General features: G+C 45.5%; 1 protein-coding gene across 3 annotated transcripts; it reads right to left on the bottom strand.

Moving 5' to 3' along the window:
• Positions 1-31,779: 31,779 nt before the first annotated feature.
• Positions 31,780-80,547, bottom strand: PPP1R14A (protein phosphatase 1 regulatory inhibitor subunit 14A). 3 transcript variants are annotated; one of them, XM_088458103.1, is made up of 5 exons: positions 80,477-80,547; positions 79,202-79,459; positions 70,909-70,989; positions 58,248-58,280; positions 31,780-33,922 (listed from the first exon to the last, which is right to left on the bottom strand). In XM_088458103.1, exons 2-5 carry the CDS (start codon positions 79,391-79,393, stop codon positions 33,812-33,814), a joined length of 417 nt encoding a protein of 138 aa, XP_088314229.1. In that variant the 5' UTR covers positions 79,394-79,459; positions 80,477-80,547; the 3' UTR covers positions 31,780-33,811. The 3 variants fall into 3 exon arrangements, with proteins under 3 accessions (XP_088314229.1, XP_088314228.1, XP_088314227.1); XM_088458102.1 differs by lacking the exon at positions 80,477-80,547 and adding an exon at positions 79,794-80,097; XM_088458101.1 differs by lacking the exon at positions 80,477-80,547 and having other exon boundaries at positions 79,202-80,096.
• Positions 80,548-120,505: the final 39,958 nt, after the last annotated feature.

The raw sequence follows: 120,505 nt of genomic DNA, 5'->3' as shown, positions 1-120,505 counted from the left end.
GACTCCTTGGGCAGTAGCCCTCTGTGTGTATAAGCACCGTGACTCCTTGGGCAGTAGCCCTCTGTGTGTATAAGCACCGTGACTCCTTGGGCAGTAGCCCTCTGTGTGTATAAGCACCGTAACTCCTTGGGCAATAGCCCTCTCTGTGTATAAGCACTGTGACTCCTTGGACAAAAGCCCTCTCTGTGTATAAGCACCGTGACTCCTTGGGCAGTAGCCATCTCTGTGTATAAGCACAGTGACTCCTTGGGCAGTAGCCCTCTCTGTGTATAAGCACCGTGACTCCTTGGGCAGTAGCCCATTTATAAGCACCGTGACTCCTTGGGCAAAAGCCCTCTCTGGGTATAAGCTCCGTGACTCCTTGGGCAGTAGCCCTCTCTGTGTATAAGCACCGTGACTCCTTGGGCAGTAGCCCTCTGTGTGTATAAGCACCGTGACTCCTTGGGCAGTAGCCCTCTGTGTGTATAAGCACCGTAACTCCTTGGGCAATAGCCCTCTCTGTGTATAAGCACTGTGACTCCTTGGGCAGTAGCCCTCTGTGTGTATAAGCACCGTGACTCCTTGGGCAGTAGCCCTCTGTGTGTATAAGCACCGTGACTCCTTGGGCAGTAGCCTTCTGTGTGTATAAGCACCGTGACTCCTTGGGCAGTAGCCCTCTCTGTGTATAAGCACCGTGACTCCTTGGGCAGTAGCCCTCTCTGTGTATAAGCACCGTGACTCCTTGGGAAATAGCCCTCTGTGTGTATAAGCACCGTGACTCCTTGGGCAGTAGCCTTCTGTGTGTATAAGCACCGTGACTCCTTGGGCAGTAGCCCTCTCTGTGTATAAGCACCGTGACTCCTTGAGCAGTAGCCCTCTCTGTGTATAAGCACCGTGACTCCTTGAGCAGTAGCCCTCTGTGTGTTTAAGCACCGTGACTCCTTGGGCAAAAGCCCTCTCTGGGTATAAGCTCCGTGACTCCTTGGGCAGTAGCCCTCTCTGTGTATAAGCACCGTAACTCCTTGGGCAGTAGCCCTCTGTGTGTATAAGCACCGTGACTCCTTGGGCAGTAGCCTTCTGTGTGTATAAGCACCGTGACTCCTTGGGCAGTAGCCCTCTCTGTGTATAAGCACCGTGACTCCTTGGGCAGTAGCCCTCTCTGTGTATAAGCACCGTGACTCCTTGGGAAATAGCCCTCTGTGTGTATAAGCACCGTGACTCCTTGGGCAGTAGCCCTCTCTGTGTATAAGCACCGTGACTCCTTGGGCAGTAGCCCTCTCTGTGTATAAGCACCGTGACTCCTTGAGCAGTAGCCCTCTCTGTGTATAAGCACCGTGACTCCTTGAGCAGTAGCCCTCTGTGTGTTTAAGCACCGTGACTCCTTGGGCAAAAGCCCTCTCTGGGTATAAGCTCCGTGACTCCTTGGGCAGTAGCCCTCTCTGTGTATAAGCACCGTGACTCCTTGGGCAGTAGCCCTCTGTGTGTATAAGCACCGTGACTCCTTGGGCAATAGCTCTCTGGGTATAAGCTCTGTGACTCCTTGGGCAGTAGCCCTCTCTGTGTATAAGCACCGTGACTCCTTGGGCAGTAGCCCTCTGTGTGTATAAGCACCGTGACTCATTGGGCAGTAGCCCTCTCTGTGTATAAGCACCGTGACTCCTTGGGCAGTAGCCTTCTGTGTGTATAAGCACCGTGACTCCTTGGGCAGTAGCCCTCTCTGTGTATAAGCACCGTGACTCCTTGGGCAGTAGCCCTCTCTGTGTGTAAGCACCGTGACTCCTTGAGCAGTAGCCCTCTCTGTGTATAAGCACCGTGACTCCTTGAGCAGTAGCCCTCTGTGTGTTTAAGCACCGTGACTCCTTGGGCAAAAGCCCTCTCTGGGTATAAGCTCCGTGACTCCTTGGGCAGTAGCCCTCTCTGTGTATAAGCACCGTGACTCCTTGAGCAGTAGCCCTCTGTGTGGATAAGCACCGTGACTCCTTGGGCAGTAGCCCATTTATAAGCACCGTGACTCCTTGGGCAAAAGCCCTCTCTGGGTATAAGCTCCGTGACTCCTTGGGCAGTAGCCCTCTCTGTGTATAAGCACCGTGACTCCTTGGGCAGTAGCCCTCTGTGTGTATAAGCACCGTAACTCCTTGGGCAATAGCCCTCTCTGTGTATAAGCACTGTGACTCCTTGGGCAGTAGCCCTCTGTGTGTTTAAGCACCGTGACTCCTTGGGCAGTAGCCTTCTGTGTGTATAAGCACCGTGACTCCTTGGGCAGTAGCCCTCTCTGTGTATAAGCACCGTGACTCCTTGGGCAGTAGCCCTCTCTGTGTATAAGCACCGTGACTCCTTGGGAAATAGCCCTCTCTGTGTATAAGCACCGTGACTCCTTGAGCAGTAGCCCTCTGTGTGTTTAAGCACCGTGACTCCTTGGGCAAAAGCCCTCTCTGGGTATAAGCTCCGTGACTCCTTGGGCAGTAGCCCTCTCTGTGTATAAGCACCGTGACTCCTTGGGAAATAGCCCTCTGTGTGTATAAGCACCGTGACTCCTTGGGCAGTAGCCTTCTGTGTGTATAAGCACCGTGACTCCTTGGGCAGTAGCCCTCTCTGTGTATAAGCACCGTGACTCCTTGGGCAGTAGCCCTCTCTGTGTATAAGCACCGTGACTCCTTGAGCAGTAGCCCTCTCTGTGTATAAGCACCGTGACTCCTTGAGCAGTAGCCCTCTGTGTGTTTAAGCACCGTGACTCCTTGGGCAAAAGCCCTCTCTGGGTATAAGCTCCGTGACTCCTTGGGCAGTAGCCCTCTCTGTGTATAAGCACCGTAACTCCTTGGGCAGTAGCCCTCTGTGTGTATAAGCACCGTGACTCCTTGGGCAGTAGCCTTCTGTGTGTATAAGCACCGTGACTCCTTGGGCAGTAGCCCTCTCTGTGTATAAGCACCGTGACTCCTTGGGCAGTAGCCCTCTCTGTGTATAAGCACCGTGACTCCTTGGGAAATAGCCCTCTGTGTGTATAAGCACCGTGACTCCTTGGGCAGTAGCCTTCTGTGTGTATAAGCACCGTGACTCCTTGGGCAGTAGCCCTCTCTGTGTATAAGCACCGTGACTCCTTGGGCAGTAGCCCTCTCTGTGTATAAGCACCGTGACTCCTTGAGCAGTAGCCCTCTCTGTGTATAAGCACCGTGACTCCTTGAGCAGTAGCCCTCTGTGTGTTTAAGCACCGTGACTCCTTGGGCAAAAGCCCTCTCTGGGTATAAGCTCCGTGACTCCTTGGGCAGTAGCCCTCTCTGTGTTTAAGCACCGTGACTCCTTGGGCAGTAGCCCTCTGTGTGTATAAGCACCGTGACTCCTTGGGCAGTAGCCCTCTGTGTGTATAAGCACCGTGACTCCTTGGGCAGTAGCCTTCTGTGTGTATAAGCACCGTGACTCCTTGGGCAGTAGCCTTCTCTGTGTATAAGCACCGTGACTCCTTGGGCAGTAGCCCTCTCTGTGTATAAGCACCGTGACTCCTTGGGAAATAGCCCTCTGTGTGTATAAGCACCGTGACTCCTTGGGCAGTAGCGTTCTGTGTGTATAAGCACCGTGACTCCTTGGGCAGTAGCCCTCTCTGTGTATAAGCACCGTGACTCCTTGAGCAGTAGCCCTCTCTGTGTATAAGCACCGTGACTCCTTGAGCAGTAGCCCTCTGTGTGTTTAAGCACCGTGACTCCTTGGGCAAAAGCCCTCTCTGGGTATAAGCTCCGTGACTCCTTGGGCAGTAGCCCTCTCTGTGTATAAGCACCGTGACTCCTTGGGCAGTAGCCCTCTGTGTGTATAAGCACCGTGACTCCTTGGGCAATAGCTCTCTGGGTATAAGCTCCGTGACTCCTTGGGCAGTAGCCCTCTCTGTGTATAAGCACCGTGACTCCTTGGGCAGTAGCCCTCTGTGTGTATAAGCACCGTGACTCCTTGGGCAGTAGCCCTCTGTGTGTATAAGCACCGTGACTCCTTGGGCAGTAGCCTTCTGTGTGTATAAGCACCGTGACTCCTTGGGCAGTAGCCCTCTCTGTGTATAAGCACCGTGACTCCTTGGGCAGTAGCCCTCTCTGTGTATAAGCGCCGTGACTCCTTGAGCAGTAGCCCTCTCTGTGTATAAGCACCGTGACTCCTTGAGCAGTAGCCCTCTGTGTGTTTAAGCACCGTGACTCCTTGAGCAGTAGCTCTCTGGGTATAAGCTCCGTGACTCCTTGGGCAGTAGCCCTCTCTGTGTATAAGCACCGTGACTCCTTGGGCAGTAGCCCTCTGTGTGTATAAGCACCGTGACTCCTTGGGCAGTAGCCCTCTCTGTGTATAAGCACCGTGACTCCTTGGGCAGTAGCCCTCTCTGTGTATAAGCACCGTGACTCCTTGAGCAGTAGCCCTCTCTGTGTATAAGCACCGTGACTCCTTGAGCAGTAGCCCTCTGTGTGTATAAGCACCGTGACTCCTTGAGCAGTAGCCCTCTGTGTGTATAAGCACCGTGACTCCTTGGGCAGTAGCCCTCTCTGTGTATAAGCACCGTGACTCCTTGAGCAGTAGCCCTCTCTGTGTATAAGCACCGTGACTCTTGAGCAGTAGCCCTCTGTGTGTTTAAGCACCGTGACTCCTTGGGTAAAAGCCCTCTCTGGGTATAAGCTCCGTGACTCCTTGGGCAGTAGCCCTCTCTGTGTATAAGCACCGTGACTCCTTGAGCAGTAGCCCTCTGTGTGTATAAGCACCGTGACTCCTTGGGCAGTAGCCCTCTCTGTGTATAAGCACCGTGACTCCTTGGGCAGTAGCCCTCTCTGTGTATAAGCACTGTGACTCCTTGGGCAGTAGCCCTCTGTGTGTATAAGCTCCGTGACTCCTTGGGCAATAGCCCTCTGTGTGTATAAGCACCGTGACTCCTTGGGCAGTAGCCCTCTGTGTGTATAAGCACCGTGACTCCTTGGGCAATAGCCCTCTGTGTGTATAAGCACCGTGACTCCATAAAACACAAGTACTGTGACTCACAGTGAGTGTTGATTAGTAATTAAATACATAAACTTAGTAGTTTTGTACAACTTGAGTGTTTTCATCAATATGGATCACGACAACCAACCGAGTGTAAAGCAGAAGCAGCAAGAAAATGCTAGCAGTGCAGCTGCTGGAACCAGCCATGATGACGATAATAGTTATTCACTATCATCTAAAGCTGATGCTCAAGGGTGTAAAAGCTTTAAAAAATTAGGGTATTTGAAATTTAAAAAAAAATGGAGATTTCACAGGGGTAAAGACAAAAAAACCTCTAAAGGTTAGTGCAGAAAAACAGAAAATTGGCAACATACCATTCACCACACGCAGTGGAAAGGAAATGGTCAGGCCTTGGCCTTTATTTGTAAGTGGTGGTTCTGCGACTGTCAGTGAGGTATCTTCTGCCTCTCATGACAGTGAAAGACCTTTTTACTCTGACTATAGAAGACGTGTAAAAAAACTGAAAACCGCTAAGGGGCATATTCAATTGTGTGTGAGTATAGCAAAAAACCCGCACCTGCAAGGTTTTTTTCCTGCAGGTGTTGGTTTTTGCTATTCTATTAGGTGCGTGGTTTTTTAAAAAACACACACCGGGAGGTTTTTTGTCACGCACCTCCTGAGCAAGCGTGATTTTTCCTAAAATCAATGATTTAAGGAAAAATCACCGGGACTTGCTCTGACACCCTCGCGGAACCCCCCCTGAGGACTAATTAAGCAATTGGACGTATCCAATTAGCTTAATTAGTCCTTAATTACTCACCTTCCGAAGCGGTGTCTTCTACATCTTCTTCTGCATCCAGCATCTGGAAACGGCACTTCTGCAGCAGGGTGAGTATGTCAGTGTGTGTGCTGTATGTAAGTGTGTTTGTGTGTGTGTGTGCATGAGTGTGTGTGTGACCCCCGCTGCGGTGTGTGTGGCCCCCCTCGGAATGGGCGCTGGGAGAACTACATCTCCCAGCAGCCCTTGCTCCTACCATCAGCCCCCGGGACTCCCAGCAGCCCCCTCTCCAGTAAGAGAGAGGGGAAGCCACAGGGAGCCGCGGAGACCCCCTGCCAGATTGGTGTATTTTTTTTTTATTTCATTTTACACAGCACAGGGTTTTCAGAGCGCATACCCACAATATTCCAGAATTGGGCGCGAGGTGCGCAAGGTTTTTAACTCGCTAAACCTCGCGCCCAATTGTATATGCCCCTAAGGCAGTAGATGAAACTGTGCGTTCAGAAACACAAATGTCAGAAATCCCTGAGGAGAGTCTAAGTGTGTCCACGAGTGCTATGTGTGAGTCTGACCTTTCAGAGAAGCCGCCTTCCACAGTTTCTGCTCCCTCTGTATTTGTGGGGATGAGCAGCATAAGTATTGCTGATGACATAGAAATTGAGGATGCCAATGTGGAATTGCAAGAGGATGAGGGGGATATTTCTGTAGCTGGCACTAATGAGGATATTGAGGATGAGGATGTTGTTTGTGTAAGTTAGGCACCAGTGGAAGCAGCTATTGGCCATGATAAGAAGAAGGCCATTGTCATGCCTGAGCATAGGACCAACAAATCCACCTCTTATGTCTAGAATTATTTTTACCCAAATCCTGACAATTGTCAAGCCATTTGTAGCCGTTGTGGAACCACAGTAAGTAGAGGTAGAGACGTTAAACATTTAGGAACCTCCAGGCTATTACGTCATCTGCAGCGAGCTCATGACAAGTATTTTATAACATCAGAAACTGGTGCTAAAAAAAATAACAAGCAGTCCAGCATCAGCTAGCTCCCTTCTTTCTACTAGATCCCAGCACCTGAAATCTCCACCGCCAACACCTTCATCCTCCATATCCTCAGTAATGATCAGAGGTAGTCCGGTATCCAATTTGCTAGGTGACTCATCCCCTTTCCCAGACTCCTCAGAAGAATCCTTGAGTTCTAGGTCTGCTGCTGCTGCTGGATCTTCATCCCAGAATTGGACCAAGAAGACTACTAGTAGAAGTTTAACAAAACAATTGACTGTTAAAGAATCTCTTACAAGGGGAAGCAAGTATGACAGCTCTCACCCAGACGCACAGTGGATCACGGATGCCATGACAGCTATGCTAGTATTAGATCTGTGTCCAATATCCGCAATTAATGCAGTGGGTTTTACAATGTACCAAATTCCACCTCGGTTTCATTTTACCCAAAAAGCCATTCCTCGGCTGTACCAGGACGTTAAAAAGAACCTAATTATTGCCCTATAAATTGCCATTGTAACAACTGTCCACTTAACCACAGATATGTGGACAAGCAGTAGTGGGCAAACTAAAGATTACATGACTGACACCCCACTGCGTGGGTGAATCGCATTCAGCAGCAGCAGAAGCAGTATCTAACAACGCCAGCTCATTCAGAGGCAGGCTACTTTGTGCATCACCGGATTCAATAAGAGGCATACCGCTGACAACCTCTTAGAAAAAATAAGAGATGTCATAGAAACATGGCTTACCCCACTTGGACTCTCCTCAGGATTTGGGATTTTTGATAACGCCACAAATATTGTTCAAGCATTACAACTGGGTGAATTTCAACACATCCCCTGTTTTGCTCACACGATCAACTTAGTGGGAAGGTTTTTTAAAAATTGATAGGGGCGTGCATGAGATGCTGTCTGTGGCCCGAAAAATTTCAGGACATTTTCGAAATTCAGCAACAGTATGCAGGAGATTGCAGCACCTGCAAGAGCAGTTTAATTTGCCCTGCCATCAACTGAAGTAAGAGGTGGTAACAAGGTGGAACTCCACCCTTTATATGCTTCAGCGGATGGAGAAACAGCAAAAAGCTATCCATAGTTATACAACAAGCCATGACATTGGGAGAGGAGGGGTAATGTACCTTAGCCCAACACAGTGGAGAGTACTTTCTGTCTTGTGCAAGGTGCCCAAACCATTTGAAGTAGCCACATGTGAAGTGAGTGCTGACACTGCTAGCTTGAATCAGGTGATTTCCCTAATTAGGCTTTTGGAAAATCAGGTGGAGAAATTGAAGGAGGAGATTAAACAAAGCGAATCCACAACGTATGCCGAACTTGTAGATCAAGTCCTTTATTCGCTTCGCCAGGTGGCCATGATCTTGAAATCTGATCACTACATTTTAGCAACCATGCTTGATCCCAGGTTTAAGACGTATGTTGTGTCTTTCTTTCCAACTGAAACAGATCTTAAAAGATGTAAGAGCTACTGGTGAGCAAGTTGGCAAGTATCACAAGCACTACGACGTCTCCTCCTTCAATTTCTTCAGAAGCAGCCAGAAAAAACCCCAGCTTTCCTAAAAGACCCAGTGGGGTTGCAGATAAGTCAACCCAACATTTTGACATCTGGTGGGGTCTAAAAGAATTGCCCAACATTAGTGACACCTCTACCGTAACTCCATCTGATACGATCACCATCCAAAGAATGGTGGAGGATTATTTTAATGACACCATACAAATAGACATGTCACAGAGTTCCTTAGAGTACTGGAAGGAAAAAAAAGGCAATTTGGAGGCCCTTCTATGAACTAGCTTTGCATTACTTAAGCTGCCCACCCTCCAGTGTGTACTCGGAGAGAGTTTTCAGCACAGTCGGGAACCTTGTGAGCGAATGGCGTAAGAGGCTACTTCCTCATAATGTGGAAATATTATGTTCATCAAAATGAACTGGAAATTCCATGAGGAAGACCTTTCCTGGCAACTTCATCACAGTACAGAGTCTTCTGTCAAGGTGGATTCCAGCGGGGATGAATTCATGTTGTATGAGGATGATGTGCACACTGATGAGGGTGAAGATGGCAATGATGGTGACACCTTGTCACTGTAGAGCTGTTGCCTTAAGCCAATTGGTAGCTTGTTTTGTGGGGGCCCAAACAAACCAAGCACTTCAGCCACAGCAGTCCCTGTCGCTGAAATGCTTGGTTTGTTAAAGTGTGCATGTCCTTTTAAATGTCATAAGGGTGGGTGGGAGGATAAATATCATATTTCCCAAGAACATTCCATCTTGCACTACCTTTAATTTCTGCCACTGCTGTGTGGCAATGTTTCATAACTGTGGTGTCTGTGCTGCTGCTCTGTCGCTTAGTAACCAGTCAGCTCACTGCAGCCTTTGGCCAATAATGGTGAAAACAATATTGTAAGCTTTAAGGTGGTCTAAACTGACTGTAAATGATTGGAAATTAATGTTACTGAGGTTAATAATACTCTAGGAACAAAAAAAAACCCAAATTATGTGATTTTAGCTTTTTTTGGAAATTTGTGTAAAAAAAAACAAATCCAGTAACGGCAGGTTTGCCAAATCCAAACCTGGACGACAAATCAGATCCAAATCCAACAAAAATGGTCCCACGTACATCCCTAGTCTAAACTGCTATATAAAACCTAGGCTATATAAAAACTCACATCAGTTTGTTATTGTAATCTGTAAAGCTGTCTCACCTGCCATAACTTGGATGTGAGTATAACTATAAACACGTACAGTATATTGTGTACAAACACTGTACGTTCTTCACATTGCAGATATATTTCCTTGTTCCCACTTGACACAAGAAGGCACCCCGGGGGAAGGTTAGGGTTAGGCATCACCGGGTGGAGGTTATGGACCACTAAGGGAGGGTTTTGGGGGGGGAAGACAAGGGGGGGGGGGCATGCACTACTGGCGCACTCCTGCTTTATTTTAGAAATAGATGGATAAAAGATATATATTATATCTATATCTCTCATATATATATATATTTTAATAATCTCCGCAAAATGGAAGTGAGGGCTGTATCACATAGCTCTTGAGAGATGAAGCCAGCTGGGAATAAGTTAACAGGTCACCAGATCTTATACCAAATTTTAGTGGTCAAATTCCAGTAAGACCAGTGTAACCAGTAAAAATTCCTTGCATACCAGTGTCTGAAAGTTGTTAGATTCCTGGAAATAGACAATGGCACAAAGGGTGCAGGGCAGGGGCTGAGACAAACACTGGGTTTAAATGTAGATAACTTAAAGCTTCAATGATCAGGTCTTTGGGGAAATAAACACAAATGTGAGTTTGAACTGACCACCAATTGTCACGATTCCTTACACCAGTGACACAGGGATATTTCCTAAGAATCTGTTTTTCAAAACTGCCAATTCCCAGTAGTTTTGCAGATGGGATTTAGAATGGCAATAATATTGAATGCAAAAGCAGACATTTTAAATCCTGGGAGCAAAAAACACTGAAAAGCAATGTTTTTTTTTTTAATACCTGATGCTTATTAAATATACACCCACAGACAATAAGGCGTTGAGCCCATTAGCTGCGATGATCTCGCCGATGCGAGTCATCACGGCAATGGCCACACTTGACGGCAGCTTGAATTTGCAGAATTTTATTCGCAGCTCCGTAGGGCTCAGAGCGGACCACGAAGGGTGCGAGGTGCCAGTCCGTTTTTTTTTGCAACGGCATCTCGCACCCTTCGCGCCTAATTGGATTGACCCCTAAAGGTAGGAAAGTTAGAACATACTGCAGCAAATCATAAATAGAATGTTTTAAGCAGAACAAAGTATTTCAGCATATCTGTAGGTAGGCAAGTTTTAAGTGTGGAGCTATGACAACATGTAGTCAATCTAAGCGTCTAAAGCCGGGTACACACTGAACGATATATATCGAACACATCGTATAGTTTACAACTGATCCGTAGTGCACCGCATCGACCCATCTGCTGTTCTGTATGTCAGATGGGACGATGCAATGAATAACGAGGTGCTGTTACATACAGCATTTAACGAAACATCGCAACGTCGTACACTGGATCGTGCAGTGTGTTTACAGCGCACGTGTTGTATCGTTACATCACTAGCCCCATCGCCGGGTCGCAAAATCAGATGGTGTGTACCCAGCTTAAGGTGCAACTTGCCCTGTGAAACTATTATAGTATAAATGGATCTTCAGTTGGAAACTTTCCCTAATTTAAAGGGACAATCCAAGATTTTCAGGGTTTGACTCAGGAATTCAGGGTTGTAACTAGGGGTCCAAGTGCCACTGTCATAAAAAGAGACTGGCAAACTTCAAGCTCCCACTGTATCACTTTAGTCCCACCCTGTGTCACTCCAGACACATCCTGTGTCACCCTAGGCCCACCATGTGTCACTCCTGGCCCAACCTGCATCACTCTAAGCTCCCCCTGTGTCACTCTAGCCCCCCGTGTCTCTCTTCAGGCCCACCCTTTGTTACTCTAAGCCGCCCTGTGTCTCTCTGGGTCTCCTATGTGTCTCCGCAGACCCCTGTGTTACCCCATGTCTTCCTCTGGCTGCTGCTCCTCTGTTTCTCAGCGGTGCATCGCAACGTCATGATATCACATGTGCTACACCACAATAACATTAAAAAAAACCCTCTAATGTACCAGCTGCCTGTGCCAGATGGGGCCCTGTAACTCAGCCCTGTGGGAAGGGATGACTCCCCTGGCAACGGGTGGCAACGCACCGGCCTGGCCAAGGGACAGACACACCCCTGCTGGAATTGTCCCTAGTTTTCAATGTTGACCAATTGCACAGTACAATTCATCTTGTTCTGTATACTGGATGCTGTCTCTTGTTATTCTCTGGTCTTTATAAATTAATAATTAGTGAAGGTGATCATTTAAAATATGAAAACATTAGTCAGCACTAGAACACCATGCTGCTTCAGTCTGGGTCCGACTTGGTACAAACTGTGCACTGATTACACATACTGTTGTATGTTATGCTGGGCCATTGGCACTAGAACACCATGCGGCTTCAGTCTGGGTCCGACTTGGTACAAACTGTGCACTGATTACACATACTGTTGTATGTTATGCTGGGCCATTATATCCTGTTTTATAATAGTATATATTGTTGTATGTTGGCTGACTTTATAGTGGTGGGGTTCATAGTGATTACAGTCTGCCAAGATTGAACTGTAATTTTCCTCATTAACTATTATTATTACCATTTATATACTAGCATACTCTACGGCACTTTGCAACTGAGAACAAACACAGCAGTAACAGATAGACAGTAAGAAAGCCCTGTCACAATTACAATCTATAGGAGTTGGGGCAAGGGTTAATGGGGCAAATGCCCTTATGAGCTATGGAAAATGTTTTGAGTATTATACCCCTTTTACACCAGAGCTAAAACCCGGGTTATTGCAGGGTTAACCCGGGCAGCTCCCTGGTGTAAAAGGGGAGAGGGTTGGATCAATCCAACCCAGGTAACTAGCAGGGTTTAACATGGGCGTAGCCCGTGAAACCCTGCTGTGAGAACAGTGCACTCCGGGTCACGATGACCTGGAGTGCGCTGCTAACCGGCCGATTGGTCCGGCTTCAGTGGCGCTTGGAGATGACGTCATCTCCAAGCGTCCACTTTCACGCCGGGAAAGCCGGGTCTACAGACATATCTGTCCATCGGCTGTGCAGCACAGCCAATGCGATATGTCGGTGACGTTCACCGAAATATCGCGGGTACACACTTCTCGACGGGCAGCAGATACATTGGCCGATCAATTGAGCGGCCAATGTATCTGCCAGTGTGTACCCAGCTTCAGTTCTCATGAGCAGAACCCGCTTTCCTCATGTGCAAGTTATTTGTTAGAACTATTTCTGCTGATGTACATTGTAAGGCTCTGCGGACCCCTTGTGGCACCATATAAATCAAGGATATTAGTAATAATAATAATAATAATATAATAAAAAGGTGAATAAATAGGCATGTTTGTGCAAAATGAAATGTGCCAAGTGGTATATTGTTCTCCAGTTCGTAAATTATCTACACTGCGCTGCTGTCTGAGCTTAATGTTCCTAAATCAGGCATCAGAGCAGACCCAGGGCCAACAACTACTGTATCTGGATTACAAAGAGGCCTTACTTTAAAGAAAAGAAAAAAAGTTGGAGTGATAAAACAATATATTTATGTAAAGTTACAGTACGTTATGTACAAGACAAATGAAAGAATATTAAAACCCCATTGAGCCATCATTATACAGTATGAACTTAACTGGACTCTAAACAGTTTATGTTGTGCTGCATTGTAAGCCATAAACCACAGTTCATTAGAAATATTGATTAGATTGTTGTAAAATAAAAAACATTGCCTTGTTTTGTGTAGACAAAAGCAAAACATTTCCCTTTTATGGGAATAACTATATGAAATGTTTAAAGTCCAATGCGTGTATCAGGATAATTATATACAGATGTCTAAATAAAAGCAAAAACATCCAGACAAATAAATAAATACAGGAAGTGTGAACATATATGAGATGAGCAACCCAGGCTTAACTTGTCGGGACACAAGAGCTCTCTTCCATTTGTCTAGTAAACACAGGAAAGTGCAATTATGCAGATGTGTTGACAAGTAGGGATTGTCCTTGGCGATCGATCCGGACAGTCCACACTCAGCTGGAGTAATAGAACAAGCACCAAATTATCAAAACAAAACCACTGCCTGGGTTGTATAGTACAATAAAAACTTATCTATAGTCAATTATTATTTTTTATCCTATAACGGTTTCTCAAGGTGACTAATATTGATACAATGGAGGATATTTAGGACATATTTTCCCATGTACATCAATACATACAGTATTTGCTTTTATTGTGTAAACTCTACTATAGAAATGACAGCTGGAACCTTAATCCTCGATATTAATATAATTTGTATTCATATAGAGACAATATATTTCCACGGGTTAGGTAAGGGATCTCGACAGTCAGGAAGCTGACAGAATACAGACAGCGGCATCCCAACAGTCAGAATCCCAACAGATTTTTGTAAGTATTATAACCCAAACCCTAGAGGGGGGCATCCACTACACGATTTTAGCAGGCGATTGAACGATAACGACATCGTTATCGTTCAATCGTTTAAAAATCGTTTATAAATCATGCAGTGTTTGGTCGTTAACGATCAACGATGCACGATCCCGCTGGTCGTTTGATTGTCTCGTCAGTCGACTGACTGAACATGCATGTCAATTTCACTTGATCTATTAAAGATAGTTTGCAAATCGTTTGCAAATCGTTCAGACTGAAAGATAAAATTTCAAGGGAAAAAATCAAGGGAAAATCGTTTAGAAATTGGACAGGGAGTAGATCGTCTAGTGGATGTGCCCCTTAACCCTCACCCACCCCTCTTGCAGGCTAACCCTAACCCCCCCCCCTCTAGTGTTTAGCCCTGACCCTAAAGCTGGCCATGCACCAGACCAACTTTCCTCCAACCATCCAACTAGTTGGTTGGTTGGAATGAAAATCTGGTAATGCCTGGGAGCAAATGACAATCAGCAATTTGCTCCCAAACACCGGAAAACGGATGAAAGCTATTGTTCAGTCACATTGTTTAAATCAAAATGATTTATCCAACCTGCCTAAAGGACGTTTTTCGTGTTTTCTGGTGTTAGGGAGCAAATTACTGATTGTCATTTGCTCCCATGCATTACCAGATTTTCATTTCAACCAACTAGTTGGATGGTTGGAGGAAAGTTGGCCTGGTGTATGGCCAGCTTATGTCTCCACCTGACCCTAATACATACCTCCGCAATCTGTCTGGATTCTGACAATCTGGATTGTGATGGTTGGTATCCTGACTGTTGGAATGCCAACTACATCCCATTTCCACCACTAGTCCATAAATAAGAAATAAATATTGCAGGTGCAAATAGTGAGACAAGAAGTGTGCTAATCCTGGATAATCAACAATTATTGGTGTTCATTGGCAATTTTAAAGATAGCTGAAGGCTGCATAAGCCTAAAGCTACTTAAGTGTACAGGTTTGGAGCCGATAGTAGTTAAAGGCAGGTTTTTTTGCATAGCTGTTGATTGACAGGTCAGTAGGGCCCGGGTTAGCCAATCAGAGCGTAGGTAGGGTGGGTCTTTAGAAGTTATGTAGGGTCAGGTCAAATCCAAGGACTTCCTCTTTGCTTCAGGATTCCGGAAGGCTAAGTACTGAGGCTGGAACGTCCAAGTCAATGGCGGCTTCCAATTTAGGCATAGAGAAACCTCCGGAGAGGACTACCTCAGAAGCGGTGGAGCAGGTGGCTAGTCCGTCAAGGGAATCGGTATGATATGCCGGCGGCTGAAATCCCAACAGTGGAAGCCCGCATGGTACAGAATCCTGACAGCGGTAGGTAAGCACCCTAACCTCCCTCTTCCCCCCCTCTAACCCTATCTTGGTGGTGCCCAACCCTAACCTCCCTAGGGGATGCCTAACCCTAACCTCCCCCCGGTGGGGCCTAACCCTATCCCCCCTTTCCCGCAACCCTAAACCGAATGGGGGGTGCCTAACCCTAACTCCCCCTTCCCCTAGCCTATCCCCAACCATAGAGAGGCAGTTACTTACCCATCCGGATGATTGGGATTCTAGCAGTTCGGGCTGCCGACGTCAGTATCCTGTACACCTTCGGGATATCGGCATCGGCATATTGCGGCATATACCGACGCCCGGCTTCACATCTGCCGGCAATATGACTGCATACCGGTGATTATGACGCTATTGCACATGAGTCAGATCACACTAGTTCATATACTAGCAACAGCAGCTCCTCGTCAGACTCACCTAAGAGGCCACGGAAAATTATGAGAATTTTGGAGAAGCATTTTAAGTGCCCGCCTAAGTTCGCTTCCAGCAAGCGTATTTCGCAGACAGATAATCGCAGCTGCTACTGGGTTGACTAAGTCCATTAGGCAAATACTGCAATAATGAGGGGTTTGCGTAGGAGCGTAAAGGATAGGATAGCGAAGAGTCGTTTTGTAGATATGTTTAAAATTACGGAAGAGGGAAGGAAAGGTTTGGTAGCATCCAAAGCATCGGGTGGTATAGGGGAAGAAGCATATAAATGCTACAATAATTGGTTAAATGGCATGCTGGTTTTTGAGGCATGTTACTTGGAATCTAGGCCTTCAGAGTATTTAAACATTCTAACGTACATACATTTGATACACCGTATGTACGTAAAATCAAAAGGCACTATGTGGTGTTCTTACGATAAAGAATTTCATAAGAAGCAGGATGTTCATACCATTATGTCATTGGAATTTAAGGACGTAGAGATATGGTTGAAAGAAAAGTGGGGACGGAAGTAGCTTTCAGTAGAGAACAGGTTGGGGCAGTTAGATCTAAGCAGAACACAATTCAAAAAGGAAAGTATTTGCATTTAATGGGGGCAAAATGTGATCGGGGAGCGAGCTGCCGTTTTCGCCACCTCTGTGCCATTTGCGGTGGAGGAGATTCCGCCAAAAGAATCCTGGAAGGGGGCAGCACCAGCGGCCGCATCTGCTTCAGAGCAGCGAAAATGATTTAGGTAAAGCTCCTTCCCCGGTGTTTTTCGTATTTGGCTAAATGGTTGTAATGATACCCTAGTAAGCTCGATGCGGAATTCATTATGGAGGGCATTGCAGTGGGTTTTAGAATTCCTGTTTTCAGGCCGATGGTTGCCGTGGCGTCGCACAACCTTCTAGTACTTAAGTGTTTGGATGCAAATGTCTTTTTTTTGGCAAAGCACGTTCCCGGAGTAGATAATTGCATCGCTGATGCGCTTTAACGTTTTCAGTGGTTGAAATTCAGAGCGCTTGTACTGAGGGCAAATCTCCAAGGCTTAAAATGTCCCACCTCTGTCTGGCAGATCATCAAGCCGGTTTAGAAGGATTAGCTGCCATGGCGTTGGCATCGTCCACGAGAGGGGCCTATTCCGCAGCTCGGAAAGATTGGGAACAATGCCGGGCTTCTAGCTTATGTGAAGGTAAGACTTGCGAGCAGAGCTTAAGCACTTTTGTTTGGGAGGTGTTACAAACAGGGTCAATCTAGAGCGTCAACTGCTACGGCTTTGGCGGGGATTTCCTATTTTTCAAAGATGTATGGGAGAAGTGATCCCACTACAGGGGCAAATGCAGGTTTTTTTAGGGGGGGATTTCTAGTATACTGTATATATATATATATATATATATATATATATATACACACATCGACATATATACTGTATAATATATATATATATATATATATATATATATAAATTTACATACACACACACACATATTTGTCACATATACATTACACACACACACACTTACCATGCTGCAGGTTGTAGATGGAGATGGGGACTAGCACCATGTCAATATGTCAAATAATGCAATTCTAATTCTATTGCATCATATTGGCTCCGCCTCCTCCCCATTGATCCGCAAATTGCGCCATTTTGATGCGAGGGGGCGTGGCTTAATAAAATGGTGGCGCTTGCTCTCCCCTCTGTTAGGGGGGTGTTCTGGGTACTCAGAACCCCCCTGCATGCCCTACTGCACTAAATAATTTTCTATTTCCAAGGCCATGAGGGGTTGGGCTAAATCAGACGGGGTGAAAGAGGATAAGAGGCACCCCATTGACCTGGACCTTCTTGGGGATTTAATCAGCTGCTTACCCAATATGGCTTCCAGCGAGTTTGAAGTAATGTTGTTTCAAACTGCATTCTCGATGGCCTTCTTTGGGGCATTTTGGGTTTGTGAACTGGTAGCCCACCTCCAAGCAATCGGCACAATCTGGTCTACTCTCCAAGAATGTGTTGCCAAAACCTAAGGCACTTCTTTGTAAAATTCACAGGTCAAAAACAGACCAGTTAGGAAATGGGAAATGGGCAACGGTCCCAGCTCAAGTTTTAGCAGATGTGTGCCTGGTAGCTCTAGCAAAAAATCCATCCCACAGATAGCAAACATTGGCTGGCGCATGCAGATGGCTCGCTTTCAGAGAAATTTCAGTTCTCTGCAGTGTTTAAGTGATGCTTAATAATTCTTAGGGTTGGATGTGGCAGCCTATGGCACGCATTCATTCCGTATAGGGGCAGCCAATTGTGCAGCAAAAGCAGGTTTCTCAGAACCAGCCATCAAGGAGCTTGGTTGGTGGAAATCAGCAGCATACAAGAAATACATACGCAGTAATGCGTAGCTTTAAGGCATTAACACGCTCCTTATGGGGTGAACCCAGGCTTAGTTAATTAACTCGCCACTATTCTGGGGGTACGAACGGATTTGTCCTAACATTTTTTCTCTTTAACTAAGGTTTTATTTTACCTACGTCTGGGTTGCCCATCCTATTGCACTCCCCCATCCCAACCTTTAATGTTTCATGTTGTTTGTGTGAGCATGGAGATTATATGGTTGGATTAGTTAATAATCATATGTCGGATTATATCTGTTACAGATGTTCTCCGGACCTCTTCAGAAATTTGGTTTGTGCGTCACTCATTCATTTATTGGGCGGCCCACTTGCCATCGGCCATGGAGGCTACTACGTCACTCAGTGATCGGCGGGTTAGGTGGGTAGGAGTCAGAGTCTGAAATGGAAGGGTATGGGTCGTCTAGTCGAGGAATCCATTGGAAAGTGGGGACCCCCAGGGTGCCTAGTGATTCATGTCGGGGGCAATGATTTAGGTAATTGGACAGGTATAAAACTGATCATTAGTATCAGGGCGGGTGTGGATAGATGGCATTCACTTTACGGTTCAATGCAGATTGTTTGGTTAGATATCATCCAGCGTCAGGTCTGGAGATGCCCTCACAAGGGGCCAGTAGTTTACCGTATCAGACGGAAAGTTAATGCTTCTGTCGTAAAATACATGATTAGTTTAGGGGGTCATGTGGCAAGGCATCCAGGTATCCATTATGAGGACTCATTAGCCTTTCCGTAAAGATGGGATTCATCTTAGTGAAGTGGGGATGAGAGTGTTCCTTAAAGAGATTTTTTCGGTTTTGCAGGTGGAATTGTAGGGTCACTTGGTGGCGGGCTGCGCTCTTTGACTGCTGCTTTGGCGGGAAAGTATTGCTTCTCAGCGGCCAATAGTGGACGCAAGTGGTAGCTGTGGGGGCACCTTTCCTTTCGCAGGGCGAGCTGTCTCTGCCCAAAAGGGGGACCTGGGCTTCTCCATTATGGTTGGCTCCCAGTAGTGCTAAGCTAATAGAGGGGGTAGTTTAGGCCTCCGCAGCTCAGTTTGCGTTAGGGGGCGTACAGCCGCTCCCCATTTGATAGTGAGAAATGTTTGGGCTAGAGCGTAGATTAGCAATGCTTTCTTTAGCCACCTTCCTTTTCCTGATTAAAATTAATTAAATAAAAGTTGTGACCTTATTTAAATTCCAACCTTCTGTGTCTGGTCTTGTTATTTCTTTTTTTTTTTTTTTTTTTTTTTAAATCTTTTTATTGAACAGCAATAGAACAATTATACATAATCCAAGACTTAAATAAAATGAAATTATCTGATAAACAACTAGTCTGTTTCTTGGAACAAACAATATACAACATTACTGTTAATCTTTCAAACTTTTAGAAAGTAGAACAAATATAAATTGAAGTTATTTCGGAATACAAAGAAACAAAGTACCTGAATATAGTTTACTATATAAAATTACAAATACTGTAGAAAGAATCGATATAATACACCGTATAGAAGTCCAGTATAATATACAATCAATGTCATTCAAACTGCACAACCTATACAACCAGTATAAACGGCGATTAATATTTGAATTAACATTTTATCACATCAACATCGATATATCAGCCCACCATTATATCAATATAATCTGTGCCAACGTAGGAGTACATTGGGAGAAAGGAGGGCGAGAATAAAGGAGCATGAGAAACAAAAGAAGGAAAGGCGAAAGGGAGGGGAAATCAATGACAAAAGGTGAGAGGTACATTGTCCGGGGGAGTTTCACAAAGAGAGACACATATATAGTAGGGATGTGCAGGCTTGGATAGGTTCGAGTTTGCACGTTGAGTTCGGATTTTTCCCTCCAAAAAAACGGAACTCAGAAAGAGGCAAAACGTCATCTTACATGGACGAACATCATCATTCCTGGACTTTTGTCCAGGAATGATGATGTTCGTCCATGTAAGATGACGTTTTGCCTCTTTCTGAGTTCCGTTTTTTTGGAGGGAAAAATGCGAACTCAACGTGCAAACTCGAACCTATCCAAGCCTGCACATCCCTACTATATAGTAATAACAGCAGTTATATTAAGTGATACTTCTTAGCATAAACCATTCCGTGTGATCAAAAACCTTCCATATGTTATTTTGAATCTGGGTTGGCATACATTGTATATATGGTTCCCACTATTTGGAGAAAACCTGCACTCCTTTTTCGATGCTAAAGATAGCCATACGTCTCTCCGCATAAATAACTTCCAGCAGCGCAGTTTTCCATTCCGTTAGTGTAGGTGCTGATTTCAAGATCCAGTACTTAAGAATAAGTTGTTTAGCTACTGTAACCATGACTCTCAAAGCGGGTTTCCATGGATCTAAGGAGGACTCAGTCTCCCATACTGAAAATTCCGAGAAAATAAGAGCTGCCGCATTTTTGGATAGTTTAAGGTGTAGCGTGGTGTTTAGATAGTATAGAATTTTATTCCAAAATCTATGGATCTTTCTGCAGTACCAGAGGCTATGTGAGAGAGAGGCATTAGAGCAGTTACATTTTACACAGTTTCCCTCCTCCAGTGGCACAAAATGTTTCCTTTGGGTAGGAGACATATATGTACGATTTAAAATTCTGAGGTGAATTTCTTGAAGTCTTGCCGACTTAAGGCAGGGTAAAACACAATCTAAATTCATAATAAGTGGCTCCAAATCGCACAATTCGGGTATTTCTGTATGCCAAGCTTCTGCAGCTGCTGACCAAGCATGTATAGGAATTTCTATCAGATATTTAATAGAGATGAGCTATTCTAAATTTGGTTGAATGACATAGGAGTAAAATTCGACCCATTGTGTCTGTGTTAACTGAGATCCTTAAAGGGTTATCTAAGGATTGAATAAAATGGCGTACTTGTAGAAACATAAAAAATTGTGAACGAGGGATATCAAATTATCTTGTAATTGTATGAAGGAGAGCAGATTGCCACCTGGATCGAATACATCTTTGATGGACATGATACCCTTTTGATTCCACATTTTAAAGAGAGGAATGTCAAGTGAAGGGAGAAAACATGGGTTACCCCATAAGGGGATGTACGGAGATGAAAAAGGATTCTTCCCTAATGTGTGTTAACCTTCAGCCAAGTAGTGTAAGTGTCCCAGAATAAAATATTAGAGCGAAACATCATAAGAATGTGTATTTTGGGGGAATGTAGCAAAGCTGCTGGGGCATATGGGTGGAATAACGCTTCCTCCAAGGCAGGGTTAGTATAGTGGTTGGTATGTAATAGCCAGTCTGTTATGTATCGGAATAGAGCAGCCTTTGCAAAGGCAGAAATGTTTGGGGCGCTCAGCCCTCCAATTTTTTTCGGTAAATAAGCTCGGGAACGTGGCATTCTAGGCTTCTTATACTGCCAAATAAATTTAAAGAAGATCTGCGTAAACTTTAGTACATCTGGTCTTGTTATTTCTAGTTATTTATAAAGGTGCATACAAACACAACGATGTTAGTAACCAACGATTTTAGTGAACGATTTTCGTTCAGATTTTCCCTTGAAAAAGTGAACGAAAATCGTTCAGTAATTTAGTAGCCAACGATTTTTAGTGAACGATTTTCATGAACAATGAACGATTTTTTAATCATGCATACAGTGAATGGAAATCTTTCATCGTTTATCGTTCATCCTGTACAACATGAACGATTTTCTAAACGAAAATCATTTGTTGGACAGTCAGAATGGACGATGAATTACAAAAGTGAACGCGCATGAACGATTATCGTTCACCTTAAAAAGATGAACGATTTTACAAACGATTTAACGATAACGACATCGTTACAGTTAAATCGTTCAAAAAATCGTGTGTATGCACCTTAAGTATTACTTAATTAGTTTAACGTTTGTGGAGGTTATCAGGCTATAGACAACTAAAAAAAAGTTAATTGACAGCTGACCATCAGCAGTTTTACTTAGAGATGGACATCGAAAGCATGCCGAGCTGCCAACATCAAAGCCAGCGATGCGATGGCGACTAGCCACTGCATCACAACCATTCGATGGTATAACCATCCAGGCCCATAAAGAGTGACCATGGGCCCCAGTATTAAGAGGGGGCATGTCCAATCTGGGGAGGTGGGGCTATGGCCCCTCTTAAAGATGGAAAAAAATATTGTGTGGCACCAAAGCTGTACATGAGGGCGCCAGCAGCCGCACAGTTTGTCCCCCTCCGTAGCTGCTGCACTCCTAGGATGGCGGGGAGGAGAGGACATGAGGGCGGGGAGGAGAGGACATGAGGGCGGGGAGGAGAGGACATGAGGGCGGGGAGGAGAGGACATGAGGGCGGGGAGGAGAGGACATGAGGGCGGGGAGGAGAGGACATGAGGGCGGGGAGGAGAGGACATGAGGGCAGGGGGCATGTGCACTCAGGAAGAAATCTCTCCCCATAGGTAACACAAACAAAATTAATCTGGCGCCTATCCTCCCAAGTGAAGGATACTATCAATTATATGATGACTGCAGCCTTAAATACCAGTGTGGGAAATTATACCATACCCACAAAACAACAACAATACAGAGAATAAGTAATTCAGGGTGCTGTCATACTTATACATTTTATTATATACAACATATACAATAAAATATGAAATACATATAAAAAGCCCCAATAGTAGTTGAGCAAATGGTGCTTGCAATAGCCTCCCACTATATAGACTAGTGTAAGCACCATTTGCTCATCTACTATTGGGACTTTGTATATGTATTTCTACAGTTGTACATATACCTTTTTAGACCATAGGACTCTGATGAGTCACTGATTGCACTTTCTGTAAAGAATAAATAATGATTTATTAGTCTTATATCCAGAGGGTCTAATTCACTATACAAGTACATATATTTTAACCCTCACTAACACCTCTGCAAGCACCGGGACCAGGAGAACCAGCAGGAAGCTACAAAAGCACAACGTTTGGTAAGTACGCGCCGTTACTTACCTATCCTGCATAATTGTGTTTGCCTGGTTCCTGATACTGCGCTATTTCTATATTATATATATTTGAGGTGGAGTGGAGAGCAGAGATTGCCATGGCACCATCAGCTTAAATGATTAAAGAACACCCATCCTACAGACACGACAGGATTAATCTCCAGAGACTATTCACATACCTCATCTACCTATGAGATTTCTTTTGGGTTATTATTTAAGGACATTCTTAACACGCATCAGGATCACGTATAAACTATATTGGATTTTATTATAAGAACACCCTACCTACAGATTAAAAGTTGGGACTATTTCTATATAACAAGAACCTACATTAGGACACAATTTCACATAATAACATAAGGGACACATTAATATAATTATTAAAATAAATGCCCCAGAGCATCCCATAACAATAATAATTGTATACAGTTTTGATGTAAGAGGAAGGGATACCTCAATGTGTGGAGCAGCTAGGGACAGAGGACCTCATTCAGAGGCAGTCGTTCGGGAGCGATCGGTAGCACCCAAAGTGATCGAGAATATGCAAAACGAGCGCTCAGTCGCAACGCACATTGTAAGCGCGGAAACACCCACAACAATGAAAGCACATCTCCTATCTCTACGGCCTAATTCAGAGTTGGTCGCAGGCGGCAACCTACGTCAGCACGATTAACACCTGTTACAGTGTTAATTGCCTACAAACATCGGTTGAGGTAGAAACCATCACCTGCACTCGCAATGCTAAAGGTAGACCCTGGGCTACCTTTAGCACTACGAGCAGTAGCATCGTTATTGCAACGAGATGACATGTGTGATGACTCGCTCAGTAATATATGCACGCCCTTAAAACGCCCTTTTTAAGGTCAACCACGCCTGCGTCCGCACCACCACACCCCCGTTCACAAACACCTTCCCCTGTAACCACCCACAAATGGCACGAAATGTCAATCACAGCTACGACCTCGTAGTGACTAACGAGCAAGAGGATTGCGGTTGGAAAGACAGACTTGCGCACGCACACTGCCATGTACACACATGCGCAGTTGAAAAAAACATCGCTCGCTATGCTCCGTGCGACCGCCTCTGAATGAGGTCCAGAGTGCTGTACTTTAATCTTTGAAATAGCAGTAAGATTGCAAATTTATATCCAGCAATTAATTTGTTTTCCTTCTGTTTAAAAATTGTAACGTTCCATTACATTAGGAGAGTGTTCTGTATTAAATACTGTTCATCAAAAGAAATTGCAACACTCCTGTTAGGTTGCACTGTATATGGCCTCAGTCTCAAGTAAATCAGAGTTTTGACATGCAAATGTTAATACATGAGCCGTTTCTATGTGATATCTCAATGCACAGGTTAAATGCTGCCTTGTATCTGACCCTTATAACATTCATGCAGGAAGAGTGTTTATTGCTTAGCTCAGGGGTCTTCAACCTTTAAAAAGGCAGTGTGGGCCACATTAAAAAATTTGACAAAGCTGGGGCTATACTGCGGTATTTAGACTCTGTCCCCTCCTCACACAATTATGACCCATAACTGCTCCCTTCTACAATTTTATTTATGTCCCATAACTGCCCTCCTCTGCAGTGCCCCAGTAGTAGTCCCCCCTATGCAGGCCCCCAGTAGTGATCTCCCTATGCAGTGCCCCCAGTAGTGTCCTTTCTATAGTGCCCCCAGTAGTAGTCCCCCCCTATGCAGTGCCCCCAGTAGCAGCCCCCCCTATGCAGTGCCCCCAGTAGTAGTCCCCCTATGCAGTGCCCTTCATATAGTGCCCCCAGTAGTAGTCCCCCCCCCATGCAGTGCCCCAGTAGTAGTCCCCACTATACTGGGGTGTACGAGTTGTGCAGTCTCATAGGGCACAGGACCCTAGAGGAGGCACAGTCTCTGCCCCACGGCAACTGCATGTGGCTTGCAGGGTGCCTGGAATGACAACCTGCAGCAAGTATATTAATGCAGAGCCACCCAGAGCATCCCTTGGCAGCCTGTGGAGTTGCCCGAAGCGACCTTAGGACACACTGAGCAGTGCTCTAGTTCCTAGAGCTGGTGGTCCCAACCCCTAGGTGTGACATCATGATGTTATGAATTCAGGGGGCCGGGGGGGGGGGTCATACAGCCCTGTTACGGCCATGGGCATAGGAAAGCGGCATTTGATGGCTAGCAACCATCGAATACCTGCATTTCGATGAAAAAAGTACTTCCTTCTAATTGGGAACATCGATGGTGGCTAACCATCAACTTCCGATGCCCATCTCTATTTTTATGTAATGTTTATGTGGTGCCAAAAAGGTATATATCATAAATAGATTACCTGATGGAAAGAAACTAAAGCCTCTAGTATGGTGAAATATGTGTATATATTAAGAGTGTGACAAGGTCATCATTTTACTATGCTTTCTTTTGGAGAGTCCAATAGCTGTGCAGTAACAAGGAAAGCTGTGTATAACCAGGAATTAGGATGTGTATATGCAGAGATGAGCGCTGCAGTCACAAGAAGGGTCTGGTCTGCACCACAAGCAGCATGTGATGTTTTCCGCAAACAAACCCAAGATGTTTATATGTATAAAGGAGTGTTTCTCATTAATGCATGAAAGCAAATTCCTCTTCTGTCCTCTCAGTGCTGGCACTGGCTGTCACTGGGAAATACTGATTGAGGCCACATGTCTATCCCTGCATGAAGAACAATAACACATTAACAATGGGCTCGGGAGAGAGGGATTTGTACAATGGGACCCATCTTCACAGGATACAAGAGATATCAGTCTCCAGTGAGAAATAGGTTAAGGGGCCCAAAATTCACAACTTCTGTCTGTGCTGAATCATTATAATCCCAACATATTCAAATAACTTACTAGACAACTTGACGGGTTCACTCTACATACTGTAATAACCAAAGTACTAACACAATATTTCAAAAGGGAAAACTTGCAGCTGCATTTTCTGGAACTCCCAACATCCCTCACAAAGCTCAAGCTAAAACTAGGGGAGGGGAGATTGGGGTGGGGGTCGGGCTTACTTCTGAAGGACCAATTGCAAGCCAAAATCAAAAGATTATAATTTGTGATTGGTCCTCCCACTCCTGCTCCCTCACTTAAAAAGGTGGCCAACTTTAATGATTTGCTGGCTCACATATCCTGCAGAGCCCCATTAAGCAGGACTTCATGTACTGTAGCTGCCTCCAGGGTCCAGCAGTGAGTGGTGGCACTGAAGTAAATATTTCCCAGGTAGTGCTACTTTAAAACAAACCAGAAGCCAAGCAGGAGAGTTTATACTGATTGCAGGTAAAAGTGATTTGTATTATAGATTAGGGCTTCTCAAACTCGGTCTTCAAGACACACTAACAGTCCAGGTTTTAAGGATAGCCATGTTTGAGTACAGATGGTTAAATCAAAATGACTGGAGGTACTAAAGGCGGGATGCACTATCCTCAAAAATTTGGTCAAACCTCCAAAAATGTTGTTTTGGGCGGTTTGACTGCATTCCTCAGTCATCAATATCCGGAAAGCAAAACTTTCTGTTGCCTAATAGAAGCCTATGGGCTTCTTGCCAGAGAGTTACTGTGGAGATCATTCAGACCCGCTCGCGAGCGGCAGTACGCTCGCAAGCGGGTTGATGTTACCCACTGCGCATGCGCACGACGGAGGGAGCTCCGTCGTGCGCATGCGCGAGACCCGGGGAGCGACGGACTTTCCATCGCTCCGGGTCTCGCACCAAAGGGGGCGTGCTGTCGATGTTGATTGACAGCACGCCCCCTTTGGTGGGCGTGCCTGCCAGACGGAGGCGTTCCCATGGGAACGCCTACCGTCTGAAGCCGGCCCCACTGACATCACTAGTGATATCAGTGGGAGTGATTTTGGCTCTGATAGAGCCAAAATCACTCCAGGGCTTGTGGCAGGGAGACCCTACCGCAGGGTCTCCGTCGCAAGTCCGATGGTCGCGATGGCCAAGACCATCATCATGGACGCTCGCTATAGCTGTGGGTGGTCACCCACAGCTATACGAGCGTCCAGGAGGCCGCTCCATTTTCATGGAGGAGGGCCCTGATTCAGAGCGAGCGCTCTGGTCAGAGCATTCAGCTCTGAATCAGGCCCTGTATCCAATAGGATCCCACCCAGTGTCCCCCGTGGCTGGTACATGCGCTGTGTGAAGGCTGTGCATCCGCACAAAAAGACTCCTGTGTCATAAAGCCGGAAGTCCTCACACCGCATTGGACAGCCCTTATCAGAAGAGCTGCGCTTTGCGGTTTCAATCAGGGCCATCTTAACGTATAGGCACACTGGACATGAATTTAGGGGCCTTCGAGCAGCGGCAATCTACATGGATGTGTGGAGGGCAGCCAGCTGAGGGGCAGGTAGAGTCAGATGCTACCCAGCTGCTCCGATTGTGCAATACACACAATCAGAGCGGCCAGACAGCATTCTCTACCGGCCTCCCAGCCTGCAGTTACAGAGTCAGATTTAGGGGTTGATGGCTCAATCCCCTGGGCCCTTCTCTCCCAGGGTGCACCTATACTTTAATCACTGCAGCAATGAAGAGCAGGAACTGCACTGCGAGCTGGAGAAGAGAATTATGTGGAATCCATTGTCCACACTTTACATCATGTTTTTTTTATGTTTAAACATTGATTTTGATGAAAGTACCAATAAATCTAAAAGGTTTATTTAATTTATCATTTACATTTGTATTCTCGTGAATGGCTGTGCATTACTTTGCCCGGGGCCTACAATGCTCTTCAGACTGCCCTGGTTTCAGTTGTAAATCTTCATGCATATGTTGTTACTAAACGCCGCTATGCATGCAATCAGTGGCAGGATGCAACACATTCAAAATGCGATGCTTGATGCATCCTGCCCTTCATAACTCACCTGTGCTCAAGCATAGATATCAATTAAAACCTGGACTGCAAAAGTGTGTCTTGAGTACAGAGCACTGGTATAGATGAAACTTTTGTTTATGTCTCTGCTCCTTTTCTCATTAATCATTCGTCTATTTTTTTTTTTTTATATACACCTCAGGATTGTAGTTGCCTTTGCAGCAGCCTCCTGGCATAAATTGCCTAAACTATTTTCCATGTCTAATTGTCCCATTTACAGTATAAATAACATTATAGTTACCACAATCTAGTATATTCCATTCCATTTATCTATGTCACCACGTCTTCCATCTCTCCGTCTGCTGTAGTGAGTTACTGTCCTGCTCTATGTCAACAACCCTACATAGCTCAGGGTAATGTCCTAATATGGACACCCCTCTCTCCAGTCCATCTAGAAGACCATTAATATTAATAAAACCAGTGCACATGAAAATACTCGATACTGATCGCTGTGATAGACCAGCTGCAAACATCTCCCACCCACATGGCATGAACAGTCCTTCATAAAAAGGATCTCTTATAAAATATAGTTTCTCCCAAGCGAAGGCAGGATAATAGGTCTATTTTTTTGGTTTGGGTTAGATTTCTTCTCAGTATTTACATAACAAATCTGCATTTCATAAAACCCTTGTGGTGCAAACCCATTTTTCAGGAGCCGGTAAATTATCTATTTATATTGTAGTAAGGTCAGGTTACGGAGTGCTGCTTCCCGGGGTAAACGGCTGCACCAATAAGATACTACTTTTTTAACTAGCATCTTCTAGAAGATAAAAGCTAGAATCTGATTGGTTGCTGTGGGCAACATCTAAAGTGCAGGTTTTTAGAAGTGGAGGTCTTCCCATCCTTAGGTGTATATTTACTAATGTCCAACTCTCACACACACACACAAATACAGCACTTACATAAAGCCAAAACAGTGTCTCTCATCAGGTATGTTGCCTGCTCCCCAGGTAGTTAGAAATTGACAGAAACGGACACACCTTTAATCAGCCTCTCACCAGGGCCGGCTCTTGGAGCGTTCAACCAGTGCAATCGAACAAGGGCACCACCCCATATAGGGCGCACCCTTTTCAACCATCCCATGTTCAGCGTGACAGTCCAGATTTTTGGGCACGGTCCTGCTGTCCCACCCGCAGCCGAAGTGTCCCGCGGGCACGCGGGAGGTTGGAGACCCCCACCACATTAGCTGCACAGCGGTGCAGGACCCTGGAGAAGCTGAATGGATGCCGCGCGCATGCATGGTGCTAGGGTCAACCCAGCTGTTGATTAAGTGCTGGGCTCACCCCCAGCCTGACATTAACGGGGAGACATTCCATACAGGTACACCTCCAAATAACATCATTTAGGGGGGTGAGGCCTATGGTCATTAGGCCACATCCCCTTTTCTGTCGCAGCTGGCTTTGCCACGCATGGGGTTAAGTGGCGACCCATTCCCGTTCTGCACAGGGCTTGGCTCTTTCTGGAGCCAGCCCTGCCTCTGACAGGTGGTCTGGCAAGCAAGGCTGCTCATTACCTGGATAATTACCACACAGAAGATAAGAACCCAGGACATACTGTATATACCTCCCATCCAAGTACAAAAAAAAAACCAACATCTGTTCCTGGATACCCTTTTCTCAAGATAATACCTCTCAGTTTCACTTTGTTACCTTTTAGAATGACAAATAATTATCAGCAAAATGTGTTAGCCATCAGTAAATGTTTATACAGGTTGAGTCTTCAATATCCAATATGCTTGGGACCAGTGGTATTTTGGATAACAAAATATTCAGTATTTTGGAATATTTGCATATAATAATAAGATATCTTGGGAATGGGACCCAAATATACACACACAATGCATTTATGTTTCATATACACCTTATACACACAGCCTGACTGTAATTTTATGCAATATTTGTAATCATTTGTGCCTTAGGCAAAGTTTGTGTATACTGCACCATCAAAGAGTTGAATTTTCTCAGTTAAGCACAAAAAAATCCGTATTTCGGATATTTGGAAATAGGAGACTCAACCTGTAACATTAGTAAAAAAAAAAACCTTAAGACTTGACAACCTGATAATACCAGTGAGTACGCTTGTCCTTTTAGAACACAACTTGCTATCCTCCCTTCTTAAACACTCAATAAAAGAATACATTGCACAGGATGGACCGTGAGCTTACTAGTAGATCTTTTAGCGACGTGTTCTTAGCGAACTTTTATATAATTTTACTTCTTTAATAATGCCATCCAGCATTAACCATTAATAGCTTATTTTTTCCCACATAAAGCTTCTAATTTTGCATTTAGCCAGACTGTTTTGATATCATTTCTAAAACTCAATGTCTAAATACCGAAAATACCTGCAACAATACTTCTTTAAAAAATGCTAAGACTGTTTTGGCCTCAGTGCTTTTCTTTGAATGTCATCAGTGTCTCTCTTTAGTGTCTGTCCAAGTTTAATACAGAATTTTTTGTAATATTCATGGTTTCTGTATCCCCCATACACAATATTATTATGGGGCCTATTTATCATGAAATATTCGTGGCATATTCCCAGAAAACAGACATTTTCAGGGGGTACCTGCATATATTATGTATTCCTCAGATGTACTATGGACGGGACGCAGCAGATATCTCCTGAGGTCCCTCCATTTTTGTCCGTAAATGCAGCCCCCATAGGTTTCTATGGGGGCTGCTATGCTCCAGAAATTAACTTTGCATTCTAGAGCTTAGCCCGAAAAAGTAATGCCATCTCCAGATGGCGTTACCCTACAGTGTCTTATGGGCTACTAGTTCACAATTTTTTTCAAAGAGGGTGCCAGAGGACGCCAGGTCAAGGTTTTCACACTTGGAAAAAAAAAAACAACTTCATTTTGAACAAAAAAAAAAAAAATTATATTAAAAATGTTAATGTATTGAAAAAAATATACACTATAAATTACTTTTTATACATACAAGCACTGGCAGTTTTTTACCCCCAGTAAAATCTGCCACTTCAGTAAGCCATTTGCAGTGCGTGACTGTACTGGCTACACTGTGACTGGCAGTGACTTCCCATTGGAAGCGCTATCTGCCAGTCACACACAGGTCAGGCAGCCCCAGGGGGAGGTGTTTTCTCTCCCTGGGACTGCCAATCCGGGCTTCCAGTGGAAGCCACTGCTCTGCCTTTCGGGCAGCCCCACACAGCTTCTAGGGGCTTCAGCCGATGCAGTCCATTGAAGCCGGCATTATGTGCAGAACCACTCCCGCTTGTGTGCATATGCCTATCCCGGTCAGGGCAGTTAAGAGCCAGCTCTGGCCTGTGGAAGGAGCGTGGCCTAATCATGGGTGGTGTGTCCACACCCCCTTATTAAAAAAAGCCCTAGTTGCAGCGCCCTCAGCCCGGTGCAAATCCATGGCACGATCAGTATGATCGCTCACCCCTACCGGCAGAGGAGACTGCTGCTGTTCAGCACCATTGAGTAGTCTCCCTCTGCAGCCCAGCACACAGCAGTGTGTGCTGGGCTGCTGACAGGAAAGAGTGAGGGGGCGGCATTGGACCTGGTGCCCCACCAGGCCCCTCCACCAAGCCCGGGCCATTAGTACCCCCCCCTCGGTGCCCCTGGTCCCTGCCAGATCTATTGCGCAGGTGCCAGAAACCAGCCGGCTGGACCAGTAGCTACAGACCCCCTCATGTAAGAGGGTAGGAGCCACTGCTGCATCCAAAGCATCTTTTGAAAACATTGCATATAATGTTTTTGTTTGGACTGGTAATAAAATCAAACTATTAGCCAAATCTCATCAATCTTTATATGAACCCACCACAAGAGTTTCTTGCACTAGTTTCTGTATCCCATTTATGGTTTGAGTAGTTAGAGTCATCATGGAGGATGGAGCTTTGCTTTCCTGCCCTGCATTAATAATGCATTTCAGTATAATCTGTTATGCTGGATGACCTCTAACAAACCTTAGTCAGTACTATACGGGTCTTTCATTTAGATGAATATGGAGACAAAGACCACAGGGGCCCTCCCCTGCCAGATGCTGCTACGTATTGACTTGGAGTCTGCAGAACCCCAGCATATTAAATAGCTACATTTCCACAACAGGCCATAGGTGGTAAATAAAATTTTATTAACAGCAAAGTAACAGTAAAACAACAGTGTTAATACTTATATTACAAAGAAACAAACCTGTATCAATATTTTGTATAGGGCTCAATGTTACGTCAGTAAACTAGCCAGCAGTACAAAATGTTATAAAGAGATGGTCCAAGAGCTAAGCACATAAGATTTTGCCATAACCCATGTGAATTCTCACCGCTCACTATTAATTAAGAGTGCCTGGAGTCCGGGGGTCTCTTTCTCAGTACCTATTGGGCATGTCAAGCTATACCTACACTCAACCACTGGGTGCATCACACAAAGCACTCTAGGGATATAAAAGAATGTTCACAATAGTTTTCAATCCTGCGGCCATTTTGTTGGAGACCACTAGATAGAAAGTCCAGCAGTGAATTGCTCATTTCCATTGTGCAGATGAAGTCCATTCAGCTATAACTGAGAAAACTGAAATATATAATGAAAGCTAGTGCTTTGCATGCCCCTTGCCATAAAATGAGGAAAATTTATACATATATACTTGCAGAAGTGGGGCATTGGCTGATATAAATGGCTCATTCATCAGCTTTGAATGTTTTTTAAGTAAATCCACATGTGGGTCAGGAGGGTGGTCCATGCGTCTCAGTGGCAACCAGTAGAAGAAGGGCCTAGTTATGCAGCATAGGAGACACAGCCATATTCCCAGTTATTAAAAAAACTTCATCCTTCATGTTCTTTCTTTGTCACAAGAATAATCCCTCAAGGGGGCCATACACAACCAGCTGCAGTGGCTCGGTTGCATCTATGTCCAATTTAGCTACACGAGTGGCTAAATCGGACAGATCCAGCCGTTTGCTGCTCAGGTATAAGAATTAAATTAGATGGTGCCCAATTAGTGAGGAAAGAGAATGATCGCATGTTTTTGGAATGCTTCAGAAATGCTCAATAATTATATAGATTTCAATGAGATATTGATAAGGCCAAAGTGTTTCTAGTCCCCACAAAGCGGTCTGCTTCACAGTTTGCACACGTTTGCCCAGATATTAGAGATCTAGGAACTGAAAACTGAATAGCTAGTGGTGAAAAGTACATTTCAGAAGGGTCGCCCTGAACAGCAAATTCATAAGACATACAGTACCTTCAGAGTGAAGCTCTTATGAGAGTAGACATTTACATACTTCATGTCCACATCCACTTAGTGGGAACACTGCACAGTTTATGATGAAGATAGCGATTGTAATTCCCAAAGCTATGACCAGATGCTAGAGAGGGCTTAACAGGCTGTCCTCATCCACACCAGCTGACCTGTAGCCAACTCTTACTCAGGTCTAAAATCGTTGAAACCAAACAAAACCATAAACAGGTGCAACAAAATCATCTGCATAGCTCAGCATTTATACCTTATGTCCCATACTGTATGTTGGAAGTTACTGGCAAAATTCAACACTTATTAAAGGTGGGCCTATCACTTATACATAGGCAGCAGCCATTTTGTGAGCTGACAGGCAGCTTATCATATCACTAGGAATTAGTTAAATAGCTTTGTGCTTCATCCCCCAATGATGTTACTAGTTCCCACCAAAAAGGTTAATTATAGGTTCAGCCCACAACATGGCTTCCCAGCACTGTGTGTAGACGCGAGGTACAGTTATTATTTGGGAACTAATTACATAAAAGCACCTGAATTCATTTCCTTCACCTTTAGTATGTCATTTTTAAGAATATCAATAGTATATTGCTGTATAATAAATAAATTCTATGCCATTTAGCGAAGAAAATGAGATAATGTGATATGGTGTCAACTCTGGCTCAGGCTTCAGGCCTCCAATTTGAAAACAAGAATGTTTTGGCGGAAACGTCTTGAAGTAAGTGAAATGGAAAAGGGAACATAGGTGTATGGTCCTATCATAAGGAGTTACCTCCAGCAAAGTCCTGAGGGTTGCACAGGTCATTCTAATTCTTCAGCTTGTCTTATAGGTATGATCTGCGCACTTTACACTTTGACCTGCACCCCTCAGTATAGAAGGCTTTAATCTTGTGGTGGGTCACACTTTTTCCTGAATCTGCTCTTCATTCCTAACCTCCAGCCCCTTCTTCCTCAGCAGCGTCTGTTTCTGAAGTCCTTGTAACTTGAACAGAAGATCACGTATGAACACCTGTACAACAGGGAACAGTATTAACTATCGTGTACATTAAATACTGCTGTGCCATAAATAAAATGAAGAGAAATCAGTTATGTGTTGCACAAAAAAAATAAAAAAAATAAATAGAAAATATTAATATAACAGTCTGGAGGGATAGGGTACATTGAAATATTCAACAGTGATTGTAATTTCTCATTTATTTAGTAATCAGACCTTACAAAAAATGCCAAATATATATACAGTATATATTTTTTAATGTATAACTGCCACCTGGTATTAAAATTATTTGCACATCATTAGTACAGAATCTTTGCTGTTTTCTGGTGGAAATAAAAGCACTTACTACAGTTCGTCTACTTTTTTTTGCAGACGGCCAACTACTATGGAGGAGAGGGTCTCAGATTTCCCGTGACTCAGCACCGATAGACCCAATGTATGCTGGATCTAACAGTGGGTAAACTCTCAGCTGCTGTCAGATATGGTTTGCACTGAATAGATCAGTGCTGCAACTAAAAGTAAACAAAACAAACAAACAAAAAAACCCCCCACAAAATCATCATTTGACTATACGCCCTATAGCCCCACCTTATATAAAGTAACACAAATAAATAAAATAAATCAAACAAAAACCCTGGGTTGTAGGTGGACTGTCTTAGCTGGCATTATAATAGAGTTGAGAGCTCACTCTTCAACACTGTTCTACTGCTGGGTGAGCCTACTGCTGGGTGAGCATCCAGTAGAGCCCTTTAATAAACTAACAATCACTTATTAAAGATTGCAAGTACATATATCCTGTGTAATCCTTGGGTAAATATTACATGCAATGCCAGGAATAACCATGATCTGTACTAATGGTGATATTGGATATTTACTATATGTAACGTAAGTAATGCAGCTTAATCACGGTTACAGTAAATGTAACCTGATCGCTACTATTTTACTACTGCAGGAAGTGTAAAAAACAAACAAAAAACATTGCATTTGAATTAACCTTTCCAGAACATGATGCGTACGTAGCTTGTGCAATCATGATGCTATTTAGAACCTTAGTGACCCTGGATTAGATTTTTTTCTACAGTTCACCTCTGGCTGGGAAAACACATCAAAGCTACACTTCCTCAATGTGATAAACTGAATAATTTCTGTTATTCAGAAAATGCAGTCAGCTGCCCTTGACGGTGATCTTTCCCATTCTGTCATACAACATACAACTTGGTTGCATCAGAGGAGGGGGAAGTAGACTGAAATATTACATACACGTATAGGTAGTGTGAAGGGTGACCATCATATAAAGATCTGCCCATGTGACAGGACAGCGCAGTGATGTATGCATTTGTCACTACACTGGGGATCTAAAGGAGAGATTTGTGCTAAACTCATAACTTTTATTTATTTGTTTAATGCTTCTTGCCCACATTTACCAAAACATATCACAGAGGCAGCTGGATTACAATAATGTATTCAAAAATATCCCTACAGAACAAATTCAAACATTACAGTGTTATTTATTTTTACATACAGTAAAAAAATGATTCACATTTTTCAACAATTAAAACATTAAAAGTACTGTAATAAAAAAAAAGGGGTGTGGTGTTTTATGGTGACATTCAGAATGTCACCACCATAATGTCAACATAGTCTGAATATCGACATTCACAATGTCAACATTTTGAACATGTCGACAATGCTGATGTCGACATTCTGGTGTAGACAGCCTGACAGGACCCCCCAAAAATGCTGTTTTGCAGAATCGTGATTTGCGATGGTCTATGGAATCGTGATTGTGTGCGAGTTCAGTCATATTGGGCTGAAATGATGGGCTAATATAGAAAGAATATTGTTCTTCACAGAGGGACTACATTGATGAAACAGAAATATGTGGAAATACATATTCATTCAGTAACTCAAATATATGCATGCTTAGGTTACCTTCTTTCTGCACTGAAACTCAGGGCATTAGTAAATCATTAAGAAGTTATATATAGCTGTGCGAGTTGCAGAAGGCCACACTTGTTGAATGGCTCTAGGCCTAGAAAGCATAAGGCTTTCCCTTTTCTCTCTAAGAGCTCTATTTACTACAATCCGCATTGGTAATGCAGATTGTAGTGCGATATTACCGAGTGAATTCGAATTGCGAATTCAGGCAATATCACAGGGATTTACTACAAATCCTTTGCAGAGACAGAGCTTGCGAGAAAGCTCTGTCCCTGCGAATCCCCTTCGCACACTAGTCACGGTATTTTTGCAAAAAAATACCGTGACAAGTGCCCCGTTCATGCGCCGACCGGCCGCCGCTGCTACCCCCCCCCCCCACAGCGCTAAGCCCCGCCCTGTCGCCAAGCCCAGTGACCCCCCTCTCTCCCTTAATTACACTTACTTGCATGATCCGGGCTCCAGTGATGTCCTCCATGTCCTCCGGTCAACTGACATCCCATACTGCACTGGGACCCTGTCAGGTGACGACCGGGCCGCAGTGCAGCATGGGAGACCAGCTGACCGGAGAGAGGACATCACCGGAGCCCCGAACTCCAGTCCCTGGAGTCAGGTAAGTTTTTTTATTTTTTTTATTTTTACAGTGTATCAGCATGTGGTCTGTTTAGACCACACCTGATTACTGGGGCCGGCTCTGGGCTCTGCTCTGCCCATTATAGCGAAACAGGAGTCCGGTAACCGGGGGAGACCCTGGATAATGCCACCTCCAGGTGGCGTTATTATCACAGGGCTTTCCCCGGTATTTTTTCACATTTTATTTTTAATGACTTTGGTCAGATCACATTTCCCATTACAATTATTGGAAATGTGATTTGCTTACTAAAAATAAGTGATACTTAAGGGCAATTGGAGTAGAAATCGTAAAATTCTACTCCAACCCCTTAGTAACTGTATGTGATACTAAAATAATGTGAAAAGGGTGTGAAAACACCCCTTTTCACTTTATTTTAGTAAAAAAGCCCCTTAGGGCTCTATTTATTAACATTATTTTTACTAAAATAATGTGAAAAAGGGTGTTTTCACACCCTTTTCACATTATTTTAGCATCACCCACAGTTACTAAAGGGCAATCGGAGTAGAATTCGTAAAATTCTACTCCAACCCCTAAAAAAAAAAACAAAATAAAACAAACTTACCCGAGTCCAGGGACCGGAGTTCGGGGCTTCGGTCTCCCATGGTGCACCGGAGCGACAGAGGACATCACCGGAGGCCCGATAACTGCAGGTAAGTGTGATTAAGGGAGGGGGGGAGTGGGGAGGGGGGGGTCCGTGATCACGGGGGGCAGGTCTTAGCAACGGGGGGGGGGGGTAGCAGCAGCCAGTCGGCGCATGCGCGGGGCACTTGTCACTATTTTTTTTCGAAAATACCATAAGGCTCCGGAGGGGATTCGCAGGGACAGAGCTTTATCGCAAAATCCCTAGTAAATCCCTGTGAATTCAGTCGGTAATATCACACTACAATTTGCATTCAAAATGCGGATTGTAGTAAATAGAGCCCTAAACGTAGGCAAGTGTGTGTCTAATGCAGCAGCCATTTTGTTTCGTATCTTCACTAAAAGCATGCTAAATGATGTAATAAAAAATGTGCAGAGATTATTGTTTTTGTCTCTGCAGGTGATCAACTGCGGAGATATGCATAGGTTGAATTGCTATGTAAGTTGTTCTAGCAATAAGACTTATAGGTTTAAAATGTATGAGTTTAACACGTACAGAACAGCTGATGGCGGCAGGTCTTAGTTTTTACTAGGGATGAGCGGGTTCGGTTCCCTGAGAACCGAACCCACCCGAACTTCGGGGATCCGGGGCGATCCGAGCCCAAGCTCGGATCTCCCTGTCTGCCCCGGATCCCTCTCCCGAGGCAAAACCTCGAGATCTGCTGTCGGATCTCGAGGTTTTGCCTCGAGCGGCCATTTAAAAAAAAATGCCTTTGCCTTTAATGGGCAAAGTGCTGATTGGCTGACAGAGCCGTCTGTCACGGCTCTCAGCCAATCAGCATTATGGTGCTCATTTGCATGTAGCACGGACTCGTGAGATCCGTGCTACATGCATCTGTGTGATTGACAGTGACACAGAGCACAGATGGGTCAGTGAGACCCGTCTGTGCTGCTGTGTATTTGAATGACACAAATGCACGCACGGACCAGGAGATCCGTGCTACTTGCATCTGTGTCATTGACACAGAGCACTAACGGGTCCGTGAGACCCGTCTGTGCTGCTGTGGTAAAAAAAAAAAAAAAAACCTGTGTAAAAAGAGAAAAAAATGGCGTGCCCCCCTCCCAAAAAAGAGCAACCAGCCCCGGGCATTAGTGACCCAGTGCTGGGTGTGCTTAAATACAGGGGACAAACGACATAGGGGTCCCCTGTACTTAAACACAACCAGCACCGGGCTAGTCAGAACCAGAGCTGGTTGCCAAAATACGGGGGACAAACGACGTAGGGGTCCCCCGTATTCTGCGCAACCAGCTCTGGGCTCTGATCCGGTCCTGGTTCTGGAAATACAGGGGAAAAAAATTAGTAGGGTTCCCCTGTATGTTCCAGAACCAGCACTGGACTTTTTCTAGCGGGGGGCTGATGCCACAGCCAGGGGAGCCCTTTCACCGGGCCCCCCAGCCGCAGCATCAGCCCTGACCGCTAGTCAGCCCAGGCCGGGGATCCCTGGAGAGCTGGGGACCCCCCCAATAAAGGGGTCACCCTCTCCAGGGCTCCCCAGGCCCATGCTGATAGCCCGGGGCTATCCCCGCCACCCCTGGTGGCGGTGGGTGGCGGGTTGATTGTGTGGTGTGGTGTAAATAAAGAATATCAAACATTGTCTTTACAAGTAGAACTGCAAGTCCCAGCAAGCCTGCCCCGCATGCTGGTACTTGGAGAACCACAAGTACCAGCATGCAGGGCATTAAGGGCCCACTAGTACCTGTAGTTCACCTGTAAAAAAATGTTTAAAAAAAACACAGGACACACACACCGTGACAGTATAAGTTTATTAAACATACATACACACACACACACACACACACACGTACACATACTCACCTATGTAACCCTGTAGCATCGGTCCACTTGTCCGGTAAAGTATCCCTAGGGGACCTGTGAAAAAAAACATAATCACCATCTCCTATGCGAGGTTCTGTCCTCTTCGTTCCAAAGTAGGCATCCCCGGACTTGGCAAAAAAAAAAAAAACGAAAACGCGATCCACGAACTTAGTACCGTTCTATAGAACGGTACTTCCCGAATGAGAGTTTAGCGGCGGGGTATCACCATGGAAACCCCGCTGCTAAGCGTTCATTGGCTGAGAGAGGCCATCTCCCGTCTCTCTCAGCCAATGAACGGCTCCCTCCATTGTAGTCAATTCTGGGAGCCGCAAGGTTATTAAAGTTTACCCTGCGGTTCCCACCATTGACTACAATGGAGGGAGCCGTTCATTGGCTGAGAGACGGGAGATGACCTCTCTCAGCCAATGAACGCTTAGCAGCGGGGTTTCCATGGTGATACCCCGCCGCTAAGCTCTCATTCGGGAAGTACCGTTCTATAGAACGGTACTAAGTTCGTGGATCGCGTTTTCGTTTTTTTTTTTTGCCAAGTCCGGGGATGCCTACTTTGGAACGAAGAGGACAGAACCTCGCATAGGAGATGGTGAGTATGTTTTTTTTCACAGGTCCCCTAGGGATACTTTACCGGACAAGTGGACCGATGCTACAGGTTACATAGGTGAGTATGTGTACATGTGTGTGTGTGTATGTATGTTTAATAAACTTATACTGTCACGGTGTGTGTGTCCTGTGTTTTTTTAAACATTTTTTTTACAGGTGAACTACAGGTACTAGTGGGCCCTTAATGCCCTGCATGCTGGTACTTGTGGTTCTCCAAGTACCAGCATGCGGGGCAGGCTAGCTGGGACTTGCAGTTCTACTTGTAAAGACAATGTTTGATATTCTTTATTTACACCACACCACACAATCAACCCGCCACCCACCGCCACCAGGGGTGGCGGGGATAGCCCCGGGCTATCAGCCTGGGCCTGGGGTGCCCTGGAGAGGGTGACCCCTTTATTGGGGGGGTCCCCAGCTCTCCAGGGATCCCCGGCCTGGGCTGACTAGCGGTCAGGGTTGATGCTGCGGCTGGGGGGCCCGGTGAAAGGGCTCCCCTGGCTGTGGCATCAGCCCCCCGCTAGAAAAAGTCCAGTGCTGGTTCTGGAACATACAGGGGAACCCTACTCATTTTTTGTCCCCTATATTTCCAGAACCAGGACCGGATCAGAGCCCAGAGCTGGTTGCGCAGAATACAGGGGACCCCTACGTCGTTTGTCCCCCGTATTTTGGCAACCAGCGCTGGTTCTGACTAGCCCGGTGCTGGTTGTGCTTAAGTACAGGGGACCCCTACGTCGTTTGTCCCCTGTATTTAAGCACACCCAGCACTGGGTTACTAATGCCCGGGGCTGGTTGCTCTTTTTTGGGGGGGTGCACGCCATTTTTTTCTTTTTTTACACAGGTTTTTTTTTTTTTTTTTACCACAGCAGCACAGACGGGTCTCACGGACCTGTCATTGCTCTGTGCCAATCACACAGATGCATGTAGCACGGATCTCCCGGGTTCGTGCTACATGCAAATGGGCACCATAACGCTGATTGGCTTCCTGTCTGCCACTGCAGTGCCACTCCTAGATGGGCCACGTGTTTGTGCCGCCCCCTTGTGTCGCTTAGCATAGTCATCCAGCTTCCTCGGTACAACCTTTTGGCCTAAAAACAATATTGTGAGGTGTGAGGTGTTCAGAATAGAGTGGAAATGAGTGGAAATTAATGTTATTGGGGTTATTAATAGCGTAGGAACAAAAAAAGGCCCATTTATGTGATTTTAGCGTTTTTTTTTTATTTTTTAAGAAAAACTCCAGATCCAAAACACAAAACCCAGAACCCAAAACACGGAAGGGTGGTTTTGGCAAAACCAATCCAGATCCAAAACACGAAGAAAGATCCAGATCCAAAACCAAAACACAAAACACGAAAAGTGTCCGGTGCACACCCCTAGTTTTTACATAAACCAAATCAGCTAACTGAGACAGCATTTAACTGCAATAGGCAGAAATTATGGTCAAATAGGCAACCATGTTGGATTCCTGTATTGGAACAAAAAAGGATGCAGAAATATGTCAATATTATGTCTAAGGCATAGATGGCCAATGAAGAATTAGTACGTACTAATAAATTGGACTAACTGGATGTATAAACATAAAAAAGGGTATAAATATGAGCAGAGAAAGAGGGAGGGGGGGGAACAGTCGGAGAACAGAGCAGAAAATGCAGAAAGAGAGTCGAGGGTGCCGTTACGCATGTATGAAATTGGCTGACTGCTGTCCTGTTATTCTGTACTAGTTGTCACAATTTCTTTTAGAAGTATTCCCTACTGCTTCTTTTGATGCAAGTCTGACTTGGCAAAAATATATATGATGATTAACCGGTCTTTGTAAAAGCATTGTCATTAATTTTAAAGTCTGTATTTGTGTAGAATTATTTCAGTGCTCTCCGTTATAAGTAAGGTTTGTAATTTATTTAGAACTAGCAGCCATATCACATCCAAGCAAGCCTGCCCTGCTGCATTGAAGAACCAAAAGTGCTAGCAGGCTGCTGGCATCTGTACACCCACTGTGAATTTTTTTATAAAATATATATATATATATAAATATAAATAATATTATATATATATATATAAAATATTATATGTACTTGGATTGTCCGGGAATCAAAGGATAAATTCAACAGTCCGGGTGCCCCTCCTGCTGTAATCCATGTGGTACAGGTATGGTATAGCAAAGTAGAGACGGATGGCACTCCAGTGTAGAAATAATAAATCAGGCCACTCTATAGTGGTAGTCAACGTTTCAGAGGCATGACCTCTTTTATCAAGACCTTATAAGCAAATACATAACATACAGACAATAAATAGTCACTCACCAACGTGCATCTCTCTGCCTCGCTCCCCGTCCAGGCGCCGATGACGTCATCAATCGCGGCAACCCGCTGGCGTCACGGCTACCTGTGGGGGGCGTGGCTGGATTGACGTGCCCATCACCAAGACAACAAAACACACAACAACAAGGCGCTGAGGCATAGATACGGCAACCAGTACGCACTGATCGCTTGAAGACATATACATAAATAGTTCAAAGAGAACCGCGGCTTCCAACAGCATAAGTACAATGACCATGCCAGGCCGCACTGTTGAATCTAATGTGCACATATAGGCTAAGACTCAAACGGGGGTAATGGAATGTACGTGGGTCATGTACCAAGGATGTGCCCACAGTGGTTTGGCTGGCTCTACAACCCAAGCCAACACATAACTGTAACATAGGGCTGCTACAGAAAGCACGAAAGGGACAACATCTCCTTGAGACCTGATGGATGCACTTTATTGAGAATGTGAATCCACCTTGCCTCTTTTTGTAACAAAATGCGACCTCTGTCCCCTCCCCTTATGCTGGGGGGGACCCAATCTATCATTTTATATCTCAAGGTGCTTAAACCATCATGCTTGGCATCCCGAAAGTGCCTTGCCACAGGTTGCTCGGAAGGTTTACCATCGATCGCTGCTCTTATCCTGGACCTGTGGAGCGCCATGCGCTCCTTTAATTGCCTCGTGGTTTTACCTACATAGAGGAGCCTGCATGGACACCTTATGTAGTACACCACAAATTTGCTTGAACACGTAAGGGGGAACTGGATCTGGTACTTTTTGCCCGATCTGGGGTGCACAAATGTGTCTCCAACCTCTAGGTAGCTGCATGTGATGCCACCAATACATCTATAATTCTAGAAAGCGGGAATTATAGATGTATTGGTTGCATCACATGCAGCTACCTAGAAGTTGGAGACACATTTGTGCACCCCAGATCGGGCAAAAAGTACCAGATCCAGTTCCCCCTTACGTGTTCAAGCAAATTTGTGGTGTACTACATAAGGTGTCCATGCGGGCTCCTCTATGTAGGTAAAACCACGAGGCAATTAAAGGAGCGCATGGCACTCCACAGGTCCAGGATAAGAGCAGCGATCGATGGTAAACCTTCCGAGCAACCTGTGGCAAGGCACTTTCGGGATGCCAAGCATGGTTTAAGCACCTTGAGATATAAAATGATAGATTGGGTCCCCCCCCAGCGTAAGGGGAGGGGACAGAGGTCGCATTTTGTTACAAAAAGAGGCAAGGTGGATTCACATTCTCAATACAGTGCATCCATCAGGTCTCAATGAGATGTTGTCCCTTTCGTGCTTTCTGTAGCAGCCCTATGTTACAGTTATGTGTTGGCTTGGGTTGTAAAGCCAGCCAAACCACTGTGGGCACATCCTTGGTACATGACCCACGTACATTCCATTACCCCCGTTTGAGTCTTTCTTAGCCTATATGTGCACATTAGATTCAACAGTGCGGCCTGGCATGGTCATTGTACTTATGCCATTGGAAGCCGCGGTTCTCTTTGATCTATTTATGTATATGTCTTCAAGCGATCAGTGCGCACTGGTTGCCGTATCTATGCCTCAGCGCCTTGTTGTTGTTGTGTTTTGTTTTCTTGGTGATGGGCACGTCAATCCAGCCACGCCCCCCACAGGTAGCCGTGACGCCAGCGGGTTGCCGCGATTGATGACGTCATCGGCGCCTGGACAGGGAGCGAGGCAGAGAGATGCACGTTGGTGAGTGACTATTTATTGTCTGTATGTTATGTATTTGCTTATAAGGTCTTGATAAAAGAGGTCACGCCTCTGAAACGTTGACTACCACTATTGAGTGGCCTGATTTATTATTTCTACACTGGAGTGCCATCCGTCTCTACTTTGAGAGATATTATATATATTTTAAAGAAAAAAAAAATCTTATTTAACACCTAGTATATTACCTGTATTAGAAGGAGGAAAATAGAACTTCCTCATTTTTAGATATTAGCGATGGTTTTTATATCTGTGGTAAATGTAAGGTATGTTCACGTGGACTTAATAAGAAAAAATTATTTCGTGATGGAGGGGGTAAAGAGTTTAAAGTGAAGGGATTCATAAATTGTACCACCACTTTTGTAGCCTATCTAATAGTGTGCGGGTGTGGAAAGCTATACAGTATATTGGCAAGACCAAAAGGCCTTTGAAAATAAGAATTCTCGAACATCTGCGAAATATTAAAAATAGGGTAGATAATCATAGTTTACCAAGACATTTTAAAAAATATCAGAACAGCAGTCCTGCAACTTTAAAATTTATGGGGATAGAGCATATTAAGGTGGATAAAAGAGGTGGAGATCAGGAGAATGCATTGATACAACGGGAAACTTTTTTGATTATCACCTTAAATACTCTGTCCCCCTGTGGTTTAAATGAGGGATTTGAGATCACCCCCTTTTTAAAAAAAATTGATTATACAGGTGATCCCCATTCATCTTCTGTCCTTATATTACTTTCTTTCTTTTTTCCTTTTTTTCTTATGTATCTCTTTTGGTATGCATTTTTGATGATTGTTATAGCATTTATATCACTTATGTGCATGTGTCTTTAAATATATTCTTTTAAAATGTATTTTTTCTTGCAGGATTGCAACTGATATGCATTTGTATCTGAGGTGTATTAAAGTTGTTTTACACATTTAATGTAATATATTAACACTGTATGCATTATTATTCTGAGATCCAGATGTATAAATGCTTGTTTAATATAGCAGTTAGCCATTTTGGTATTGTATTAGTTTTAATGTGTTTTCTATGAGACATTTTATATTTGTATGTTGCCATTTGAGCAGACTGAAAGAATTAATTGTAACAAGTTACAGCTGTGAATAATTAAGTGTTGTGATGAATTAAGAGATGTGAGAGCATTGATGCTATTTAAAGGATGACTGTACAAACGCCAGCCAGCCTCCTGATGAAGTCTTATGACGAAACATGTAGTGGCGTGGCTTGGCGTTTTGGATTGTGCAGAGGAAAAAGTTCCCGGAGAAGTCCTTGGAGACGTCCAGGTTACAGAACGGGTGATTGCCTCTGCTTATTATTGTGCTGTTTACGCTGGCGGTGGCTCTGACCGCTTGTTCTGGTACGCGCATTGTCATTTTCAAAGATTGCAATAAAATATTGTTATACTTTTAAGCACGATGTGGCGCCCCCTTTTTATGTTTTCTTTTTGTGAGGTTCCCAGCTGGATTCAGGGGCTCTTATATTGGGGAAGACGCCGATCCATATGAGATATAGGATCTCTGATTCACAATCCCACTTTCATATGTGAGGAATTGGTTATAAGACGCTGTTTGTGCAATCACTTGTGGGACTCATTCCCTGGACATTGGTATTGTTCTAAATTCTGAAGTAAGCGCACTAATTACATGTGTGTGTGATATACATATACATATACACACACACACACACACACACACACACACACACACACACACAGAGTCAGGTCCATAAATATTGGGACATTGACAGAATTTTTCAGATTTTGGCCTCTATTCACCACCACAATGGTTTTGAGATTTAATTTGAGGGTAATTACATCCAAATCGGGTGAACGGTGTAGGAATTAAAAAGTGGGAGGCACATATTGAAACTGTTGTAAGGGGCCAAAAGTAATGGGACTATCAACTCAAAAGCTATTTCATGGACAGGTGTGGGCTATTCCCTCGTTATTTCATTATCAATTAAGCAGGTAAAAGGTCTGGAGTTGATTCTAGGTGTGACATTTGCATTTGGAATCAGTTGCTGTCAACTCTCAATATGAGATCCAAAGAGCTGTCACTATCAGTGAAGCAAGCCATCATTAGGCTGAAAAATCAAAACAAACCCATCAGAGAGATAGCAAAAACATTAGGTGTGGCCAAATCAACTATTTGGAACATTCTTAAAAAGAAAGAACGCACCGGAGAGCTCAGCAATACCAAAAGACCCGGAAGACCACGGAAAACAACTGTGGTGGATGACAAAATAATTATTTCCCTGGTGAAGAAAAACCCCTTCACAACAGTTGGCCAAATCAAGAACACTCTCCAGGAGGTAGGTGTATATATGTGTCAAAGTCAACAATCAAGAGAAGACTTCACAAGAGTGAATATAGAGGGTTCACCACAAGATGTAAAGCATTGGTGAGCCACAAAAACAGGAAGACCAGATTAGAGTTTGCCAAACAACATCTAAAAAAGCCATTACAGTTCTGGAACAAAATCCTATTGACAGATGAGACAAAGATCAACTTGTACCAGAGTGATGGGAAGAGAAGAGAAGGAAAGGAACTGCTCATGATCCAAAACATACCACCTCATGGCGTGAGCATGTATGGCTGCCAATGGAACTGGTTCCCTTGTATTTATTGATGATGTGACTGCTGACAAAAGCAGCAGAATGAATTCTGAAGTGTTTCGGGCAATATTATATGCTCATATTCAGTCAAATAATTCAGAACTCATTGGACGGCGCTTCACAGTGCAGATGGACAATGACCTGAAGCATACTGCAAAAGCAACCAAAGAGTTTTTTTAAGGCTAAAAAGTGGAATGTTATGCAATAGCCAAGTCAATCCCCTGACCTGAATCCGATTGAGCATGCATTTCACTTGATGAAGACAAAACTGCAGGGAAAATGCCCCAAGAATAAGCAGGAACTGAAGACATTTGCAGTAGAGGCCTGGCAGAGCATCACCAGGGATGAAACCCAGCATCTGGTGATGTCTATGCGTTCCAGACTTCAGGCTGTAATTGCCTGCAAAGGATGTGCAACAAAGTATTAAAAAGTGAAAGTTAGATTTAGGATTGTTTAGTTTGTCCCATTACTTTTGGCCCCTTAAAAAGTGAGAGGCACATATAGAAACCGTTGTAATTCCTACACCGTTCACCTGATTTGGATGTAATTACCCTCAAATTAAATATGAAAGTCTGCAGTTAAATCACATCTTGTTTGTTTCATTTCAAATCCATTGTGGTGGTGAATAGAGGCCAAAATCGGAAAATTCATACATACATACACACATATATATATATATACACACACACACACACACACATTATATATATATATATATATATACATATATACACACACATACACACACACAAAAAGTACAAATTTAATAGAGACAAAAAAAACATAAAAACATGAATGGAAAGACATAAATGAAACTATTTAAAAAAAAAAAAAAAAAAAAAATAAATATATATATATATATATATATATATATACATACACACATATATACACACTATAAAAATAATTAATAAAATTTTTACTATATTTATAGTATATATTTTTTAAATAGTGTCACATGCTCTGTGGGTGGAACCAGTCGCCTCCACCCGCGATCATCTCCTCTTATCTGCCGCCTGCTGCAATGTATAATAGCAGCGGTGTGCCCGGGCGCACTAATACACATTAAGCAGGCAGCGCTGCAGCTGTCGGCCCCCTCCCCGTCTGTTGTAGTGTAGCTCAGCTCTATGGCCATCACGCCTGGCCCCGCCCCCTACCCCTCTCACTGGTAGGCGTCTCATAATGAATGCTAAAGTACTGTTCTGTGGGACACGCTACTCCTCCTCCATGACACCCATGCGGCGCGGGTGTAACAAGCCTGTGCTGTTTCCGTATGAAAACAAATGACCCAGCCAATGCAGGGCAGAGGGCACCACACTACATACAGTATATCAGGGCATATCAAAGTGGGCTGCGCATACCAGCCCTCCACTTCCTGATGACCTGCTTCTCAACTGAGTCACTGCTGTTTTAACAGGAGGAAAGAAGAAAAAACAAACAAACAATAAAAAACAGGTACCATGGGGCACTGTGTGTATTGGGGGGTAATATGGGGGCACTGTGTGTACTGGAGGGTAATATAGGGCCATTTTGTGTACTGGGGGGGTAATATGGAAGCGCTGTGTGTACTGGTATAATATGTGGGCATTGTGTGTACTGGGGGGGTAATATGGGGGTACTATGTGTACTGTGGGGTATATGAGGGTGCTATTGTGAATAAGGGGCACTACTTGTGGCGTAATGTGAATTGGGGGTACTGTAGTGTGGCCATGCCCTTTCCCTATGAGACCACGCCCCTTTTTTGGCCCACACTGTCCCTTTTTGATGATGGGGAGATGAGGGGGGGGACACACGCAAAAGCACTTTCTGGCACAGGGCACCAAAATGTCTAATTACGGCTCTGATTATAATCTCGAGCAGGGCCAGACTGGGACTAAGAATAAGCCCTGGCATTTAAAGCACACAGGCCCACCTGGCGTCTGCATCTGGCTCCTGGCATAGACTCCTCCCCTTATTATTCGTGACTCCTCCCACTTCTTAGTCTATGCTCTTACAAATATAATCAATATTAGAACATACAAGTATGAATCATTCTCTGTATTACAACACACACACAGAGCAATTCCTGCAGGGGATTCATACATGTGCCATAGGGCGGGATGTACCAAGCATCGCATCAGTTGATTACCGAGGTATGTACCTTTCATCGCAAAGGGCAGCTCTCCCGATAAGAGCTGTTCTTTGCAATGACCTTGGATAGAGGGACTTCCGATTTAACACTTAGAAGTCCCTTTGGCGTCCTTCTGCACATGCACAGAGGGGCGCGGACTGCGGGGGGAGATGGGAGGGATCAGCTTGGATCGCTCTAAGGGGACGCGTATTGAAAAGATGCCCATAGATGCCCTATTGGGCAATGCCACCTGAAGAGGACGTTACCCACCGGGTCCAAGCTGTCGGATTTACCAAGTTTCTGAATGCACTAACCTCTGTACCATATGGGCTAATCCCTGACAATGGCGCAGTTTGCAGAAGGGCTGCAAGGTCCCCATGGAGGAGTGAAGTGACTGTGACTGTAATGTGTGTGTATTTTAATATATCCTTTGCAAATTATTAATTTCTTAATGCTGCAAATATCTGTGATAATAAATTATAATTGTCAGTTCTAGGACCTGATCATTAATAAATATGCCCATAAGGCCCCTCATTACTGTATTGTCTTCTTATTGAAGGGTATGAAAGTGCTGCCACATGAAAAACATAGAATCTTTTTTTTTTTTAAATGTCCTGTTCTATGGGCCACTGTCTCGATTTTCTTTGATGAAGCGGAACACTGCAGACACAGTCACATTGTGATATTTGGTACATACACGCACACCCTTAACAGGAAAACGTTTACACTGGGGCTGCAAGGAGGGGTTTTCAGAGTCCAAATAGCTCATTTATCATTGCCAGGTGGAGGAAACGTCCTGGACATTTAACACAGACATATTTTGCAGACAAATGTGAAACCCCTGGCTATGGAATGTGACACGAGCTGGTTATCGCTTCTCTGAACACTGCATCCACTGTACATTGCCCACACCACACACAGCCTCTCACAATATGCTTTTCCATCCCAAACCTCCATCTTTACCAACAAGCACATACAGGTCCAATCATTTATAAGGAGCGAACCATTTAGACAGCAAAAATGGGTGGTTTCACCAGAGATAGGGCTTCTCCTTATTTACCAAGCTCTCTCGGCTGATAGAAGCTATAGCCGGATAATGCCTGCACGGTGAAGCCTGATTTAGGAAGCATTGCAGTGGTACATTATTATTATAATAATCAGTTCCTTATATAGCTCAGCATATTCCGTTGCACTTTACAAATGGAAAGAACATTAATAGAACCAAACTGGGTAGTAACAGACATAAAGGTAAGAGGGCCCTGCTCGCAAGCTTACAATCTATAGATGTACTTCTGCAATCGTCTTAGCAATATCGTCATCTCAGGTTTTTCTTAAAACTGGAAGCCCAAACCCAGTCTTCAGTCCACTGCACATATGTATACCGGCAATGCCATGTCATGCATGTTTAGGGCGGTATTCAATTGTTTTACTGTGCCCGATCTCCCGTCTAAAGTGACAGGAGATCGCGGGGCACTATTCAATTGATGCCTGTTATCGCACCCATAGGTCGGGTTTAGCCACGTAAAACAGCTACCCCGGACCAAAGTGCTGGGCATGATCGCGAAAAGTTCCATTTGGGCGCCCAAACAGGTCACAACCCCCTTGGGGTGTGAGCTGAAATGGTGCGCAGGCAGCTGATCGTGCCCGACAACAGCAACAATTGAATAGCTCCTGTCAGGCGCGTAGAAGGGCAAAACAATTGAATACCACCTTTAAAAGACTTACAAGGCTGGCCGGCGAAATGTAAGAGGACTAATACCACTGCCAGCCATTATCGCTGGTAGGTGAGCATCGCTCAGCTGCTCCAGCAATATGTTCTTCTTAAACTGGGTTGAAAACAAAGTGTTTCTATTGCTGATAAAAGTGGCGACTGAAGATCATGCTGAACCATTATAGTAAATTGATCCGCATAAACTAATAACCTAGCAATGACTCTTATGCTGGGAACACACTGCCAGATATATTGGGCGATCAATTGATCGGGCAATATATCATGTGTGCGTCGGCCGGTGTGTACCAGCGATATGTCTGTGAACGACGTCGTTCAGACATATTGCGTCGGCTGTGCTGCACAGACAATGCCCAATATATCTGCAGATTTGGGGTGAGCAGGTTCGGATTTCAGATTTCGAGACCGATCAGAGTCAGGCTCGACTTTTCCCGCCTGACTCGGATCTGAAATCGAGGCAAAACATCATCATCCCGCCTTCCGGGTCTCACGGGTTTTGGATTCTATATAAGATACCCGCGTCGACGCCATTTTCTCACTCGGCTGTGGACAGTGAAGAGGGAGGGTGGGAGTTAGGGCTGGCTGGGCTGTGTAGTGTAGTGTAGTGTTGTGCTGCTGTTGTCCATAGGGGCTGTGTCCACTCCTCCAAAGTCCATAGGGGCTGGCTGGGCTGTGTTGTGCAGTCAGTTGTCCATAGGGGCTGTGTCCACTCCAAAGTCCTGTGCAATGTCCCAGTCCTAAAGGGGTGCTGTAGTGTTGTCCAGGGGGTGCTCTGTCCATCAGGGGTGCTCCCCCCCAAGTGCAAAAAAAAATATTTTTTTTTTCTGTGTTTGTGCATTGTGTGCGCAGTAGCCGCACGTGCATCAACAAAGTAGTGCCAAGCGTGCGCCTGTGTCATAAGTAAAGGACCGGCTGGCTCGTCCGTTAAAGGGTGCTGTAACCCCCAAAGTGCACTCCAAATAATATATATTTTTTTCTGTGTTTGTGAATTGTGTGCACTGTACGTGCATCCTCAAAGCAGCAGCACCAAGCGTGCATCTGTCTGTTTAAAGGGTGGTGTAACCCCCAAAGTGCGCTCCACATAAAATAAACAATTCTTTTCTGTGTTTGTGTGCGAAATGTATGCGTAGTAGCCGCAAGTGCATCAACAAAGGAGCAGCGCCAAGCGTGCGCCTGTGTCCCATAAGTCTGTTAAAGGGTGGTGTAACCCCCAAAGTGCACTCCAACAAAAATAAAATATTTTCTTCTGTGTTTGTGAATTGTCTGCACTGTACGTGCATCCTCAATGCAGCAGCGCCAAGCGTGCGTCTGTCTGTTAAAGGGTGGTGTAACCCCCAAAGTGCGCTCCACAAAAAATAAAAAATTCTTTTTTTTTCTGTCTATGTGAATTGTGTGCACTGTAGCTGCACGTGCATCAACAAAGGAGCAGCGCCAAGCGTGCGCCTGTGTCCCATAAGTAGAGAGCCGGCTGGCTCATTTCTTAAAGGGTGGTGTAACCCACAAAGTGCACTAGTCTCCAACAATAATAAAAAATTATTTTCTGTGTTTGTGTGCGCCTTAGCCGCACGTATATATCAATATAACATAAATGGAGGGCCAAACTTTCTCCGATAAAAATAAAATAGGGAAAGATAAAGAACTTCTTCCTCGTAGTGCTGAAGCTGCTGCCACTAGTCATGACATAGACGATAACATGCCATCAACGTCGTCTGCCAAAGCCGATGCCCAATGTCATAGAAGAGGGCATATACAGTCCCAAATGACAAAGTTCAGGAAAATGACCTTAAAAAAACATTGAAATCATCAGAGGAGAAACGTAAACCTGCCAATATGCCATTTACGACACGGAGTGGCAAGGAACGGCTAAGGTCGATCCCTAGTATGTTCATGACTAGTGGTTCAGCTTCACATGACGATGGAAGCCCTCCTCCCGCTAAAAAAATCAAACGAGTTAAGCTGGCAAAAGCACAGCGAAGAACTGTGCGTTCTAAGAAGATATCACAAATCCCCAAGGAGAGTCCAAGTGTGGTGGCGGTTGCGATGCCTGACCTTCCCAGCACTGGACGGGAAGAGGTGCTCTTTCCACCATTTGCACGCCCCCTGCAAGTGCTGAAAGGAGCACCCACAGTCCACTTGCTGATATGCAAATTGAAGATGTCACTGTTGAAGTACAACAGGATGAGGATACTGGTGTAGCTGGCGCTGAGGAGGAAGTTGGCGAGGAGGATTCTGATGGTGATGTGGTTTGTTTAAATCAGGCTCCGGGGGAGACAGTTGTTGCCCGTGGGATGAAAAAGCCCATCACGGTCATGCCTGGGCAGAAGACCAAACATTCCACCTCTTTGGTCTGGCAATATTTCTATCCAAATCCGGACAAACAACTGTCTTGCCATATGTAAAGGTGAAATAAATAGGGGTAGGGACTTTAACCACCTAGGAACATCCTCCCTTGTACGGCACCTGCAGCGCGTTCATAAAAAGTTACTGTCAAGTTCAGAAACTTTGGCTAAGACCGTAAGCAGTCCAGGGACACCTAAATCCCTTCGTCCTGTTGTATCAAAGCACTGCAAACCACACAGTCAACTCCCTCCACGTCAATTTCCTCCTTAGTCAGGATCGGAAGTAGTCCTGCAGGCCATGTCACTGGCATGACTGACTCTCCTATTCGGGATTCCTCCGGAGGATCCTGCATTGCTACGCCTACTGCTGCTGTTGCTGCTGGGAGTCATTCATCATCCCAGAGAGGAAGTAGGAACACCACTACTTTTACTAAACAATTGACCCTCCAACAGTCCTTAGCGAGGAGGATGAAGTACGACAGCAGTCATCCTGAAGCAAAACGTATAACTGAGGCCTTGACTGCTATGTTGGTGTTAGACGTGTATCCGGTATACGCCATTAGTGCAGTGGGATTTAGACAATTGATGGAGGTAGTGTCCCCCCACTTCCAAATCCCGTCTAGATTCCACTTCACTAGGCAGGCGATACAGAGACTGTACAGAAACGTCAGAAAAAGTGTCCTCAGTGTCCTGAAAAATGCGGTTGTACCCAATGTCCACTTAACCACGGACATGTGGACAAGTGGAACAGGGCAGACTAAGGACTATATGACTGTGACAGCCCACTGGGTAGATGTATCACCTTATGCAGCAACAACAGCAGCGTCACCAGTAGCAGCATCTCAGAAACGCCAGCTCGTTCCAAGGCATGCTACGCTGTGTATCACCGGTTTCAGTAAGAGGCACACCGCCGACAACCTCTTAGAGAAACTGAGGGAAATCATCGCCCAGTGGCTTACCCCACTTAGACTCTCCTGGGGATTTGTGATATCTGACAACGCCACCAATATTGTGCGGGCATTACATCTGGGCAAATTCCAGCACGTCCCATGTTTTGCTCACACAATAAATTTGGTGGTGCAGAATTTTCTGAAAAGCGACAGGGGCGTGCAGGAGACGCTTTGGGCGGCCCGAAAAATTTCTGGCCACTTTCGCCATTCAGCGACTGCGTGCCGAAGACTGGAGCGCCACCAAACACTCTTGAACCTGCCCCACCATCACCTGAAGCAAGAGGTTGTGACGCGGTGGAACTCACCCCTCTATATGCTTCAGAGGACAGAGGAGCAGCAAAAGGCCATTCAAGCCTATACATCCACCTATGACATAGGCAAAGGAGGGGGTATGCATCTGACTCAAGCACAGTGGAGAATGATTCCGTGTTGTGCAAGGTTCTCCAGCCCTTCGAACTTGCCACACGTGAAGTCAGTTCAGACACTGCCAGCTTGAGTCAGGTCATTCCCCTGATCAGGCTTTTGCAGAAGCAGCTGGAGAACGTGAAGGAAGAGCTAAGACGGAGCGATTCCGCAACGGCATGTGGGACTTGTGGATGAAGCCCTTCATTCGCTTTGACAGGATTCCAGGGTGGTCAATCTGTTGAAATCAGACCACTACATTTTGGCCACCGTGCTCGATCCTAGGTTTAAAGCCTATGTGGTGTCTCTCTTTCCGGCCGACACAAGCCTGCAGAGGTGCAAAGACCTGCTGGTGAACACACTGTCAGCTGAAGCGGAACGTGACACGTCAACAGCTCCTTCTTCATTTTCTCCCACAACTGGGGCTGCCAGGAAAAAACTTAGGTATCCTAAGCAACCCGCTGGAGGTGATGCAGGGCAGGCAGGCCCAAGTTTGGACATCTGGTCCGGACTGAAGGACCTGACAACAATTTCTGACATGTCCACTGTCACTGCATATGATACTGTCACCATTGACAGAATGGAGGAGGATTACATCGGTGACAGCATCCAAGTAGGCATGTCAGACAGTCCGTACCTGTACTGGCAGGAAAAAGAGGCAATTTGGGAGGCCCCTGTACAAACTGGCTCTATTTTACCTGACTTGCCCCCCCTCCAGTGTGTACTCCGAAAGAGTGTTTAGTGCAGCCGGGAACCTTGTCAGTGAAAGGCGTAGGAGGTTGCTTCCACAAAATGTGGAGAAGATGAGGTTCATAAAAATGAATTATCAACTCTTCCAGGGAGACCAGCCTCCAGAATGTACAGAGGGACCTGTGGTGGTGGATTCCAGCGGGGACGAATTAATACTCTGTGAAGATGAGGATGTACACAACACTGAAGAGTGTGAGGAATCGGTGGATGAGGACGACATCTTGCCTCCGTAGAGCCAGTTTGTGCAGGGATAGATTAATTGCCAGGTTGTTTTGTGGGGGCCCAAACGAACCAATCATTTCAGCCACAGTCGTGTGGCAGACCCTGACGCTGAAATGGTTTGTTTGTTAAAGTGTGCAAGTCCTGTTTATACAACATAAGGGTGGGTGGGAGGGCCTAAGGACAATTCCATCTTGCACCTCTTTTTTTTCTTTGCATTATGTACTGTTTGGGGCCTAGTTTTTCAAACTGAAAATCCTGTCTGCCACTGCAGTGTCACTCCTAGATGGGCCACGTATTTGTGCCGCCCACTTGTGTCACTTAGCATAGTCATCCAGCTACCTCGGTGCAACCTTTTGGACATAAAAACACTATTGTGAGGTGTTCAGAATAGACTGAAAATGAGGGGAAATTAAAGGTTATTGAGGTTAATAATAGCATAGGAGCAGAAAAACCCACAAATTCTGTGATTTTAACTGTTTTTATGCTTTTTTTTTAGAAAAAAAAAAAAATACAGATCCAAAACACAAAACCCAGAACCCAAAACACAGAAGGGTGGTTTTGGCAAAACCAATCCAGATCCAACACACGAAGAAAGATCCAAAACACGAAAAGTGGCCGGTGCACACCCCTACTGCAGATATATTGGGGCATCATGCTGTGTGTATGGGTGGTCAGCCGACCGCCCGTACACTTGCAGTAGAGGACGCGGGGAGGGGGGGTGCAACACACCCCTGGCCAGCGGGACCCACGGCCAGATGATGTTAGTTGTGTGTGTATGAACAACCATCATCTGTAGATATATATGTTAGGTGTGTACCCAGCTTTAGGCAGACTTGTTATAGTCACAATTGATATTCATGAGAAAGTGGCCTCTGAATGCACCAGGCTATGGGGGCACATTAATCACTATAACACATTACTGTGATACTATATACAGTACATGCCCGTCAGACAAAACACTGGAGTGTATCGTATACTGTATATGAATAAAAAAGATTTACTAAAAAAAAAAAAAAATGGTCTTCTAGATCTTCATTCCCAGCCAGTAAAACACAGCTAATGTTTATTAAGTTAAGAACATTATGAATTCACAGTAATTGGCAAAAAGGACTTTGGCGAGACAGTATTTCCCACAAATCTCAAACAGATTAATAGGAAATTTCTCAAGAAATGTACATCAATCATTCTTCCAGCTGCACTCTCTGGACCTCATTCAGAGTCGGTTGCAAGCGCTGAGCGTTCGCAACCGGCTCAATGTTTTGGTCCTGCGCACGTGCAGCGGCCGCACTGCGCGTGTGCAAGCTCCGGAACGAGAGAGAAACTCTCTTGCTCCGGAGCACTCTACAAAAGGGCTGGCTGTCGATGTTGATCGACAGCTCGGCCCGTTTTGTAGGCGGGGGGGGGGGCTGTGGGGGGTGGTGGTTTCAAAAACGGAGGAGTTTTGTGGGCGGCCGACCTGACATCAGCAGTGATGTCAATGGGGAGTTTCCTGCTCGATCAGAGCAGGAAGCCCCCTGAGGCTTGTGGTTGCCGAGACCCAACCTTAGGGTCTCGTCGCAAGCCCCGATGGTCGTGATGGTCTTGACCATTGCGACCATCACCCTGGTCGGTCGCTAAGCTGTGGGTGGTAACCCACAGCTTAGCTAGCGACCAGGAGGCCGCACTTAAAAAAAAAATAAAAAAAAAAAGCGGCCGCCCTCATTCAGAAAGAGCGGTCGTTTCTTGTGCCCGCCTCTGAATTAGGGCCCCTATTCTTACTGGTCCCAGATTAGCGCCCCCAGATTAGGGGGCGGTAGATACATTTCCCCGTATCAGTTTCTCTTTCCATTTGTTAGAAACTTGTGTCAAGACCACGTATCTGAAGGTGCTGGACAGCAGGACCATTGTGAGTTTTATTACAGGCTATTCTAATTATTGTACCCACCGGACCATTGAGACTTATTTTAATCTTTGATATAGTCTGTACTCTGTAATAAAACACTGAATGATCTGGGGGGGAAGGGGGAGTATCATCATTGGATTAGTCTATAAAAATATAACTCCATGTAGTGTGGGGTTAGAGCAATCACTGGAATAATCTGTAATACAACTCACAATGGTCTATACTTGCCCACTCTGCTGGAATTTCCAGGAAACTCACAAATACGCAGCACTCCCAGCACTCAGGACAGAGGACAAGACTCCAGCATCCTAGTGCTTTCCGTATAAAGAGGCCGGGGAAGGCATCTGATGACATGATTTGCTATATATTGCGCCTGACTACGTAATTTGAAAAGACACCAGATTATGCAATTTGCCATGTAACCTGGACCTCCCTCAATCGGAGACTGACATGCCAATGTTGGCAAGTTTGCAATGGTTCTAGAGCAGGGGTAGCCAAGCCGGTCCTCGAGAGCTCCTAACCCAATCACGATTTCCAGACGACCTAGCTGGTGCACAGTTGTAGTCATTACTCACAAACACATTTTAAAAGATCCGCAGATAGAGCTAATTATTTCACTGGTGATTCTGTGAGAAAACCTGGAAAACATGCACTGTTGGTAGCTCTCAAGGACCTGGATTGGCTACCCCTGTTCTAGAGTGTACAATCAATGCAATAGTCTGTAATAAAACACACAATGGTCTGGGGACCATTGGAATAGTCTGCAAGACATTGTTTTGAAGCTTCCAGTATAGAGTTTAAGGTACAAATTGTGGGCAAAGCAAAAAAAAAAAAAAAAGTAACTTTGCATCTTGGTAAAACCATGCTGCACTGCAGATGGGGCAGTTGTAAAATGTGCAGAAAGATTTAGATGTGATTTGGGGGGGGGGTCCCAAACTGAAAGCCAAATTGCAGTGTAAAAATAAATCTGTCCAGCATTTGTGAGCTACATGCAAAAGCAGACCGTATTTACCATACATGAGAAACATAAATAAATGTATTTGCACCCTTGCATTGTTTTGTTCCTAACTCAGACACAGCCCCTGTTACTATATTGCAAAAATGCTCCATGAAGTGCAAGTGCTATACCACAAAGTGTAATATTCAACGGGCACTGGTCTGAACCCTGTATATTTTCACTGCTGCGAATAGTAGTAAATAATCTGTCGTTATGTTATCGTGTACTGTATTATGTTACACAGTATTTTGCAACAAGATACACTATCATAAGAGCATGGTTCATTTGGCCAGAACATAAATATTTTATGCTCATTTTATGTACACTTTTAATTTTTCCACTTAATTAATATGAAGTAGTTAATTTTCACATTAAAAAAAAATGGTGAGGGCGGGGGGATTTGGATAGACTGTAGGAACATGTGGTGTACCGGGTATATTATCTTGCAAGTCCTAGCAGCACATACTCTAAATATGAAACCCAGAATAGAATATGCTGCAGTATAAGAAGTATACAGTATAATGTAATAAACAAGATAATGTAGTAATTATAACTCAAACAATGCCATATAATATAAAATGATATATAAAATAGTATAATGGAATGGCAAAGCACAATCTAAAATTAGAATATAGTATGGATATAATAAATACCTCTGTGCTGTTAGTGCAAGACCGGAGGGTGACCTGTGAAGGAGGAAAAAGATTAAATGATTACAGACAGTGGACAGATCTGAGTGTGAGTATCGCTTACATTTTACCAAAAACAGATTATAATCACTCTCCTCATATAAGAATAAACACGTCTCCTGTATCTCCACATATCCTATAAAAGGTATCTCCTGTGTTAAACCCATGGACGACTGAATATTGCCATCCCCATAGACCTGTATGGGAACGGTGGTATTCTCCAATTTAATAAGCTCAGATATAGTCAGCAGCTTTTTCTTAGGGAATGAGCTGTCGGAGTGTGACTCTTTTTGGGAGCATGCGCAACCTAAGGCCAAACATATGCAATAACTCAGCCAGAACCCAGCAGTGTCATTTTTTCACCACTGCATACATGATTGGATTAAGGGCCACATGGGCCTGGGGATGAAAATGATGAAGGACCTATTGTGCTTAATGGATGTGGCCAGTGCCATGTGGGCTTGTACACCCCCTACACTTCCGGCCCAAAATGTCTCTAAATGCATAACAGTAGAAAATTGCATCATTTTAATAATTATTTAAGGCCAACCACATGGCCAGACTGGGGGGGGGGGGGGTGTTGGTCATCGTCAAGCTGTTGACGATGTGGAAGCCTGGAGCTGTAGTCCCATCCGCCTCATTGGTAATTCGGCCCTGGCTGCGTACAGTGGCAGAAGAATAGGTGTTTGTATTGGCAGAGACTACTGCATATCAGAACAGCTCTCCCAGCATGGAAAGTATGTTAAATAGCCACAACACTATATGTCTTGTTGCCACAATAATTGATGTAAGTTTCCGAAGGTTCTTAAAACAGACCCTATAATTGCTTATGGCACTTTTGTGTGTTTAAAGATTTATAATAGATTGTCCAATGTGTGTATAAATATTGAAGAACCACTACAAATATACTTGACATTAAACGTATAGGACAAGACCTGACAGCCGCCAGCTGAGGATGGGTGCAAAAATAAAACTTCTAATGGAGTGGAAATAGCTGTGTTTCCTGCTGCACAGAGGATGTCCCTTATGCTGGGCATCCACTATACAATTTTCTGTCAGATATCTGTCCAATCTGGCTGGTTGGAATGAAAACCTGGTAATGTATGGGAGCAAATGACAATTGTCCATTTGTTCACAAACACTGGAAAATAGCCAAAAATGGTTGTTCAGACAAATTGGTTAAAACACACAAATTTAACCAATTTGAACAATTTTTTTTGTCCTTTTTTCAGTGTTTAAAACCATACAGTCGACTGTCATTTGCTCCCATACATTACCAGGTTTTCATTCCAACCAGCCAGATTGGACAGATATCTGACAGAAAATTGTATAGTGGATGGCCAGCTTAAAATGCACCCTTACCATCCCCTTCTCTAATTTAAAGAGAATCACTCCACAAAATGAAATCTCGTAAGCATGGATCGCCCTCTCTGCGCTTAACACCTCCCAACAATGCAAACTTTGAACTTGGTAACCCAACGCGTTATGTGGTAAATCCAGGCATACTTGTGCACCTAACCTCCAAAAGGCATTTTGTTTTGCTCCTCGCCCATTTTATCATTTGTAAATGAGGCACAGACTATCTTGTATTGATTGTGAATCTACAGGAGAAGAGCGAATCTACAGGAGAAGAGCGAACAAACACTGTCATGGTTCGATCGCTTCATCATTTAAATGTCTGCAACAGAAGTCAAGGGCTCAAGCACAAAGGAAGCCACTGAATTACATAATGATATATTTACATAGGGAGAGGGAGGTTGGGGGGGCTGAAAATAGAGGAGACTCATGCTTAGCCATTTGAGATACTAAACTCTCCCCCCCTCATGGCTTTATCTGCCCTGTGTTTGTGGGAAAGGCATTAGTTATAAACCACATCAAAGCTGGGACAGTTTGAGTGAAAGACACAGAAAGGGGACAGATTACAGTTATCAGCTGAATGTTATTCATCCGCTTTCTCTCTTTTTCTGTGTAATCCCCAAACAGAGCCGGAAAGCCCAACATCAAAGACTGTTATAAAACCATCTTAAAGCAATACTGTCAGGACACAAGTCACAAAACAGAAGCTATAAACAGCAATTGAAAAGTGAAAAACAAATACCATTACAAGTATAAATGAGCTGAGTGGGTGGGAACATCTAGTGGGTGCTCACCCATAAAACTTTTCTCTAACTGCAACCTCTCCATAACCATCTGCTCACAAAACTACCACAAAACTGCACACGTTTTTACATTTCAGTACAAAATTGAACACAATTGTGGCCCCTAACTTGTATTAGGCAGAGTAAACCCCAGTCCATGCTGCGCCTTTGCAGGCGCTTCCGGTTTGGGTCACCTTTCCATGTTAAAGTCTATGCGTTTGTACAAATGTAGGTGCTCGATGTCACAAAAAAGCTTTAGCGTTCCAAGTCTGGCCATCAATTTGTTTGATGTATATACTATAAAATGTGAAAAAAAATATGGCATTTTATAAAATGAACACAGGATCGGCGCCTAAAAAAAATAAATATGTATTTGCCCAGTTTCCAGAATACACTTTTTACATTTGGAATACATGTCCCCTCTGAAATCCTGTTGAAAGTTGTGTGTGTGCAGGTTGATATAGCAGAGTTCTAGAGGCACACACCAACAGATGACTCAAACTATGAGCAGCCCAGTTACCGAAGCAGTAAGGTGTTGGCTTATTGAAATATAGTACTAGGTACAGCCGTACCTCACCGTTACAAGTACACAGGTACTGGAGCGGAGCTTGAGCGAAGCGAGGGTGCTGCAAAAGAGTAGCGGTGCATGGATATTGGGACAGCTTTATAAGCAAGTATCACTAAGTTCTTTCTAGCAGCCAAGTATGAAACTTCTGTCTCCCACCTTGGACAAGGTGGCCCCTGCAATATGGAATGAAGCCTCCCTGGAAGGACAGGAAAACTGGAGTACGCGCAGTAGCGCACTCTTCTTCCAACAAATCCGACATGTAGTGTTTGCTTTCACATTCATGAATACTGTATATGTGTGTTTGTAGGTTAATAGCATAATGGAGGAGTGGCTGCACTACAGATCAGAGCCAACGGAAGAAGATAACATGAAGTCATGAAGCCTGGTGTGGTGGCGGCAGTGGGTAACTATAAAGACTCACAGACTGGATGAACTCACATTGGTCACTTGTCAGCAGTTTGTAAGCAAAAGCTGAAACATTTTATAGACAGTAACTCACAATTACTGACCACTCCAGATTGTGCTGCTAGACTAAAACAGCCAAACGTCCTCTATGCAGGGCTCCATTATTGCACCCCTACTTGCAGGACAGTAGTCACTGCTACCTTATATTGCTGTGTCATGGCCAGGTGACTTGGAGCTAAGGGGGAGATGTATTAACGGCAAAATGCGGTAAAACCCCCGAAAATGCAGTTTTCGGGGGTTTTACCGCATTCCCCGTATGTATTAAGCAGCAGAATGCAGCGCATTCTGCTGCTTCGCGTCGCTAGGTAACGCCACCTTCAGGTGGCGTTACCCAATAGAAGCCTAGGGCCTTCTTAGCGCGACGCTCGGGGCTGGGAGGGATCCGATCGGATCCCTCCCATGAGCCCCCGCGGCCCGCGTCCTTCTGCGCAGACTTCTGGGTGTTCAACCCGGAAGTCCCTCTGCCCGGCAGCATCGCAAAGGACAGCTCTCATCGAGAGAGCTGTCCTTTGCGAAATCCTTGGTACATACCGCGGTAATGAACCGCGGTATGTACGCGAAGTCGGGGGGGATGTACCGCAACGGCGATGTCGCCGTTAATACATCTCCCCCTAAGTATTTAAACATTTATGAAAATAAATAGCGGGGACACTGGTGAGATGTAGGGGGCAGGAGTGAGAAGCAGGGGGCAGGAGTGAGAAGCAGGAGGCTGGAGTGAGAAGCAGGAGGCTGTGGTGAGATGTAGGGGGCAGGAGTGAGAAGCAGGAGGCTGTGGTGAGATGCAGGGAGCAGGAGTGAGACGCAGGAGGCTGTGGTGAGATGCAGGCGGTTGTGGTGACATGGAGTAGGTGGTTATGAGATGCAGAGGGCTTTGGCGAGATGAAATTGCTCCTGTGCGAAGCTGGGGCAGGTTGCATATTATATATATTTATTTTATAGGTAGCACCACTCAAGGTTTGCTATCTTGACAATAGGGTATTAGAGCCCTGAAACGTTGGTTTACAAGAACAATAATATAAGCATTCTTCACGCTGGGTACACACGGAACAATCAGCGAAACGATATTGTGAACGATCTTCCTTTAAAAATCCTGGTGTGCTGGATGAACGATATTGTTCATCCACACACCCAAAAACCACCAAAGACCCACGATCAACGATTGCGGATCCCTATGGAGACATAACGATATGGTCCAGGTTGGCCTGCATGCATGGACGATGGTCGATATAGTTATCGTCCAGCTGGAGCACGCATCGTTGGTTGTTCGTAGCCTTCACACGGAACAATATATCGTTGAACAATATCATGCTCATTCATATTGTTACAATTTATATATCGTCCGTGTGTACCCAGCATAAGACTGAGTGCTTTTTCTCCTATTCCCACCAATCACAGAGGGCACCAGAGCAGCTTCTAGCTCAAAATATTATATATATATATATTTTGGGTATAAAGTTCTGGCGGCTGAATAGGGTTCACATCCGGGCGCTGGAAGCCCGAAGGATGAAGATGCCGACAGGGAGTGCCTAACCCTAACCCCAGGACCGGCTCCAAGGGTGTTCTACCAGTGCGGTCGCACAGGGGCGCCACCCGTAGAGGGCACATCCCTCCCCAGCATCCAGATTTCAGCGGACAGTGGCCCGCGGGTGGTCAAGTTTGGAGGTTGGGGACCCCCACCGCCGCGACGGTGCCGGAACCCCGGAGTGTGAATGGATGCGCGTGGCATCCATTCACTGATGGGAGAGGCTGGGGGAAGCCCAGCCAGTGACGGAGGGCTGGGCTTTACCACCAGTATGATGTTATTTGGAGGCGTGCCGCAGAAATAAGGCCACGTAGAGGGCGTGACCTATGGTAATTAGGCCACGCCCCAATTTCGGTCGCGTCAAGGTCCGGCACAGGGTGCTCAGAACCCTGGAGCCGGCCCTGCCTAACCCCCCCCCCTTCCCGCACCCTAAACCTAACCCTCCCGGGGGGTGTCTAAGCCTAACACCCCCTCCCCCTGGGGGTGCCTAAGCCTAAACCCCCCCTCCCCAGAGCCTAACCCTCCCCCAAGGGGCTAACAGCTTACAGGCCCCGCTTACCTTTGTTCAGGATGCCAGCAGTCTGGATTTTGTCATCGGGGTAAAGATAGGCGTCAGGATTTCAACACCTATCTTTAGTTCCGGGTCGGGATTCCGGGAGCCGGTAACTTAACTACATCCCATATTTAATTAATTAAATGTAAATATATAGAGATCCGCCAACAAAGAGAAGAAAAGGATTCTGGGAGAATGTGTAAGGGTTGCCCAGTGAATTCAGTCCAGGGAGGACTGAGGCAGACCAGTCAGACAGAGCTCACTGTGCTAGCAAGCCATTGAGGGCCAGGAGGCCTGAGCCTAGACCTGTGGGAAACAGGGAAGGCTATCAAACTCTGGGACTGAGCTACAGTACCTGCAAGAAGGCAGGCCAGACTGTGAGGCTGTGGCAGCCAGCCAACTAAAGACCAGGCCGGAGCCTGTGTTAACCTGCATGAAGCAGGGCTAAGCTGACTTTTTTGGCAGACTAGCTGCACTTTAATAGAAAGGGCTCAAGAAGTGAGTTAGTGCCCTAAACAAGGGCTAGGCTGTTTATTATTTTTCTGTTTCCTCATTTCATGTGCTGGAAGTAAAGCACAATTTATGTTTATTTACACTGGAACGCTACTTGTGGACTCTAATTCTGCACCTACTCACTGCACCACTGACCCCAGTCTACTGAGCTAATTAACCCACAAGTTATCACATATGGTGGAGAATGCAGGGAATAAAGATTCTACGTACACAGGTCTACGCAACAAGAGCTGCGCAGAAAGTAGATTACAGCAGCTAATGGAAGTAAGGAGTGTCGAAGCCGGATAATTGGCTGAGACAGGATCGGTTTAAAATTAAATATGTGCGACGCCATTTTGCGAATGGCAATGAGACGCCATTTTGCGACTGGCCGCCCAGCGCCATTTTAGTGAATCTCGCCCATTATAAGTACATTCGGCGATGCTATTATTTAGCGCTGTGCAATTCCCACGCAATGGAAAGAAGTTAAAACTCCTCACCATATAAATACAGACAGTCACTAAAACATATAAAATGATTAACCCTGCAAAACACCTACTATGGTGTACTCCACAAACACGTAGTCGCACAACGCTAACTAGCATCTTTTCTCTATTCCCCAATACTTACACACTGCACACTTACATAAAAGGTTCTCTAGCATTAAAGTGTAATATTCAAGGTTTATTCAGTAATATTAATGTTGTGAAATAAAGGTTATTTGATATCTAAGGTTTAGTACATGGTAAGCAGACCGTGTTTCTCCTCAGATTTCCGGTATCATCAGTGAGAAGATCGCAACATGTGTCTGCAAGTTATGGAACTTAGAGAGTTAGGGATTGAAATGTTTCCTGTAATGCAGTCAGTCTAATTTATTATGCAGGGGGAAAAAGGACACAAAGGACTGTTGGAGGCTGGTTTGTGTCCATACGAAATGACCTATGAACTATCCTGTAACAGAAGACCCATGAAGAACCAATGGAATCATGCCAAACTGTTCTATTGTATTGCCTATCTATGTAAGAGTATATATATGTGGGCTCTCTAAACTTGGATGCCAGTCTGACTGCTTTGCTGCTGACGGAGGTTTCTATTCTGATGCCGGTATCTGGGTCCAGAGCGTGTGCATATGTAACAACTGTACCTTGGGTCTGTATGATTTATTTGCACTAATTGTATTTCGATCACAGTGTGTAACCATCTGTTTTTATATTGAATAACTTTTTGTGCTTTGGAACCACACTCAAAGTCTGAAAGCATTTATTTCTTGTGCGACTCATTATGCTAAATAGCGACAATTTTAGAAGGTATCGATAGGTAGGAATCCATAGGAGGCTCACTGCACCTGCATGGTGGAAGGCTCGTCAAGGTGGTGAGTGAAGAGAAAAGTTAAAGTCTGTTAAACAGAGAAGTTGTCTGCAAGTGTGCACTCTTCCTTTGGAGAGGAAGAAGAATTGTTCGCAAATGTGCGAAAGTGTTATTTCAAAGAAATGCAACAGGTTATTACATTTGTTACAGCAGTGTTAACAGGGAAAACTGTTTATTTTTCTGAAAGCACACAAAAGTGTTTGTCTGTCTCGTTAAGACAAGGTGTGTCTAATTATCTGGTCTGGACATTTCTTTTGCAAAGAATAGAGCAAGTGCTATGTTGATTACTGGACATTGTAGTTCCACAGAAATGAAAGCAGGTGCTGTGTTATATTATGCTGTACAAGTGAAAAGTGCAAGTATATACTGTGTCTGTGAAGAGAAATGTGCACCACTTCAGCATTGGAAGGGTTAAAAGAAATTGTGTGGTTTATCCTGGTGAATTGCTCATTAAATCAAGGTGTGGTACTAAGAGAACAGAGGTTCCTATTGAAAGGCTATTGACACTGCTTGATACATGCTGGTAATTGTAGTGCCACATGAAGAAAAATGTTTTGCTATGTTGAAAATACTTTTGAAGGCAAAGTGTGATACAGTGAAAAAAAAACCAAGTTATTTCTGTGTATTTTATGCCAAGAATCATGGGAAATAAAAATAAAAATTCTAAAGGCAGAATTCTTGTTACAAAGTTAATTCTCAGTCTAGAGAAATGGAAAACCTGGGCTGGAGTTTACAGTCTGAATGTGAAGAAAGTTGGTTACATGGAAGGGATTTAAAGCTGTTTGAAATCCTTTTTGGTGAATCCTTTCAAATTGATGGGGCAAACAGTGTTACTCCGTTGAAAGAGACCGAACAAAGCCGAATAAAGATGTCAGTGTGTGTGGTCAGTGTATGGTGCAAGGTCCGTTCAGAAAGGACTATATCAGCCTGCAAGAATTTGACACAATGCGTAAAGCTTTTAAAGAAAGTAATACGTATTATGCTGGGAAGATTGAGGACTTAATGGACCAATTGACTGATGAGAGAAATTTTCATGACAAGCTGAAAAGAAATTACGGAGTGAATTGTCCTCTTTGAATATGGCATTTGAGCAGGAGGAAATAAAAAACCATGAAGATCTTAAAAGAGACAGACCTCAAATGGGCAGCTATGTCTGAACGCCTTGAGGAAGCTCAACTTTTCAAAAGTGTTACAAAGTATGAGAATGATGTGCTCCTAGCAAAGAATGACGTATTAGAGCGATATGTTGTGGAATTGCAGCAAAAGTGTGTGGTACTTCAGCAGGAAGTAGAAGAATTGAAAGAAGGTGTCCAGAAACATCGAAGTGATGCGGAGCACATGCAAGTGAAAGTGGCAGGTCTGGCTCTGCTGTTCAGGGAGAAAGACTCTTTGATTGTGTCCACACAAGTACAAACTCTGAAATCCAGTTTGGTAGCAGCTAGAGCAGTTTCAGAGTGTCTGACGGAAAGAAATGTATTCCTGGAGTAAAGTTGGCATAAAGCCACCAAGCAAGGTGAATCTTTGATGAGAGCGCTTAACCTTGCCCATGGCAGGGCTTGGAAGTTGCAAGAACAGAGTGAGAACCTTGAGAAGTGTTTACCAAGTACACAGAACCAGTTGCAAAGATTCCAAGTGGAGAGGAGTACCAAAGAACTGGAGTTGCAGAGTGAATTGGACATGGCAGAGTCTGAAATAATTGTACAAAAGTTGAGACTTGCTCAACATGAAGTTGTGGAGCGCAGTCTGCGGCAATCTGAGAACAAGATGGAAAGTGCTATGGCTAAAAATTACCCAGCTGGAAAAGCAGCTGTCTACGGCTCAAATAAGGTTCTACATGGTAGTGGGAAAATAAGAAGAGGAAAAGAAGTTAAATAACTTTCTGAAGTTAGATTCTGGACCAAAAATGGCATCCGATGTCTTCACTAAACCCAGTATGGCAGGAGTACGTAAACACAAGCAGCAATTGTTACAGGTTGATCCTGAAAAGGCTGGCGTGCAGAGGGATATGCTACTGGTGCAGAGTGTCTTGTGTGATGAGCAGCGGACGAACAGTGAATTGCGGAAACTAAGTAAGATGTTCCAGAATGAGGTCTTTCAGCAGCAATGTGATCATAGAGATGTTCTCATTAAAGATACCAGTGTCCAAGAAGGGACAGAAGTATCGGAGTTGGGAAATTCCCTAAAGGTCCGTATTGGTAAAATGGATGAGATTCCTTGCAGTGACTTTCAGCTTACAGTGATAGTTGAGGATATGAAGTCCTCCAAAAGGGGCACAGGTCCAGATTGCAAAACTGTGTCCGAAGCGGATAATAAAGAACTGACGTATACTGATAGGGATTGCATGACCTGTGAAGCAAACGTACAGGATGTACAGAAGTCTATGGCGATAGTGATGGCTTCAGAGGATGAGACTCTCTTGTTGCCGGGTGTTCAGAGTGATGAGAATGTGACTCAATCACACAGTTTTGCAGGGCAAAGCAGGACCTTGGAGAAAGTTAAATCTGATAATCTTGTGAAGAATAATACTTTTCTGCGCCTGGGCTTTCTGTCTGTATGTGAAACAATACCTTCATGCAAGCAGGATGGACTTTGCAATGCTGCTGGATTTGTCTATGAGGAAGTGGAGGGGTCTCACATGATAAAGCTTGAAGCAAGTAGTCCAGCTAGACAGTATTTGGAAATAAAGACCTCTGTAGAGAGTGAACTTCAACTTGTGCTGGTGGAACATGTTGAAATTGTTCATCAGATTTTCAAGGCTCAAAAATCGGGAGCACAAAAAAGTCAAAGAGATCTCTGCCTTAATGAAGTGGCAGATAGCCATCAAAGCCGCGAGATTAAGTCTGCGGTCCAATGGAGCAAAGATTCAAGTATCTTACCTGGACATGAGAGTCTGGAACCTGAGGGTGGCAGTGCCAGTACATGGTTGGTTGACATAAAGCCAAGGTCCAGAAGTTGTGATGCTGATGACTCTCAGGGTAATGTTGGCCCCTTGAAAGAAGAGGAGCTATTAGTGAAGTATGCCAGTAGCCAATACAGGGCTTCAAGGCTGAAGGTTAAAGATGTGACAAGCAGGAGTTGGCCAAAAGATGTGCCTTTAAGAGGCTTAAGTAAGAAAAACCTTGAGACTGTTAAAAAGAAACAAAGGAAAAGTTGTTCTTTGTCCAAACCAGGAGATTATGTGGAAAATAACTTGCTTGATTTTGATGTAGGTGGCAAAAGTAAAGATGAAGTATGTCCCTTTGGGAAAAGTAACTTAAAATTTGTTGATGCCCGATGTGGTACCCAGGGATGACCCTCAAGTACTGCATAAAGACAGCAAGTACCACCACTGGTACCATAAGGTGAGGAAAAAGGGTCGGAGGAAAATAAGTTCTGGAATCTGGAGGATGAGACCCCCAGAGATCACAAGAGTTTATATTACCATGGATGCGGTGGATTTCCCTTATTAGGAGAGTGAAGAGGGACATCATCATGAGAATGCCTCGTCCCATGTCACTGAACCCAGGGGTTTCAAGCTGGGGAGGGGGATATGTGGCAATATCACCAGAGATGGTACTGGCGAGCAGCAAATTCTGTGTGGGGCAGGAAAGATCCGCCCACACAGAGAAGAAAAGAATTCTGGGAGAATGTGTAAGGGTTGCCCAGTGAATTCAGTCCAGGGAGGACTGAGGCAGACCAGTCAGACAGAGCTCACTGTGCTAGCAAGCCATTGAGGGCCAGGAGGCCTGAGCCTAGACCTGTGGGAAACAAGGAAGGCTATCAAACTCTGGGACTGAGCTACAGTACCTGCAAGAAGGCAGGCCAGACTGTGAGGCTGTGGCAGCCAGCCAACTAAAGACCAGGCCGGAGCCTGTGTTAACCTGCATGAGCAGGGCTAAGCTGACTTTGGACTTTGTTGGCAGACTAGCTCCACTTTAATAGGGAGGGCTCAAGGCTCAAGAAGTGAGCTAGTGCCCTAAACAAAGGCTAGGTTGTTTATTATTTTTCTGTTTCCTGATTTCATATGCTGGAAGTAAAGCACCATTTAGGTTTATTTAAACTGGACTGTAATTCTGCACCTACTCACTGCACCACTGACCCCAGTCTACCGAGCTAATAAACCCCCAAGTTGATATATATATATATATATATATATATATATATATATATATCTCACCGAGGAAATACCATGGTTGCTGAAAGTTCCCAGGAGTTGGTACCACTCTGGTCGGACAGGATCAGATCCAGAGTCGTGTGAATTTCTATTGATTGATAAGCAATTTTGTCAAGAATATGTCATGTACGAGTTTTTAATCTATATTTTGATAAAAAAGGTTTTTTGATATATTACTCTATGAGATTTCTCTGTTTTGTCCTTGGTGCTGGGCTATACTCTGAAGTTGTTGAACTAAATGAAGAATCGGTTCTGATTTGTCATAGCTCCAAGCAAAACTACATTGAGATAAGCATACAAATTTCTATCAAATGTATGCACAATACTTACCTTTATCCCTTTGGAGTTTCTAAAATACTACACTATTAGCGCCCCCTTGTCTTGTATGTACACACACACACACACACACACACACTAAAAGAAGAGGAAGTGAGAAGGATAATAAACAGGAAAATTGACAAGCCCAAACAGTGCCCCCTGCCCTACGGTGCCCTGTGCCATGGCACTAGTCGCACTACCCTAGTTACGGCCCTACACACACATACAGCACATGTAATTATTATTAACCTTAACACATGCATTAGTGTGTGCATCCCAGAAAGAGCTCAGGTAAAATAGTTGTTGGTTTAGTTTAGCTATTTCAGGACAACCTGAATATCAGATTCCTGTTTTCCAGTAACCGAGACATACAGGCGGCTTTACAAGCGCAAGGCTGGTGCACCTGCAGGTTACCATCAGGGTGTGTCATGGAGGAGGAGAGACTAATGCCCTGATCCTCCCTACATGTCTGTGGAAGCAGCGTGTTGTGTCTCTGCACAGGACACAATTTGTCCTGATTTCTGGAGCTGGGCCATGATTATTGGCATTCCTTTAGTTGTAATGTCTATATTGCCAATTAGTATTCAGTACTTCAATTCTCCAGATTTCTCTTCACTTTACAAAGCGTAGTTTTCCTTGTGGCGTAATTTCAGTAGTTTATATCCGATGGGACTATATATAAATAGGGCTCTCTGCTTATTTCTGATAACACCTGGCATTTGTTCAGGCCATATGTCCCAAATAAGGTATTTTCACTTATTTTGTTAATTTGGGTTCGCCAGGAGATTGCATTATATGACAAGGAAATCGTCATGGGGAAAAATAACCAGGACAGATGGAAATATAGAAGGAGTATTGTAGTAACCAGAACTTACTGGATATACACAACGCATTTTGGCTTTCCCCTCCATGCTTGCGTCATCTAAGGTGATCTGCGTGGCTGTCCATTCCCGGAGCAGAGCTGTTATATGCAATAACGAAATATCACATTTGACGCCGCTCTGCTCCAAAAAACATAATGGGTAATAGAATATCCAACACTCCTCACCTGTAGGCTGCTGATCCGCTGCTCATCTGTGTCCATGTCCAGAAGATCATCAATGTTCACTTCATCTGGCATGTCCATCTCCTGCAACAGAAAGAACATGGGTGGGTGTGAGGAAAGGGTTACTTCCGAGAGCTCAGACAGGGCTGATATCCAGTTCACATCGCCATCACATTTGTATGGAGGAAGCAGCAGAGGGAGGTGTGTACATTGCATGTCTCCAGGATGGCTGATCTGTCCCTCAGGGCCACTAAACCCACTAACAGGGTTATTATTCAATGATTAGCAGAAGGCACAGTTCCTGGAAGAAGCCAAATCTCCACTGGGTAACAGAGTCCTAGCTAAGTGTGTTATCATGGAGCCATTCATTCAGAGATCGCTCTGTTAAATCAGCAAAATGACCTAATCGGAAGCACTTTAATGGGTGACATTCCCAAATGCAAGCCATAACTGATGAAACACTCATCCTCTATGCGGGATGAAACCAATACTTTGCAGTTGGGGCCTGGCATTGGTATATGGACATGGTACATCTTGGGTGAAGTAGGGGCATGGTGATTCTGTCCGCAGTTTTTGGACCTAGCATGTTGGTAGATATGTTTTGGTGTCTTGTGAATTGGACACTTAAGCGTATAGTTATTTTCAGAACTACAAATTATAACACAGGCAGTTTGTTAAGTCTAAATGGTTATATACACAGGGAACTAGTAGGTCTAATTTGTTTCGCTTTATTTCATGGAGTTTTCAAGACAGACCCAATAGAGCTCTTTAATACGGCACACGGTAAGGGTGAATGGTTATGTATCACAGAGAGGTGACCAGTGCTGCCGATGGAGTGGATCGCCCCCTTCACCCCCCCTAAAATAAGCTTTTTTAATGCAGTGCAGCACACGCTCCTCTCTGCTATGCAGAGCTGCAGTGGTCAGCATATCTCGCAACTTTCCAGCGCAGTTGGGACAGAACTGTGCCCCCTAAACCTAGACAGTTGGAAGGTAAATTATAATGAATGGACAAAATATAATAGGACAGTATATGGTAAATTTATTTTGACAAAATATAATAGAACAGGACATGGTACATTTAGTTGCTGAAGAGAAGTTGTATCTTCTAAAGCCATTTTCTAAGTTTATTTGAGATTTGTTCACCAACATTCATTATAATGTTGTATTTTTATGACTGTTCTTCAGTGTATATATATATATATATATATATATATATATATATATCTATCTATCTATCTATATCAGGGTTGCCTACCTTTAACATTCTCTTCCCGGGAGAAGCCCAGGTAATAGATGCAGCAGGGGGCCGATGGGGGCGGGGCTTGATGATTCGCGTCATTAAGCCCCACCCCCTCGCGGTAAAATTGTCGCGGTTGGGCACAATTTGCATAGGGGGCAGGGCCAAATGCTGTGATTCATGCAGAATCACAGCTTAAGCCCCGCCCCCTTCACGGAGACCCGCGATTGCCGCGGGTATTCTCCTAATTCTGCCCACTTCACTAGGAAGTGGGCAGAATGCGGGAGAAATGCCTCCCCTACCGGGGGTGCGGGGGGTTACCCGAAAAATCGGGAGCCTCCCGCGAAAACCGGGAGGGTAGGCATGTATGATATATATATATATATATATAACAGTAAATAGTAGCACAAGATGTAATACCCGAGCATTACACTATTATATCACTGAGAGAACATGGTTCACATCATATGGGAGGGGCAATGTAAAATGCAGAAAATTAATCATCTGAAGTTTCCAGTGCTCCCATTACTTTACACTGATCTCTGAATAATTTCTCTAGTTAATGTCATCTAGCTTCCTCAGAAGAAAAAACAAGCATCTAATTACCGGTCTAATATACTCCGGTTACCCAGGATATAATTAATGGTGTAAGACAACCGCTGGACACACTGGAGATCCGGCTGACTTCTGAGCTACCCTGAATAACCAGCTGGTCTGCAGAGATGCGCGACTACACCTCGGTCACCCTCAGACGTATGCGCAGTGCGAAAAATCGCAAATGCGAATTAGGATTCCTGACTATTATTGCAACTACAGCAACATGGGACATGATGTAATGGGCTGAGAGACTTTGGAAACTCCTCTGAGCTCTGACAATATACTTCTCCCCTTCTCTGCCGTCACGTGACTTGCTGATAGCCTACACAGATTAAACATCTCAGGCAGCCAGTTTTCTTTGCCTTCCAAAGGAGATAATGATTTGGAGGAGAACAACGAGGAGAATAGCTAAAGTAAAATGGCTGCTAGATGCACGTATAGAAGGTACTTAACTACCACCAGAGCTAGTGACACTGCCCACAAAGACGCTGTTGCTGGCTGCGACACACCCGCAAAAGGCTCGTGACACCCCGTGTTTGACTAGCCACTCTCCTCTTACATCCCATAAACATACACTGACTGACAATCACTCATGACCACAATCAGTAAACGATCACGACACTGGCACTGTGCGACTCAATGGCATGCATTGAAAAAGAACAATGACCAATTGCACAAACCTCACTTTATGCACTTTATCATAGCGCCCACCTCTGAATTAGGCCCTCTATTCTGTAACTTGACAGTGAAGTGAATCTGAACAATATAAATCTCTTCATGAACACACTAGTGCTGCAAATAATAAAGATGGTCCTGTGCCCATTCACTCGGTGAAGTCCTTAATGAGGTGGAACTACGGGTGGGCATTGATCTTCAATACTTTTAAAAAAAAAAGCCACCATGTTCATGCCAGATACATCAAATGTTTGGATCAATTCTGGAGAGATGGGGGGTATATTTACTAAGGTGCCAGTTTTTAGAATTTGAGATGTTGCCCATAGCAACCAATCAGATTCTATTATTATTATCATCATTTATTTATATGGCGCCACAAGTGTTCCGCAGCGCCTTACAAAGTACATAGACAAATAAGTAACCAGTGACTTACAATACAATAGTCATTATCTTCTAGGTCAGTGTTGGCTAACCTTGACACTCCAGCTGTTATGGAACTACATAACCAAGCATGCACTGCTACAGTTTTGCTATTAGGGCATGCTGGGATATATAGTTCCACAACAGCTGGAGTGTCAAGGTTAGCAAACACTGTTCTAGGTGCTAAATATATGATAAGTAGAATCTGATTGGTTGCTATGGGCAACATCTCCACTTTTAAAAACCCACACTTTAGTAAATATACCCCATGATGTATTGGTAGAATCGATCCAAAAATCACGATGTTGAGGCAGTGATCAACTTACATGGTCTCCAGCATCTTCCGCATGCGTCCACTGTTTTTTCATTTCCTTTTTTTTTTATTTGACTTGTGCAGGTGCGATTTTACAGCGCATGCGGCAAAATAATATTGCTCTCTGGAGGAGCGATATGTTCCCGATTATGTTCTGTATTAAAATACAGACATGGTGATCCTGTACTGAGAGATCGATATGGAACCACCGAATTGCAATTACAAGGTGGAACTGAATAGTCTATGAAGAGAAAAATAGAAAAGTTTATTTTATTGAAAGATAGAGTGGTAATAAAGTAATAGTAGTCTACAATGGGAAAGTTTCCATTGTTGTTATCCTGGGTCAAATGTGACCGCCTGCGATTTGTGGGAGTCAACAATTCCGGCAAAAGAGTCATTAGCTTTAAAGAGGCAATTAGTTTAAACTAAAGACAAAACCAGGTTGATTTTGCCTTTAAACTAGTTGCCGCTTTTAATCTAGCGTGTCTCACAGGAATCGCGCCGGCTCCCGCAAACCGCAGACTGGTACACTGGGCCCCGTGTGTCTCTGGTGACTATGATGGCTCACTGCACCGGAAACACGCTTAGTTTGCTAAAAAGTCGATCACTGAAGTACACAGAGCGGTTAGTCGAAAACATTCCATTGCGCTTCATAAATTACCTGCTCTGTGTTTAAAGGTATGTAGGAAACAGACTGCCATGTAAATTGACATATATTGTATTGGTAAGCTGCATCCTCATGAATAATTAGCCCACAAAATGGCTGCCCCTATTGTGTGTAGTTATCAGATGCACTTTAATTGTAAAAACAATGTTGCATGCAGGGGAGTTTATAGAGAGGAGGGGGCCCGTGTGCAGTCTCCGACATTGACCCCCTCCTCTCCGTACGGCTGCGCACTGAGCAGTGAGTGGCCAGCGCCGCACTTATAGACTCTAGTGCATGCACAGGTCACCGGGAAAATGGCCGCAGTGGCCATTTTCCCTGTACTGCACATACGATGGGAAAATGGCCACGGCGGCCATTTTCTAGCTGTTTCAGGCACAGACACCGAAACCAACGCGGCACTCTGGAGAGGTAAGTTTTATGGGTGCAGGGAGTGCGGTGCGGGCCCTCCCTGGACACAGGGGCCGTGTGCCCTGCACCCATTATAAATACGCCCCTGGTTGTAAATCATACAAAGTAATAAAGTGGAAAAATATGATCCACTAGATTTTTTTTTCAGTATAGAGTTATGCCGTGTATCCACTTGCCGATATAAATGAGTGATTAAACGATAACGACAGTTATCGTTCAATCATTGATCGTGCATTAAAACATCGAAAATGACCAGCAATGCGTGCTCCCGCTGGTAGTTTTCGACATCAATTATCGCCTGGACATTCCGGTCAATCTGCTGATAACGACAGATTGGGCATGTTCGGGGATGATGGAGGGTGCCTGCACGGAATGACATATCATTCAGTGTAGGCACTACAGGGGATGAGAAACGACTGTCCGATTACAATTTTGTAATCATACTGTCGTTCCACTATCTGCTAGTGGATACTCAGCAGTAAATAAAGTCCAGTATTTTACCCAGCTCAGGTCACCTGGCAACACTGCAGATTATACAGCTGGACCCAGCTGCCATATTAGCAGATAATTGGCTGATACCCCTAGGGGGAGAAGGTGACACTCAGAGAAGGGGGATGTGCTCCCCCCAGGGAACACTAATCACTGTCACATACACACAATGTCCATTCAAAATTATTGGAAAATGAATGATAGATGTCTCAGAGAAGCCGCTCATGGCTGGGGACTGAATGAATAATTCATACAAAGTGTGTGTATGGAAATAGGAACATGTCATGATACATGATGAATTATTTTGAAGGATTAGTGCGCTCTCTCTCTCTCTCTCTATACACATTGGATTGTACTGGGAATGTCAATAGGCTGGACACGGAGCTATGTATGATTGGCAATGGTGGTCAATAGAAGGCACAGGGGCCTATTCATCATCACTTAATTTTCACAAAAGCAGGTGAAAATTAAGATTTTCACCTAATTTTGTGGAAATTATGTGTCAGCCCCATTCATCAAACATGTAACGCAGGAGATATCACAGATATCTCCTGGTTACAATTGTGCATCGATAATTTCCACAGTCCCCATACTATAGTGTGGGGATGTGGGAATTGTGGTATTCATCGAGTTCCGAAAAAGCATTTTTTTCGGAACTTGACAGTGATGCTATTCGCCACTCTGAGGTGGCGAATAGCATCCGATACAGCAAAGGGATCTGAACAGATCCCTCCCTGCTGTGTCCACTTACCTGCCTGACGCTCCCTCCTGGCTCCCAGAGCAGTCCTTCTGTGAGCTGGGGCCAGGAGAGAGCACAGCAGCGGCGGCGGTTATCCTACAGAGGCAGCTGGTATGACGGGGGGCCGGCTGTCTCCGACAACAGCTTAAGCGAGTAGGTCTCCCGCACAGCAGCGGCGGCGGGGGCCCTACTCGGTCAGCGGGGGTGCACAGGATCCGGCGGAGGACCTAGCGGCTGCAGCAGGGAACGAGGATGTAGCAGGTCTCAGCAGGGGGTGGGAAACGCACAGTCTCCAGCGGCCACGGCGGGAAGAGAGTTCTTCTGGCAGCTGTCAGCGGTGAGGAGGCTCCGGGCGACACGGGGGTAGCCGGCAGCCTTACAAGACGCCAGCAAGGTTAGTGGAAGGAAGGGGTTAATTCGGTCTTCGCAGCTTGAAGACAGGCAGTGAAAAGTGAAGAGGGACAAGAGAAAAGTCTCTCGCTTCCGAAAAACTGCTTCGCAGAAACAGCAGTTTTTCGGAAGTGATAGTTTAGGGCAGGAGGCATGATGAATGCCTCCTAAACTGCGTTTGAACTCGCAGCGAGTTCAAACCATAATTATCACATGTGATAATGTTTTGATGAATAGGCCCCTAAGCTTGGCGTGCATACTGCGGGCATGGCTGAGCATGATAACTTAGCACAATACAGTGTATAGCAGGCATTGGCCCATGACAGGAGGCCGATAAGCTAGGAATACACAGTGGGCATAACACAGAGAAGCTAGGCTTAATGCTTTATGTGGTGAGCATGTGGCCGCATGGTGCTCTGATGAGGCGCGCTGTGCAGTGTGGGGACGTTTGTGGTGGATATGAGGCGGTTATGCTAGGTTTAGGGCTATATGCAATGGCAAACTACACATATTCACTATTCTTTATATACAGCTCCAACATTAGGATGCCCAAACGTGGTCACTGCCCTGCTCCCCATTTAATGTAAAAACAGGTATATTTAGTTTTCTTTTTTCTGCTAGTTGCCCGGTAAAGAGCATGTAAAAAGGTCTAACAACATGAATGCATTCATTAATTCATGATGTAACACAACACTGTGATCTTATTAACCTAATTATACACGCCTCATTCCAGTTTTTGGAAATGTCTCTGGAAAATCAATTTGCACCTACTGTTCACAATCCAGCTGGAAATGTATACAATAGAAAGAAGGCTACAATGAAGTGATGTTATACAAGTCAATCACTTCAGTACCCGTCAATAGGTTTATTACATTGCTCACAATGGGGTAGATGTATGAAGTCCAGAAGCGGTATCAGTGCACGTTATGTGCGCTGATGCCGCTTCTCCCCGATGTATGATCGGGGGTCTGGGCGGTAAATGACAGGGGCGCTATGCGCCCCTGTCATTATCGGCGCTGCTATCTACAAGATAGCAGCGCCGATAGCCTGGGCTATGTACGAACGGTCAGATCGTCTGACCGTTCGGCCGGCTGTAGCTGTAGTTATCGACAGCTACAGCCTGGCGCTAGCCTATCCCCACAGCAGGGACAGCGCTGTCCCTGCTGCGGCGGCTACCGGCTCCATGCGGGGATCTCGTGATACTTGCGAAATCCCGCGCATGCTCAGTGGAGCCGGCCAGGACAGAGACCTAGTGCTGATGCGCTGCTGTCTCTAGCGGGTAGCGCCGGAGGGGGGAGTTAACGCTCCCCCTCTCCGGCCAATGAGATGTTTATACATCTCATCAGTAGTGCTTCCTGCTTCGCCTCGGTAAAGAGGTGAAACAGGAAGCGTTATAGCGACACGGTAAGTGCCGCTATAATACATCTACCCCAATGTGCCTAAAAAAATTGTATTACATTGCTCAAATTGTGCTTGCTCCCTACCTACCTATTTAATACCATTTAAAAAGTTTGTTCGCAAATCACAATTTAATTTTCCCCATGGAACATGAGAGCCCCTAGACCAGCTGGAAGGTCTGCCCATGAGAAGATGTAAAATACTGCACCACTTGCAGATACAGCACAGAGATCAAGTTATCTCTAAAGCTGAGTACACACTATACGATGTACCCAGCGACAGTGCAACAAGATGTACACACTACATAGATTCGGTGTACGACCACGCGATATATCGTTACATGCTGCTTTCAGCAATGGCGTTGTTCATTGTATTGTCCATCTGTTGTGCAGCACAGCAGATGGGACGATGCTATGAATGACCGCCATGCACGCGCATTAGAGTGTACACACTATACGGTCTGCACGATATATCGCTCTGATCCCTGTCGGAACGATATATCCTATAGTGTGTACCCAGCTTAAGCCATATATCTATTCTGAGACTGCAACATTATGTGTACGCAATGTAAATATCATAGCTATGTTCTTTCACGCTTAGGAAATTTCAACACTTGTTCCAGAGGGTGCGTCAAGAAAAATCGATTACTAAATAGTAGACTTTTGCTCCACAGATACTTCTATAAATATAACTATGTGGGTAGAGTTCCCTTTAACTCCATCTCAATGTGTCACCCTCTTATCATTCCATCATTTGCTTCTCATAAATTGTATTGTCCTATTGCTCTTATTAACCCGCACACATCCCCCAACAGCTCATGTTTTTATTTAAGCAGGCACAGGTGACTTAGCCATATAAACTAGGTCAGTAATTATCCCACCTGCTTCCGCAGACACAAATCACAAAGACATTAGCTACTGGGGGGGGGGGTTAACTCTCTCATCACCGCTAGGACACTCACCCTGCCCCGGTATAGCTGCTCAATACTTTCATCTATCCACTTCTCCACATCCAGCCTTTTCTGCAGTTCCTTGCGGTCATACTTCACCGTGACCCGGGCATGTCTCCGCTGTATGGCTTGTCCTGAATCTCGGCTCCGGGACGGGGAAAGGGTCTTATTGATCAGTCTCTTCCCAACCTTATTTGATGCCATTCCTGAAAATCCTGCTCTGAGCAGATTAGATATTGAGGGCAGGAGATGAGGCTTGTGGGGGGTCTCCTGTTCAGGGCAATCAATTCATTCAGTTAAGACCAAGATTTCTCAGGCATTGCCAGATGAATTATTACAGATGTCCAGTTGTAGATTTTCCACAGACTACTAATGCGATGTAAAATTAATATGGTAATATCATCAGTGAGGTTAATGTTCATCTAGCATTAATAAGTATTCCAGTAGTAGCTGTACCACTATAGACCACAAATCTATAAGCAATATTAGATTTCCAGTAATCAATCAGAACATCCAGGATTGAATCACAGATGTGATCCGCGATTCGCTCTGTTACTCTTGTCTCCACGTGTCCAAAAAATCCAGGACAATACAAAGGACTTACTGTTATAGAGACATTCTCCTGTGATGTGGTGTTAGTGCCGGGGTCTCTGTAATACTGGGGTGTCCTCAATACCACTCCTCGCACAGGCTTCTATAGCTGCACTACAGCAGTAGTGGTGTACATCCTAGCCCAGCAACTCTCAGACTGACTGACAGCAGCACAATGACTCTCTGAGCATGAGGGGAGGGGAGGAGCTCTTGTAAAAATCACTATATTGTCCTGGCTGCTAATTACCCATTGGCAACGGGGACGAAAACCTTTAGGTCAGACCTCTCAGCTCCTTCTAATAGACAGACATCAGGACACAGACCTCCTACTTTCTAACACACAGTTATAAGGACTCCACCTAGTATGCGCCTGACAGGACAAAGGGGTCTATTTATCATCAGATGTCCGATCAGTAAGTGCTGCAATTTAACAAAAAAATATAATGGCCATGTGCGAGCTGTCTCACTCATACATAGTGGAACTAGAATCTTTGGGCTTTCGAATCAAGTCATTTGAGGGAAATACAGTTTATTTTAGATTTTTCTGAAAAATGTTAAATATACTTTAAAGCATATAAACATTATTTTTGTACTTTTGCCCTGTTATTGATATCCTGTGATGGTGATAACAGAACAGGCAAAGCTGTTCTGGAAGCATCTCACGTGTAATTGAATCTGCTACCTCAGACTACTCACCTTCTCCTAATATACAGTTAACAGAACACAGATCTCTCCCCACCTCCTAACAGGGTTGCCTACCCTCCCGATTCGGCTGGGAGCCTCCCGATAATCAGGTGCAGCTCCCGCCCCCTGGAAACACAGGCAAACCACCCATCCCCCGACCCTCCACCCCCCTGTAAATAAATGTTAAACCCCCTGCAGTTGGGGGGGCGCCCCCTGCTTCACAATGCCTGTATTATCTCCATCGTGTAGCGGGGTCAAAATGATGCGATCGCGTGACCCCGCCCCCATCACGCCCACAAATGGCAGTCATCAGCCCGGCCACGCCCTCTTTTTCCAGCCACGCCCCCCTGCCGATTTGGCTGTTCCCTCCCGGAAGGAGCAGCCAGAAAGTCCGCAACTATGCCTCCAGTTATCAGAACACAGACCTCTCACATCCTTCTAATACACATACATCAGGACACAGACCTCTCATCTCCTCCTAATACACAGACATTAGGATACAGACCATACATACCGATTTCTTGCTGCACCTTCCCACGGAAGGGACCTGGCTGCTGTCATCTTCGGCGGGTGGAGCCTGACTATAGCCGTCATTAGGCCCACCCCCCTTACAGCAAATCCACGATTCGCGTCATTTAGCCCAGCCACCTCCCTATGGACCCGCAAATTGCTTGGAAAATCTCCCCATCCTGCCCGCTTCACTAGGAAGTGGGTGGGGTGCGGGAGATTTGCCTACTATTTCGGGGGTGCGGGGGGTTCCCCGAAAAATCGTAGGCAAGTATGATACAGACCTCTCACCTCTTCCTAATACACAGACATCAGAACACAGATATCTCCCCTGCTCCTAGGACACAGACCTCTCACCTCCTCCTAATACACAGACATCTGGACACAGACACCTCACCTCTTCCTAATACACAGACATCAGAACACTGATATCTCTCCCGCTCCTAATACACAGACATCAGGACACAGACCTCTCCCCTCCTCCTAATACACAGACATCAGGACACAGACCTCTCACCTCCTAATACACAGACCTCTCACATCCTCCTAATACACAGACATCATGACACAGACCTCTCACCTCCTCCTAATACACAGACATCAGGACACAGACCTCTCACCTCCTCCTAATACACAGACATCAGGACACAGACCTCTCCCCTCCTCCTAATAAACAGACATCAGGACACAGACCTCTCCCCTCCTCCTAATACACAGACATCAGGACACAGACCTCTCCCCTCCTCCTAATACACAGACATCAGGACACAGACCTCTCACCACCTAATACACAGACCTCTCCTCCTAATACACAGACATCAGGACACTGACCTCTCCCCTCCTCCTACTACACAGACATCTGGTCACAGACCTCTCCCCTCCTCCTAATACACAGACATCAGGACACAGACCTCTCACCTCCTAATACACAGACATCAGGACACAGTCCTCTCACCTCTTCCTAATACACAGACATCAGGACACAGACCTCTCCCCTCCTCCTAATACACAGACATCGGGACACAGACCTCTCCCCTCCTCCTAATACACAGACATTAGGACACAGACCTCTCCCGTCCTCCTAATAAAAAGACATCAGGACACAGACCTCTCCCCTCCTCCTAATACACAGACATCAGGACACAGACCTCTCACCTCTTCCTAATACACAGACATCAGAACACAGATATCTCCCCTGCTCCTAATACACAGACATCAGGACACAGACCTCTCCCCTCCTCCTAATACAAATACATCAGGACACAGACCTCTCCCCTCCTCCTAATACACAGACATCAGGACACAGACCTCTCCACTCCTCCTAATACACAGACATCAGGACACAGACCACTCCCCTGCTCCTAATACACAGACATCAGGACACAGACCTCTCACCTTTTCACAATACACAGACATCAGAACACAGATATCTCCCCTGCTCCTAATAAACAGACATCAGGACACAGACCTCTCCCCTCCTCCTAATACACAGACATCAGGACACAGACCTCACATCCTTCGAATACACAGACATCCATACACAGATCTCTCACCTCCTCCTAATACACAGACATCAGGACACAGACCTCTCACCTCCTCCTAATAAACAGACATCAGGACACAGACCACTTCCCCTACTCCTAATACACAGACATCAATAAACACAGACCTCTCCCCTCCTCCTAATACACAGATATCAGGACACAGACCTCTCCCCTCCTCCTAATAAACAGACATCAGGACACAGAACTCTCCCCTCCTCCTAATACACAGACATCAGGACACAGACCTCTCACCTCTTCCTAATACAGAGACCTCTCACATCCTCCTAATACACAGACATCAGGGCACTGACCTCTCCCCTCCTCCTAATACACAGACATCTGGACACAGACCTCTCCCCTCCTCCTAATACACAGACAAAAGGACACAGATATCTCTCCTGCTCCTAATACACAGGCATCAGGACACATACCTCTCCCCTGCTCCTAATACACAGACATCAGGACACAGACCTCTCCCCTCCTCCTAATACACAGACATCTGGACACAGACCTCTCACCTCTTCCTAATACACAGACATCAGAACACAGATATCTCTCCTGCTCCTAATACACAGACATCAGGACACAGACCTCTCCCCTCCTCCTAATACACAGACATCTGGACACAGACCTCTCACCTCTTCCTAATACACAGACATCAGAACACAGATATCTCTCCTGCTCCTAATACACAGACATCAGGACACAGACCTCTCCCCTCCTCCTAATACACAGACATCAGGACACGGACCTCTCACCTCCTAATACACAGACCTCTCGCATCCTCCTAATACACAGACATCATGACACAGACCTCTTACCTCCTCCTAATACACAGACATCAGGACACAGACCTCTCCCCTCCTCCTAATAAACAGACATCAGGACACAGACCTCTCCCCTCCTCCTAATACAGACATCAGGACACAGACCTCTACCCTCCTCATAATACACAGACATCAGGACACAGACCTCTCACCTCTTCCTAATACACAGACATCAGAACACAGATATCTCCCCTCCTCCTAATACACAGACATCAGGACACAGACCTCTCCCCTCCTCCTAATACATAGACATCTGGACACAGACCTCTCACCTCTTCCTAATACACAGACATCAGAACACAGATATCTCTCCTGCTCCTAATACACAGACATCAGGACACAGACCTCTCCCCTCCTCCTAATACACAGACATCAGGACACAGACCTCTTCCCTCCTCCTAATACACAGACATCAGGGCACTGACCTCTCCCCTCCTCCTAATACACAGACATGTGGACACAGACCTCTCCCCTCCTCCTAATACACAGACATCAGGACACAGACCTCTCCCCTGCTCCTAATACGCAGACATCAGGACACAGACCTCTCCCCTCCTCCTAATACACAGACATCAGGACACAGACCTCTCCTGTCTTCTTAATACACAGACATCAGGACACAGACCTCTCCCCTACTCCTAATACGCAGACATCAGGACACAGACCTCTCACCTCTTCCTAATACACAGACATCAGGACACAGACCTCTCACCTCTTCCTAATACACAGACATCAGGACATAGACCTCTCCCCTCCTCCTAATACACAGACATCAGGACACAGACCTCTCCCCTGCTCCTAATACACAGACATCAGGACACAGACCTCTCACCTCCTAATACAGAGACCTCTCACATTCTCCTAATATAGAGACATCAGGACACAGATCTCTCCCCTCCTCCTAATACACAGACATCAGGACACAGATCTCTCCCCTCCTCCTAATACACAGACCTCTCCCCTCCTCCTAATACACAGACATCAGGACACAGACCTCTCCCCTCCTCCTAATACACAGACATCAGGACACAGACCTCTCACCTCCTAATACACAGACATCAGGACACAGACCTCTCACCTCTTCCTAATACACAGACATCAGGACACAGACCTCTCCCCTCCTCCTAATACACAGACATCAGGACACAGACCTCTCACATCCTCCTAATACACAGACATCAGGACACAGACCTCTCCCCTCCTCCTAATACACAGACATCAGGACACAGACCTCTCCCCTCCTCCTAATACACAGACATCAGGATACAGACCTCTCACCACCTAATACACAGACCTCTCCCCTCCTCCTAATACACAGATATCAGGACACAGACCTCTCCCCTCCTCCTAATACACATACATCAGGACACAGACCTCTCCCCTGCTCCTAATACGCAGACATCAGGACACAGAACTCTCCCCTCCTCCTAATACGCAGACATCAGGACCCAGACCTCTCCCCTCCTCCTAATACACAAACATCAGGATACAGATCTCTCACATCATCCTAATACACAGACATCAGAACACAGACCTCTCACATCCTCCTAATACACAGACATCAGGATACAGATCTCTCACCTCCTCCTAATACACAGACATCAGGACACAGATCTCTCACCTCCTCCTAATACACTGATCTCTCACATCCTCCTAATACACAGACATCAGGATACAGACCTCTCACCTCCTCCTAATACACAGACATCAGGATACAGATCTCTCACCTCCTCCTAATACACAGACATCAGGAGACTGATTTAGCATGGATCGCTATTGTGATCGCGGCTGCGATTACGTACGCAGTCTCACTGTGATGATATGCTAATCTCTGTGATCACTATTCCGTCACAGCACAACACAGGGCCGAAACTAGGATTTTGTCACCCGGGGTAAGACAGTAATTTGGCGCCCCCCCATAGTAATGCCCCCTGCAGCAGTGCCCCTATAGTAATGCCCCCTTCAGCAGTGCACCTATAGTAATGCCCCTGTAGTAGTGCCCCCATAGTAATGCTCCTGTAGCAGTTCCCATAGAGTAATGCCCCTGTAGTAGTGCCCATTTAGTAATGCCCCTATTGTAATGCCACTGTAGTAGTGCCCATTTAGTAATGCCCCTATTGTAATGCCACTGTAGTAGTGCCCATATAGTAATGCCCATATGGTAATGCCCCCATAGTAATGCCCCTATAGTGCCGCTTACACACAAAGAAAATCATTACTTACCTTAATCCCCGCTCCTGCATCCGCCGCCGTCCTGTCCGCCCGGCTGCTCCTCTGAACAATGGGAAAGACCTCATGACGTCTCTCCCATAGGCCCGTGGGAAGAGCCGGAAGCTGGAGTTCAGGAGAGAACACCAGCCTCCGGCTAACGTGGCGGTGCAGGGAAGGAGCCAGGCGCCCGCTGGTAATAACATCTCAGCGGGCGTCTGGCTTGAAGCCCCCCTGCGGCACTGGGCTGGAGAACACTGGCGGCGGGTACAGCGGTGCAGGTGCACCTCCATCCCCCCCTAGTTGCGGCCCTGCATAAGGACTCCTACCTTACCTTACTCATATCTGTAATACTCTGCAATTCTGCAAAAACATCGAGTACAATCGGAGCCTCACGCACACTTGCACAAGGTTAGACCTTACTCAGAAATTTCTAATGTCCTAGCACGCAGTGGCTAATTTATGCACACCCCTGTAACGCCATTCAAATGCACTGGCACATCTGCGTTTTGCTGACCCCTTTTCACCACCCCCAAATGGTCCTGCCAATCACTCTGCAATGGGTCTGCGCAGTCACTGCGATCGCAGTCCCGATTGCAATGCATACGCATGCGCAGTACGCAACAATCGCCCGTCTGGGTGCGTAATCGCAACAGCGATCCTTGCTGAATCAGGCCCACAGACTGCTCTCTTCCTCTTAATACACAGATTGCTCTCCTCCTCCTCCTAATACGCAGACATCAGGACACAGACCTCTCCCCTCCTCCTAATACACAGACATCAGGACACAACTGTCCCGAGGGTGGGACAGTCCCTGAAAAGCAAAACTGTCCCGTCCAAAGCACAGGGCTGTCTTAATAGCATTGTAGGCCCTGGGCAAAGCAATGCACTGGAGCTCCTACCCATCTATTATGGGGGAAAAATCCTAACTAAAGCCCCCCACACACAGAGCGATATAGCTGCAGATCCAATGGATTGGAACAATACCGCAGCTACAGTATATCGTTCCGCATGTGGGCATGATACCGGCCTCTGCGCTCTCTTGTGGGGTCGTCCGTCGCTCCTCCAGATCTTTCTGCCTGCATTAGAGATCTGGAGAATCAATGAACGATCCCATGCTGGTCTATGCGAGGGGGGGGGGGGGGGTGCGGCATATCAGGTGGTTGGGCACTGAATCGCTCCATGTGTAGGGCTTTGGGGTTCCAAGTAGAACAGAGTTCTGGCTCGGGTCTTTGCATGTCTCGTGATTTCAGGTGCTGTGAGGTGGTGAAAATTGACTGGAAATTAATGTTATAGATGTCCAAATTAAGTTATTTTAGCTGTTTTTATAAATGTCTAAGGAATTCCAAAATCAAAACTGAATCCAAACCAAAACATTAGAGGGTGATTTTGCAAAAACCAAAACACAATGTTAATTTAAAACCAAAACACTGGGGTCTCTAATTAAGATGGCACTGTCAGAGCAGGATATTTGGGTGTGGGGATGGATTATGACATCAGGACACAGTTCTCACCAGGGCCGGCTCGAGCAGGGCAGTTTCTAGGGTTTGAGGCTCCCAGTGCTAGCAGTCAAAATGCGCCCCCCCCCTCTCGAAGCAGTAAAATTGTGGAGTGGGCGTGGCCTCATCGTAAGGGGGTGTGGTATCACAGTAAGGGAGTGTGATCTCGAAAGACCACAGAATGACAGCCACTGTGACTACTGAGTACTGGGTTGGCTAACCTGTCAGGGGCAAAGCGCTGAAAAATATATGCAGTTAAAGAAAACATAGACAGCATGCGCACGCCACAGGCGCGCACTCAAAAAATGGGGTGTGGCCTAGCTGTCACAAGCCCACGCCGCATTTCTGTGTGCATGCCTTTGGTGTGACATTTGCAGAAGTATGACCTTGTATCACACCCGTTTTTAGTCGCGTTGGGAGCGAGCCCAGCACATTGAAAATAAAAGCCAGATCCACATAAAATACACTGCAACAAACCAGTGTCCCCTGTATTTATGCCCCTTATGCAGTGGCCACAGTGGTAGTGCAACTTATGCAGAGCCCACAGTAGTGATGCCCTTTATACAGTGCACCCAGTAGTAGTGCCCCCAGGAGTGGTGCCCCCTATGCCATGCCACCATTAGTAGTGCCCGCTGTAGTCATGCCCCCATCAGTAATGCCCCCAATAGTAATGGTCCCTGCTGTAGTGCCCCAGTAGTAGTGTCCCCAGTTGTATTGCCCGAAATAGTAATGCCCCCTGTAATAGTGTCCAAAGTATTAATGCCCCTATATTAGTCCCCCCAATAGTAATGCTCCCTTTGTACTAGTGCCCAAAGTAGTAAAGCCCCAAGTAGTAGTGTCCCCAGTAGTAGTGCCCCTGGGCCGTGAGTAATGCCCCCAGTAGTGGTACCTCCTAAGCAATGCCCCCAGTAGAAGTGCCCCCCGAGTAATGTCCCCAGTAGTAGTGCCCGGGTGCCCTCAGTAGTGGTGTCTCCCCCCGCAGAAGTGCCCCCAGAGTAATGTCCCCAGGCTGCCTGCACATAAAAAAACAAAACAGTAACACTTACCTTCAGCCCTGCTCCGGCGTCCGCTCCGCTCGGCTGCTCCTCTGCACTATGGGAAAGACGTCATGACGTCCTCCCATAGTGCACACTGGGGGAGCCGGGAGCCGGAAGCCTCCGTCTCTCCGGCTGCTCTGCTCTGCCGGGCGCCCGCTGGTAACTGAATCTCAGCGGGCGCCCGGCAGTTAATATTCTGTTTCTGCTGCAGAGGTCGGAGGCGGCGCGCCCCGTGCGATTGCACGGGTCGCCTGCCCCTAGAAACGGCCCTGGGCTCGAGGCATGTTCGACCAGTGCGGTCGAACAGGGGCGCCACCCCATAGAGGGTGTACCCCTCCCAGCCATTCCCGATTTCAGCGGGACAGTCCCGTTTTTCAGGCACTGCCTCACTGTTCTACCCACGGGACGAAGTGTCCTGCGTGTGGTCGGGCACCTCCACCGTCGCAGCTGTGCAGCCTCAGAGAAGAGGAATGGATGCCGCATCCATTCATTGCAGGAAGAGGGCTGGGTAGTGCTGGGCTCGCCCCCAGGCTGACGTTAACGGGAGGCGTGCCATACGGGCACGTACCCAAATAACCTAATCTAGGGGGCATGGCCTATGCTAATTAGACCACACCCATTTCCGCGAGTAAGGGGCGAATATTACCTATCCCACACAGGACACGGCTCACCCTGGATCCGGCCCTGCCTCTCACCACCTTTAATACACATCCCTCACCTGCTCTTCCTATACAGATATCAGTATACAAAGCTCTCATCTCTTCCAAATACACAGGTATAGGGACTAATGTTTACTCTTTAATTTTCAATATTATCTTAGAAAAAGCATTGTTGAATATAATGTTGCCCCAGAGTGCAACAAGAGAAGTGGCACTATGCAATTTTCTATGAGTAAGAAACAGGGCCAGGTTTACACATCTTTTTCCCCTTGTAGGAGCATTCTATATGTAAATCACAATTATAAGTAAACAAGTAACAATGCAATACAAACGTTAGTATGTATAAATACCCCCTTACTCTCATAACTAAATTAAGACATTAATGAGTCTTCGATGAGCAGTATTTTAGGAGTCAAATGTAAAGCCTAAAAAATAATTGTATTGTGAAAACTGCAGCCACTGCAGGGACATGCAATTGAACTCAGGACATGATTCAGGGCCACTCGCAAGCGGCGCGATGGTATGCATATGCGCATGCTTCGTTCTACGCGTGCGCGAACTACTCTGTGCGATCGCAGCATGCTTGCTCACCCAGCAAAGACAGCCCAGTGAAATGAGTGACAGGAGAGGCAGCTTGTGGATGGTAACAGGGGCAGGACACTAATAACAGGCGAGTGGAGGTGCGAATGCAGGCGTGCCTGGGTGTTTCCACGCCGTTTTTAAGGCGTGCATAATTAACAGGCAGCGTCACAGTACACGTCACACGCCTGGTTTTTACACTGAAGTCCTCGCAGTGCTTGCGGTAGGGTAAAGCAACCCCAAGTGCTGCGATCGCATCCGATGGTGCTCGATGTACCAATGTTTTAATACACTTCCTGGAGATGACGTGCGGTAGTGGCCGTCTCTACATACGCTAGTGGGTGTCTGCATACACAGAGGGATCGCTCGCACCGCCAAAGTGGGTGTGCTTATGCCTTGGCGAGCGAGTGCTTCCCATGTCGTCACTTTGACAAATTTGCATACGCTGGATGCGAGCGGCTCTGAATCAGGTCCTCATTGCAAAGCAGTCGTGCAGCACACAACCTCTGTATGTGGCCAACGCACATGGCAGTAGGTTGAATGGAATGCTGTATTCCCTAGCAAACAAAGCACAGGATGTGTTTAGTCTGGAATGTATAGGAGCAATAAGTGCAGGTCACTTACTGGCTGATTACTGGCACCCAGAAACAATGAACTGGTCAGAATAGATTGATTCTAGCTACATAAACAGCTATTGGAGGGACCGCAGCAGTTATCGCTCCTTCATACATTTGGGGGATCCTTAATATTTGCGGGTATCCTCAAAAACGAATGTTTTCGGGGGATATGCTGCAAATATTATTTGATAAATAGGTTCCTTAATGTGAGAGTTTCTCTGCTACCATCTAGTGGTAAAAAGGAGTATGACTAGAGCTTTCATACTCTAAATTAAACTCTTACAAAAAAAATAATCACTTATCGCTGCAATCGCTAGCACCCCTGACACACGACATCATGGAACAAGCCCCGTGAACAGGAAGATTGGTACCGGACAAGTGCCGCAAGAGAAGCAGCCATACCATCCCAAACAGCTCTGTGACCGGGCGGTTGTGCCGATACATACCCCTCCTTAGGGCCCTGCTTCCAGTCAATGCAGTAGAGTATATGGCGTTTCCACAATGCATGACACAGAACCAGAAGAGAAAAACAAAGAAGCCCTATGTGGACTTGGACAACTACCTGATCCAGCACAGGTCTGTTATGGGGACGGAGGAATCTATACAGAGACTGTAGTTTTATCTTGTCTTATATAGTGTGTATGCTGAGCTGCACATATCTCAAGGTATGTGCAACTCAAAAGACTCCAGCATAAATATTATGGCAGGTGTACAAATGCTTATACTTACACCTAGCAATAAAAGATGAGGTCTAACCGTGTTTGTTATAAATACAAAGGTCACATTTCCCTATTTGTACATAGTATAATTTAATATAGTGTCATTTATAGATAGAGAATAGTGTATTGCATACTTACCTACTCTCCCGGATGTCTCTTTCAGAGACATCCTTAATTTTGTGGTAGCCAGACACAGTGGTGCCTCCAGATCCTGGCACCCTAGGCAGCTGCCTAATGGTAGACCCGGCCCTGTGCATCCCGCCCACCTCCAAGTGATGTGGAGATAATTGCTGGGAATCGCGGTATAACGGCTCCGTATGGAGGGGATGGGGCTAATTGATGCGGAAATGCATCATTTAGCCCCACTCTAATGAATAAGGGAGAGGGGCCTAATGACATAGAAACCCGGCCCCGCCCCTCAAAGTGGCCTGCTGTGTCTCATTTCTGGCCAGATGGGCAGGTCTGGCTGCAAACCCCGGCCGAGCGACTCCACCTCCCAGCGTTCTGCTTGGCCGGGACACTGAAAGACGGGGGTGTGCAGCGAAGGCCATGCCCATTTAGTGAGGTCACATCCCTTTTACGGGCACGCGCACACATTAGGGGGACTGGCATGGCTGCCTAGCATCCCCAGTCCGTCCCTGTCAACCACTATATAAATCCAATTGGAATCTTCTATTCTGCAGAAGTCCAACTAAAAATGACAATGAATAAATCCTAATAGAATGCTGTAACTTGATGTAATGTTACCAAAGTGCTAATGAATGAAGGGCTATCACATAGTGGGAGTCAATATGCAAACAGGCAATCAGAAGCGGTGAGATCGCGCTGCTGCCATTAGCATCATACTTACACCATGCCTCTGGTACTCGCAATATAAGTAAATTTTGCGATGTATCCAAATCTCTTTAAATCACATTTGCTGTAGCCTTTCTTATGATACCAATCTATCCTATTTCCATTCTGGCTCTCCAAGCATAAAGGACTGAAGACCTGATTCAAAGGTGCATCATACTTGCCTACCCTATCGATTTGGTCGGGAGCCTCCCGAAAATCGCTCCCGGCCTCCCGGAAAGGTAGGCAAGCCTCCTGGTCCCTGGCGAGCTGAATCGCGTCATCGTGGCCCCGCCCCCTGCTTCACAATGCCATTTATCTCGGCATTGTGAAGAGGGGGCGGGGCCGCGATGACTCAATCGTGCTGTCACGCCCATGCCCCGCCCCCATTGTCGAGTCATTTTCTGGGTCACGCCCCTTTTAATGTGGCACGCCCCCCTGCTGAGGACGCCCGACAGCTCCCTCCCGGGAAGGAGGGAGCTAGAAGTCGGCAAGTGTGAGGTGCATGCAATGGCGATGTTAGCACATTTGAGCGATCATTTGCTACTGCGCATGTATGAAAAATTCTGAAACCCCCTACGGCACATGAGTTCACTGAGTGTAAGCTGCTGTGTACGGGAACCCTGGCATTAAGAACGGCGAGGCAAAACCATGGGTGTTCCTAGGTGGTGACTGGGAGGTGGCCTGTAAGGAACACAAAAAAATGCCGTCTCAGCTGCAGAGGCCATGTTTAGCCCAGAATTCAGAAGGAGACACTACACCTGCAAGTGCCAATGGTGAAAGTGATGGTGCGCAGATGGTGGATTGTTTTGAACCAATGGCGCTGTTTCTGCATTCACAGGCATTGAAGGTGGCCGTCTCAGGGCTTGCACATTCCAGAGCACACTAGTACACAATGGGAAGGCTAAAACTAACATTTGCATATTATGGAAACTGACACTCGTGGATGCAATAGCGTGCATTTCTGAATTAGGCCCTGAATGTCTAGCATCTGGATATGGATCTGAAGATCAGCGCATTTATAATCTGCAAATTTATTTATGTCCAACTCTAAATGAGGCCTATGAATAGTCCTTACAATGGCAGACATTATACTTGCTTCTGGAGTTTAGTATCCCACTTACGACAATAAGGTAAACTCTTACATATCTACATAAGATGGAAATTGATGCGGCCCTGCTGCAGGAATTGCATCTGCTGGAAGCTGAGCATGTTAAATAAAGAAGCAATCGCTTGCATTACATAGTATTTTCTTCTTTCATTCCTTAAGTAGGAGTGTGGTGATTCTGATTACAAGGGATAATCTAATTACAGACCATGTCGGATTTGTTGATCCTGGAGGCCATAATGCAGTTTTGTAATTATAGACCTTATTATACCTGACCAAAGATTAGTTTTGTGTAAATCATACTCTCTCAACAAATATGATAAGCACATTTGCCCAATTTTACTTCAGGTCATACTGACATGGGTGGAGATTCTGATATTATTGCTGATGCCAATTTTGATAGGTAGATGATTATAAAATGCATTTAAAAAAAGGTTGGTATAGAACAATGCTTCTCAAACCCCAAACAGTTCATGTTTTCCAGGTCACCCAGCAGGTGAACAGGTGTATTACCAACTGTCACATTTTAAAGATCCACAGGTGACCTGGAAAACAAACTGTTTGGAGTCCTGAGGACCGAGTTTGAGAACCACTGGTATAGAATATACTAGTGCACAGCTCCAGCTAGTGGATATCTAGAGCACTACACACCCTGATAGAGATTATACTTGCCCCTCTAATCCCAGTTAGATATTTTGGAAACACATATACCCCTTTTACACCAGAGCTAAAACCCGGGTTATTGCAGGGTTAATCCGGGTTGCTGTGACCCGGAAATTCAACCCAGGTAATTTGCAGGGTTTAACACGGGATTGACCCGTGAAACCCTGCAATGTAAACGGCGCAATCTGGGTCACGATGACCTAAATCTTGCCGTATGTATGCCGATTGGCCGGCTTCAGTGGCGCTTGGCGATGAAGTCATCTGAAATGCATGAGTGGATTTTTTTTTTTGTAGCAATCATCTGGTAGTGATTACTACAGAGGTTCCCAAACGCGGTCCTCAAGGCTCCCCAATAGTTCAGGTTTTAGAGACATCCATTGTTGAGCACAGGTGGTTAAATCAAATTGACTGAGGTACTAATTGAGTCACCAGAGCTCAGCCATGGCTATCTCTATAACCTGAACTGTTGGGGAGCCTTCGGAACCATGTTTGGGAACCTCTGGATTACTATACTATTATGGGCAAGGTAATGATCATAGGGTTTTTTTATACAAAATAGTGGGGTGGCTTTATAGTTTTAAAGCATGCTTATGTATACTGGACAGCATAAAATAGCAAATCATACCTTCTGTAACAATGACCACCTTATATTACACAGAAATGACTGTCATCTCCCATGCGGCAATGATGGTCACTCTCCTAAACAGGGAATAATCGCCTTTCTCACTATTCGACGGTCATCATTATCATACATAGCACACAGCCACGATCATCATACACAAACCATACTGATTAGAGAATTATTATATTTCCATTGCCCCAGCTACTTACCTGGAAGTGTGTACGCTTCAGATCCTCCTACTTTTACAGAAACAGACAAATCTCAGGTGCACAACTCCAAATTATTAAGAATATATAAATGCGAATGGCGTGGCCTGACTGCAGACGCGAGTGGACACAATCCCTGTGGGCTCCTGCTGAATCCCCTACAAAAGGGGTTAATGAGACCCTCTCCCGGACCCCAAAGGTCTGAAGCGCTTTGCGGGGCCTCTCGGGAGTCTGCTGGGACACCTGCGGCTGTGTCAGAAGTCCGGGGAAAGTGTCAGCCGACCACCGGCGCATAGCGACGCACTGAGGCCTGTCAGACCTGTGAAGCCGGGGACTGGATTTGGAGTGGGACCCGCCGGAGCGCCCCGCGGTAACGCGCAACTCGCGCCTTAAGGTAGCCTCTTTCTCCTGCCCCGCATTATCCGGAGATCTCTTTGAGGGACTGCTGGTGCTCACCTTACCCTCTAGAAGGAGGATTAACAGGCCCCAGGAGTCGGCTGTATTTGTAGCTGGGCGTCCTGCACTCAGCCTGCATCTGTCATCTGCGCTGTCCTGCTGGTGTGAGTAGGTGGCTTAGGCTGCCTGATATAAACTGGCTTGAGATTGCTCCCCTCCTGCCTTTCCCCCAGTCCTGACATCCAAGAGTCAGGGGCAGATTTTCCCCAGCACAGCCAGGCCTGAAATGAGATCTCTATAAAGGTCCGGTGGCCATTTTGGAAAGTATTCAGGCTGACTCTTCTGCTTAAGTACAGCCAATTTTATTTTATTTGAGCAAATCTATCAGTAATTACTCTGCAAGTATATTCTGAACTCAGTGAGATGTAGTCGCTACTTCACTTTAACACATGTTCAATACCGCCTATAGTAAGACCTGAGATCAGTTCAGCATATTGAAGTCATTACATGTTGGTGTGTCTGTGCTAATTCATATTTCTATTCTGCAACAATCTTAATATCATACATGGCGCCTAAGAAGCCGAGAGTCGAGAAACCTGTCTCTCAAATTTCTTTCTTCAAAGCCTCATCTCAATCTCCTAAATCAAAGGCTGTTGATGAGTCTGCAGCACGAAAGGGGTCCGCTATATCTCAACCTGCACAAAGCGAAGGGGCGACACCTCCGGGCCCCTCTCAGGATACTTCAGAGGATGGAGAAGTTCTTACAGTGGGTACAATGAAAAAACTCCTCTCACAATTTAAAAATGAAGTTGCAGCTGAATTTCGGGCTACTCTTCAGTCTTGTCAACACTCCATAGATGATCTTGGAGGTCGTACGGATGATTTGGAGACGAAAATGGGTGAAGTGGTGGGGTCACATAACGATCTCATCACAATGCATGAAGCAATGCAGAATGAAATAGCATCACTCAAAGATAAAGTGTGTGACTTGGAGGACCGTTCACGCCGAAATAATCTAAAGCTACGAGGCGTTCCTGAGAATATATCCAATAGCAGCCTCCACGATTACACAATGTCTCTGTTTCAAAAGCTTCTTCCTTCTGCGAAATCTACTGATCTTTTGATCGACCGTATTCATAGGCTCCCCAAAGCCAAAAGGGCACCAGAGAACGCATCAAGAGATGTCCTCATGTGTATGCACTTCTTCCATATTAAAGAGGCTCTGTTGAAAGCTTCTCGTCCATCGGAGGAAACGGCCGCTGTTATGGGCCAGTTGCAATTATATGGAGATCTATCGCAGGCTACTCTACTAAAGAGACGTTCACTTCAACCTATCACTTCTGCCCTTCGAAAAGCTGATATTCTTTACAGATGGGGCTTTCCTACTAAACTCCTCATCTCACGCAATGGCTCCTTGACCACCATTTCCTCTATTGAAGAGGGTGAGAAATTTCTTTCAGAGATGAAGGTAGAAGTGTCCTCTTCTAGATGCTCTCCTCTTCGCCATATTCAGAAGGACTGGTCGACTGCTGAATCGTAATGATTTCGAATAACTTTGTTTTTTGTTTTTTCCCCATGCCTATATGGTAGAGTTGATTAGTCTCAAGAACCGTAAGACTGTAATATTGAGTTAGATTCTTTGTTATTATGTTGGTCATAGTGTCTAAATGGGTTCCTTTGTAGGCTGGGGAGAAATTCAAGTTATCTTATCTCAGGTCTAGAAGTTCCGCTGATCTAGGTTATAGTTATGACCTTGTATTCCTAATGTTGTTTAAGGTGGTGTATGACATGTGTTTAATTTCCCATGTACCCCAATCGTGTTGCCATGGTTAGGCAACCGTCTCTGACCTCAAGTGAGGGCATTTCAGTTAGTTTATCTTTTTGTTGTTATTTAATTTTTATCATTGTGTTTTTATTTTTCTGTTTTTTATTTATTCATTTATTTTTTCTTCCCCCTTTTGTTTTTTTATTATTTGATTGTAGTAGGCCAAGATGTACTGATTCAAATTGTCGCTATACACAGCTCAGGGGTTACAAATTCCCACTGGTTTTCAACTATCTCATAATACTTTATTATGGTTAATCTGATATCAATTAATGCCAAAGGGCTTAATTCACCGCATAAGAGAAGGCTCGCTTTAAATCATTTCCATAAATTAAAGGCTCAAATTGTAGCAGTTCAGGAGACACATTTTTGCGTCTCCTCTCCACCAGCGTTTAATAATGATAGATTTCCCCTTTGCTATATGGCTAGCGGTCCATCTAAGAAAGCTGGAGTAGCAATCCTTATCTCAAAACATTGTTCATTTGTACTGAACAAACAATATTCTGACCCGGGAGGGAGATATTTAGTGCTGGTGGGTCAATTAGAGGGTAAGGAGGTTACCATAGCGTCCCTATATGCCCCCAATACACGTCAATTGAATTTTTGTAGGAAATTTTGTGCTTTTCTCCAGAAATACAGTAAAGGTGCCATTATTATTATGGGAGACTTTAACCTTGTGCCCGACCCCTTGTTAGATAGGTCCAGTAAAAGTTTGCCCAGGAATCGGCAGTCTACCGAGTGTTCTAGAGGATTCCGACAGCTCCTTGCAGAGTATGAGCTATATGACATTTGGAGAATTAAACATCCAGCAGATAGAGATTTCTCATTTTTCTCACATGTTCATGGCTCGTACTCAAGAATAGACTTAGTACTAGCTGATAAATTTACGCTATCTTCTATTAAAAAAATAGATATTATGCCTATGGCATGGTCTGATCATTCCCCTATTTTCTTTTCATGGGACATTGCACATAGACAACATATCCCTGGCCCGTGGAGATTAGGTAAACATATGTTTGCTCAGCCAGAGGCTCAACAACATATTCAGAAGTCCTTATCGGAATACTTAATCAATAACAAACCAGATGAGACCTCTGTCTTTAATTTTTGGTGCACCTTGAAGGCTGTTGTTCGGGGCTCTGCAATACAAATTGCCGCCAAGTTTAAACGAGAATATAGATTAAAATGGGCAAACTTAGAAGAGGTTGTTAACTCACTAGAAACAGCTCATAAAGCGGACCCAGCAAATAAAACCATATATAAAGAGTTAGCTGGGGCACGCAAGCAACTTAATGTCTTTTTACTACAGGAGGTGCATAGGAACCTTGCCCGTTTGAATCAGAAGTTTTATGTATTTGGAAACCGTGCATCGAGATTACTTGCCCGTAAGTTAAGAGGAAAGCGGGCTAGAGAAAAGATATATTCGATTAATAAATCGAAAGGGGGTAGGGTGATCGATCCGTTTAAAATAGCAAACTCCTTTGCTGAGTATTATGCTAAATTATATAATCTACGGGAGGATCCTTTAACTCCTCAACCAAGCTTAGAGGGAATTAAAGAGTTCCTCAGGGATGTAGATCTCCCTGTCCTAGACTCGGCCACATGTGAAACTCTTAATGCTCCGTGGACCATAGAAGAGGTTGAGAAAGCTATAGATCTCATGCCCTTAGATAAAGCCCCTGGTCCTGATGGATATCCCTCTAATTTTTATAAGGTTTACAAGGCGGATTTGGCGCCGGTACTTTTACTAGTGTTTAATGAAGCTACCAAGTCAGGAATATTTCCCAAAGAAATGCTAGAAGCCCAGTTTATAGCCATTCATAAACCAGGCAAACCCACCACTGAGGTTCAGAATTATAGGCCCATTGCTCTACTAAATGCTGATATTAAGCTCTTCGCCAAATTAATAGCTTTAAGACTCAACCCACTGCTACCATCTTTAATTAATGCAGACCAGGTGGGTTTTGTTATGGGTCGCCAATCACCTGATAACACCAGACGAGCCTTTAATATTATAGAACATTGTGAGAAGGCTCAAAAACAACTACTACTCTTATCATTAGACGCGGAAAAGGCCTTCGACAGACTACACTGGGGCTACCTCCGGGAGGTTTTTACGAAATTTGGGTTTCAGGGATTAATTGTAGATTCCATTCTGGCATTGTACACAATCCCCTCAGCTAGGGTATATGTAAACGGTTGCCTTTCCTCTAATTTTAACATCTCTAATGGCACCCGTCAGGGGTGGTCCTCTCTCCCCATTAATTTTCGCGCTAGCAATTGAGCCTCTGGCTGAAAAAATCAGAGGGTCACATGAAATTCAGGGCCCTAAGCTGGGGAATACTAGCCACAAAATTTGTCTATTTGCGGATGATGTTTTGATTAGTCTGTATAATCCCCGAGACTCCCTCCCTGCTCTACACCATCTGCTGGATGCTTATTCAAGGGTCTCATTATATAAGCTTAATTCTAATAAATCCGAAGCCCTCCCAATAAATATCCCCACGGACACATTAGAATTTTTAAAATCATCCTTTAACTATTCATGGGTATCATGTTCCCTGAAATATTTAGGAGTGCGCCTGACTAGAACCAAAGATATCATTGAATGCAATTATGCCCCTCTACTGGCCAATTTTGAAGTGGCCTTGAAAGACTGGATGCTACATGAAGTATCCTGGCTGGGCAGAATAGCTGCCTTTAAAATGGTGCTACTGCCAAAACTGCTGTATCTGTTTCGTACTATTCCCAGAGTTCTTCCTAAACCTATGTGCAATAAATTTAACAAAGCCATAGGCCGATACATCTGGAAAGGGGGTAGGCCGAAAATAGCAAGAGCAACTCTCTCTTTACCTAAACTTGAAGGAGGAGTTGCATTCCCAGATATAGAGAAATACCAGTATGCTTGTTTGATAAATCAGGCGAGAGATTGGTTTATGGAGGATAACATTAAACCTTGGGTTGCGTGGGAATCGGAGGCCGTTAAACCCCTAGCTCTCCCAGATTTGTTATGGCTTCCGGTCGCCGCAGAGCCCCCAAGTTCCAGGCACTCTGGTTCAGTTGGTGCCACAATACAGGCATGGAATAGATTCGTTATTAAGCGTGAAGATGTTTCCTTACCGACAACTGCTCTCTCATTATCTTGTATAGCTAGACTAATTGGAAACCTACAGGTGGAGTCTTGGAATGCTGCAGGAATTAATTCATTGGGGGATATGATGTCGGGTGGAAAAGTTATCTCCTTTTCTGAGCTTCAGAGTAAGTTCAGTCTCCCGAAACAGGATTTTTTTAAATACTTGCAGATGCGGCATTGGGTTCAGAGCCTACCCTCCCTCAATCTCCAACACAGTTCCTTACCTGGGTATATACTAAAACAATTCCAGTCCTCTACTCAAAAAGGTGGCATTACATGGTGGTATCAACAGCTAATAACGGAGAATAGACCAAACAAATTCACATCATTACAAAAATGGGAGAAGGATTGGTCAAGAACATTGGAAAAGGAAGATTGGGAAATGGTTTTTCGAACCTGCTATAAGATGTCCCGTTGTATGAATCACTCAGAAATGTTCTTAAAATTGCTCCATAGATCATATTTCACCCCTGAGAAACAACATAAGATTTGGCCATCCATTTCTAAATTTTGCTGGAGAAAGTGTGGAGAAGTGGGCAGTATCTTCCATGTATTTTGGTCATGCCCTCTACTGAGACCTATTTGGGTCGAAGTGTTCACCTTGATTGGGGACATTGCGGGAGTGGGGATACCACTGGACCCGGTTATTGCTCTGTTTCATTTTTTCCCGGGGAACTTATCAAAGGGAGATAGATATATATTGGGGCACATTCTGATTTCTGCAAAAGCTGCTATTGCTCAATTGTGGAGAACAGACTGTGTGCCCAGCTTAGGTCATATAATAAATAAAGTAAATTGCCATTGTGATTTTGAGACAGCGGACAGTAACTATTCTACTGCGGTCTCTTCGCCCCATATGCTGTGGTTTAAATGGAAAGAATATAGGGATAGTCTGGGAGGAAATCCCTTGAGACCTGGCCCAACTGATATTGGAATACTACATTCTCCTTCTCCTTCCAATAATATTGTCTCTTGAGTTCCAAAAGTGTATTGTTTTGTCGATATAGAACTGGGTTATACAATACCGTTTTGAAAATGTGATATTTGTATGTATTTTCTGAGTGTGTAGTATCAAAAATTTAGCTATTTACTCTTTTTCTTTTGTCCCCCTCCTTTTATTTTATTGTGTTTTTAAATATTACTTTATTTTATTTTTTTGTATATGTTATTGTTGAGATTATTATAATATTTCAATTTATTTACGGTATCTAATAAAAATATAATTGGTAAAAAAAAAAAAAAAGAATATATAAATGCAATAAAATGTTGCAATCAATAGAGGTTTCTAGCATAATCATGGCCAAGGTTATTGGCCTACCCACCATATCCAGGTAACCTCTTTAGGGTAGGTTCTTAACATACTAGGGTTCAAATCCAGAGCGCAGGACCCCCCAAAACTGGCCCAGCCAAGCTGCCCCAGGGCACCACCATAGTAAGAAAAGTGCAGTGTAAAGAGATAGTTAAGAGCAGCTACCTCCTACTTTTACTTCATGCTGCTTTGTAGGTTTTATAGGGTCATTCAAGACTATAAGCTAGTGCTGACTGGTCTTGAATGACCCTGGAAATTGCAGGCAGTAGAGTGAAGTGTGTCGTTGTTGGGCTATTAAGCAGGGGCGTATCTACCCATTGGCCAGGATGGCACTCGCCAGGGGCACCGGCCAAAGGGGGGTGCCGTCTGGCAGTGCCACCAACAGCCAAGGGGTGGACTACCGGTGGACTACCCCTGGGGCGGAACTAGCGGTGGTGCACTGTGGTGCAGGGGCCCATAGCCACCGCTGCCCCCACCACTACTAGTCCCCTGGGCCCCTACAACTGTTGGGCAGACCGCAGTGAGAGCGGTCTGCCCTACACAGTAACAAACAGCCAATGAGTCAGACAGACTCTCATTGGCTGCTGCGTCCACGTATGGAGCCGGCTGGAGCTCACTCATGAGCTCCGCCTGCCGGCTCCCCCCACAGCAGGTGATGGGAGAGACGTCATGACGTCTCTCCCATAGTGCACTGCAGAGTGGGCCGGGAAGAGCGGACAGCAGCGGTTGCGTCAGGAGCGTAATTTGTGTTGTTTTTCCTTCTGTGTAAGCCTGGGGGGGGCTACTAGGGTATAGGGGGTGGCCGCTACTGGGGGCACTTTATGGAGGGGGGGTGGCTGCTACTGGGGGCACTGTATGGGGGTCACTACTGGGGGCTTTATGGGGGGGTGATACTGGGGACACTGTATAAGGGGGACTACTACTGGGGACTACTACTGGGGGCAATGCAGCATAAGGGGGATTACTACTGGGGGCACTGTATAGGGGGAATACTACTGGGGGCAATGCAGCATAGGGGGGATCACTACTGGGGCAATGCATAGGGGGACTACTACTGGGGGCACTGTATGGGGAGGACGCTACTGGGGACACTGCATAGGGGGGACTACAACTGGCGGCACTGCATAAGGGGGTAGCTGGGGAAACATTAAGTACTTATTTAATGTATAGTGTAATTATTCAGAAATTATGGGAGGAGGAGAGTCCATTACATTGCCAGGGGTGCTCGGATCCGTAGATACATCCCTGCTATTAAGGCTTATGAGTACTAAGCCTGGATAACTGCAGTGTGGTGCAGTGACAGCAGAGCTAATGATTACTGTACATCAGTAGCCAACGTGGTGAAAAGGTAACAGACCTCTGTCAACACATTAGATAGCGACTATTGCAGGGACCGTTTGGATATGTACACGGAGGCTGGAAATGAGAGCAGAAAGTCTGGATTTGTGGTCCTGATTCAGCAGAGGACGGAATTGCAAAACCGCACACAGGGCCTGATTTATTACGGATCAAAACTGCAATTGTATAAAGCGATTACGCACGTAGTCTCACTGCGATAGTATGCTAATCCATTGCGATTGCTATGCAGCAGCAGCACTACATAAGGTCGCCCACTTTACCTTACACACATCCGTAATGTTTAGAAAGACTGCAAAACCATCGGTACTATCGAGTACCATCGCAGCCTCTTGCACACTTGCACAAGCTCTGACCTTACTCAGGACTTGCTAACTTCATCGCACGCTACGAGTATTCAAGCTTTGTACGGCATCGCAGTGGATAATTTATGCACGCCCATGCAAAGGCGTTCAAAGGCACTGGCACGCCTGCGTTTTGCCGACCACTCCCACGTCACCTCCCACAAAATGAACTAATCGCAATGGCCGGTTCGCGCATGCGCACTGCGGTGCATCCGCATGCACAGAACGCAACAATCGGCCGACTGGGATCAACAATACGACCATTAGTGCTGGCCAGCTGAGTAAACCACAGCTTACACAGGCTGGCGGCTTGTGAGACCAGAAATCTGCGTCCATGGATGCAGATCCTGGCCTTACCACCCATGGAAAACAGGGGCATTAAGCCCCCGTTTCCAGGAACACAGGGCGTCCCCGCCCCATGAACGCCTCTGCCTGTGATCACATAGGACCCATTATGCAAATGCGCAGAACGGGTCCCGCGTACGCACAGTTTCACGATAATCGGGAATCTGTGATCAGTAGTGCAGCTGAATCAGGCCCTGGGTTTCTTCTTGCAGTTACTGTATGAAGACAGCAGCAACTCCAAGTTGTGAATAGGTAAAGAGAAACCAGAGATGGGACGGAAAGCAGAAGGAGCGGCATAGGAGGGTGAAATGATCCCATTGGTTTGTATGGAAATGTATTGTCTTCAACAGTAAGGGAAACGTATATACTCAACATGCACAGGGCCGTAGCAAGTCTCAATATGCCCTGTATGGAGGGTGAAACTCACCCAGCGCACATTTGCCAACATTCAAGATTAGGAAGATAACTATAGCTATTCAGTGAGACACTGGAAGCTATAAATGCTGGCGCTTGTGTAGGTAAAAAGAGATTAATAGAAAATATTTATATACTAACAAATCAGCAATGCTGCCAGTTCATAGGTCATTTGTCAATCTGACACTCACCATAGGAAAAAGACTGTGCTAGTGCCGATGATAAATATAAATGCTTAATTGACCACCATAAATAGGTTTCTATAAATCAAACAGTTATTTATTAAAACAAAAACACAATATACATTGCATATAAATAGATACAAATGTATAAGAAACCTCAGGAGGTATATTATTACCAGTGGCGTCACAAGGGAGCTGCGGGCCGCACCCGGGTGTCACCCGCTGAGGGGTGACACCAAGGTGCAGGCTCCCCCTCAGTGACAGGAGCCGGGTGCTGCACTGTAGCATTAAGTGCAGCACTCGGCTCCTGTCACAGTGAGGAAGCCTGCACCGCCCGCACCTCCGGCACCCTCCACCACTCTCCATAATCTACACGGGCCGGGCACCGGGTTCAGGCCGCAAGGCCACGCCCCCTTACCCAAGGCCACGCCCCCTTTTCGGGCGCGCGCGGTTTCATCCAGGTGTCACTGCAGGGAGGGACGCCACTGATTGTTACAATATATCCAGCACACTGCTGCACTTGTAGATCTAATTTGTGGGCTGGAACTACTGATTAATAATCAAAAAGTAAAAATCCAATAAGAACTTGTTCATAGAAAGTATATTACCTCCACTTTGTATATATTCTTTGTGGGTATAAATTCAATGGAACAGTTAAGCTGCATACACACGTAACGATTTTTTGAACGATTTGTCGTTATCGTTCAATCGTTCAGTTTCTGAGCTACAACAATGCACGATAATCGTTCAAGCGTGCTCCCGTTTGTAGTTATCGTTCATTTCAGAACGATTTTCATTAAGGGAAGGAACATTTTTCGTTCATCGTTGTAAAAATCGCTCATTACACTTCAAAAAATTGTTCACTTTTCAAGGGAAAATCTGACAGAAAATCGTTGGTTACAAAATCGTTATGTGTGTGTGCACCTTTAGTGCTCACTGGTAAATTTAGGACAAGTTCTTCTAATGATAGTGTCAATGTGCTGGGAGACCGTATATTGGGCCTGATTCAAACCCGCTAGCTAAGATGCATACTCTCGCTGCTATCGATGGTATGCAGCGTGTATGCATTGCAGTGCGCATACCTTAGCGAAAGTTCACAATGCACTCGCTCGCTACACATAGACAGCCCAGCAGAGTGAGTGACAGGGGAAGCCATTTGTAGGTGGTAACAGGGGCTAGCCATTAACATCGGGGTAGTGGAGGTGCCTGAGCATCTCAACGGTGTTTTAGAGGTGTGCATAATAATAAGACAGCATCAAAGTACACGTCACCTGGCTTGTTTTTACACTGAAGTGCTCGCAGTGCTTGCGGCAGGGTATGGTCAACCTCAAGCGCTGCGATAGCATCTGATGTACCGATGGTTGCATACACTTCCTGGACATGACGTGCACAAGTGGGCTTCTTAAGACAGGCTGGTGGGTGTCGGCATACACTATGTGACCGCTCTCTAAGAAATACTGGGCGTGCTAATGCATTGCTGTGCGATAGCACTGCCTATGCAATTTGCATACACATTGTGTGAGTGGCTCTGAATCAGGCCCATTGTACCTGCACGATGTAGACAAACAGCCTTGTAATGACAGTGGCAGTATGGTAATTGTAGTGCGCCGGTCCTCTGGTATATCTGGGGACCAAGGCATGCAGTTAGTTGTGGAGAGCCTTGAAGTTTAGCAGCAGCAGTACGGCAGTTAAAGACGCCGGTTCTCTACAGCAGACTACTGCCTCCCTCATGTGTCCTCTGTACTAGCTGTGTGTATCACACCACTGTGGGCTTCTCCCCACCTTGATGTCGCTGTATTAGATAGACTCGGGGCTCAAGTCCATTACCGGGATCTTCTAATAGTAGGCCACAAGGTATAAAGACACTCTGCATAGAGGCAGCAGGAGCTGGAAATTAACCCTTTTGACATGTTTCTCTCCTATCATGGAGCTTTATCAAGACAATTCAAGATTAGAAATAAGAGACAATATAGTTTTATGCTCTTAATCGATTATTACTATCTTTTATTTATATGGCGCCACAGGGGTTCCGCAGCACCTAACAAAGTACATAAACAAATAAGCAAAAACAAAGACAAGAAGACAGTGACTTACAGTACAAGACAATGCAGGACAAGTACATATCGGTTTAGGGGTCTGCCTGTTTGTTCAGGCTAATCTCTTGAACCACTGGACAGATTTTGACGGGGGTTTCACTATTCTATACAGCATTGTTCGAGGAAGGTTTAGTTGTATGAACACTTCATCTGTGACAAAAGGTAGCCTAGCAGTGCCGATTTTAGTGAAGCAAAGTCACTGAAAAAAATATTGCACCAAGTTACTGTATAGAAGCTGGCCAGGGTGTTGAATCAGCAAGAGAGCATCTGAAACTGAGGCTTGGAATGAAGCAAGTCACAGAGAAAACTGTTGTGCTGTGTGAGTGACTTACCACTGCTGCAAGGTCAAGGGCTGTGCTCTGATTAGCTCTCTGAGACAGTTAGAGCCAATCAGAGATAGCAATGTGTCCTGTTGCTTAGCAGCAGCCTAGAGAGGGGAAGGAGTCAGGGACTGAGCAGGGTCACGTCTAAGGCAGACAGCGAGAGACAGCCTCCAATGAACCAATGAAGATGCCCTAATGCAGGCACAGTAGTCGGGGAGCCAGGGGAGGCTTAGCTATCACGATTTAAAAAAACAAAACAAATAACCTTCGGAACACCATAAAATGATTTCCATTCGATGGTAGCAAACATCGGACCACCACTATCAAATGGTAAGGACACTACTATTGGGAAAAAAATTGATGGTTAGTAACCATCAGATTCAGATGTCCATCCTAACAGTGAACCTGCAGATGGACTCAGGCCACCACTCCTCTACCGTGAAGTGCTCCCTCTCCAGCGTGATGTTCCCGTTCAGCCACACTCCCTCAGTGAACAGGAGGCACCTCCCACGGAAGTCAACACTGTTCCTGGGCAGGAGCACAGTGGCGAGGAAGCTCAACAGGAAACCCAGGGAATACAGGGTACATTGTGCAAAGAGGACATTGCTCATTGTTATATTCAGAAGCTGGAGGCGGCGAAAACATGCAGATGCCCCAGCCCCATGGACATGTTGCTAATACAAATCTCTCATCCATGATCCTCCTGCCCTTTCCAGCACATCCCAGTGGCCGGGCCCCAGCCAGCTGCAGGGCAGCAGAAGGGGGGGTGAGGTGACACTGGTGAGAAGGGGGTTGTGGTGAGATGCAGGGGACTGTGGTGACATGGCATAGGTTTTTATGAGATGCAGGGGGTTGTGGTGAAATGAAATTGCTCCCGGGCGAAGCCAGGGCGGTTCGCTAGTGTTTTTATAAACATTGCTGCATCAAAAGTTGTAACACTTAAATAAGCAGCAGTGTGGCAGAAACCAAGGGTTAGGTGCCATTGTAAGGAGTATAGAGTAGATGATAGTATAAGGGAAGGAAAATCACATTATGGAAGAGGGCCCTGCCCGTGAGAGCTTACATTCTAAAGTAAGTAATCTACCAAAACTTCTGCAATTTACGCCCAACTCGTACACACACCTGACCAAAACCATGCCAACCTCAGACAACTATTAGGGGAATTCAATATAGAGCGAAAACTCAGTTTTTGTGTTAATATCGCACCTATGACGTCATTATCGCAGGTTTTAGTTTTACACCGTATTCAATTTCAAAGACTTTTCGCAGGTTCGAAAAGTCTTTGTTGAAAAACGGGGATAACTTTTCACCACTGAATAGGTGTCGAAAAAAAGTGCAGAAATGGGGTTTAGGGGTGCAGGCTTAAAAAAAATAGCCTGCACCCCTGGGAATGTCATTTTAAAAATAACTGTGTCAAAAAAAGTTTAAAAAAAAATAGGGACACCCCAAAAAATGTATTTAAAAATTTGGGTGAAAAAAAAAAATGGGAAAAAATTGTTTAAAACTAGGGAAATAGGTTCAGGGCTATTCTGCAAGTATGCGGCAGGTGTTTTCTAGAATAGATTTATAGCGGCAGGTGCACAATTGCAGAATGTTTAAAAACTTACTTTAGGGACATCAAAATATGCTAGTACCCATTTTCATGTACGCAAATTTGATGGGACCACTTAAAAAAATGAAAAAAATAACCTAAGTGCTCTTCTGCAACACTTCTTCAATGTCGGGAAAAAAGCACCTGCCGCAGCTATTTAAATCCCCGACTTTCATTTGCAGGCTAAAACGGGGGTACCCATAGTGATCCCCCATGTTTTTACAACTTTAGGGGGGGTCCTACAATTTTTTCAAGGTTAATTTCGTTTTTTTACGAAAATCCCACTTCGCCAGGTCCCGTTTTCGGAGGTTTTATATTGAATACAGGGATAAAGCGGGCGCGCGCCAGATACTTTATCCCACAAAAATCTCTGAAGTTAGCAGTCACATGTCAGGTGATAATTGTCCATTTCACAACCAAAGGGCATTGCCAGGTGTGAAAGTAGGAGTCATAGAGGGGTATTCAATATGGGAGCGAAAAGTCGGTGCTGGACTTTTCGCTCCCATATTGAATAACCCTCTATGACTCCTACTCTCACACTTGCCAATGCCCTTTGGTTGTGAAATGGACAATTATCACCTGACATGTGACTGCTAATTTGTTTAATGAGGTGGTCACTGGAAGCATTATAATGTGGCCTAATACTAATCTCATAGGACAAAAGTACTTTGTTATTCACAGCGAGTAGATTTTGGTCAATCATTGACATGACTTTGTCTGGGAGTTTCAGGCCAGTTTCAGGTCAGCCGGGGGAATATGATTGAATTGTGAGTTTCAGGCCAGCTGGGGGGAATATTTGTCATTCAGTCTGTGGCTAGGTGCTTTTATGACAGCAGAGGTAATATCAGGAATTGATCACCCAACTATATTGTCAATGGATAAAAATAAATGTCAGATCAGTTCGACTCTTTATAAATCCCTGGCTAAGCAGTATATTGGAAAGCAAAATATATATATATTTGGAACCACCCCTGCAGTAGGTGTCCCTTTTCTTTTTAGTAGAAATTTCACTAATAGATCTATTGAAGGGGAAGCAATATTAGGACAAACACACTATCACCATAGGCACCTCTGGGAGGAATCCATGTAGAGCTATGGGTAGTGCTATTATCCTATTCAAATAGTGCCATGATTATGAATCAATGTTGGTAACACCTGGGAACTGAAGGATGCCTCCACTCAAATCTTTATGGAGAAAAAGTGTAGCTGATAGTCTAATGGTGGGTACACACGGTATGATCAGTCAGCGATAACAATATCACTGACTGATCTCTCTGCACCTTCCCGGTGTGCTGTAAGATCATTATCGTTCATCCAGCACACCACCAACCCATCAAAGACGGGCCAGCGACCTGGACGATATTGCCCAGGTTGGCCTGCATGCATGGCCGACGGTCGATATCGTCCATTCGTGCCTGCGCATCGCTGGTCGTTTGAGGGTTGGAAGGCACAAAAAAATTTACGATATGAACAATATTGTTATTGTTAATTTTTATCATACCATGTGTACACACCATAAGAACACAGACAGTCCATTATGGCTTAATCCCTATCAAGGGAAGCTGCACATAGTATACTGGATCACTGACCTGTAATTTGCATAGTCCTCAATTAGAACACATTGATTGGTGTACGGCGCTAGTGCCATAAGTTGTCAATCAATAAGTGTAGACAGCTACAGTCAGTTAGCCAATCCATCATTAGTTGCATTGTATCTAATGAGGCAAAATGGCTTACTGCCAATGGAGAGATGCGGTTAATTTACCGCCGGCCATCGGAAGGCCGACCCGGGACTACAGATAGGCGTCGAAATGCCAACGCCTATCCTTAGCCCCACGCCAAAATCCCCATGCCCAGCATCCCGAACAAGGTAAGTTGGGGACAGTTTAAGATGAAGCCACGAGGGGGGAGAAGGGTTAGGTTTAGGCACCTCTGTGGGGACATAGGGTAAGGCACCCCTGGGGAGGGTTAGTCTAGGGAATGCTGTCCTTACGCGTTTCTCTGCTTCAAGCACTAGCAGTTTCTTCTGAAGATGAGTAGAAGCTTTATCAAGGCCTCGAGCATCCACTACTCTTTCACATACAAAGCTAACCCCAAGGGTCCTAATCCAAATCTACAAAACCCCAGTGACGTGACAAGCGGTAATTGCTAAAATTCTCTCATGAGTTCCGCAAATGGGTGAGTATCCAGCTAAGTTAGAAGATGAAACGTCAGCAATATGACCTCTAAAAAGCAACAGTATGCAGTGCATCCCCAAGTTTACATTGACAAACATGCGGAGCTCATGACCCACAATTTAGATTCCAACCCAACTCTCTGGATCATATGCAAAGAGCCCAAGGGCCGAGGAGGACCTATCCCTGGAGCTCTCCCCAAGCCACTCACACTGAACTGCTTCCGTGTGGACTCATCATAGCAAAAAGAGGAGGAATGCTACCCTGATGGGCCAGAGGTCATGGATATGCTACCATGAGAAATGTATCTGGTCACAGCTATCATGAAGAGTAAAGGCCTGATTCTGAGTTACATATAATGTGTCACAATCCCGGATACCGTCAGCGATTATAATTCATATATGATTATATGCCCGTATTGACTCATATGCATCACTGTGATAGCACCACCCCCAGCCTTCCGAACACGAGAGTGAAGAATGTGGAGAGATAAGTAGAGTCAGCGATTGTGAATAAATGTTTTACTCATGTACACCCATTCTCGCAGGTATTATTATGCATACTTACTTGCTTTGATGCCAATATGTATGTGTATTTATTATAATGTAGTGTACAAACCAGTGTATCATGCATTCTTAAATGTGGCCAGGAGGGGTCACCCACACTGCTAACTTGAATGATTCTTTGTTATGTAGGAGATGCATCAACCTGCATCCCACTGAGCTGCATCAGTTCTGGACAGAAATGTTGGAGCAAGGTCGCACATTCAGTTCATGATAAAGTAAAGACGGACGGAGGATCCAGATTGGGCCCGTGTGAAGTGAATCACTGCAAAATCAGCATGGTATAAAAGGCACAGTTGCAGCGCGGGACGGGTGTTTGTTGCTAAATGTGACCTGGTCATTAGCAACATGGAGTAACTATTCCATTTAAAATAGACGCATGATGGCAGCGGTTCATGTAACTTCCATGAACTTGGCAACTTTGTCCACCCACCAAAAATCAGAAGATTTTGAGCATAGGCTCTGCCAAGTGGGTAGTGAAGTGAATAATAATAATGATGAAATGCAGAAGGATTTGTATTTCAAGTGTGTTGAACTGCCTGGTATTGGCGCATATATGATATTATTTGTAGTGTGTGTTTTGAAATATAATAAAAGGGCGAGTCTTTCACCCACTATTTGCCTAGGTCATAGGTTCTCAAACTCGATCCTCAGGACCCCACACGTCACCTAGCAGTTGCACAGGTATTCGTTACTCACTGACACATTTTAAAAGACCCACAGGTGAAACTAATTATTTAACTTGCGATTCTGTGAGGACACCTGGAAAACATGACCCGGTTGGGGTCCTGAGGACCGAGTTTGAGAACCTGTGGCCTAAGTGATGTATTTAAGCCTTGTTGAGACACTGGGAATGCCAGGGGCAATTCATGAGATCAGATCTATGGGTGGATCACTCAGCTGGTGAAAGTCAAAAAACAAATGTAAACATTACCCCAGTGTCCTCACAACAAGAGTGGATAACACCCTTGAGCAGAAAGTTGCTAGAAATAAAAAAAAAATATCTGTCTATATATATCTGTCATTTGAAAGTATCTTCTGGGGGGGTCACAAGGAAATGGTGCTCTCCGCCACTGTAGTGGTGTGATTATGAGTATCGACATGGTAACAGTCGACCTTGTCACTGTGTCCCTCCATGAGGGATATCCCTGACCAAAACATAATTACTCAGTTCCAGTTACAAATCCATTTGAGCAGGAATAGAACATTCCCTCTGGGTGATACTGGAAGAGTTGAGAAAATATTGTGGAACTGAGCAGTTAGAGGGTTAATGGTATATTATATACGGTCACCTTTGCTTGGGAGTATCCTTTATGCCAAAACCAGTCCGACTAGTTTATACAGTTCTTTCTCCAGTAGGCTGAAGCATTGCATTGAAACATTGTGTGAACCCTGATCTTATACAGATAGTCCCTTGTATGGAGCTTCCATATATTGCAGGAAACTGACAGATTATCCTATCCTTTAATGATTTACTGATGTTATAAACAATAGTGTCTTTTTCCTGGGCCTAATAAAAACATGAACTTTTGACACCAAGCCAGCTTATCTGCATTCTGCTTTTGCTTATAACAGAACCACTAAATCCACTTACAAGTTATTATAGCAACCTCACCATAGGACAGTGGGGGGTTGGTGTTCCAGAGTTCCTCCCCTCTGGCAGTCTGAATCACCTTGCTGCTGACACTTGTGTGTAGGTGACAAACATACACCTGTATTTATCCCAAGTGCCTTTACTGTTGTTTTTGCTAGCCTTTTTTCCCCAAACATGTAATATAATTTCAGTAACATAAAATCTTCTAACATTATTCCTGAGCAGGGGTGTATCTAGGGATCCAAGCGCCCCTGGCAATGTAGTGGACTAGTGCCCCCCATGCAGTGCCCCCAGTAGTAATCCCCCCTATGCTGCATTGTCCCCAGTAGTAGTCCCCCCTATACAGTGCCCCCATTAGTAATCCCCCCCTATGCTGCATTGCCCCCAGTAGTCCCTCCTATACAGTGCCCCTGTAGTAGTCCCCCCTATGCAACATTGCCCCCAGTAGTAGTCCCCCCTATACAGTGTCCCCAATGCTGCATTGTCCCCAGTAGTAGTACCCCTATACAGTGCCCCCAGTAAGTCCCCCTATACAGTGCCCCCAGTAATAGTCCCCAGTAGTAGTCCCCCTATACAGTGGCCCATGTAGTAATCCCCCCTATACAGCGGCCCATGTAGTAATCCCCCCTATACAGCGCACCCAGTAGTAGTCCCCCTTATACAGTGCCCCCAGTAGTAGTCCCCACTATCCAGTGCCCCCAGTAGTGACCCACCCCCCAAAATTGCCCCCAGTAGTGGCCACCCCTATACAGTGCCCCCAGTAGTGGCCACCCCCCTAAATTGCCCCTAGTGGCCACCCCCCCTAAATTGCCCCCAGTAGTGGCCACCCCCCTTAAATTACCCCCAGTAGTGGCCACCCCTATACAGTGCCCCCAGTAGCGGGCACCCCTATACAGTGCCCCCAGAAGCGGCCACCCCTTGTTTCAGTCCCCCCCCCTGCTGTGCCAGGCTTACACACACACACACACAGAAAAAATACAACTTACCTGATCCCCGCGCCTCCGCGGACGATACAGCAGCAAATGAGAGTCTGTCTGACTCTCATTGGCTGGCTGCTATTACAAACACACAGCCGCCGCTGGCAGCTGTGTGTTTGTAAACTGTGTAGGGCAGACCACTCTCACTGCGGTCTGCCCTACACTTGTGGGGCCTGGGGACTAGTCCACCCATTGGCTGCTGGTGGCACTGCCAGAAGGCGCCCCCCCTTTGGTCGGCACCCCTGGCAAGTGCCATCCTGGTCAATGGGTAGATACGCCCCTGTCCCTGAGCTCCCTCAAGATCTAAAGTTAGTTCCTGTGTCCCAAAACTTTATTCAGAGCTGCTGACTTTTAGGACTTCCCTCCGGGACATCACAGAGGGGAGGTGCAAGGGGCAACTGTGGAGGGTGTAGAGGCGCGTTTCACATAAACACAGCCCTGCTGATACAACATTGCATGGGTTGGGGCCATGAGGACGCAATTCACAGCAAACCTCGTCATCTCGGCCCTACATACTTCACTGCAGAAGTGGAAGAAACCCAGAAGACATGTCTACACTTCCTGGAAGGAACCCAGGAGACATGTCTACACTTCCTGGAAGGAACCCGGGAGACATGTCTACTCTTCGTGTGTCAGGATGCGGCCTGGGATCGGCCGCTACTCAACTCTGCGCTGGTGTCCTTGGGCTTAGGTGTCCAGACGCTGGGAGTGGAGGTGAGTGGTGACTGAGTATTCTCCCTGAGGTCTGCTAGGGCTTCCGTGCATGCGTCCTGGTTTCCGGGGTGCCGGGCATGGGCGCAGCCATGTTGGCTTATATCCCCTGACTAGTCTCTCCCAATGATAGTCCGGTGGTCACTCAGCTGATCCTCTGATCAGCCACCCAGGGGTATTTTAGTCTGAATCCAGGAACAAGTAACTGCTTTTCAACTTCGTTGTTCCAGTGCCTGTGATACTCCCACTGTTGCTCTGTGCTAATTCCTTCAGCGTGTTGCTTTAGCCTGCTCACAGTTCTCCAGTTTCCTGTATTAGCTTCTTTCTAACCCTTAGTCTGAGACTTTAGCTCTCTCACAGTACTTCAGTGTTTCATGTCGCTTTCCTGTGTGTCTTTGTATATGTGCTGCTAATTCTATTGCAGCTTTCCTGTGGCTATTACCCTGTTTCACTGAGGTGTCAGATTACCTGCTATTACTATTAGCTCCCAGCTGCACCTTTTAGCTTTCCCAGTGTATGCCTGTCTTTTTTCTGTGTCTTGTCTGTGCAATCTACACCTGCATATGTAATTATTCCCAGTTTATGCATTTGTCCAGTTTGCTCTGTGTTTGCCTGTGTAGCCAGCACAATCAGTACCAGCATTTCTAGCTTTCCCAGTATTAGCCTTTGTCCATGCTACTCTGTATTTTCTGCACTAATCAGCACCTAGATATTTAACTGTTTCCAGTCCATGCCTGTGTTCTAGCATCCAGATTCTTCCCGTTTTCTAGCATTCAGATCCATCTCCAGAGTTCATTCATTCCGTTCACCTCCAGTGTTATAGCTTTCATTATAGTCTCGGTCTTCTGCCATTCCCAGGTACCTGTCCAGAGGGCAGCGACCTGCTCACTTGGTGCAGCAAAAACCAAATCCCAATTGGAGGGGTCACTGGAGAAAACCACCAAGTGAGTTAGACTCTGCGCCTCTGGGCAGGTCTCGCCAAACCTGGTTTTGGCCGCAACTAGGAGACCTAGTCCAGTCACTCCCCTAGTCACCCGAACCCCCCGGCTCACCGTCCTCCACAGAGGAACACTTGCACCGGATCGTGACATCCTGGAAGTAACCCAGGAGATATGTCTACACTGCCTGGAAGGAACCCAGGAGACATGTCTACACTTCCTGGAAGGAATCCGGAAGACATATCTACACTTCCTGGAAGGAATCCGAAAGACATGTCTACACTTCCTGGAAGGAATCCGGAAGACATATCTACACTTCCTGGAAGGAATCCGAAAGACATGTCTACACTTCCTGGAAGGAATCCGGAACACATCTCTACACTTCCTGAAAGGAATACACACACATTATTTTTTTTTATATAGATTCAATTTGAAAAATGTCAAGATAACAGACCGGTCTACTTTGCTGATTTATGCCCTGTAGGCCACAGAATGTCAAGGAAACCGCCAAGACTCCTGGGAGAGTAGACCACCTTCACTGATCCTGCTCACTAACCAGTGAAGTAGGCAATCTGGGAGCTCAGTTTGCCGTGACATTGTGGCCTCAACCGCGCTTGCGCAATGTCAGAAATTAGCAGCACAGAGCAGCCATGACACACTTTCCACTTGGTTCACCCCTGTGGGATCGCATGGAGGGGAGACATGAAATGTAGCTAAGTTTGACCAGGCTCAGTGACCAGCAAACATAAGTGTTATAGACCTGTACTACCTTCCTATGGTGACCTACATATGTACTGTTAGTTTTTATTCATTACAGTAGTTAAACTCAATGCAACAAAATGATCCATGCAGGCTTTGTAAAAACCGACCAAGTTGTGGAAAGGAAGCACTAGTTAGATCATCATCTTGTTGCAGTCCAGGGGTTAATCTATGTAACACTATTATTAGTGCCTGTTATTCACACTAAAATAGGATGACTAATAAAGATTAAACCATAACACAAGAAATGTAATATGTAGCATATAGTTGTGAATCTGATTATGTGCATCCTTAACATTTCAGCTGTGGATAATTAGTTGCTGGAGGCAGTCCTACACGTGACAAAGGTAATTAGGGCGTGATTCAGAGCTGTACGCTTTTGCACAGTAGATGTGTCTTTGGACGCAGGTACTGTGCAAAATTATGCCAATGCCTGCAGCATTTAGCTTGAAAGAAACAGACACCTCCTGCTGGCATTTCAGATCCGATGCCTGTGTCCGAAGACACAGGATCAGACCAACATCACTACCATCAACATGTCGACATCTGCCAACGGTTAGTCGCCAACGGGTGGGTTAGGCTACAGGGGGAGGTTACGGTTAGGCACTAGGGGAAGGGTTAGGGATTGGCGCTCGAGCATCAGAGAATGGCACCGCATGTGACCCAAAAAAAGACGCTGTAATAGCTGAAGCCACCGGGAGCAGGTAGGACCCCACTTAGACCACCAATGCTGGCTTATCAACAGCTCATTATGTCAGCATATCATCCGTGTAGACATGAATGTCGGCATGGTCACTATTAACATGCTGGATGTTGTTAGTTACACCATGTCAACATTCTCATGTCAACAATTCATAAAACACCAATAGACTACAGGTTCATAACTGCACCTTATTATGGGCAACGTAGAATGGGGAGCTGGCACTCTAATGCACAGACCGCCATCCAAAATGCATCTGTGTGCACCACTCATACCAGAAATAACAGCTCAGGAAAGACCCAAGTTTAAGTATTATTGCTTATATTATAGTTGTTAATTTGTAATATTCCACAGTACTCTACAGTGGTGCACAGGGTCTGATGACATTTCATGAACCGTCTTATTGCAATGGTGGCATCCTATCTCCGTACCACGCTTGAAGTCACTGAGCTCTTCAGACCCATTTTGTATCACACGTTTGCAAATGGAGACTGCATGGCTAGGTGCTTGATTTTATACACCTGTGGCAACGGGTCTGATTGAAACACCTCAATTCAATAATTAACAGGTGTGTCCAAATACGTTTGTCCATATAGTGTATATGAACCAAGACATATAAGGTAGACAATGCAGCTGGATATTCAAATTAATAACATCGCACCTAATTCAGAGTTGTACACAAACCCGATGGTTTCCGTAAAACTCCGATGGGTAGACTGCACATGCACTGGAGCTGCAATGTGCATGTGCTACAATGCAGTTGTGGCTCCAGTCGTAGTGTCAGGGAAGCTGCAGCTGATCGACAGGCTGCAGCCATTTTGTGGTGGTGAGGCTATCCGTTTCATAAAATGGGGGCACGTTGATGACAGTGACAGAGTCTTCCGACGCAAATTTACTGGCCTTGGCAGTGGAGTTCGGGCAGCCATTCTGAGTAAGCTTAGGCTTTCTCAGACAGCCAATGGCTGCCCGATGGTGATCCGATGCTGCCTCTCGGATCTGCGATGCCGGCAGTGGGCGTGTTTTGCCTTCAGACGCCTCCTGTGGCATTAGCATATTTTTGCATATATCATACATATCTGAATCAGGCCCATAGTTTTATTATTTTAGTAAATTCTTTTATCCATTACTAAGTAAAATAAAGACCAATTTAGATCATTGTTTGCACATGTGAGTTGGTATTCTGGAATCCTGCATTCTTCAGGACATATGAAATAATGTCTCATGGGTGAGACTCAGCATGTTAGTAATGAGGCAGCTCCAGTCAGCAATAAAGACGTTTGCATAAGATCATTTCCGGATCCTGGCCTCACCTTGTTGGGATAACATTGTGCAAACAAGCTTAGAAGATGACATCACAGTTTACTCAGAAATGCAGCCATTGTGCCTGTAATCAGAGATATTTATTGTGACACAAGACAGGATGCTGTAATGTAACATCCATTCAAATCCACACAGCACTATGGAGATACACGGCCTGATTCAGAGCCGCTCGCTATTTGCGAGCCAACGCTCTGAATCAGGGAGTCCCTATTTTTTTTAATACCGGCCTCCAGGCCGCTCGCACAGCTTGTGCGTGCGGCCTGGCGATGGTCGCGATTATCGTGACCATCGGCATTGCGAGGAGACCCTTGTGGTAGGGTCTCAGCACTCGCAATGCCAAGTGGACTTCCAGCTCTAATAGAGCCAGAAGTCCACTACTGACATAACGAGTGATGTCAGTAGGGCCGCTCACAAACGGCAGGTGTTCCTTCGGGAACGCCTCCGTTTGTTCAGCTACCCCCCCCTACCCGCCTACAAAACGGGGAGAGCTGTCGATCAACATCGACAGCCGCCCCGTTTTGCTGCGAGCTCCGGAGCGAGTGCACTGGGCCACCATCGACATGCTTGCGAGCAGGTCTGAATCAGGCCCACAGTACACATCAGTAATAGACTCCCCTTTGTAAATGGGCAAAATGTTTTATTAAAAATATACTGCATTCACAATGACTAAGTTAATATTCTGGGTCTGATTCAGAGTTGGACGCAGAAGCGGCTGCATCTATTGGGGCCTCTTCTCTGTAACTTGATGCAAATGCCGCTACAAAGTCGTTCCCTTGTGTACATCTATGCGTCCGAATGTGCAAGGACTGAGACTGTCAGCGTTCGTACATTTTTAGATGCACTATCGGTTGCACCATGGAAACTTGGACCAGCCCTATGGCAGGTACAGTGTCTCCGTCCGAATATGGGGCCTGATTCAGACCCACTCGCGTGCGGCTGTCCGCTCGCAAGTGGGTCGATGGTGTGCACTGCGCATGCGCACGACGGAGGGAGCTCCGTCGTGCACATGCGCGAGACGCGACGAGCGAAGGACTTTCCTTCGCTCGTAGTGTCTGATCAAAGGGGGCGTGCTGTCGATGTTGATTGACAGCACGCCCCCTTTGGTGGGCGTGCCAGGGGCGTGCCTGCCAGACGGAGGCGTTCCCGAGGGAACGCCTACCAGCAGAAGCCGGCCCCACTGATATCACTAGTGATGTCAGTGGGAGTGATTTTGGCTCTGATAGAGCCAAAATCACTCCTGGCCTTGCGGTTGAGAAACTCAACCGCAGGCTTCTGCTCGCACTGGCGATGGTCGCGATGGTCAAGACCATCGCGACCATCATCCTGCACGCTCGTATAGGCTGTGGGTGGTGACCCACAGCTATACGAGCGTCCAGGAGGACGCTCCATATTTATGGAGGTGGGCCCTGATTCAGAGCGAGCGCTCTGAATCAGGGCCATGGTCTCCAATGCAAGAGGTTGAGCATCTGTGTACACAACCACTATCACCGGCACACCTGTAACGCTCCCGTAATGCGCACATATACGGCGGACCATTTCCGTGCATGCCAGTTTTTTTGGATTTTCATGTATGAGCAATAGTAAAAAATCAATCAACTAGGAGAATATTGGTAATGCGTATGGCTCTGAAGCAGCCCCTCTTGTGACATCTACAAATCTCCAGTGACAGGAGGTGTGATAGGGGTCAGATGCACCTGCAGCATCACATTCAGCAAGTATAGCAATCCTGCAGTTCCCCATTGTCCCTAATTTGTAGGTTTTAAAGCTTTGTCCATGAAATATCCCCATTTTCCAAAACTGATCAATTTCACTTCACAATTTACATTATTCTGTAGCGTATATGTAATCATCAGTATTTATTCCTTTACTCTGAGCTAGGGGCATATTTATTAACACTAATTTGCAGGCAATCCTTCAAAAACAGTAGTTTCCAGAGGATACCTGGAAAATTAAGTATCACTAAATGTAAAAAGGAGTGGCTTCTATTTTCGTTCGCAAAAGCATCACCCATAAGTTTCTATGGGACCTGCTAAAATATGAAATGCACCAAGCTCCAAAAAGCGTAACTTGGCTCGGACAGCTAATGCCATTGCAGTCTACGGGCTACATAGAGTCCACAGGATCGCTCTCCCTTGACAGACGGTTCCATGTGAACAGACGGACAATCACACATGTGCAGTTGATTTGTTGGGTCTGAACCTGGAATTAAAGTGATCACTTGACTTTTTACACATCTCACTGAAAAGCCCTTATTGAGGTCCCTGTCTCTGTATGTGTTTTTTGGTAAATAGGGCCTGAGTCTGAGTAACTGTGCACATTGGTGGGGCAGATTTAAAATGTGAAGAGAACTTTAGATTTGAGATGGTTTTGTCCACACTCAAACTTAAATTGCAGTATAAAAATAAAGCTGCCTAGGGGATGAGGGCATAATACCAAATACGGGGATTCCGGCACTCAGAATGTCAGCACCAGAATCCCGACACCTGTCAAAATCCCGGTGCCGGCATCCCAACCACCGGTATCCCGAAGGTAAGTAGCAGGGTTAGCGTTAGGGTTAGGCACTAGGGAGAGGGTTAGGGCTAGGCCCTAAGGGTGGATGGTTTAGTGTGCGGGGAGGGGGAGCTTAGGTTTAGGCACTAAGGGGAGGATTAGGGTGGAGGGTTAGGCCCTAAGGGTGGAGGGTTAGGTTTAGGGTGCGGGGAGGGGGAGGTTAGGTTTAGGCACTAGGGGGAGGGTTAGGGTGGAGGGTTGGGCACTAAGGGTGGAGGGTTAGGTTTAGGGTACGGGGAGGTTAGATTTAGGCACTAGAGGGGATGTTAGGTTCAGGCACCGGGGAGGGAGGTTTAAGGTGGGTACACACCTGACAGATATATCTGCAGATGATGGTCATTCATACACACTGAACGGCCATCATCTGCTTGTGATCTTGGGTCCCAGCGGCTGGTGGGCGGGTCGGGTCCCCACCCCCCTGCTCGCGGCTGCCGCTGTGTGTGTTAGGTCGGTCTACAGACCGCCCGTACAAACTTGCCGATGGACAGATACAGTATGTCTGCAGACATATCTGTCCATCGGCTGTGCAGCACAGCCAATGCGATATGCCGGTGAACGCCGACGTTCAACTACATATCGCGGGTACACACTGGCCGACAGGCAGCAGATATATTGGGCGATCAATTGATCAGTTAATGTATCTGTCAGTGTGTACCTAGTGTTAGGATACAGACTGACAGGCGTCAGTGTCCTAACCCTGTTGGGATGCCGGCATTGGGATTATGACCAAAGGGATTCCGGCGGCCAGCATACCATACCCAACCGCTGCCCAGAATGTTTGGGTTACATGCAATAGCAGCCAGTATTTACCCTGC

This window comes from Taudactylus pleione, unplaced genomic scaffold, assembly GCF_031769625.1.
Source record: "Taudactylus pleione unplaced genomic scaffold, aTauple2 ptg000809l, whole genome shotgun sequence".
Classification (NCBI taxonomy): domain Eukaryota; kingdom Metazoa; phylum Chordata; class Amphibia; order Anura; family Myobatrachidae; genus Taudactylus; species Taudactylus pleione.
Note: the sequence above shows the minus strand (reverse complement) of the source record. Positions and strands in the feature narration are given on the sequence as shown.

Excerpts from the sequence above, each read along its gene's own strand:
- PPP1R14A (XM_088458103.1), bottom strand. The coding sequence starts at position 79,393 with ATGGCATCAAATAAGGTTGGGAAGAGACTGATCAATAAGACCCTTTCC. Across the intron at positions 70,990-79,201 it reads AGCAGCTATACCGGGGCAGG|GAGATGGACATGCCAGATGA; the intron begins GTGAGTGTCCTA and ends TTTCTGTTGCAG. Across the intron at positions 58,281-70,908 it reads AGCGGATCAGCAGCCTACAG|GTCACCCTCCGGTCTTGCAC; the intron begins GTGAGGAGTGTT and ends CCTCCTTCACAG.